The sequence below is a fragment of the Denticeps clupeoides genome, chromosome 17 (assembly GCF_900700375.1).
Source record: "Denticeps clupeoides chromosome 17, fDenClu1.1, whole genome shotgun sequence".
Lineage (NCBI taxonomy): Eukaryota > Metazoa > Chordata > Actinopteri > Clupeiformes > Denticipitidae > Denticeps > Denticeps clupeoides.
Window position 1 is genome coordinate 19,888,489 of NC_041723.1, and position 144,179 is coordinate 20,032,667.

The 144,179-nt window shown below is 43.0% G+C and overlaps 1 protein-coding gene and 1 long non-coding RNA gene across 4 annotated transcripts; one reads left to right on the forward strand and one right to left on the reverse strand.

Annotated features, from left to right (window-relative positions):
* Positions 1-17,414: 17,414 nt before the first annotated feature.
* LOC114767267 (uncharacterized) lies at positions 17,415-62,675 on the reverse strand. 2 transcript variants are annotated; one of them, XR_003742910.1, is made up of 3 exons: positions 62,595-62,675; positions 62,336-62,498; positions 17,415-17,538 (listed from the first exon to the last, which is right to left on the reverse strand). It is a non-coding gene; the product is annotated as an uncharacterized LOC114767267 (long non-coding RNA). The 2 variants fall into 2 exon arrangements; XR_003742911.1 differs by lacking the exon at positions 17,415-17,538 and adding an exon at positions 44,005-44,062.
* Positions 62,676-84,404: 21,729 nt separating this feature from the next.
* On the forward strand, positions 84,405-104,310 carry dnajc24 (DnaJ (Hsp40) homolog, subfamily C, member 24). 2 transcript variants are annotated; one of them, XM_028959379.1, is made up of 5 exons: positions 84,405-84,583; positions 84,669-84,780; positions 92,346-92,484; positions 103,344-103,412; positions 103,985-104,310. In XM_028959379.1, the coding sequence occupies exons 2-5, from the start codon at positions 84,673-84,675 to the stop codon at positions 104,125-104,127; spliced, it is 459 nt and encodes a 152-aa protein (XP_028815212.1). In that variant the 5' UTR covers positions 84,405-84,583; positions 84,669-84,672; the 3' UTR covers positions 104,128-104,310. The 2 variants fall into 2 exon arrangements, with proteins under 2 accessions (XP_028815212.1, XP_028815213.1); XM_028959380.1 differs by having other exon boundaries at positions 103,347-103,412.
* Positions 104,311-144,179: the final 39,869 nt, after the last annotated feature.

Genomic DNA, 144,179 nt, shown 5'->3' on the forward strand with positions numbered 1-144,179 from the left:
TTCTAATAGTTCAGAATGTTAAGTGGGCACAGAGGTGTTCACCTTATACAAATTTAAAAGGATGCTGCGCATTGTTCTCTGTGGACGGAGGAGGGGATGCGGGCCCTTTCCAGCGAGAAGAAAAAAGAAAGCTCCGCCTCTACCGGTATACAGGCAGCCATGTGCGCTGCACTGTGTTTATAAAGCCACATTATGCAAAATAGATAGTCGTAAATAAATGTCATTAATGAAACCAGTGTGGAGAAATTATTTTACTGATTCAAGTAATTAATATATTTATATTCATATAATAATGTATAATAATAATCAGCTATAAAAATATTACATGAAGAATCATACAAATTACTGTCATATACAGTCATGGCCAAAAGCTTTGAGAATGACACAAATACTTGTTTTTATAAACTTTGTAGCTTTTGTGTTTTTAGATGCTTTTGTTCATGTTTCTGGGGTGTATTGAAGTATAATTACAAGAATTTTCAAAGTTTTTCAAGTTTCAAAGGCTTTTATTCACAATAACATCAAGTTTATGCAAAGAGTTGATATTCTCAGTGTTGGTCCTTTTTTTGAAGACCTCTGCAATTTGCCCTGACATGCTGTCAATCAATCAACTTCTGGGCCAAATTCTGAGTGAGGCGCCCCATTCCTTCATAATCAGTGCTTGGAGTTTATCAGGATTTGTGGGTTTTTATTTGTCCACCCGCATCTTGAGGTTTGACCACAAATTCTAAATTGGATTAAGTTCTGGGGAGTTTCCTGCCATCGACCCAAAATTTCAATTCTTTTGTTCCTTGAGACACTTAATTCTCACTTTGGCCTTTGGGAGAAGTTGCTGTCCGAGGATGTTTTGGTACCATTCTGAGCTCTAATGCAAAATTGTGAGTGACCCCACTCCCTTGGATGAGAAGCAGCCCCACACATGAATGGTCTCAGGATGCTTTACTGTTTGAGAACAGCTGTCTTATTGAAGACTATATTATAGTAATAAACACTGCTGCAAACATGGATCTGTGTGACACAGTAAAACACATTTACTGAATGCTGCACAGATACTGTAATATTTTAATATTTATTACAGATTTGTAATATTTTAAAACACGTTATTTATAATAATAAATACAGATCTTATAATGCATTTACTTCTGACTTTTTGCATGCCTGTTATTAGGGCACGCAATGTCTAATGGGAAATGAAGTCTCCCCATCGCAGTGCACCTCGCGAAAACGAGAAATAAAACTGTTTAAACAGCTGGTTCACTCAAATACGACAAACACTCTGCACAATGAATTTCAATGAGCAAAATTATTTACACGTCTGTCATAGATATGCTCTACCGAAATGTTTTCCATTAATGCACGACTTACAAAAATACAGAATCCACGAGAAGGTTGTGCTTTGCACCGTCTTCAGTCCGTGACGTTGTTGGGTGGGATGGAAGAAATCTGGCTCTCTGACTGGCTGACACGAAATCAGATCATATTCAGCGCAGAGATTGGACAGACAGTAATCCCGCCTCAGGAGAACTCGGAATAAACACACACACTCAGAACAGAATTGGAACATTTGGAACTTTGTGAGCCCATATCAAAACCACCACTGCTCACACAAACGTGTTGATGCTGGGTCTGTCAGGTTAAATGTTCTAGGGCATTTGCGCCAATCATATTCTTTCACAATACAACACTGTAAATTGCTTTGTGTGCATAACAACATTTAGAAACCGAAAACTCGTTTTCGAGAAAAGTGTTCTTGTTGGGCCTCAGTGTAACTGGTATTCTGTGGTATAAAATATATTTATACTCGTCACCTGTCCCACGTTCTCCAAGACAGTCTTACTGTCCCACATTGGGCCTGTTTGCATCTGCTCACCATGTTTACTGGTCAGATGTTGGATCAAAGGGACAAGGAAAAGCCCTTAGTTTGCATTCTATACCAGCTGCTGTGCTAAATGAGTTGCTGGGTAGATTTTCTATCCTTTGTTCTCTGTTAAACTGAACAATTTACCATGGTTCTTGTGCGCAGCAATGCTATTCTCCTCTGGTCACTGTTTTGCAACCATGGCAATGGTTCTACTTTTATATGTTTGTCAAAGCTTGGGATTTTGGGCTAAATAAGAAGTAAATGTTGTTGTCACCTCCTTTTAGAGGTCTAAAGAGAATGCTATCAAAGAAACATTAAAAACAAGATTCTCTACAGAAAGTACACTTCCCACACCAGATGGAGCGCCAGATCAAGAACCTGTCTCCTCTCCCCCACAGTTCTCACAGCTGCTCATGATCTAGCCACTTGACGCTCAAAATAGCCCTGCTTCTATATGTTCTGTCATTAAAGGAGAGATCATACCACCAAAAGATGCCAAAGTGGCAGCCTTTAAAAGTTGTGCCCTGCCAGATGGTACGAGAGCCATGTGTAGATCCTTGCAAGGACAGCACCTTCCTTTTTTCCCCAAAAGTGCTAGTAAGAGGCCTTTGCAGAGCACATCTGCTGAGATTCTCTACTGACCAATGAATAATCACATGGAAGGCAATGCTGACACGGCGGGTATTTCACAGAGAAACCCCGTTCTTACTGTAATATTAGAAAAAAAAACATAAAACCGCAAAGGCCGAAAGTGAAAGTGAAGTGATTATCAGCACAGCACACGGTGTACACAGTGAAATGTGTCATCTGCATTTAACCCATCACCCTTGGTGAGCAGTGGGCAGTGTAAGACGGGCATTCTGCAGGACCACGGCACTTCTGCAACTTTGCCTTGTGGAGAGGCAAACACCTCTTTGTTCTCGTGACAATTTGGTTGTGATGGTCCGTGGGGGTCGGTCTCCTGTTCTTTGTTCTTGCAACAATTTGGTAAATAATAGGTGTGAAGCTCCAGCCATGTTTTGTCTGCCCCAGACGGGAGACTCTGAGGGCGTGACGACAGAAACAAGAAATTCTGATTGGTCTGTGACAACTTCCAGTGGGTCAAATGTATAAAGGATGTTCACGTGTGGTAGCGGGGACTTTTTTTCACAATAACATCAAGTTTATGCCCCACTGATGAAGCTTATAGTACATATTATCACAATCCAAGACTGTGCCCAACAATTAGCCAAAATCTTACTGTATTCAACAAGATGAACTGAGCACATATTCCATCTACTTTTGATCCCAATTTCGAAAATATGAAGAATGAATTATAGTAGAATGCTATAGGTTGCACTTTTGAAAGTGAAGTGATTGCTATTGTGATACACAGCACAGCACACGGTGACACAACGAAATGTTTCCTCTGCTTTTAACACATCACCCTTGGTGAGCAGTGGACAGCCATGACAGTTTTCGGTGTATTTGAGGTTTTCAGTGTATTTGAGGTTCATGGGTGATTAGCCACGGGTAGCCCAGCATGATGGGGTCATGGGGAGTTGTGGAAAGAAAGAACACCACTAGTGATGGGGTTCGAGATGGAGCATGTGGAGTTTCGTTTTAAACAGGATGTGCCCAGATCCTGGTGGATTCGTGATCGGGTGGCCAGTTAATCAGATTCATGGATGTCCCTGGTTTCTGTGAACAGGTTTCTTCCATCGTATGGTCACAGGAAGTGAGCAGCCGGTGTGGTCGCTGCAGTAAAAGCACAAGCCTAACTGTAAGAAGCAGATCGTCTGTTACACGCAGCAGTGCAGACTCTGTACTGTCAAGGCTTTTAAAACCTGACTGAAACATTTCAGCAATGTTATTACTATTTAAAAGATTTGAAAATTGAACTAGAACGACTTTCTATAAAATCTTTGACAGAAATGGAAGTTTAGAAAAACAACTGGTGGTAGTAGCCTAGTGTGTAACACACTCGCCTATGAACCAGAAGACCCAGGTTCAAATCCCACTTACTACCATAGTGTCCCTGAGCAGGACACTTAACCCTGAGTATCTCCAGGGGGACTGTCCCTGTAACTACTGATTGTAAGTCACTCTGGATAAGGGCGTCTGGTAAATGCTGTAAAATGTGAACTGTGCATTCTCCCTCCAGAATCCAGTTTTGTCTAGAGCTCCTTTTTCTCTTTTCCCCATCTTTACAGGGAAATCATAATGTGTGTGTTTGTATGCGTGTTTGGATTATTATTTCTTAACTCCTGAGATTATATTAGTCAAATCCTGATTTTGATACGTTGATTTAATTTTAATATACGTATGTTCTTATATGATCAGAATTAAAATGCTACCTGCAATCTGCATTAACTAAACAGTCCATTGTTCTTTTTTGTTTCTTTGTTGCAAGTGGATCCTGTAAAAGAGAAACGTGACAATATATTGCTCCCATTGAACAGATTATTATGATCATACTTAAACACAAACCTCATTTAAAGGAACCGGAGTGACATGCACAATAATGGCTTCTAAAATCTTCTGTGCACTGCTGCCAACCATTCCACTCCAGTAGTTAAATGAGTTGATGGAGGCTGCAGATATGTCGAGGGTGCTTGGGGGTACATCCCTACCACTTTCATTATATCCTAAAATTGTTGTGATAAAGATTGCAATTTAAAATCCTGTGTTAGCTAGGGTAGGACTCCAACTTCTGACCATCATTCTGAACGTCTGGATATTCTGCTCAGTGTGAAACATCTCATCATTGATGATTGGACTGTTTAGGTTTCCCCTGGACTAAGGGGGTGTCAAGATCTATCACTGACTAAAGAAAAAATAACTTTCAGCTAAGAACATGAGTACATAGAGTGAATTAAGAAAGTTTTCACAGCGCATCGCTTTCCTGTTACAGCCTTATTCCATTAATTAAATTCCAATGATTCAATTATTTTTTTGCTAAACACAACACCTCATAAAGTGTACACAAGTATTCACAGCCTTTGCCATGAATGTCCTCCTGTTTTTTTCTGATCATCCTTGAGATGTTTCTGCAGCTTAATTGGAGACCATCTGTGGAAAAACAGTTGACTGGACCTGATTTGGTAAGGAACACACCTTCTATATAAGGTTCCACAGATGATAGTTCACGTCAGAAAAAAACAAAAACCCCGATGTGTGTACGTTCACAGACATACATGACTTTGTGAAAGTGGAGGTTTTGAAGTTTCTGTCTATTGAGTGAGAGAAAGATCTGCAAAGATCTGTAAAATACGAAACCCACTGCCAACTTTACTGAGGTGAGGATGGACTGTACGCAGAATTAGAGTGATCAAGATCATTAGTGATCCAGATTTTCAGAAGGTATGTTCGCTCCTTTAGAATGTATTATTATAAAGAACATATTTTTAGTGTTTTTAAAGAATATGTGATGTACTTGTAAATCTATCTTGATGTTCTTTTTGAATTTCTGAGTACACTATACAGTATTGTTTACTTTTTTCTTCAGCCAATCAGAAGTGGACCTGCTGGGGCGTGACAAACCGACGGCCGGACATTCTCCTTCAGAACTTTCACAATTCTGTGGGGCAGTGGTGGCCTAGCGGTCATGGAAGCGGTCCCGTAAACATTGCTCAGCAGTGTTTTGTGTCTTGTGTGTTTTTATCTTCTGGTGAGAGAACTTTGTAAAAAATATTATTTTCCCAAATAACATATTTTAAAGTAACATAGTCAGGTCACCAGTCACAAATTTTCTTCCATTGCTTCCAACTGTAATGAATTAAAAATGATCACCAATTAGTTGTTGTAACATCCTGGTGCCATGGTACCACCAGGTGGCGCTATTTCCATGTCTTGTAATTGTGTTTACTTGTGTTGTCTTTGACTAATATTTAATATTATTTGATCTGAAGCATTAAAATGTGACTCATGAAAAAAAAATTAAGAGAGGGGGCAAACACTTTTTGAGACCACTGTAAAAAGGTCTATGTAGATTTATTAGTCATTATGTTAATTAAGTGATTTGTGTGTGTGTTGTCTGGGACATGGTTGCTGCGGTGATCAGTTGGGCCTCCTGTCGACTGTCTCCATGAATCAGGCTCTTGGTGGCCAGCTGTGTTTTGGCTCCGCCGATCTCTGGGGACCGTGTCCGCATCTCCCCATTCAGTTCCAGACGCTCCTCCAGACAACTCGGGGTCCATCTGAACACAGAGAACAGCTGGAGTTTTCCTCCCATGCTTACATGTGCACCAACACATGCATCTATTCACAGGCAATTTACATAAACCCACAGAGATTTAATGTATTTTTATTTACAGGCAAGACACCCTTATCCAGAGCAAATTACAATCATTATTGACAGGGTCAGTCTCCCTGGAGACACTCCTCCAGGACACAATGGTAGTAAGTGGGGGTTAACTTTGCAGTTATCTTGTTCTTAGGGGAGTGTGTTACCCACTAGGCTTTTACCACTATCTCTGAAGCAGACGTCCCCATGGTGAGAGGTGTGTGTATTTATGTTTGTTACAATGTGCTTTTGTGGGGACACTGGTAGTCCTGAATAGTCCTTTATGGTTTACTTTGGGGAGCTCTCCCCTGCCTCATGACTGCTGAACATATAGCTGTGAGGGACAGAGGCCACAGAGACCATCATTGCGTTAGCGGCACACTTATCGCAAGGGAACAGCAACATTTAAGATCCTTGTCTTCACCCCAGACCTCACAGATAAGTGATTTAGGCTATATACAGTGTATTAGAATGTAAAAGTTAGAAATGTAAGTGATAGTGTGGTTGCATCTCCACAGTTCTGTGCTGCTCTACTGAATGTGTATAGAAAGTCCTCAAAAGCTGCAGTAGGCTCAGCCAGAAATGACACCAGTTAATTGATGGACTCTCATCCTGTCTGACTCACTCTCATTGGCTAGAACTGTTTACAGCACTTACAACTGTTATAGCAGCAGCTACCTTCTTGTTGGTAGAAAACAAACCAACAAGGAGCTGTGAAATTCAGAATTATGTACATATGATGAACTCTAGAAACGTTTGTGTTGGTGGTACAGTAGTGAGCTTAGCTGTCTTCCAAGCATTTGTCCCAGGTGTGATTCCCGGCCAACAAAGTCCATCTTTGTGGGTGGTAGTAGCCTAGTGGGTAACACACTGGCCTATGAACCCAGGTTCAAATCCCACTTACTACCATTGTGTCCCTGAGCAGGACACTTACCCTAAGTTGCTCCAGGGGGGACTGTCCCTGTAAACTACTGATTGTAAGTTGCTCTGGATAAGGGCGTCTGATAAATGCTGTAAATGTAAATGTAGAAACACCTTTTAATGTGTCATGTCTATAGTTGTACTACCTCAGAACCAAAACTTTGTGAAGTACAGTGTCCTGTCTCTGGCTGATACACTCTAGAAGGACACTTTCTTTACATTTTTGTATATCCGGCTTTTTCAGCCATTAGTTGCCCCATATGCCAACTTTTTTGGGAGCTAACTTTAGCAACATTTTGTACTTTTTGTAAAAGGTGTTGTCAGGGCAAGGCTCGACTCGCCCACCAGGGGACACTATTCCCCTGTAATGTCGTTACCAGTACTGTGTCAGTTTATGCCATCAAGAAAATTCTTGTATATTCTACAATAGCGCGTTTTCTCTTTCTCCCAATTTTGAACATTTGTTAGGTTATCTAACAGAATAAGACAGTGGCGCATGTCATTACCATTTAATTCAAATTTAAAGAAATTTGGGAATTCAGGTTGTACAGATTATTACAAATATATTATACTTGTAACCTCCATGAACATAGATGTCAATGGGGACGGTACTTTGCTCAGTGGCACCTTCCAATTACGAGTCCAGTTCCTTAAGGCCATCACTGCCTTGTTTTTTGCTGCATTTCTCAAATCTGGGACAAAAAATCTGGGTGTTTTCTAGCAGACAAATATAATTATAAGCAGTTCTTATTGCATATTTAAGTGACAAAAAATTACAGTGATAGGAAATTACAATAGGAAATTATTATTATTTTTTTATCCATCCTGCTTAATAGTTATTTATATGTAAAATATAACAAAGTAAAATGGCAAAAAAGGTTCATTATAATTATATCATAAAAGTTATATAATATAATATACTTCTGGAGAATGTTATTTTGACTTTGAGAACCAGGTTTTTGAGCTGCATAAACATTCATTATGTCATTGGTATCCCACGCATCCACTCGCACCTCTGACCAAAAATAATAATAATTTGCTCAAAATTCCAATGATCTCTTTGATCATCTTTCAGTGAAAATGCCTTTATATGTAAAATAATAACTTTTATGACGGTGGAGAAAAATGATTTCAAGGCCCTGCCTGTAAGATGGCAGTCCAACCTTTTTCCTTCTGACATGAATATAGGTTAATTTCTAAAAGTGAGCAATATAAAAAGAAATGCAGAGAATGAACTCAACTGATGGAGACTGAAGACACTCATCACTAAAAGAATAATTAAGCAGACAGAAGCTCAAAGGTCAGGGATTTTTTGATGAGCTTGAATAAAAAACTGCAGCTCAGGCATTTTCAACGATATCTAGCAAATTGTGTTCATTAGCAGGTGCAAATGAAAGATCTGCATTGAAAATTCCAATTTCAGGCTTGACTCTCTCCGGAACGGTGGCTTCATGGGAAAGGTAACAGGAGAGTTGGGGTGCTTGACTGTTTAAAATGCCAGCGAGCACCGAGAAGGAAAGCAATGAAACATATCTGCGCATGAATCCGTCTCGTTTTCAGTGTTGTGATAGACTGGGCTTTGATTATCATGCATTTGCTGTTTTTTGTGTGAGGTATTGGTAGGTTTGGGCCATACCTGGTTGGCTCTCCTTTGCCCATGAACTCACCCCTGTTCACCGGTATTTAAGCGGACCTCGTGTCTGAATTGTCTTTTGTTTACCCCTGTGTCCGCATGGTAAGTCACAGTATTTCCTGTTTGCGTGTATACAGTTTATTCATGTTTGTGTTTTTGTTTAAGTTATGCATTCCATGTGATGAGTCTTTTTTCTGCATATCCAGAAGACAAATCTCAACCATTAGCAGAACATCACCCATTAATCTTATCATAGATTTTACACAATTGGTGTAATAATTTACTGACCAGAGAAAAGGGATACCTGTGCAGGGTTCTTTTTTAATACGGATCAGAAGGAGAGCAGTCATATATAATGTAATGGTTTTTTTGCACTGACCAGGATTTCATTTTTAACTTTAGAAGCATTGGGTGAACATGCAGGTCCTCACATCCAACTGCATCCCTTTGGTCTCCCTTCTTATTGGATTACCCACCTGAGCATGAGAATAGTAACTAACCTTATGTTAAAAATGGCTTCCAAACACACATTTTTGAATATGTGACAAATATACAGTGGTTGTAGCTTACTGTGACATATTAAGAACATATGTGTGACTTACTAAGAAAATGAAAAAACAAGTCTGCACTACCGTGAACAAGGATGATCAGTCTGCAAAGGGTGTGGGTGAGGGGCAGCAAAGCCTGGTTGAAAGTGAGTGACAGTAGAGCTGGGAGGGGCAAACAGACCGAACTTGCATGGTTGGACCCCAGGGATGGATTCCAGTCCTCCCAGTCCATCACTGGTTGCTCATTTGACAGACAGTGACAGCGACTTCACTCTGCATCTGACATGTAAAACAATGTGTAAAAAAATCTAAGTATTGCTAGGCACTGTGTGTAAGATGGGCCTTCTGACACTTTCCCATGACCCTACATGATCAATAAAGTATGATCTTAAACCAGTTCGCCAAATTACAGCCATCAATTAAATACTCTATTTAATTGTGTTTTTCATTTAGAGTAAAGTAGTTTTCAGAGTCATTTTCTGCACACTCAAAAGATCATGAGACCATGTCTTCTCAGGATTTTAGCTTAATATTTAGTAATTATTTAGTAACTACACTTAAGAAGCCAAGATAATACACTCTTGGTAAATACTATTTATTTGGGGACATGATATGAAATATGCATACACCCTGGTCATTTCTAGTGTGGACATCTTATTTTGACCAACACAAGGTGTTTGATGTTGCACAAGGAGACCACTAGATGTAGACAGCACTCCACATCACATCCCCATCAGACCCTTCAGAGCTCTGCAGTCAATGTGCACATTCATAAGCCCTTTATTCCTTTTGTTTATTTCTGATTTTGAACATTCTATATATTGTTCTACTTTGAACTATTTTTCAAACCACTTAAACCCTAAATGAACAAAAAAAATGAAAATGAAATAAACATATAACTAAACTCGTAATGTATGTAACAAAAGACAAACCGCGGTGGCTGTGAGGAAGTGAGTGTGCGGGGAGTGTCAGTAGACTGGCGGACAGCACTGTCAGCAAAATGTCAGCATTGGCCAGAGGGCGCAGTACATCTACATGCGTATTTATTCGTGTGTTCTGGTATTCTCCCCATGCCTCCAGGCACATCCATGAATTTTCTCCCAGGGCTGCCTCTTCATCCCAGGGAAAGCAGAGGAGCTCTTCTCTCGGCTCAGAACGGACACTGAGCAGGAGGAGGATCCGCCTTCACATTCTGCAACCACTGGGGCATAGACAGAACAGATCCTTGCTTCTAGAAGCTTCTAGAACTAGAATATATAAATTGGAAAACTGTAGAAGATTTGCGGCCTTTCTATTCCCTTCAGAGGTAACCTACTCTGGCTACTGTTTAAAATGAGTCCTGGCCTCAAACGCGCTGCTCCTGAAGAGCGCTTATACTACACCTTTTGGGATTTTCCCTCATCTGGCGCATCTAATTCAACCTCTTTACTCCGTACCTCCCAGTTCTCCACTTGAAGCAGGTGTGACGTAACGTGAAAGGTTAGGTGACCCCTACCCTGTGAGAACTCAGGTGGTCTCCATTCCCAGGATGGAAATGAAGCGCTCTATTAGCTAGCTTAAAGTTTTTGGTGAACTCTCAGAACACTTTCTACATAAAAGTTTCACTGTGGTCTGCTGCCGATCGTGTGAAGTCCCATACAGCTTTATTAATACTGTCAACAGTTTCACACCTAATTTTCCTCCTGGCAGATGCCTTTTAAAGATGCACTTAAACTGACATATTGTAACCCCCCCCATTCTAATAATGAAAAACATTGACATAATGCCCCCCACCAATATCAACCCCCACCCACTCAAATCTACTCACTCTCTTTCCTGAAAATAGCTTTTTCCCCAAAATTACACGCTTCCCCCATTTGTTGTGTGACCAAAACAATTATGAAAGTCTAAAGAATTGGGCAATTAAAAAGTAATTTCTGCTCATTAGATCCCAGTTTATTATTTGTGCCCACCTCGGGCTCTCTCCCCGTCTGTCTGCAGGAGAGGCGTACCCATCAGGCCTGACGTTTAAATGTGCCGCTGTGGAAGCGGGTGTAATGAGTGCGGTGTGTCGGCCGAGGCAGAGACCCCCTGCCGGGATGATTAGCGCCGAGAGATGGGGGCTCTGCTCCCATTTAGCGCCGCGCCTGTCATTAGCGCTTATGCAAAGGAGCTGGGCCTGGCTCACCTGCAGCATCAAAGTGGGGAGATGACCCCCGAGCAGACACACACACACACACACACACATCCATCCATACAAACCTTTACTTCAAGATGTTGTAGCTGTCAGGAGTGACAGCTGCCAGTGTAGGTATGATTCTTAATATCCTCAGATATTGACAGCAAAAATCAAAAAGAAATACTATTCATATTAGGAAAAAACTGTAGTTGTTTTATGATGATGGGGACACTCGTCATAAAAACGATTGCATTGAAGAGCAGAATAACACGAGCACTAACTTGTCTGTGTATTTGACAGGGTCTGTCTTACTGTGTGTAAAATGTGTCAAACCAGTGAACCTGCCTGAACTCTACATCTGCATGTTCTGCTCCCTCTGTAGCCCTCAGGGTTCTCTGTCACCTCAGCGGTGAACAGATGACTTTGCCACACGCAAAGTCTTCCTCGGAACACACACACACACATATAGATGCACACATAGGGGATACGGTGGTGGGAACCCGGGGGACACACAGGCCCATCCTGATGGGGACTCAGCTGGTGCCGTTGCCCAACTGTGACCTGCTCACTCACAAGGTCACGCCACACCGGGCACTGCTGACTTTCCTGCTGGCATTGCACGATGTCACACACCCCGACACCGCATGACCTCAGTCCGTGTGCCACTTGCTGATCACAGTCTGCTGCCATCCCCTCCCCCACTTACACACAGACCACCATCAGAAGATTAAAATGGAAAATACAGAACTTTCCCACAGTTATCACTGTCATGATGGCCAAGTCTCATTCATTTAATATCACTGCATTTATATTTACAGCGGTTATCAGACGCCCTTATCCAGAGCGCCTATCAATCAGTTACAGGGACAGTCACTCGGGGCCAGGTGACTTGCTCAGGGACACAAGGGTAGAATGTGGTGATTTGAACCCGCGACTTCTGGTTTATAGGCGAGGCTACTACCAGCCATCATTATATGTCATGGCCTGGACTCCACCACTGGGTCCCCTGTGGACACCCACAGGGACGGCCACCTGGAAGCAGACGAGGTCGGCGTGGGGTCCGGTGTCCTGTGTCCCGCTTGTCGTTTTCATTGACTGAGCCTGATCCTGCTTCGTATCGATGGCATTGCCTGACTCCCCTTGTTTTGGATACTGTTGCCGACCCCACAATCTTCAGCCTCGCCCTCGAATCCATCATCTGTTTGTGTGTGTTCATTGTGGGTTTTTCTGTTCGCACCCAACAACAGCCTCTGACGAGCTGTGAGAGGTTCTTCATTAGAACCCTGACCAGTGTGGCAGTGTGGAGAGTATGTACATTTCTGTCCGAATCGCGGCTTGGTCTACGGTAAATGCTTGCAGTGCGTTCAACATTTAGCTGATCATGTGACATTCAGTAAGTACAGTGTGGCATTTGGCAATTATTATTGCTTAGTATTTACATATCTAATTACACTGTCATAAAGCGACAGTGTTAAAAATACCAAAAAGAATAACCTGCAATCAGGCGCCTGTCAGTCATACACACACTAATGAGCAGGACTTGCCAAACTAGACAGAGAGGAATTTAACATCTCAAGTCAAGACAAGTTATTGTCAATTTTCCCACCATCTGTGTATATAGTGCACAATGAGACAACATTCCTCCAGAACCTGGGACAACACAAAGCTGTATAAAGGCTGAAAGGACCACCCAGTGCCAAAGGCAGACTACCAGCACAGTAAAATACAGTTACACGCTGTGCAAAAAACAGTATCAGGACTTCTCATGCCACGTGGGGTTGAGGTGAGAGAGGCGCAAATAAAACGGAAAAGCATGTAGCACTCAGACCAAGGCATGCTGCACAATCCAACATAGAAAGGGTTCTAATCTCCCACACCGAACAAGTGACTAGAACCCATGCATGTGGGTGATTTGGGGCTTGGAGCACCTAGGCATCACAGTACCATGTTAAAGCAAATGTGTGTTCAATAATACATGTATAATGAAGGAGGAAAATAGCAGCTGTATAAAAATATAGAGTTTAGAGGATGAACTATATAGTGTCATAATAATGAATAATGTGCCCTGGGTGTAATGAACTCGCAGTGGGAACATGAGAGAAGGAAGGAGAGAAAATTCAATCACAACCGTACATTGAGGTTGGGTCACTGATGAGTGGAGCTCATCTTCCGTATATTTTAGTGATATTTCAGTGATACAACATTAACGATGAAAGGGTGTGTATGTAACCATGTGTGCCGTAAATGAATAAAGCACGTCCACATCCAAAATGTCAACTGTCAGATGGAAATGAACGTGGCCCACGTGAACGGAGCACATCAGCCAGGACAGGACCTAAAAATTAGTCACATCATTAAAAATGTAATTATGCATGTGGTCACTGAGCACCCTGTCACCCATTCAGCATGTGGACTGGTAGGGTCAGGATACGGACATGTGACACCTAACAGGCTGCACCGCTGTGGTCTGGGCTCCCCGACCTCTTACTCAAGTGTAAAAACTGCTGTCAACACATATTACGGCGTCACCTTCTCACTCTCTCTTTGTGTAATTACCGCCACTTGACCCCACGGGGCTCGTTCACACACACACACACACACACACACACACACACACACACGCTGGCTGTGCAGGTAGCCGGTCAGGTCCAAATGACATGTGACAGGGAGGCTGCTAGGCTGGTCAGAGCCAGGGTCAGAGGCCGATGTGGCAGAGGGACTATGGAGGCGGAGGGTCCAGCAGATTGTTCCTGACACCAGTCATACTGCGTCCTGGCTGCAGGAATGAAGAGGCGCGCCACACAGCCACTGCACATCGAGGGTGACAACTGGGGAGCGAGTGGGTGCAGCGCCCACATGGCGAGCAAACAACAGACGTTGGAGGGGTGGAAACTGATGGATGGATGGACATATGGGAGATGTCATGGCAGTGTCACAAACATGTGATAACCTGGTCAACCCAGTAGCTTTAAGCGTAATTCTGGCAGAGGTGTGTGTGTGTTGTGGGTTGTTGATGCTTAAATGCTCATAATAGGAAGAGACGGCCAAGTCTGACTGGAATGAGTGTGTGCAGTGTGTAGATATCGGAAAAGTTCAGTAATATTTCACTTGTAAGATGAAACTAAACTAAGTACTCAGGTAATGGTGATGGTCATCAATCTAAAAAAAATATATATATATAACATCCCAACAGCCTTGACTAAATGAGTTATTCTTATTTTTGATTAAAAACCCTTCAGGATCAGGATAGTCCTAAAAAAACATGGATATTTGGTGAATGAGGGAAGCCTGGAAGGATATCTGCCTTCAAAACATTCTTCAAGACACTTTCAACATATTTCATAGACATTCACTCTTTTGAAACTCTTTTGTAACTATTATATTGATACTCTTTATTCTTTTTTAATCTTCATTCTTAAACCTAACCTGAAACACACCCCCTTATTGAAAATCTATATAGAGGAAGGACCCAGTGTCTTTACATTGGTAGTGTCAAATATGTAAAATAATTGGGGGGAAAAACATTCAGAGCACAGGAATCTAATATATTAATGCTGTATATTATTTAGATTCAGAAACAGAAGGTTGCCGGTTCGAAATCTCGAACTGCCAAAGTGCCACTGAGGTGCACTGAGCAAGACACCGTCCCCACACATGTTCATGGCTGCCCATTGCTCACTAAAGGTGATGGTTAAATACAAAGGACACATTTCACCTTGTCACCGTCTGCTGTGCTACAGTGTTTCACAATGACAATCACTTCACTTTCACTAATGTGTAGGATTTCTCTGCGATAAGGTCTGAATATGACCTAAAATTCAGAAACATCATTGGCCTTGCAGCATTGAGTTAAATCAGTGTAAATTATTTTCAGGTGGTAAGTAACATATTACATTTACTCACGTTACTGTAATTGAGTAGTTTTTTTATTTGTTTTTAAAACAGGTCATTTTACTTTTACTCAAGTACATTTTTACCCAGGTTTTTACCTTTGCATTGGAAAACCCCGTTACCAAGTAAAGAATGAAATGCAGAAAAAAAAGAAAATCCACCTCAACTGATAAAAAAACTGCCCTGGTATATTTCTCAGACCGCGGACAGCAGCGCCTCACTAAGGGCTGGGTCCTTCATTACCTGCCAATCAAAAAAGGAAAAATCCTACACAACGGCCAATTAGAAAATCAGCCAATCTTTTATCGGACGATACAACTCAGAATTTGTTACTTTTGTGGCCAACTGTGCTAAAAATGTTTTATGGGGTGGTCGGAACATAGCTTGCACATTATTAAAAGAAGAGACTGCCTCACCCTGATAGTATTTTGTCTTACAAGAATTCACATCTTATCTAAGGAAATACATAGAGGTACAATTGAATTCTGAGCTAAATTCCTGTTAGCTAGACAGGTTAGGAATACTCCACTACCCATAATGGCACTAGCAGGCTAGAGCTATTTTATCCTTTTCTTTTCCATGGCCACGGGTGAACGCAGCATCCATCACAATATGGATCGGTACTCAGTATCTCACACTCGTACTAACATTCAGTCCTACAATTTTCACAGGTTCAGCTTCCTAAGAATATAAAGGTGATGTGTGCAGGACACAATTATTAGTGGCAGAGTAATTCATGGCATTCCAGTAATAATTGATGTCTGAAGTGACAAATTCCTTTCACAGCAAATGAATTGATTTAACCAGCAAATTAATATTAGACATTAGATCCACAACAAATAACTGTACTTTCACTTTTGATACTTAAGTACTTTTACTCAAGTGGACGTTTAAATGGAGGACTTTTACTGGAATAAAACTGGTAACTCTACTTTAACTTTAAGTACATGGTTTGTCCAGCACTGGTGAACTCCTATCTGATGGAAGCGGTTCACAAAGTGACAGAAGTCAAAAGTGAACCCAGGCTCCTGTTGTTTACTCCACACTGCTGAGGCAACACTTCAACGCTTAATGCTGCATTAATGTGTTTCTGCTGCCAAGATAATTACAGTGCATTAAAACAAATTGGCTCTGGAAAGTTTTTTCTTTTTGACACGGTCATCGCACCGCCCATAAGGAAGCGATGTCCTTAAGAGCTGAGATGATTAAAAACACAGCATAATGTCCAGAGATGAGGAATGTGGCATCAATTTAGGACCATATTAAGGCCAGCAGAATGCATAATTGAAAGTACACTCTGCTGCCAAGAAGACTAGAAAAATGAATTCATGGAAAGGATCAATGTGGAATGTTCAATCAAATTCAACGGTTGCACTAAAACCTGAAGTAAACTTAAAATGTGCCCTAAAATGGCTGAGCTTTCATGTGACTCATGTAATTTTTTAAAATTGTATTAATCGATTTAGAATCATCCTCTCTGATACAAGAAGAATAAAGGAGATGAAATGTCTTTGGTACAGGTGGTTAAATGGTAAAAAGGCAGCAACATCAAAGAAGATACACATAATGCAAAATAAATACGTAATAATTACAAATCTGTACAGGAGTGTGTAAAACAGGTCAAATGCGAGAGAAAGAATACCATGAATTGAAGTAAATGTAATGTGGTAGCAGCAGAGCCGCTGCAGTGTGCATGTTTGCAGTCTAGGTGTTTGAGTAAATGAGAGCTTTTTCCTGGTTGATAAAACTGTCCTTCATTCTATTAGTTCTTGACCTCAGCGCCCTGAATCTCCTGCCAGAGGGCAGCATCTGAATCACCCCATGTCCCAGGTGTGTGCAGTCTCTAGTGGTTCTTGAGACAGCGGGTGTTGTTGAGGTCCTTTAGGGAAGGAAGCAAGTGACCAATAATTTTCTCTGCGGTGTTGATGAGCTTCTGTAGTGACTTCTTACCTGCTTGAGTACCACACAGAGATGCAATATGTCAGCACACTCTCAATGGAGCAGCGGTAGAAGACAGTCAGCAGCTCCTTCCTCAAGTTAACCTTCCTGAGTATCCCCAGAAAATGGAGTCGCTCTTGGGCTTTCTTTACTACCACGAGGTGTTGGAGCATTTAAACTGGTCACTTGCTCCACACCCTCCCGGTTGATGTAGATGTGTTGCAGGTCAGCATTTTTCCTCCTGAAGTCGAGGAGGCGTTCCTTGGTTTTTAGTATTGATGACCAAGTTGTTTTCCACACACCATCCCACCATCTCTGGACCTCCTGCATGTACACAAACCTAATGATAGTGTTACTTGTGTTGACACAGTCATACATGTACAGATGCATAAATTAACAGAGAGGTCCCCTTTATGTATACAGTACAGAGTACACCCCTCACGTTTTAGTAAATATTTGATTATATTTATTCTTGGCACAACAGTAAACATGTGACCCTTTGGTATGCAGTGTACAGCTTGTACAACAGTGTACATTTGCTATTTCCCCCAAATAACTAAACACACAGACATTAATGTCTAAAACACTGGCAACACCCCAAAACGTCCAAATAGTGGCCAAAGTGTCAAAATTTTCTGTGGTCACCAGAAAATGTTGCTGCTTTAATTCTCCAAGGTGGTGTTGAGGAAGACAGTTTCATGACACAGGAAATACACCATGGCATGACTGCAAGGTCCTTTCAGACAAAGATTTGGAAGCAGACTTGGGTTTTAATGTGTGCTGAAGAAGCACAAAATACGCCCCAAACATGGAAATGGACAGATCTTCAATGTGAAGAACAAGATTTGAAAGTGATGATATCGCCAATTAAGTCTCCAAGATGTTTTAAACTACCTACCAACAGAGTTTCTTCAAAAACTGTGTACCTCTTTTGTAGCTAAATAGTGGTCATTGATTTCATTTAGTTTCCTTTTCTGTTCATTGGCTGTTTTTTGTTAATTGATGAAATTACTACCACTTATTTTTGAAAGCATAGTTTATATCAGTAAAATGCTGCAGTGGACTTATCTGCATTTATTGCTTTGGGGTGGACACTTAAGATACGTGTGTCTGCATGACTGAACACCAGGAGATCATTTTGGATGCCAATTATACCTCGACTCCCTCATCCCTCCATCCCCAAGCCACCATGAGCCAGAGTCATCTGACAGGAATAGCAGGAATAGGCGTAGAAGAGATGGTGACATTACTTTTAAAAGAAAGGCCATCACACAGTTGGGTGACGGGCATCAGTCCGCCCTCGCCAGTGAATGCTGCAAATGGAGCTAGACCACTGTGACAAAAATGTGCATCCGTTCCATCGATGCCATCGCGCTACTTGCTACGCCTAATGGCCGAGTGTAGGCTGTGTGTGTGTGTGTGTGTGTGAGAAAGATGCCCCCCTCACTGTGAGAGAGAGGGTATGCCACTCAGGCATCGGGTGTCGGCCTCCAGCTGGGGCACATTTGGGAAATGCCAGTGAGCATGGGCAGCTTGCTTCAGTGGTCTCAAAACCCAGCGCGTACAAACTTCCCCCCAACCACCCTAACACTCCATTCTGCTCCCATACCCTCTACAAACAGAGGAAATGGACTCTACCAAACACTGTCAGTCACATACATATGGGCTACCTGTGACCTGTACAGCAAACAAACGTTCTGGCCTCTCACCTCTAACCCCAGGGATCATCTGACCAGAACAGAGTATATGAGTGTGTGTGCATATGAGTTTATTATAATTAAACATACATCCTTTTACTTTTTTTTGTCTGTAGGCAGATTTGGGTGCAGGCTGGCATTTCTGCTGCCATAAGAGCAGGGTGAATGCCCCATGGCTTGCAGGCAGCCTCTCGGCTCTGTTTCTGCCATTGCTGATTACTGGAATGTCCGTCTGTGCTCATGTAACCATGACCCATATAACCAAAAACCTGTCCAGTTCTATTATCAGCAAGGTACGTAAAACCGATTCAATGCAAAATGAGAAATATTGATCCACTTAAGGTCTTGGTTTTTGTTAAATGTGTATCAGATGCAAAAATAAGTGCAATACTATACAAAAAAATAAATACATCAATAAAAACACGCAAGGAGCATTTACATATTAATACATTCGTCATATATTAAAACAGCCCCCTAACTACATTGGATGAAAATGGAAAACATACAAATAATTATTGAAAAATCGACTTTAGTTTTTTAAAGATTATTGTTTATATTGTCAAAAGAGATGCAGCAATAAGAACACAGATACGTTCATTAATTACTTTTGTCAATCATTAAATATCTTGCTCAATGAGGTTGGTTTATAGGTTATTTCTTATCTGTTACATTTAATGTTTCTGAGGTCATATAAGTAATGAATGAAAACCCATTTTCTTCTAAATAAAATTGCAGGATTTGCTGTATCAGTCTAAGGCGTTACATTTGCACAATTCAAAAAGCACACACTCATTCCATTAAACATTCTCTCACGTTCCCTGCCACAAATTTGCAATCATCATGTGATTTCTTAATAGAATTTGTCTATGTCTGCTGAGTCAGCCAGCACTATACTGAGCCGGGCCTGTATTTTGGAGCCTTGTTTAACTGCCTGTCACTAAAGACTGAATGTGCAGTGCCAGGCCCGACCATGCCTGCCACAGCCCTGTCACGAGGCCTGCCTGATGCAAGCGTCTCAAGACAATCTAACACCATTTTCCTTTCTTTCCAATCCCCAGTCCCCTGTCTTCCCATCATCCATCCCCTTGGCTTTTTGTAGACAACAGAAGCATGAACACGGGGGACAGGGGAGTGCAAAATCCGAGCACAACCAGACGAGCTGTTCCTCCATTCGGGTGAAAATGCAAAGCTATTTGGAGCCGGAGAGAGACCCATCAATTACACGGGCGGCCATGGCTGCGTGTTGGCAGGAGATGCAGGTTAAATGGACTGACAGTAACAGCCATACTTGGCAGCACCATCATTGCTGTGCTCTACATGGCAGATCCACCGTATGGACAGGGCCATTGCAGTTAAATCTTCAGGTAATTAACTTTCTAGGGTAAAAAATATCTGTCAGCTAAGAGTGATTTTGTTGGACATGCTTACACACATGCAGACATACGGAGAAATGGCCAGAGAGCGTCAAACTGGCTGAATGCACCAGTGACCTCAGTCGTACAGGGAATGCTTAAAATATACAGTAAACAGAAATATACAATACTGTGCAAAAGTTTTAGGCAGTGTGAACAAATGCTGTAAACAAATAATCCTTTCCAAAAGGTTTTTTTTTTTATCTAAAACAAACCATTTTAACTTCAACTTTTCAGAAGCATGATCAATTAATTATACTAACTTAGAAAATAATGCATTCAAGCTTATATCTCTTTGGAATTAGAACATGTTCAGCTGTATCATTATCTCAGTTTTTAGTTTTTGAGTGAAACCCTCTAGTGACTCAACTGTTTGATCATATAGTGGAAGTTCTTGGAGTCTTTAGTAGTTCCCAACCTATTTTCCCTGAAGCCCCACTGCCTGTGTCCAAGACAAGCTTGGACACCCAACCCTAATTTCTTCCCACATAAACACATTAAAATAATAAAATGATTAATTACAAACTTTTGTAATGCATTTCTTAACAGCAGTTGTAGGTTTCATTTGTATTCTCCTTGTTTTCCACTCCAGGCTATATAGAGTCTATATTAGAGCTGTAATTGGCTCTAAAAGCGTGACCTTAGCCAACTATTATGCTGTGTGGTGTATTGAAATAAATGACAATATCACAGTGTCCGTGTTTTATTGTGCCATTTCCATACAGCCATGACCCTGTGAGCCTTTGTAATGTTCAGCTTTTTAAAAGCCCGACTTTCTTTGCACCAGCTATGATTGCTAGACTAAGATGGAAAGGAAATGTGCAGGTTTTAAATATAATTGCTAGAGTCTAGCCTCTGTTTCACCTCCTCAGCATCCATTTTCGCATCTCTCTCGTGATGATTAAAAAATCTTACGACGATGGCCAAGAATTGCAAATCAAACAAACATGTCATTAAAAACTAATGTTCAATAAAACAATCTTACAACATGCAAAACACTTTTACCAATCACTGAAACAAATTCACAAGCAGCGAATCATATGGAAAGGAGAGGTACTATAGTTTAGAAGTTTGTGTTTGCTGATCGCTCATTTACTGCCGAAGACAGACCTGACCTGACCAAAGCAAGTCTATATAGCATACAAGATTATAGAGAATTTTGATTATCCTCTTGGGTTTATACATTTAATGTTTTCAAATATCATTTTGGGATCCTCAGCACAGATACAATTGCAGTTAAAATTGTTATTTGTTCCTAATTATAATTTTTTTTTGGCCTGTTTAATGCATACGAATTTAGACCATGTCTATAAGCTCAAAAGAGGTTGGAAGTATAATGTGATTTGTGGTAAAATGGGGGACGAACCAGAATACAATTGTTTAAATAAAAAGTTTATTTGCTACAGAATCCATATAAAACAAGCAGATGGACAGGATCAGAAAAACACTGAGGTCAACTGAGGCAGACAGAGACATCCAAAGGTGTTCCACACACAGTTCTGAGTCTTTGATGTGATGCTGGGCAGACACATGTCAGATAGGCTCAAGAATCGATGAGGATGTGATCTCAGGTGGGTCTCATTGTTGTCACGGTGGCTGGTGAGGAAGTAGGACGCATTACATGAATCACAAGACAGGGTAAACGTCACCAACAATGATCCAACGGAAAACAGACACAAACAGGGCAATTTTAAGCATGCATACACAGGTGAGAACGATCGAGAATCAAGGAAACTCAGAACGAACATGAAACCCCCGACGCGGAGTATCCCGTTCCGGACCGGATCCTGACAATTGTATATAGCGGTGGTAGTGATCAGGGTGGACAGGTGGAAGTGATGATTGAATTATTGGACAGGTCATGGTGAATGGAGTAGATGGGCTGAGGGCGTAACACCCTGACAGGGGTCAGGAGCAACGATTAGCCAAACCCTTTGAGACTCGTGTCATTTGAGAGGTCAATGCAGCAACAGCAGCCGCCCATGTTCTTACCGTGACACATTTGCAAGAAGGGGATGAAAAAGCAGGGTGTAAAGAGGTATGATAAATGTCAGAATAGTCAGAAGCAAACAGCAGAAGGGTCTGAGACAGGTCTCCCCACCCCCACCCCTGTCTCAGAGGCACCACGGAGGTGTTGGTGGGTGGATGTGAACAGGGGGTAAATGGTGGAGATGTTCAAGCCTACACTGCTGCTTACTGCAGCAGCATCACCAGTGGGAGAACAACAGTCAGACCTGCACAGATGTGCCTGCAGTTGACCTGTCACTAGCGCTTAGGCTGATGGGACAGTTGTCACTCGTTAGGGGCTCTGTCACAGGTCAGTGGGTGACAGGCCAGGCCTGGCACGAATCGCTGGACACATGTGCACACACACACATGCTTACAGATATACATACACACATAAATACATCGTCATTAAGCTAATGTCATAAATAATTGTCCCCTATGAGAAAAGAGCCATTTTCTTATTTGTCTAGTAAGTTCAAAAAAATGTATTCACTCTAAAAGTTAGAATATTTGTAGGAAAACCAAAATCAAGCAAGAAAATTTCTCATGATACTTGTGAGAAACTACATTAAGTGGGTGCTATCAGTAATAAGTCAGAAAAGTTACACAGCCAGCTATTGTTAGAGGGCAATTGTTGAACCTGAATGTCCTGATTTCAGGCAACCAGTAACATTGTGAGAATGTGAGAATTGTATCAGACTAAGTTCAACTTTCACATTTCCCCAACATTTGAACAAAATTTTGTACAAAAAACAGGCCACTTGTCCAAAAGTTTAAAACATGTAACATAAGCAAATATTACTGTATATGTGACACATATAAACACAAAGGCATTTAATGCTTAAAAAATGCCCTCAGCAATAGCGAGAGGACTCTGCCACATTAACAATCACTCTGGGTCTCTTGGGGAGATGTCAGTGCTGTTGTTAGTACAGGTCCTTTCACAGGGTGATGATGATGAGCGTAAATGGAGCACAAGCGCATGGCCTCACTGCTGCTAACCTGGCCCTTCAAGTGCACTGCTGGCTTGGCTTTAGCTGGGGATTCGCACACATTAAACACGGCGGAAGAGCATCTGGGGGCCACAAGGTTTTAATTGACTGCTACCGTTGTCTTACATGTTGAGCATGGCAAGAGAGTCATGGAGCCGTGAATCTGCCATTGTTAAATTACATTAAAGAGGTTACGCTATGTGTGTTTGGGTGTGTGCACGCAACAGAGCGCATTTCGCTGTCAACAAGGTCGAGGCGTGCTCTATAGTGAATTAGCATGATTCCCCTCTCAGCTGTCATTTTTGCATTAACGCTAAGAAGTGCTCACACATCACACACATTTGAGGCTCCTAATCTGTAATGAAGTAGTGAGTGGTGATGAAGGCTATGCCACAAAGACTTGTTCAGTGGCAGTAAGACAGGCAGCAAGACTCTTCTAATGGAATTACTGAACACTCGCATCGTATACATACATATTGGTTTTTGTTTCGTCTTTCCTTCTTTCTTTCTTGCCTCTCTCTTCAAATTAATGTCTAGATTTAAGCTTGTGTGATATGTGCTATGTAAAAGTTTAGGCACCCCCTGAGATAATTATTTGCCTTTATACGAGTAGATCACAGCAATAATCTTTCTCAAGAAAGAATAAAAATTTCATTGTAGCCTTTTTGAGCTTCATGAAATACATTGAATTATTGAAATCATTTAATTCTGACCGGCTGCAGCACAACCAATCATCAAAAGAGGTATTCAACATTGCAACAGGACAACCCATAAAGATTTAAAGATACTGTGGACAGATGAGACTAAGGTAGAGATATCTGGTCATAAGCACAGCTGCTATGCATTGCAAATAAAATAAATTATATTTCTGGTGAGAACAACTTGCAGCCTACTCCACAATTTGGGTCCAGTAAAATGTTCTAGAATGACTATCCCAGGTCCCAGAGCTGAACATCAGTGAAAACATATGGATTGATTTGACACTCGGAAGCCATCAGAACATCAAATAAACCCAGCCAGAATTCAGGGACATTTCAGTTGCGATAGGAGGCATCTTTAGGCTGTCACTTCTGCAAAAAGAGGCTCTAAAAATTCATTTGGAATGCCCAAATGTATGCCTGTTCCTGATGAAATGTACATTAACTTTGTTCTGCTGGCATCAGAATTTTAGCAGGTTATAAACTGTCAATTTTTTCAGGGCTAAAACGTTTACATAGCACTGTATGTATCATAAAATAAGGAAATAGTAATAAAGCATTTGCATGAAAACACTATCACTGGTTCTAACTCACTATCCATTACCGCTTATTCGAGTGCAGGGTCACAGCTGCCAGAGCACAATCCGGGACAGTGGAAGCATTAGCTCATGTGAATCACCAGTAATAAAATTAATAATAAGCAACCATTAATCAAACTCTTATTTGGCCAGTGGTCAAATGTTCTAGACAAACAGATTCTAAAATTACAGCAATTTTCACCCATTTCCTGTAGGCAGGATTCGTTGGTTGTGGCGCCGCTGAATATGAGTGATGAAGATATAGCTCCACTTCCAGCCTAGTAATGATGCACATACTGATGTTGAAGTACAGCAAGAACGCTGAACCAAAGTTGATCTGACTCAGGGTTGGTATTACTTTCATGCCTTCAAGTTCCTCCACTCTCCTCATTACACAAATCTAGAGTCAAGGGCTCTGTGAGCAACTCCCTCGTTGCCATGCTCCTCTGAACTGATTAAGTGACTCCACATCCGTCATGCCACGGAAGGCAATATCCTGCATGCCGATTAACCGTCCTGAACTGGATCGCGCTGATGGATCACGAGCAGCCCCGAGGGCGTGCAACCAGGGTGAACAATTTCACTACGGAGAAGTAAAGTCAGTCTAATCTGCCGAGACTGGGAGCTGACCTGGGCTATCTGTCTCATATTAGTGGTATACATGCCCACTCCTCATCAATTTCACACTTCCCTTCCCCAAACGGCTCTCAGCGTGTTTTACCCTCTGGCCATCTTTTCGGCATTATGTTACTGGAAACTCCTAACAAGCAATTACAAAGTCTGCATTAAAAGTCAGGTGGAAGAAGCCAACGAGGACGGTTTAAAAAAAAGAGTCAGAAGCCAGTGAGCCCTTTGTGATATGGGGCAGCTTTGAGGCTCACTAAGCTGTGAAAAGCTGGGGAACTGGGGCGAGAAAGTGTCAAATCCAGATGAGCATGTGCTTGAAAATGATGTGCTTCTTGTCACACATGAATTCGAGAGGAAGCCTGGACATCCGGGAGAGAGAGGAGCCACAGCGTATGAGTGCACATTCCCACAACTACTGAAGTGGAATCCACCTGACACCAGACATGAAAGACAGTCACACTGACAGAGAACGCTGGCGGAGAATAACAGATTATGCTCACGAAATGATGGGAACCCTAAACATTCACAGAATTGCATTACTTTTTTGTTACCTTCACTATCTAAAGTGAAGTTTAAAACTTTTTACTTTTATTAAAAATGTGGTGGTAAGAGAGCTGGTTTTAAAAGGAGGATCATCTGAAGGATGGCAAAACGGATCTGGTAAACATGCCATTGTAGTCATCAGCAATCCACCACAGATCATGTTAGCAATGTTCTGTACTTTTAAAGGTAAAATGACAAATCATTCTGATTGGTTTACTCCTAAATAGAACAAAATGAGTTTATTGTACTGTGTTGCTTGAGAGACAGCAAATTCCAACATACAACCAATAAACACAATTCTGATTCTGATTAACACTTAATCATTTCAAACCATTCACATTCATCGGCCTTATTGTACAATAATTGGGTGTGTTATGCTTACATTATAGTTAACTTCAGTCAAACTGACAACTAACCATGTAACCATGCTCCATTCAACTCAGCTGTCTCCCAGCCAAGGCTACAGCGAGGCTTTAAATATACACAGGTCTGTCGCGTCCTCATCTTCGAGATGGAATACATTTAATTATATGTCTTACGGAGGCTGCGTTTAAACTTGCCATCTCAGTGATGTGAACATGGAGGACTTTGCCTCTCTTGTTCACTTTCATAAGACTGGCCCAACAGTCCCCCACCCCCACGCCTAATCAAAGCACTACCTACTGTATCTAATTAATGTAAAACGTGGGGGCAGATATATCATCATCATGTACATTTAACATTTTACACTCAGCCAACATGCTGCAATTACGATCAGAGCTCTGCAACTTAATGCACAGGCACATCATCACACTTCAGACAAGGGGTGTAAGAGGGTGACCAACGTCAGAAGACTATGCTTCCTAAAAAGAGCACTATATGCATTACACAATCACGAAAAACACTAAAACAGGTCTGCTTTTTGTTAAAAATGTACAGTGATCAAAAATATTAAGGAAATACAAAAATAACATATCCTAGATTTGAATGAATGAAATATTCTTATTAAATACTTTGTTATTAACATGATTGAATGTGCTGACAACAAAATCACACAAAATGTATTGATGGAAATCAAATTTATCAACCCATGGAGGTCTGGATTTGGAGTCACACTCCAAAAGTGGAAAAGTGGAAAAACACACTACAGGCTGATCCAACGCTGATCTTAAAACAAGTCAAAATCCATGGATGGAGTGAGACATGATGTCCCAGATGCGCTTATTTGGATTCAGGTCTGGGGAATGGGCCGGCCAGTCCATAGCATCAATGCCTTCATCACGTATGTGGCATATCTCAGTGTGAATCTAAAGAGCACAGGACACCAGTGGAGAATTTGCCAATCTTGGTGTTCTCTGGCAAATGGTAAACGAACTGCACGGGGTTGGACTGTAAGTACAGCCATTACCTGTGGATGCCGTGCCCTCATACCACCCTCATGGAGTCTGAATCTGACCATTTGAGCAGACACATGCACATTTGTAGCCTGCTGGAGGACATTTTGCAGAGCTCCTCCTGTCCTCCTTGCACAACGGTGGAGGTAGTGGTCCTGCTGCTGGGTTGTTGCCCTCCTACATCCTCCTCTGCACCTGATGTACTTGCCAGATGTCAGAATTGACGGCACCTGTGCCCAATCAGGATGGCGTTTGATAAGGTGCTGTGTTTCCACCCTTTGGCGGCACCAATATTTTTGTGAAGCCCTTTTGTGAACTCCCTCGTGAACCCTTAGTGGACCCTGCACCTGTTTGAGTGAAGAAGTTTTAAGTTCTGGCGCAGAGAGAGAAGGCAGACCAGGAAGAAACCAGGCAGTCAGGGTGAGCATGGGCGCCAGCGAGGAGCACTGGAAATACGGCTGTGGGGTCGGGAAGATCCACAACGAGACTTGCCGGGACTCGACCCACCTGTTCTGGTAGAGTGCTTTTTTCCCAGCGCTTTGTGATGACGTCGACCCCTGGAGACTCGACGAAACCCGGAGTGGCCGGAGTTCTGGGCATGGGAGCTGATTGCCCCCTGGCTCAATGGTGTAAGCATTTACTATTTTTTTATTTACAGCATTTACCATACGCCCTTATCCAGAGCGACTTACAACATTTACATTTACATTTACATTTACGGCATTTGGCAGACACCCTTATCCAGAGCGACTTACAACGTGCTTTCAAGTTACCATCGATGAAGAGATCAATTCCGGTTCACTAGGACCCCAACTATGAATACATCTATTTAGTTCACTCTGTTGTAGATTCTGTACACAAAGTTCGACAACAAGAAAATTACAATTTAATCTAAGTATTCTTTAAAGAGGAAGGTCTTGAGCTGTCGTTTGAAGGTGCTCAGTGACTGAGCTGTTCTGACCTCGAGGGGAAGTTCATTCCACCACCGAGGGGCCAAGATGGAGAAAAGTCTGGATGAATGTTTTCCTTTTACCTTCAGAGATGGAGGGACCAGGCGAGCAGTACTGGAGGCTCGGAGTAAACGAGGTGCAGTGCGGGGTGTAATAAGAGCTGTGAGGTAGGATGGTGCTGCTCCATGTTTGGCTTTGTAGGCCAGCATCAGTATTTTGAACCTGATGCGTGCAGCTACTGGGAGCCAGTGAAGGGAACGTAGCAGAGGGGTGGTATGGGAGAATTTGGGGAGGTTGAAGATCACAATCAGTAGTTACAGGGACAGTCCCCCTGAAGACACTCAGAGTGTGTTACCCACTAGGCTACTACCACCCTAAAAGACACAAGAAAGAATATATATACTTATAAATCTAGTGTAACCATTTAACAGCACAATAGCTTGCGTAGTATAGACCCAACTCCCAACCAAACTTTGTAAAAAGATTAACGGCGATATTTTTTTTATCGCCTGATAAGAGTCTCACGTTAACGCAGCATGTTAACAAGCAGAACTTTAAACTGAATCTTTTATATAACAGGAATCCAGTGAAGAGAGACTAATACCAGAGTTATGTGTCCCCAGCACTTTGTACCATGCATTTTAAATGAGTTGTAGACAACGTATAGACGTCTGGTCCAGGCCAGATATATAAAGAGTTGCAGTAGTCCGGTCAACAGGTAATGAAAAGATGAATAACTTGTTCTCAATGCTAACATGAAGGTATGGCTTTACCTTAGCTAACAGTCTAAATTGGAAAAAGCATGACTTCACAGCTGCACTCTCTTGTTTATGAAATGAAACTTATGAAAGAATTGTGAAAAAACACTCTTAGATTTTGACATGGATAATGGGCCCAGATCACTATCCACTCCGGATCACCAAAAGTGATGACTTTTCCATTTATCTGAAGAAAATTAATGGACATTCACTGATTAATGTCATTAATGCAGTTTTTAAGGTATTAGATGATCTTGTGCCTGATCTAAGGTAAATAAATTTGTTGGTCAACAGCAAATCAATGAAATGTCATATTGTACTTGGAGAAAGTTTATCCTAAGGACAATAAATAAAGCATAAAGAGAGCTGGGCCTAAGATAGAACCTTGTGGCACACCACACTTAAGATGGCCCTCACTTGAATTTTTGACCAAAAATGACCTTTGGGATATGTACGAGCAAAACTTCTGGAGAGTGATGCCCCTAAGGCCAACATACAATTCTAGACATGACATAAGAATGTTTGGATCAACTGTATCAAAGGCTTAAAGGCTTTATTTTTAAAACTAATAACAGCATACAAATACCGTCAGTATTTACAGGGACAGTCCACAAGTGTCTTGTGGTCTTGTGGTCTTCTGGCTGATAGGTGAGTGTGTTACTCACTAGGCTACAACCACACCATATCCTGCATAACCTTGTAAGATTATTTTCTCCACGCTTTGGTCTTTCCCTCATAAAACAAAATATCTCCAGATGGCCAAAGGGCAAACTAATTGCCTTAAGTGCCACGACAAGAAAGTCTTGTGGGGGGCTGGATGACCACTATGTTCCTGTTTCAGGAGTTCTGCTTGTACAAGGCAGAAAGGGAGGAAGGGAGTTCTCTTTACGGCTATGCTTGCTCCTTCCCCCTACGCTGCTGGGGGTTCTGGGGGGAGCAGCTTCAGTCCCTGCTCTCTCCGTCTATATCTTTCTCCTTTATTTTAATGTTTTTTTCTGTAACATTGGTATAATTTTTACACGCAATACTTACATATAACTGCAATAATAATATATCTGTGCTAATAAATTCGAATCTGTTACTTCTGTTGTGCCATGCCTCTGTAGATCTCTGTAGACACAATGTCAACCTTTTGCTGCTTAGTTGGATTTTCATGCCAGCCTTTTTCAGCTCGTACAACATACGTAAAGTACGCAAGATTCAGAAGTCATTTATATTTAGCCACTATATCGGTGCATCCAAACAAAAAGAGCAGGAGATTTCCCCTCACTTTCACTCTCCTGCCATCTCAGTCATGCCCTGCAAAACAGACCACTGACAGAATGGACATTCACAGCAGCAAGTATATGGAAAGTGCCCCATACTCTTGGAAGCATTTTGGCCATACAATCCAGTGGTGTTCAATAAACTGTAAATCTCCTCCATTGCCTCCACCATCTCCAGTAAAAGGGCCATTTTAACGTAGCTGGAGGTCCTATAAAATATAGAAAATTAGCCTTTTTTTTCAGATTAACTGAAAAGGTCACATTTCTACACTGTTCATGCTTATTGACGTATCCACAATGCCACATAAAGCTTATAGCATTTCTCAAACATAAAAATATGTAAACATGAAAATCTGTGTCCATATTATAAACGATTACACTAATTAAATCTACAAGGACTGGCCTTTCTAGTGTTGTTTCCAATTTCTCATTTATGTGTTTGGGCTGTGGAAATAAATGCTGTGCTGAGACCGTTTTGTAATTGGATTAAAAGCCCAGCACACAGAAAATCTAATTAGAAAATATTAGGACATTAACACTTATTATAATGGGCTAATTTAATTAATGCCACATTTTCCTATCAAACACACACAAAATATTGTATTAATTAACTGCTGGAAGACACAATGAACTTCTGTCCTAAATTAGCTTTGATTTTGGTGCATTCAAGCTTGAATATTTCCACATTTCTTCTTTCATAAGCTTTCAAAGCACATCAGGAGAAAAGTGCAGGGCACTCACAGATTTTTGGGGACTAACCGTGTTAATTATAATTCACTTGCACAAAACTGAGTTTGGTGACTTCCTCATCTCACTCACAGACTGAATGTGACAGCTGCATTCAGGTCCTGGGGAAATCATATTTCATAAAATAATGATATTTTTAAAAAGAAATGAATTAGTAAGCGATGGTTTGCATTCTCCCAAGCCTTCTGGGGAATTTGACTCATAATTTCTCACACTAATAGTGTTAATTCCACCCCATATTCCCTTAACTTTTCAATTTCTTTCATGGAGTGTTTGCAGTAACATGATACACTGCACATTAAGAAGTGCCTGTCAAGGCTCATTGCACGTCTTCCTCTTTAGATCCTATCCTTCTAATGTCTAAGTGTTGGTCTCACCCTGTAACCAGAGCAGAAGGCACTTTGTCCACAGAGAAATGAGTTTAACCTTGTGCACTTGCTGCTGCCATGGTGCACAGTTATAATAGTTTTGGATTTTTCATTAGTTTTAGTTTTTATTTTCTTCAAATTAGTTTTAATTAGTTTTTAGAGGCAGATTTACTAGTTTTTATTAGTTTTGATATTTTGAAATTGCTTAGTTTTAGTTTAGTTTTTATTAGTTACAGTGTTAGTTTTAGTTTTTTTTTTGTAAATTAGGATATTTGTCATGTGCATGAATCAAAATCACCAGAATAGCCTTATCCATCTTAGCTCCGATAAGGTTATTGACTCTTGCAGCTCCGGGTGTTTTGAATATTTGGTTCGAGTGACGTGGTGAACTTTTTGAAGGTAATCGAGTCACACAGTCGTGTAGACATTCCATTCTTAATAAACATATTTACCAATGCTTCTTCTCGTTTGTGGTGTTCCTGCGTATTTACTAGCCAGCAGCTACTTGGTCGGCGGTGGAAGCAGTCCATTATGGATGTTGTAGTATCACGTTCCTTTCCCATGTTACCTGGCCTGGCTACCGCTTCTCCTTCGGGGGAGGGCGGGCGAGAGGCTAGCTTGTTCAGGTACTCTTGGTTCGCCTTTTTGTGTGAGCTTTTCAAATGGTTTTTCCCCTTGAGAAGTATTCCACATATTGTATCACCTGCTTCTACAACAAGGCACTTACTTTTATTTTTGCCACTGTCATAATCAAAGAAATCCCAAATAGGACTTTCTTCCGCTTTCTTCCGACTTTCGCTGCAGCCATCACGCTAGCCGGCGGCGTCACGGACAGACTATGGACGCGTGACGTCACAGACCACGTGTTACCATAATGGTCAAAAACCTGGCTTAAAACTGGCAGCGTGAAGGAAATAGATTTTAATTCAACCCAAAAGGTTTATTACAAAGACGAAAACGAAGGACGTTTTTGCTATAATATTAGTTCGTTTAAGTTTGTTTTGTATACACACAAAACAGTTTGTTAGTTTTCGTTTTTTTTTTTTTAACTCTTTATTTCAGTTAACGAAAATGCTTTTTCAATTCTAGTTTTAGTTTTATCGTTCGTTTTCGTTAACTATAATAACCTTGCCATGGTGGAAGGTTTGAGGAGCAGTTGAATGACACACGGCATCGGCAGAGGATTAGGCCTGGGTGTGCAGCGGTGCTCAGGACAGAGACGTCTGATTCAGGACATGGCCAGTAGTGACTTGTTTACATGAGACATATGCTGGGGATTTTCCTCAGCAGCCTAACAATAAGGATGTAAGAAATAGATTTTAGCGTAGGATTAAGAGCTGTGGATAAGTCATTTTACATAATGAACTGTAAACAAGAAAGCCAGCATGTTATAAGAGTTGAGCAGCCTGTCGTAGAGGCAAAAACCACTCAGGGACAAATGCCCGCTAATGCGTTCTGGATGGCTGACCAGCTGGGCTTGGGGTTATGGGAAGGCTTCATTGCAGCTGCTCACTTGGGGGCCACCAATGCCTCGCCCCCCTCCTACTGTCTTATCCTCAGAGAGGGTGGTGGCCCCCAGGGGCCCGTCCAGCAGCACATTTCGGATAGACACCGAGCTGTCACTCACATTGTAACTGAAGCATCTGTGGCATCTGTGTCTTCCATCATATCCATGACTTTTCTTGCTTTTTTTTTAAATCCTTTGATTTTTTTCTACATTCAATGTGTGTGAGTCTTCTAATTGAATCCAAAATAAATTTAGAGTATGTTATCCCCAAGATATAATCTTACAAGCATGTATTATTATAGAAAGCTAAAATTATCATGAAGAACAAACACTATAGAGACATCCATAGTTTTGAGAAGTTAAATGTAAAAATGTAAGCTTACTAAAACCATGGATGAAACACATTTTCACTACATTGATACTACATTGGTTCTGTATCTTTATGTACATAAATAAATCCTGGAAATTTCAGATCAGATTTACATGAACAAGTGTTGTATGAAGGTCAAACTTCAAACAGTTCTGTATATATTTTCTGTATTTTTTTAAGGAATTTGCGGAGCACTTCATGAGTAAACATAAGAATAGTACGAATAACTCATCTGCAGTAAGTGGTACATTTACTTTGTTACTGTCCACAAAATGACAAGGATTATAATTAATGGATTATCCCACTTTTCATGATCATTTGCTGACTAACAACAAATTGGATTTCATTGTTTTTCATTCATTATTGTTTTAAGATTAATATTATATTACATGTTTAGTTAAGTTTAATAATTAATTAATTAATTAGTGAGTTGAAAGGGTATATATATCCCATGGGATATATAAATCCCATTTATGGTATTTAACATTATTCATGCATTAACCTGCTTTAATACACTCCTATAAAAAAATTATATATAACAATACAATGCATTACATAAAAAAACTAAAATGCAAAAAAAAAGCTCTTTCTAATTTTAATCCATACAACTATGTATTAAGTTTGTCAGTTTGAAAGATTTACACATTAACTGATGTTTGAGTCAGCTTAGGCAGAAATGTTCCTCTGGTCTCTTCCCTACAGACGTGCTGGAAATGTCCGTGATTAATTCCAGTCAGTAAGCATATCATCATTAATCCTAGTTGAATACCACACCTCCCTGGGGAAGTCTATGACTGCAGCTAAGTGATCCCCCACCCCCACAGACCAAATTACATACAATCACACCCACTGCACAAACAGCCCAACCAAAATGCTCGGCAACTTGTTCTTCTTTTTATTATTATTTTTTGAATGCATGTGCGGCATTTTTCAGACCATTATTGCAGTGCAAGACTTTTCATTAATTCTGCAGTTTAGCAGTGCCCAAATTCACTTTTCAATTACTGAGCCAGGTCAGAGGCATGATGATGATGAGATGGATGTGGCTATAGCAGGTCAGGGTAGACCCGACCCAACCCAAACCCCCCACCCCCACCACCCCAAACAGTGCTCAGGGCCTGGGGACCCCCACAGCGTTCCCATCTGCAGTCATTACAGTGACTACTGAGACATGAAGAGAAAGAACCCCCACCCACCTTCCCAAACACGCCTATCAGACAGGATGCAGCAGATATTAAAGGGAATTACAGGGAGAGAGGGAATGTCACATGTCACACAAACAAGTATGAACTAGCTCTGGCCCCCACCCACAAAGAATCTGAAGAACGGTCTGTGCCATATTAGAGAAACATGAAAAGAGTGACATGAAAAACAGAAGTGTGTGGAAGACATAAATCAAGTTGTACTTGTTGATGATGATCTAAGGTTTTTGTCCTTGCATAAGCCACTTTAGTATTAAAATGAATTGAACAGACAGAATTAATGGTGTAAACTATGTTTAGAAATGTGAAATAATCTAAAACAGGAACAGCTGAAAAACAAGAAACAAAGTTTTACGTATTCAGGAGACAAGGAGAACAGAGAAATGGAATGACAGTGTAAAGGGTTTAAGGAGGGTACAAAGAATAGGGCCTTGCTTGTGGCTTTCCCTGTAGGACAGGCAGACCTTCTGGCCGCTCCGGAGGTCAAGGGTACTTTGAATGCACTCTCCCGCTCATCAGACATACAGGCAGGGGAGAGATGCAGGCCTGAGGTGCAAGGCCTCAGACCCAAGCCTTTGATGGATAATCCGCAGAAGCTGGGAGAGATGACATGACTGACCTCAAGAATTAGACCACTGGACGGTCCGGGGGGGGGGCAAGATCCTGCAATGCATCTTTAGAATGACATCACAGCAACCCTCCAAACTCATTGCACTAAGAATATAGGGCCTGAAGGTGTGAAAGTGATTGGGGTCACATTGTGGAGCTGCATGCTGTCCAGCAGGGGGTGTTAGAGGATTAGTGTTGAAGGCTTTGACCCTCAGCTTCGCAGTGAAGAGCAGACATAGAACCCAGCAGCATCTAGAATCCTTTTCCAAAATCACAACACACAGGACTGCTGGAGCATGCTGCTACACAGCCGTCTACACTAAATTATGTATTTAATACCCTGACATCCACAGTGTATGTGTTGTGGAGTTCATGAAGAAGTCTGTAGAACTTGCCCCTTCAGGGCTTGGTTTAAGCGTTGCTTACTGAAAATCAGTGTTGAAAGTTTTTATAATATTACCACGAAATGCTATTATTACTACTACAGGGCCACTTCCAGGAAAACGATTATTACAGTGTGCTGCAAGGTGTATTGATTATTTTTACATTTACATTTACAGCATTTATCAGATGCCCTTATCCAGAGCGACTTACAATCAGTAGTTACAGGGACAGTCCCCCCCTGGAGCAACTTAGGGTTAAGTGTCTTGCTCAGGGACACAATGGTAGTAAGGGGATTTGAACCTGGGTCTTCTGGTTCATAGGCGAGTGTGTTACCCACTAGGCTACTACTGGATTTTGTCGTACAAAGAAATGTCCAGAAAGATGTCCAGCAGTGCCATCAGCTCAGAACTGTCAGGACAGAAGGGGTCTTCATCGTAGAGTTGCAGCCAAAAAAAACATACTTCCAACTTGGAAACAAGTCAAAGCAACTTAACTATGCACAGAAACATAGGAACTGGGGTGCCGATAAAAGGCAGCAGAATTAAAATTCGTGAAATTCAAAAGATTTGGCTATAACAGAAGGCGGTTTCAAAGATGCAGTGCTGTGCCAGTTTTAGACATTTTTTCATCGTTAATGTTAACAGTAGAAGCAATAAGTGCAGCTCAGAGCCATGTCAGCAGTAATTTGGCGGGCAAACAGTTTGGAAAAACAGAGTTAAGAACCAATCCAACACCACAGCCAAGAGAAAAAAGGCCTTTTGAATGGAGCCCATTAAATGAGTGGTTTTGTTATGTCCCCACGATGGTATTTTGTGGTGTGCATGGTACCAGGACAGGGCATCAGCCTTTGTATTGTGGGCTCCTAATTGGTTGGACAAGGTGAAGTTGAAGCTCGTTTTATGGTCTCTGGATCAGGGAAGGAGATCAGATCAAAATCAAACCTGTTGAGATGGGGGGCAGAGGGGACAAATTCCAGATCCGACTGTCTGAGCTGCTGCTCTCTGAATGGCCAAAGCACCTATCACCATTCTCACACTTTCCATCATGCGTTCAAGGTTACAGTGTTTGTCTACAAGTTCAGTTGTATCTACAAGAGACCTTTAGTGTCACTGGTCTGCAATTAAACACTGAACTTATGTCTTCATAAGTTCAGAATAACCAAGATAACGTTAATGTCACATTCATATATGAAAAGATGCTTAAATATGATTCTATGCTGGTCAGTTGAATATAGTAGAACATGGTGAATAAAGGATAACAGTAAATGAATAACCAGTAAATAGATATAAATGAATAATAGGAACATACATGGAAGCCACAATTCACACTCCAGAAGACACAACCCTCAACACCTCTTCACCTTTACACTTTGTGACATGATTAAACAGCCTCTCTGGGTGTAAATTTACAAAAGTGTCTGTGGATTTCCTCCTTTTGCCTCCCACGGTAAATACTGTATGATGAGGTGCTGCAGCTGTTTCAAGCTTTTAACTAGGAAAGGCATCAGCTATAGATTCTCTAGTCTCCCATTTTTTTACTGTCAGTAATGTGAGTGGGCAGGGCAGTGTGGCTTTCAGAGCAGGAGCTCTTGATAAAATCTCCTGGTCTTGCTCTCGTTAACACTGTGTTGTTGTCAGGGATGCTATTGCTGCCTCACATCCTGCTCTTAAGGGAACTGGAAGCTGAAAGTGTTTATGGATGTGTGGCCCATTGTGGAGGTGAGTGTGTATGTTTGTGTCTGTATGTGTGTAAATGGGGGTGCAGCACTGTTGGCTGAGGCTAATCTTCTCTGGCTCACCAACTGATGATGCCATGACCCCCACTATACGCACACAAACACCACTCCCCATAATCCATGCCTCCTATTACTTTGATGAGGGAGTGAGTGACAGTGACAGTTTGATTTGTGACAACAACCTGATCTCACATCGTTGTATTGCGGTATGTCTTAATTGTTCTGACTATTACTTTTGATTCAAAACAGATTATGTTATAAAAAATTTAAAATTTTTGATAAAAGATATATGCAAAAAAACTGTCAAATGTGTAATATTGAATTAATTAAAGATGTTTTAATTTCTCATTTTATACAACATTTATTAACTTTTTATTATTTCATTTTCAATCTATTTAATTTTGGCAATCATAGCACTCCATAAAAAGGGCACTTTTTTACTTTATTGAGGTAAAGTGGCATAAGGAGCGCATGCACGTGCCTGATTATATGCATCTACTTCCATTGCGCCTTTTAAATGAACAGAATGTGAATTGCATGTACGCAGTCATGTTCATTAAAGAAAAATTTTACAAAATAATACCAATTATGCCAATTTTATTATGACATTCTTTAAATAGCCATCTTTTAAAAGTGTATAAAGCATATATTTATTATTTGAAATTGTTAACATTAGTACTGTTTCTTTGTGGTTAAGTGCATTGATCATAGTACTCCATAGTACAAATTTTTGATAGCATAAACCATAGCATTCTTCTCTCTTTCCTCTCTTTCCTGTAAACCACCCTCAACCCCAGCTCTTCATCTCCACCAAATTCATCTCTACTGCTACTAATGTCACTCTGATCAGAGGCATCACAGAAATCTAGGATATGAGCAAACTGTGATAAATGATCTTATCTAACTAAAACATCCATATTTTCTTCCTTACTATCCTTACTATTCTCTCCATGCTCTCTGCCTCCCTTAATAAACTAGGGGTAAATAATTATTTGATCCCGTTCGAATTTTGTAATGGACATTACTTATAAATTAGATATAATCTTATTAGATTGTTAGTTAAAGTCTGTCAACCCAGTAACAGATGTAAGTGGTAACAAATTACATCTACTCCTTTACATTTACTTGAGTATCTTTTTGAAAAAAAAAAAACTACTAAGAGTAGTTTTACAACGTGATACATTTCACTTTTACCTGAGTACGTTTGTGAATAATAAAGTATATTCTTACTTTGCTACATTGGGCAAAACTTGACTCGTTACTTTTTTTCTAAACTTTTTGTATGCTTTATTTTTGCCAGACAGCCCAGCCAGTAGATCTAACACGTTTCACCAATCAGACATAGCCATGCAGTCACAAATGGGGCAGGCAGAGTGGCTCAAACAATAAACAGTACAATTTTACCCCCTGTAAGATGTACAATCAGTAATTCCAAAAATCTCACAATGTACAATAATTTTATCCCTTCATTTAAAGTTATTTAGCATGACAAGGTACAGATCTCTGTTTTCATCTGGCTGCGCAGACATACAACAATATCAACAACATTTATATTTATATAGCCCATAATCACATACAGTACATCTCAATCGGCTTTGACAGGCCCTACAGTTCACACCTCCACATTTGACCCTTCTGCACACAAGGAAAAACTCCACACAAAAAAAACTATAGGAGAGAGAAAAAAAGAAACGTTGCGAAGGAGTGATACAGAGGGGGACCCCCTTCCAGGGTAGAGTGAGCGTGCAGTTGGTGTCAGTTCAGGGTTTGTGATTGTCCAATAAGAGAAAAGGGCCTATAGTTTTGAGGTAGAGAAGTCCAAAGTTTAGTTCAGTGTCATGGTCTACATGGCTGTGGTGAACCTCTGGTTAATTTCATGCTATGTCCTCGTTTATTAGATGCCAGGAACCAGGATTTATCTGCTGGTCTCTTCACTGGAGTCTGCAGGTAGTCTGTGCGCTTGGTTCCGTGTCTCAGAGAAAACAAACCGAAGCAGAGGCAGATGGTGGCATCGTACGACCAATAATGAAATATGTGGTTATGGTGGTGTGTGTGTGTGTGTGTGTGTGTGTATATATATATATATACCACCATAACCACATATTTCGTTATTGGTCGTACGATGCCACCATCTGCCTCTGCTTCTGTTTTTTATATATATATATATATGTCTTAGCATCAGAATTTATTTAGGAGTGACAGCCTGCTAGTCAAGCTCTTTTTAATGGACACATTCAGGACACTCCACACCCACTAACCAAGCCAATATTTTCTTACGATTTATGTAATTATATATGATATTAAATGCATTTCTCAATTGCAAGACACTGTCGATCATTTCTTTATTATTAAATTCTGGTATGAAATAAGTTGGTTGACTGACCAATGACCTTCATTCTAGTGACCTTCTGTTTCAGTTGCTGGACATAGTGAGGTAGTAGGACATAACTCACAAGACAGGGGTTTTATTCCATGAAACACAAGACAGCGTACACATCACCAGCAACGACCTGACAGAGAAAAGACATGGACAGGGCAGCATACGCATACACAATCAAAGAAATTCCCGGACCCGGAGTGTCCCGTTCCGGACCGGAGCCTGACACCTTCATTATATTGAAGTGAACAGGGAGAGTGAGTGAATGAGAGAGTGAGAATGAGTAGATAAGACTTGAACATAATCTCTCTCACACCAATTACTGTCCAGATAGCCCAACCACAACAATCCAAGAGAGGCTCAACAAGAGAGATGCGACACCGGTGTGTGTAAACGGGTGTGAGAAGTGTATGTGTCTGTCTTTGCCCCCAGTGATATGGGGAATGTCTCCAGCAGCAGAAATGATGGTAGTGGACAGCAGGGACAGGAACTTCTAATGAAACAGCATTAACAGGCTTTTCTTTCACCTATACACTCACTTTAGCCTGAGGGTCTCTGCTGTCTCTCTGCTTTTCAGCTGGGATTGGAGTCCAAATAATATTAACAATATTAATAAAATGCTCTGTTATTACTGAATGACAGAGCAGCCAAATAATAATATGACGACAAGATATTATCACGTATCACAAGACTGTAATGTATTAAGGGCACAGGCCAGAGGCACATGGAAACCTTATCATTTAGGCAGAAAGAAAAAAAGAAAATATAAGATGGCAGCCAAACCAAATACAATTTTCAGCTATTTTAGAGGATCATTTCCACAATAGTTACATTATCAAACAGAGCTGAATTTTTAAAACTAGATTAATTATTTTACATATACAGAGCAGCACTGCATCACAGTTGATACAGGTTATTAATCAATAATAGTAAACTCCAATTACAAGGCACTGCATAGTTTTTCTCTACTTAAACACATTTGAGCTCATTGCTTTGATCCATCTATTTATTTCAAGCTGCTGTCTATCCCAAAAATGTATGGCTGACCAAAAAGTACGGCGAGAAGCCATGACGGCACCGGTTAACCGGTTCTAGGTCATTAAGTATTAGAAACACTTTTTTTTTTTTTTTCAAAACCTAACAATCTTGTATTTTCCTGATGTTGGTGCAGCTTTAAACTCGCAGAACTCGCAGTTCTTTTGACATCATTGAACACTTTATGTCAGCAGTCCAGCTTTTTGAAGAGGGAGCAGAGCATGTCTTCTCTGACTGCTCCATTTGGAAGGGCCGCTGTATTGGGGCCATTTGAATGAGTGTATGGAGTTGATGAAGCAGAGAATGGACTGATCAAGAGAAAAGGGGGAGAAAGCAAGGCCACAAGCAAGGCGAATGCGTCCTTCTTCCTTGTCTAGTTCGTCATCATCTCCGTTCACCTGCCTCGTCATGCCACCATGGTTGTGACACTGGGGGAATTTTTTAAAATTCATTGGGCTTGTTTGCTAGCATAAGTTTAGGAATACTTTATTTATTTTCATAGATAAACAAAATAATATTAATATATAGATGCATAATTTGTATATACTTTAGAAAAAGATGAACAAAAAACAACATCATTCAGTCATTAGACAAGAGTTAATTAAACAGAGAACTTTTGAGTTGAGATTGGAAGGTGAAGAAACATTTACATTTACAGCATTTACCGGACACCCTTATCCAGAGCGCCTTACAATCAGTGGTTACAGGGACAGTCCCCCCCTGGAGACACTCAGGGTTAAGTGTCTTGCTCAGGGACACAATGGTAGTAAGTGGGATTTGAACCTGGGACTTCTGGTTCATAGACGAGTGTCTTACCCACTACTACCACCCTGAATGAAGTCCATTTCACTGAAGGACCTGCCTCCAAGGATGGACAGTGAAGAGATTTCTTCAAATTCTAATTTTATTTGTCACATACATAGTCATACACTATGCAGTAAAATGCTTTTTGCGACTGTACAGACCACAAATACTGCAAGTATACAATGAAGACCAATATGCAAATATTGCAAACATAACCAAATATTACACTTTTACGTCTTTAACATAAAATATGTGTAACAGGTAGGGTGAAGGTGTGCAAATGAGTGAAAGCCAACGTATAAGATTAAAAAAGCAAAAAAAAAAAAAAAAGAGTTAAAAGAGCAGAGATTGTGCAAAGAGAAAAAAGCGCAAAGAGTCCAGAATGATGGACAATGAAAGTGAAACTGCTTGAGTGTATTGAAGTTCTGTGTACTGTTGTTGTTGAGAGCTCGGATAGCCTGCAAGAAGAAGCTCCTCCTCATTCTCTCTGTGTAGGACTTCAGGGAGTGGAAGTGCTTCCCTGATCCCTGGAGAGAGAACAGTCCATAGTTGGGGTGGCTGAGGTCCTTCACCCACGGTGGTCCAGCACCGTTTACTGTAGATAGATTGAAGGTCAGGGAGCTTGGTACGGATGATGCGTTCGGCTGATCAAACCACCCTCTGTAGGGCTCGTCTGTCCTTCATGGTGCCGTTCCTGAACCAGGTTGAGATATTTCCCATCAGGATGCTGTCTATGGTGCAGGAGTAGAAGTTCCTGAGCACTTTGGAGGGCAGTTTAAAGTCTCTCAGGCGTCTGAGGTGGTAGAGATGCTGCTGGGCCTTTTTCACCACGGTGTTGATGTGACAGGACCATGACAGGTCCTGCGTGATGTTAACACCGAGGTAACGGAAGCTGTCCACTCTCTCTACTGGGCTCCTGCTGATGACAGGGGTCTGGTAGGTCCTCTCCTGCTTTGTACTGAAGTCCACTACTAACTCCTTTGTCTTGCTGACGTTCAGGTGGAGATTGTTCCTCTGGCACCAGTTCACCAGATTTCCAACCTCCTCCAGGTAGGCCGTCTCGTCGTTGTCAGAGATCAGGCCCACCACGACAGTGTCGTCAGCAAAAATGGTGGTGGAGTTAGTAGTGGCTGTACAGTCGTATGTGTACAGGGAGTACAGCAGGGGGCTAAAAACACAGCCCTGGGGGGCTCCAGTGCTGAGGGTGATGGAGGTTGAGACATGTCCACCCATCCTTACTGCCTGTGGTCTCCCGGTTAGGAAGTTGGAGATCCACTGACAGAGAGATGAGCTGAGTCCCAGGTGCTCCAGCTTGGTGGTGAGTGTGGAAGGGATTATTGTGTTAAATGCTGAACTGTAGTTGATGAAAAGCATTTTAACATAATTTCCCTTCCGAGTGTCCAGGTGGGTGAGTGCAGTATGGAGGAGATGAGAGATGGCATCATCTGTGGACCGGTTGGGACGGTACGCAAACTGTAGTGGGTCAAGTTTTCTTTTGGAAAACAAGGAGTGTATTGAGCTATAGTTAATGTAGGCAGCGCAAAATTCATGTAGGGCTTTAAAAGTAAGAGCCAGAATCTTTAATCCTAGATGGGTCCGGTAACGAATGAAGTTGGGAAAGAATCAGAGTGCTGTGAGTAGAATGCTTTGTATTGAAAAGGAGGTCTGAATGTACTGAAATTGCTGTATCTATGTTGCAGGGAGGTCAATGAAGAGAAAATTACAGAATTATTGTGAGCAATACTGAGGAGATGTCTTTCGCTTTATATGGGATATAGAAAGTACCTCAACTGCTGAGCCACCAAACGTACACATGATAATGCATGCTGTGGTGGCCTAGCGGTTTAGGAAGCAGCCCCGTAATCAGAAGTTGCCGGTTCGAATCCCGATCCGCCAAGGTGCCACTGAGGTGCCACTGAGCAAAGCACCGTCCCCACACACTGCTCCCCAGGCGCCTGTCATGGCCGCCCACTGCTCACTCAGGGTGATGGGTTAAATGCAGAGGACAAATTTCACTGTGTGCACCGTGTGCTGTGCATCATATGTGACAAACACTTCACTTTAATTTAACAAAGCAAACAAAAATCTGATCCCCTAAACAGTCCATTCCTGTTCATCTACACATGCAGGGCACGTACAGGGTGCAGCATTTTGAATCCACGATGATGTGAAGAGATGTACTTCATCCAAATTTCCGCCAACACCCCAGGATGGAGCCTCTAATGTGATCAACCTCTGAACAGCAGATCCGCACCCGAGTTCAGCAAGCCCGGTCCGTGGGTTGGAAGCCTGCGAGCCAGGCGCTTCCTCCAGAGGGTGTAACCCCCCCCAGCGAATCACTAACACCAGTGCCGTGGTGTTGGCCCTGGAGATGGTGTCATCTTTTTCTCATCAGTATGACAGAGATCGTGGGGTCATTTTTGTCTCAGGGTTTAAGTTGGATGAACAGATCAGTGCAGTTGTAAGGTCCAGTTTTTTTCAAGTCATGCTTTCATCACATCATGACTTGACTATTGTAACTCGCTATACAGGTCTCAGCAGTCACAAATACGGCTACAAACTGTTCAAGATGGAGCAGCTCACCTTCTGACAGGGAAGAGAAAATGTGACCATGTAAGACCCATACTGGCATTCCTCCACTGGCTTCCTGTACACGATTCAGTTTAAAAAAACCTGCTTACATGTTGGAGCTTCTTGTTTCTTGCTCTCTTTCCAGAGCCTTGTGATCCTCTGAACATCAAATACTGCATATCCCCAGAACAAAGCTCAGAACCAGCAGTGGCAGAACCTTTCCGGTAGTAGCCCCGAGCCTGTGGAACAGCCAGATCTTATTAGTTTTAAATCCCTGCTTAAATCACATCTGTCATTCTTGATTTCTGAAGCTGGCTTTATCTTATCAATCTTATCTATTATTTTTATTATTATTCTTTTAAATTTATTTTATTGATATATGTCCTGTGGTATATTGTAATAATGTGGGATGTGTCACATTCACTCTGCGATTTAAATGGTGAGACAATCTTCTTGAAAATGAAACAGTGAAGCGATGTGCTGTATGGAGCAGTTTTAGGGGAGTAGCATGATTACCCACACCACTCTTAGGGTCATGATGCTACACCAGCGATGCCTTCACAAGGGACATATGGGCTCATCCATTGTCCTCCATTCTCTCAAAGCCATTCCTTCTCAGAGACAGGGTGTGCACTATATATAGATGGTAAGATCTTCCATGAAGTCATGGAAAACAGCGGGAGACTGCTGGTCAGCCCAGTGTTGTGTTTGCTATTTGCGAATAACCACGCGGACTCTCGACACGCGGTCTGCTTCTTTTCTCTTTTATTTCCGTATACCCAGAATCCCTTACAGCAACACCCACAACCTGGAACACACACAAAACGCACACTGCCCATGTGCATATGTAACATTCCCCCCCCCCAGGAGGAATGGCAACAACACAATATAACTAGGCGACCGGGGTCGACTACACGGAATGCCAGCATAGCCATGTGGGTTATTCTGCCACGTGACAGGGTATGCCCTAACTACGTGGTGTGCTATTCAGTCACATAGTCCTTGAGGTAAGCTGGTCTACAGCGGACATGGACAGGGCGTGGTGAAGCTGTGCTCGCCCGGCCTCCAGCCTCCACTGGACTGTTCTGTGTATCATCGGGTAGGTCCTCCACTAGGTCCAAGTCACTAGCCATGGAGTAAGGGTCTACGGGGGTTAGCGGTGACACCTTCTTGAGCCGGCTTGCATGCCACTTCGTACCATCAGCCAGGCGGAAAGTGGCCAAGCCCAGCCGCCCCGTAATCTGCACTGGTTCAGACCAAAAGGAAAGGAGCTTGTTGTCCCGGTGAGGCCGACGAACCCTGACCCAATCATGGACTGCCAGACAGGAAGGTGTCACCTTCCGTCGGCGATCAAAGGACTGCTTCATCCGGCGCTGAGAAGCCGAAACCCTGTGGTGCAGGGCCGCTGCAGTAAGCGGAGGAGGCTGTGGCCGCAGCCGGTCTAATGGAAGCTGCAGCTCCCTACCCAGCATGAGGAGAGCTGGGGAGACGCCAGTGGTGGAATGGAGAGATGATCTGTAATGAAGCAGTGTGCGCTGCAGGGCTGAGGCAAAGACCAAGCCATCGGGCAGGTGAGCCCGAACACCGTTCTTCAAGGTCTGGTTAAACCTTTCCACGCCACCGTTAGCCTCTGGGTGGTAGAAAGCAGTGTGTGTTGAATCCCCCTGTCCCCGAGGAATGTCTGAAAATCCATGGAGGTGAACTGAGGCCCATTGTCTGTTGTAATAGTGTTGGGAAGGCCCCACCTTGAGAACAGACAGTCGAGGAACTCCATGGCCGCCTGGGACATGACCGAGCCTGTGGAGGAGATCTCGGGCCATTTTGAGTACAGGTCATAGGCAACCACTAGAAAACGCTGATGATATGGGACCCCCTGAAATGGCCCACAGATATCCAGCTGAACGTGCTACCATGGCCTGGCCGGCCACTGCACAGGTTGCAGTGGTGGAGGTGTGGGAGGGCCCGTCTTTCCACTGACGAGACAGGCCGAGCAGTCCTTCACCGCAAATTCAATATCCCTGTCGATCCCAGGCCACCACACCCTGTCACGGCAGCGCTGCTTGACTTTTACGATGCCTAGGTGTCCCTCATGAGCCATGGCCAGGATGCGAGGTTGTAGGCTGCCAGGGATGACGGCCCTGAGTCCCCGCGCCACACAGACCTCATTCCAACAGGACAGCTCATCTTTAACCCGATGAAATGGCACCAGATCCTTGGGCACAGTGCGTGGCCACCCCTCTCGAATGCAAGTGCAAAGCTGCGATAGCACTGAAGCCAGTTGGAGGTCCTGTAGAGACACAACCTCCTGGAGTGGCCCATGAAGCATGTGGATAAGCTCTGGCTCCAGTGTATCCGTGGCTGGGCCTGGGGGAGTGTTCGGAGTGGCCCTGGAAAGGAGGTCTGACACAACATTGTCCCGGCCGGGGGTAAACAGCGGAGTGAAATTATATTGGAGGAGCCTCTCCGACCAGCGGTGGAGCCGGAGCGGTCTGTGCCCCGTGCCTGAAGATGAGAGTAGGGTCGTTAGGGCCTGATGGTCCGTGCGGAGGGTGAAATGTCGGCCATACAAGTATATATGCCACCGCTCACACGCCCAGACACAGGCCAGTGCCTCCCGCTCCCCAACTGAATACTTCTGCTCGGCCAGAGTCAGAGACCGGGAGGCAAATGCAATGGGGCGCTCAGAACCATGTTGGCACTGAGAAAGGACGGCACCTAGCGCTACACCAGACACATCACAGGTCAGAAAAGTGGGGCATGACAGGTCAAAGTGAGCAAGCACCGGTGGTGAGGTAAGCTGGGCCTTTAGCTGACGGATGGCTGAGGAGCAGGCTGAGGACCAGGCCCATGGGGCTCCGGTTTTCAGAAGCGCATGCAAAGGGGCTGTAGTGGCAGAGTATTGAGGGAGAAAACGCAAGTAGTATGCAGTCATTCTTTTCTTTTCTCTTTTATTTCCGTACACCCAGAATCCCTTACAGCAACACCCACAACCTGGAACACACAAAACGCACACTGCCCATGTGCATATGTAACACAGTCCTAGTCAGACCCTACACAGTGAGACTGCTGCAGTATCAGGGCTTCAGTCTTCGCAGACTCCCTGCACGTGTTTAAGAACCTGCATAGCTTGTGCATATCCGAGACAGACTGGGGAAGCCACAGCCGCGGGGCAGGGACTGGAAAGGTCCTTAACTTTCTTGGGGGGCCTTCTATGGTGGCATCAATGGTGAGCATGATTCTGCACAGATCTAAAGGCTAGTAAGCCGTTAATTAGTTTACTCTAAGTTTGAAATAATACTGCACACCCGGCGTGTTCTGTGGACTGTTAAGTCAAGTGGGCACTCATGTGGGCATTGAGCTTGAGGGACCAGGTATGAGGGACCAGATGTGTGCAGGGGGATTTGTTAAGAGGAGGCGGGACCCTTCGCTGCACCATCATGATTGAATTAGGTTTCAGCGAATAGCCATGCAGGGGGGGGGGGGGTGTCCCATGGGCGAGAGAGTTAGAGTGTAAATGATCTTTAATGATGTTTTTATAAACATAGTTTAAAATGGGAGGAGCCCGATGATTGACAGCTCTCACCATGCTACTTCCTGATGGTGAATAACTTAGAACTGCTCCGTCAATATGTTCAAACATCAGTAAAGTTCATGATTGATTTATCTTCTCTTTGGCGTCATTCAGATGTTTCACAACAAAGCTGTGCAGTATTATTTCAGATCAAATGTCATTACTCATTTCTGGTCCAACATCATCTTTATATAAAACATAACTGTCAAAACACAAAAGCTACAGTATGTCAGTTCAAGCAACAGCTTTGATTTTCCCTTTATTGGCCAACCACTCATGGCTTTTGTCCACAGACCAAAATCAATTATCCATTCTGACGCGGGGAGCCGGTGTTGCCTCATGAAAAGAGGGCGATATAAACACAAGTCAATAACTCATTCCTGGCCTGTTGTTCTGTGAGGAGAGCGCAAAGGGTCTGAAAAGCAATAATCAACCTGTCACCAGATCCAAATACGACCCCCTTCATCCAGCCCTCCCACCCATCATCTAGCCACGATGCCAGGATCAAAATAACTCATCAGTTGAGCAACACGTTGCTGTCCTCTAATTCTCCCGAGGAGCCCACAGAACATACAGGCAAAGCAGAACAATTCATGCCGAATCAGACTGATAAATAAATGCAGGTTGGCCCTAACATGCTTTTTGGTCTAAACATGCAGTTGTTCTAAAACGTTGCATAATAAGAACCACCTTTTGGCCATACCACAATTTAGGAACCTAAGGTATAGACCATTACAAGGTATAGGTGGTATGGCCATGTGTAGAGCAAAGCCAAGAAAAGTGAAAAAGCAAACACAAAAATTTATTTTTTTGGTATGCTTGACGGCAAAGTTTGGGTTTATTTGTCCCATTATGGTTGATTTTGGATGTCAGCCCCAAATCTAAATTGCATATTGTACTTGCACATCGGCACAGAACCCACAGAACTTTAAAGCAGCTCCACATCACATGGTATAGTTTCCCTTTGCCAATGCACACCATAGGCTTAGTATAACACTGCTGCAGTTGGCCTTACCTCCCAGCAGATAAGTGCTTCTCAAACCTTTCATAATGAGTTCTTTCTGGCTCCCGAGGTACTGACTATCACTGGATTAAAACACTGCTACACATTGAGAACCAAGGGTGACCACTGTTTAATAAAGAAGACTACTGTTACACCCCTATTGACAGTGACTTAGAGCAACTTTATCTGACAGTTAGAGCTTGTTAGATGATCTTTATCAACCCTACGACTGGGTCCGTCCACTCGTAATCCTCCTGTTGGCAGTTTTGCGGCTAAGCAGTGCCGCAGCTGACCTTGCTGGAGAGTCTCAGCCAGACAGCTGTGATACTGGTAGAGATTTCACACAGTGTAATTACCACACTGACACCAAGGACTGAGTGCTTGCGGGGGGAGACTGCACGCGTGTGTAGGTGGTACTGATGGGGAGAAGAGAGAGAGATGGTGACTCTACAGGTTATTAGCACTAAACACGGAGGAACAACGGGGTCATGTCAATGCATAATTTGAAGGCCCATCAGGGATTATCAGAAGCAGCGGGGAGAAGAGCGCCTCACTTCATCAGCTCACTTGCTGACTTGGGTGGAAAATTACAGTAATTAAAAGAGAGCCTGGGCTAAGTACCCGCTCTCCAGCTAGCCAAAGGGGGGATCCTTTCTTCCCCTGTCACCTTCGGCTCAGAGAGCTTTTTTCTTTTGGCTTGACCTTTTCTCTCCGTCTTTAATTCACCCCTCCCAATACAACTGCACTCTGTGCGTGGATCTAGGCTGCCGGGAGACGAGGCTTCGGTAATTATAGCTCCCTCTCTGGATGATGTGTTATTGATCAGGGGTGAAGGGGTGGAGGGAGAGACAGAGACAGAGAGAAAGAGAGAGAGGTGCCAAGGTAAAATGAAAGTCCCAACAGTTGCAGACCCCAGAGCAAATCGAAAGGTAATTCCAGCCTTCGCTCTCCAACTCCAGCCCTCCTTCTCTTTCGCTCCCTTTCCCAGTTTCTCTCACCCACTTGCTCTCCTTCCTTCTACCCTTTCATTAGAGAGCGGCTGTGATATTGGGCCAATCAATACACAACGCTGGATTGATTGTGCTTGTCAGCGAGAGTGAGGCTTTCTTTCGAGGAGACAAGCTCAATCAGTGCCCTCTGACTCGTGGCCTCTTGGTCCCCGCCCGCTGGATGGGATTGGCCAGCCGATTGGGCCGGTGATGGAGGTGTCGTGCAGTGAATAGCCACGCAGATGGCCGGTTGCGCTGACGTTGTGGCATTTTGGCACCCTGTCAATATTCCTGCTATTTACCGAACAGACAACATGGAGCGATCTAAGCTAATCATATCTATTCATTGCTCTGGAGCAGCACACACTTTTAGTAAATAAATGAAATAAAAACAAGAGATGCATCAGAATATGTCACCAGTGCACAAATCCATAAAAACCAGTGCCAGTGCCAAGCCTGATAAAAGATCAGAAATCAAGACAACAAAGAAGCCAAGGATTTGGAAATGTTGGGTTTAATTAGACTAACAAACAGGGTAATTATGGTAACCTGTCATAGGCATATATCACCCATCCATATCTGGGGCCTCCTCCATCTCACCATGCTGATTTAACAGTGGGGATGAAGTTTACTGAGTGATGGGAGTGATTTCACTTCAGACCCATCTCTGGCCATTATCATATCATCAAATCCTTAGTAAGTAAGGTCCAGGCTCTCATTTAAGCAAGTAAGTCTTTATTGTCATCCCAGCCATGTACATATAGAACACAGTGAGATGAAACATCGTTCTCCTGGACAATAGGCATGAAATAGAACACAACAGAACAGAAACACTGAGGGTAAAAGGAGGGGATTACAGTTAACCAATATATTTATAAAACTATAAAATACATCTGGGACGACCCAAATAGTACATTGTATCTAAATAAATCAGTGACTGATTTATTGTGACTCAAAATTGTCCCATGGCATCTTTTGGCCCATCTCTGGTCACAAGATATTGACCGCTTGTATCTTCGAACATGGTGCAACATGGAGCCACCAATTTGGAGGCATGGCCAAATATCTCCATGTTTCTTCCACACTGGCCATCATTCCTCCAATAGAGTTTAAAGTTATATTGTGTAAGATCAATGTGGATCTGGTACCAAACGAAAAGGAGGCAAGGGAAAGGGTCAGGGGTGCATGTAAAATGTTGACGTCTGAGAAGTTGTGAGTGAAGATCTTGGCTGGCTGCTGTGAAACGGCTGCACTGCTGCCACAATCTGTGCTCAGGCTGAGATTATGTCCAACCTGAAGAAAGAATCCTCAAGTTTTTACAGCCTATTCCTTGATCTTCTTCAATCCTGATCAGTGAGTACCCCAATACAAAGAATTTTTTTATTTTATCCATCTTAATCTCCAAACATGGGATGGATTTTATATTTTTTACAGAGAAGAACTCAGCCACTAGAAATGCACATGAAAAGTGTCTTCATTTGTTCTGGAGCCTGGTTGATCCACTGTGGCGAAGTAAGAAGTTCAACGGAGTACCAAACTGATAAAGTCATGTCCAGAGAATCATTCATTCATCAGTTCATTGTGGGTCGTGGCAGTTATCAGGAAGTCCTTCTTTATGCCATTCGGTGAACATGACCTCTCACTCATCTTTCGAATTACAGATTATTAAAGGTGTATTGTATTTTAATCTATTGACCCCCTGGTGCAACATTTACTGTTTTTTGTATCCTTCATTAAAAACTCTGGTAAGACAGACGTCCTAATTGTTAATTTAATTGTATTTCTCTACTTCAGTCTCACACAAACATAATAAATAAATGAAGTAAATGTCAAAAAATGACAAACAGAAAGTTTGATAATTATGCTGTAATTCGTCTTTATGTGGTTTGGCCCTGACAAACCCCCACCATTAAACCTCTCAATTTCAGCACTGTGTTATCAACAGGCCTCTCCACTAGAACAAAGGGCCCTTGAGCTTGTCATTATCGTCCCCTCTTCCTTCAGCTCCCTGCTCTGTCTTTGCACGTCCCTCCTTTTGATAGCCTCCCCCACTTTCTGATTGAAATAAGGGCTCTAATGATGGGGCCTCCATTCAGCACCAGCAGAGGTTGAAAAGGCTGCATGTATTAGCCTGGACGACAAGGGCCAAAAGACAATCTGGCACTTGTCATGAAAGAAGGGAGGCAATTGAAGTCACTCAGGTGAAAAACGGGAAGCAAGGAAGAGGTTTGAAGGGTGAGCCTCCAAGCAAGGTCAAGAATGTCTTCCAAAAACGTTAGGAAGAGTCATTATATTTCGAGCTGAGAAACAATGGTGCAAAAAGGCCCTGTGGGTTTAAAAAAAAACTATATTGATGTATTGAAAGTGAGGTGATCTGATCCGCTTCATTCACAACAGGTCACCAGGTCAAGAAAAGAAGCCGTAATAGGCACAGATTACCCTGACGTTAGCTAAAAGTGACAGAATTGTAGTAATTACAGACAGATACCCAAACATCTTTTGAAACTGATAAAAGAGCAGGAAAGAATGGCTGCTTTTGCTCCTCATTTCAGCCTTCATTGTAAAATCAGAATATTTGAATGCAAAAAAAAATGACATCCACGTGCTCAATTGGTTCTTGGTCAACAGCTATTTTGCTGGACTGCTCTAATGACAGGTCATTTTCACAGGACTTCCATACAGTTCAATAACTCATTTGACAAAGTTGATGTTTGAGGTAATTCACACACACACACACACACACACACACACACACACACACGCACACACACATTTTCATGCATTTGTGGTGGCCTAGAGTAGTAATTATGTGAATTATAATAACACCTAAATCCAACACTATGGATTATTTGCATGAAGTACTTGGACAATACATATATGAGTGTGTGTGTGTGTGTGTGTGTGTGTATGTTTGCTTGTGTATTTTAGGGGGTGAGGCGGGGGTCTCTTACTCCCTCCCCCACCTCAGCGATGATTACGGTGCTTTGCCGCCACTCTATTGACACCATGGCAGGTGTTCACTGCACGGTCCCCTCTGCTCTCCCTGGGAGACGTGCTAATCCCCTCTCTCCAGCCACGGGGGCTTTGATATCCACCCAACCCAACCAGGGCAGGTGCACACAGGGTGCGGTCAGGAATTCGGCTGCCGCTGACACCCCACTCAGTTGCACATTGGAGAGGAGCCCTTCTGTTTCATCCATTTACTGATCACTGTGAGAAAAAGGAGACTTTCTCTTCTCTTTCTCAACACCTCAGTCTGTTATTACTTCCCTGGCAGGACCAGCATCAACTTCATTTCACCCAGATACCGTCTCAGCGACCCTCAGCACTCCACAGGTGCCCCACTGAGGGAGTTACAGACAGAACACCTCAAGCATTTTAAGGTGGTGATATTTAGGGGTCTTAGCTTGAGATCATTCATTTCTTCCCACACTTTGACACAATGATCCAGATACGTAAATCCCAAGAGTAGACATTATGTGAATCCACTGGTAAACTACATATCTCTTTTAGCAAGAGTAGAGTGATACAATAATCATTAATACATGTACATGGGAACACAGGGATGTAAAATAGTTTTATTGAAATAGTAATCAAATAATGATCAATTAAAAGCTTGACAAAAACGTCCCCATAGCTCTGTTATCCTATTAACAGCAATACAACAATTGCTTGATCTTTCATCTTTCATAGAGTTGGGAAACCCATACAGATCTGAGAATGAACTGAGAGGTGGACACTGAAGTATTGTATTACAGGAAACACATCTGTTGTCATGTGTTTGCCTGGCTGGTCGTAGCCTAGAAGGTGTCACAGTAAGCAAGACACTTAACCCAGTGTCTCCAGGGGGACTGTCCCTGTCACTATTGATTGCAAGTCTCTCTGGATAAGGGCGGCTGATAAATGGCATACATGTAAATGTCTGCCTGAAAGTCTGAGCTGTGCGAAGCGTAGTCTTCACTGTATCATACGACTTCAGCAAAGTCAGCTGCTTTATCTCTGGATATTATCTAACCAGTCATTTTTATTCATCATCTAGAGATTTATACAAATTCAAACAATATTGTCTGAGAATGATCATTTTAAATAGTCTCAAAAAGTGAGAGTTCCAAATCTACTCCAAATCATAACCAAATATCTCATTTGAAACCTTATACGCATCCAGGATAATATGAAAGATTACAGCTGATGAATTGAAATGCTGTACATGGTGACAGATCCTATATATGATAAGACTAAATGGCCAGAATGGCAGGACGATACCAAATTGTGTTCAAATGATACAAAAAGACACGATAAGTAAAGCTTGACATTTCCATAAAATTTCCATACATGCATGTTCAGGTTAAAGGATTAAATAAATAGACTAAATAATGTTCTCGGTGATAGAAATCATTATACAAAAAGCATAAATTGTTACTCTTCTTTAAGATGCAGTAAACAGCCAAATGGTTCTTTCTTATTTGATCTGTTTCCATAATTTCTGAGTACAATTATGATATCTCACTAGCAGTACTACGCTTAGCACCAGACCAAAAATATGCATCTTTTGTTCTTTTTTTTTAATATAACCTGCAATCTATCTAACAATCTTTAATAAAAAAATATTTCGTTTTTTCCTTTATTTATTGAAAAAAAATGCAATAACTGAATTATTATAGCATAAAAATGAAGTTCTTGAAATGGTATTTGTGGTACATTTAACAGCAACCTGCTTAACTCAGTCAGTTTGTTATGAGTTCTATGCTCAATATTCCGAGTCTCTATGCTCAGCACAGCACAGAGCCAATTAGATATTTCACGTTCATCACAGAGCCATTATCATGGCCCGTCAATCACTCATGTCTCATGCCTCATTTCAGATGACAGTAATAGTAGAGTGCCGTCAGCCGGTATGACAGCGCGCCCGCGTCTACTTACGAAGAATAAGAATGGGAGAGAAAAAAAAGTTGCTAATGAGATTCGGAACACTGCTCATTTTAATCCTCTTTTCTGTGGGACCGAAACACACGCAGCAAAGAGCCTATTAAAATACGTGTGTGTGATTGTGCGTTATGATATGAAAATAAAGGCAAGGACTAAATTGCAAAGGAGGGTTGAAAGCAGCATAGGTAAATAGGCTCTCTTCTCACAGAACGTTCCTACCCTGCTGCGAAATATTAATGTTTCTTTTCTTTGCGTCTGAAGGGGCTGTAGCTGTGTACACAATGAAGCTGTGTCAGGCCAACATGGAGGAGGTCAAGTAGGAAACAGGGATGTGTTTGTGTGTGTGTGATTAGATGCAGGGCTGAGAGTGAAAAAATCCTGAGCCTGAACTTTTTTCCATGAGCCTGTATATAAAAACCCTGATCATCCTTATTGTCAAGCAGGGTCCGTGGGAATGGTCCCCATGTGAGAGTTTTTCCCTGTGATGTAGTTTCTTATGTGATCAATTCTGATGAGTTTTGTGGAAATAAATGGACAACATTTGAAAGAAGTGAAAAGTGAAAGTGAAGTGATTGTCATTGTGAAACACTGCAACAGAGCACATGGTGACACAGTCAGATGTGTCCTCTGATTTTAACCCATCACCCTTAGTGAGCAGTGGGCAGCTATTCACAAAAGTCACTGCAGACAAGATCTGTGCGCCTTTAAATTTGAATCAAACCTGTGTCAATCTGTGCTCAAACGTGGCAAAAAGCCAACATTAATCTCTTTTGACTTGCATGGTAAGCAGTATGTGAATTTGTGTTTGTATGATTTTAAGAAAATATCTCATTTTGAATTATTTGACAGATAGTGACTGGATGTAAAAATGAGCAAAAATTTATTTTTTTTAGTTCCGTCACGTGAGACTCTGAAGAACCGGTGGTTTAATTTTATTTTTTTGGGAACTTCCTGTCTTGCGCCTAACATTGTGGTTGGTGAATGATGTTGATGATGTCATTTCCGTGAATGCCCCCTCAACTTCTATAGGACGCTCTCCTCCTCGCCCCGCCTCTCTCGTCCACATTAGCATTTAAAGTGGCTGTAATTCTGCACCATGGCTGAATTTTGGAAAGAGACTTGAGATACAGTATTAGGGGGCCAACAAGACCGATATAAAATCCATTTGTAGATTTCGTTTCTGAGATGTTGGGGACACTGTCTCATGGGTGGAAAATTTTTATAGTCTCTAATAAACTCTAAATCCAAATTTCACTAAGAAAAATGATTAGTACAGAACTGGTTACTGCAAACACTGTAAATATGTTTTTTAATCTTTTCAAAATGTTACCTCATATTAAATTTAATAAAAATTTGCTTATTACTCGACACAAACATGATGAATCCAGCATGAACAAGTATTAATTATTACTCAAAGTCAACAGCTAAACGGCCTTTATCATCCCTGTGTTTGCAGGACAGATTAGCAACAGCAATATCTGTTCCTCTGCTATAACCCGCCTGAAAAACGGCCCTGGTTGGGCTCCAGACTGAGGGTACAGCCCCGTTCTGGGCTGGGTGACAGCTGAGGAACTGCCCCGATCAGCGTGACAGCAGGGCTCTGATCATGGACTGCTGCTGCTGATTCGGAGTCCGTGATTGGAGCCCCTGTAAAAGGGTAGAGACTACAGCATGACAACGCTGCTGCAGTAATGTGGACTGGACGTAACGTGTGTATTTTGTTTATGTTCTGGCAATTGCCACACCACTATGGGTTTCATTGTGCTCTCCCCTTCTCTGTTCTTTTGGCCCTTGTGCTGATTTTTGTGCTATTAATAATGACTTCCCTCTTCTCTGCCTCATTCCCTAACCAGCCCCAAGATGTAACATCTTCGCTTTAGTTTGGATGGTAAAATGGGGTTAGAAAGGTAAAAACAGATAGAGAAGGGATCGTCAGCCACTGCTGGACCATGTGGCAGTGGGCAGCCATGAAAGAACCTGGGGAGCAGTGTGCGGGGACAGTGCTTTGCTCAGTGGCACCTTGGCGGCTCGGGATTTGAACTGGCAACCTTCTGATTGCGGGTCCATTTCCTTATCCACTAGGCCACCACTGCCTGGCGAAGCCGGGATTCGAACCCTGGTCAACTGAGTCAAAGACTGACGACTAAAACAGTAGGCTGTGGTTTGTATACTGATGCTGCACTCAAACTGCATACGGCATACTCAACATTGATGGTAGAAAGCACAACAACAAAAAGAACCGAGCTAGACTTTCATCATCCTCCTCAGAGAGGAGCAGCATGCAGGGCACACAAGAGTGTGCAAAGACACTCATAAACTTGATAAAACATAACAAGAAAATTCCATTTACTTTCTATTAATAACTGTTAATAACTCATCCAACCTCTCAATGGCAATGATGAAATATGAAGCTCTGAAGGGGAGGGCGTACAACCTGAATTCAGAGAAACTGGACATATCTCTGTGTTTTCTACATGAATGGGACTAAATTCCAACAAGAAAACCCCAGAAACTCATAACCTTGATACCCAGACATCTACCGACTGTTTTGAAGAGAGGAAGAAATGCTGCACCACGGTAAACATGCCCCTCTGCCAACACTAGCAGGCATCAAAAATGAAGCTCATTTTGTGCATCAAATCATACATTTCTCATGTAAGTTGCTGTCTGTGTTTCAAGGTGAATAAAATATTGGCTAAAGTAATTTGAAACATTATTTTAAAATAAAATAAAAACAAAAAGCCCCAACATTTCTATAGAGGAAAATAAGAGGAGCAATTTGTGTGAGAATTGTATCTTCTTCTAAAGTACCCTATCACGTCATCTTACTCGTCTCCTGTTTAACTAGCAAAGAAAAGTCATTCAAGTAACACAGAAAATGTAGGATTTCAGTCCTAAGTTGAAGTAATGCTGAGTTTTATTAGGGACTTGTCACGATTGACATCACCAGTGCCCAATCAGGACGGCTTTTATAAAGCACTGTGGTTCCGCCCATCAGTAGCAGCGCCATTTTCGTGAACTCTTTTGGTGAACTTGACCTTCGTTGTGTACCTGGCAAATTCATGTTTTTATTTGAGTTCTGGCAATCGCCACACGCCTGTGGGCTAGTTTAAGTTCTCCCCTTAATTTCCCCTGTTTTCGGCCATCGCGCCGTTTTGATTTCTGTTATAAATAAATTCTTGTATTCAGAATGTCCCGTCTCTGTGCTTACTTAGCTCATCAGCTCGCGACCTGACAGGACTTTACAAAACAAACTTTAACCTGGGGATCGGACCCCAATATACACATTATTCAATGCATCAAAAACCAAGCATGTTTCCATTTTCACTATGAGATTTATAAAATTAATGTTAACAAAATATTGAAAAGACTGAAAATATTTATGTATTTTTAAAGTGATCAATTTTTTGCATATATGATTTACAGTCAACAGCTTTTTAAAATAGAGATTTCTACAGATTTAATCAATTTTATTTTATATGACTCTTGTGTCTCTTTGGACGGAGTATCATTGCATTATAATGCTGATGAAAAGGAAATAAACAACAAAAGGATCATCTTCAAGTGAGATAGTGGTGCATCAGTGGTCTACCACCTACCATGAAGGCTACAGCATGATAAAAGTCTCCTCCTCACACACACACACTCACACACACACACACACACACACACATACACTACAAAACACAATGGCCCCAGCGCTCGCCACATTTAAGAGAATATTATTTTGTTTTCGGCCTGCAGCTGGGGATGAAATGACCAGTGAAATCCAGAAAGTGGCTGCTGTGTTATTTCACACCATGGGATCCGACTGCACGTATTTATTTTCTTCACAATGTCGACAGAATCCAGGAGTTCTGGCCTTTGTTTCCTCCTCCTTCCCCAGCCTTCCATGAGGTGCAGGATCTTCGCGGAGGGCAATTAGAACCCATCACTTCCACCACTGCCAGCCATTCTTTTTTTGACCAGGGGAGAGCTGCTCTCCTCAGGAAGACCATGGCACTTATGACCAAACCCCCCACCTTGCACCACCACAACCAACAGCAAGCCACTCACACAGGCCTTCAATTATAAACCACAGAGTGAGTTAAAGGGAAGAAACTTATTTTAACCTCTGACATTGTGGTGCTTGCTGCATTAAGCAGTGAATATGATCCATTTTAGCTCTTTCAGCCTGTGCTTTTGGTTGTCTCCTGTAGTTGAAGGCCAGATGTGTCTAGAGGAGATGAAGTGTATTAGAAGGTCCGATCAATGAAAAACACAGACTGGAGTACTGTTCTTATCTACTTTTCTTAAATTAGTTTAATATACATTTAACAATAAAATAAGCAACCTCAGCTTTAAATAGAAATAAAAATTAACCCAAAATAAATACATAAACAACATTGAAGAAAAGCAGTAGCGCTTTTAAGAATCGAAGTCTTCAAGTTTTCTGATGGCAGCAGCTGTAATTGTGATAGCGAGTGGTGGACAACAATGATCCATGTACACAGGACATTATAATTAATGTCCAGTTAGAATGAACCGGTTTACCAACCAATATCCAAAAGACTACTGAAGGCTTAAGATGTCTGTGTGTGTGTGTGTGTGTGTACAGAGTACAGGTTTTTTCTTTACAGTAACTGTAGTGGATGTGACATGTGATGGTGGGGTTCAGTGCCCTCTCTGCCCCCTCCTGTGTGGCGCCAAGGAGCCGCTGGCCTGAGTGGAAGTGTGTGGAAATAGAAAACTGAGAGTTTACACCAACACTCCACTACAGAGGACCAGGCTGACAAATGGCGTGCGACACACTCGGAACAGATCAAAACAACGGTCACCGCAACAAAACAAGACATGTCACCAAACGCACATACAAAGGTGCACATGTCCATATCCAAGTCCATACATTTATATCGAAAGGATATGTGTATAATGGGAAAGTATGGAACACGATTACTGAAATGTATTTAATACTGATGGCAGCTTCAAGATTGATTGAAAGATGCATTCTGAATGGAGAAATCAGATGTATGCATTGCTAATGTATGCAAAGCACCGTCCCCGAGCAAAGAACCGTCCCCACACACTGCTCCCCGGGCGCCTGTCATGGCTGCCCACTGCTCACTCAGGGTGATGGGTTAAATGCAGAGGACAAATTTCACTGTGTGCACTGTGTGACAATCACTTCACTTTCACTAAGTTGTGATTTTGGCTCACAACTTCACTAACAGCGTGAAGGTTCTGTGAACCTCTTCTAGGAACCAGATTTGGCTGGGACATTCTGGCAGTTTCATTTTCATTCTTTTTTCCTTCCTTTCCTTTCCACCCTCATCCCATCCTAGTAGATGGCAGCAGATTTTTTTCAAGAATATCTCTGTACATTTTCCCTCCAATTATATGAAGAATCCCAGTTTGGTATGACAAAAAACAGCCCCACACTATGATGTTCCTACCTCCAAACTTCACTGTTGTTATTGGTGTTATGGGGGTGATATGCAGAGCCTTTTGAGCTTCAAACATGGTGTGTATTATGGCATCCAATGGGTTCAAATTTGGTGTCATCTGACCTGTCATCTGACCTGGCGGAACCTGAGAACAGAATTCATCCCATTTCATCTTCATAAAATGGCCCAACTGATCCTGCGCTTTGATCCTGATCACAGAGGACCAGCTCACCCTCCAAATCACTCCACATAGGATTGGGATGAAGGAGCACATGGGTGGAGGAGCCTGCTGTCTCATACCCTCCTCCTGGTTGCTTCACCTGAGGTCTGAGTGGGTATTCCAGGTGGGGACAAAGGGGCCTGCAGTCCCAGCTCCAGCCCAACTGCCCCTGGGTCGATAAACACCCGACCCGTCCCTCCATTTTCCACTGTCTAAAACGCCCTGCTGGTGCCACTTTATGCATGTTCATGGTGGGATTTTTTATGGATCACCAGCGCATATTGAGGTTTATGAAAAGTATGACACGATGAAAAAATCAAGTCAATGAATTAAATCATGGAAGACAGCCACCTGGGACACACGTGACAGCGTATTTCTCGGTGATGGTGGTAACAGGTCTGGGAAAACAGGAAGGGACTTAAACTTTTGCCACATCAATTCCTGTCATTTTCTTGACTATTAGAGCCTGCAATAGTCCCTGTCTAAGCCTTCTTCCCACTCTTGTCTCTGTCTTTTGTCTCTGTCTCTGTCACTCTTGTCTCTTTTGAATGCCTGATCAGACGTAAGTGAAAAACAAATGTCCCTGATGAGCTTCCAGAGGTCTGTTACAACAGAACACATCCTCAGCTTATCTGTCTCCTGCAGAGACACACAGTCATGTACAAATGTTTGTGTGGAAAAAATAGGCAGAATACATATCGCTATCTAAAGCAGGAAATTAAGGACATTAAGCAATGATTAGCACTTTGACTTACAAGTCTGTTAAAAAAAACTATAGAAATACTGATATATACTGATTAAAATGGAACTCTGCAAAAATAAAAATGAATCAGTGAGTGTTGGTGTCCATAGCGAAGTGAAAAATAAGAGAGAATGAGAGCAGCTGGAAGCCTGGGCTGTAGGTGGCAGTGTTGCCATATGTGCACGCTCAGGATCTTTAAATAAAATATCTCCAGGATCTTTTCAGAAACACAATGAAGTACAAGGCAATGAGGTCTTCCATTGATCTCAGGCATCACACTTTTTTTTCTTTTCTCTTTCTCTCTCTCACTCTTGCTATGACGCTCATAAACTTATTCCCCTGTCACAGCTAATATTCACCTTACTCACTGAAGCAAACTGCAGACACCTTTTTAAGACGTGACAACTGTGTATATTTCATGATCGCAAATTCCATTTTCAAATCAGCCCTGACGAGAATGCAATTTTCACTTCATTTAGTGGATTACAGCACTTACAGCCGTCTGAAGTTTAAAGAGCCCTAATGCTGTCAATCTGCTGCTTCAATTCTTAATGAGAGAAAACTTTTCCTTTTTTACTTTTGAGGATGCATGGAGATACGGATGAAGAGATATATTTGCACACCAGCTTATTGGACTCAAGCAACAACAGAGGGGAAGTGATGAAGTGGTGAAGCTGAAGGACTAAAGGAATTCAAAGTTCACTAAATAGCAAAAAGCACCCCAAAAACTGCTCTAAAATGTGTGTATCTGTCTCTCTGTCTTTCGCTGGGATAGGTCTGGAATTGGTCTGTCCCCCTCCTCTTACATTCAGAGCCAGCGTTCGGGTGCTTTCACACCACCCCCACCCACGGCCTGTTTGTCTCCAAACACTGATGACCAACCAACCCCCACAATGACATTCTGTGTGTCTCCCCAGCACCCCGACACTGCACCAGCGTAATGGGAATATTAATGGGAGAGGACAGCCCTGTCACCAAAAGTGTTAACTGATGTAATTCCCCCGTGCTGGACCCACAGACTCAGGATATAGGGCTGGACAGAATACTAGACAGAGAAAGCATCTTCTTTAGCGAGAGGGACGCCACAGAGAGGGAGTATTTCAGAAGAAACATTGAACCTGGTTTTCTATGAGCTTCAGAGGCAACAACAAGCCAGCAAAAACGATATAATGAATTCACAAAGCAAGCCAAGTGAAATGTTCAGAGCTTTTTCATTCCCAGCGACACCAGCGTACTTCATGACCAGCCCTCAAAATAATAACAGCGCTGGCGATCGCTGATGAGGCTAATTTAAAATGCATTTCATTTGCATCTGGAAATGAATTATGTTAGCTCGACCTTTGCATGAACCTAATTCCTGCCAACATCATCTAAAAGCCAACAACAGTCGACAGCATCGGCACTGGAAAGGAAAAGAATCTTCCAGAAACACCAGCAGCATGTTTGGAGTGTGGCAATATGGATGCTCTAGTCCCTTTGAAAAAGGAAGAGGAGGGAGGGAAATAGTCCATTCAATGCACTGAGGAGCCCACTCATTGTAAGAGAAGGAAGGTTTCCCAAGATTCTCTTCAGCTAGTGAGGCTCTTCCTCCACCCTGCATCCCTCCCAGTTTGCTAACTCCTCCGTGGGAAGACTCACCTGCCTCTGCTGCTGGCTGTCTCATCGATCCGGGCCTTGGTTTGGCCTTTAGAGAAGACGAGGAGGTCCACTGTGGTGAGAGGGAGAAAACATTGCAAACAAGTTCCCTTTACTCCATTCGTGGTTGAATCAGCTCTGGCACGGGGGTCCACGTCTGGGCCTGCTGGAGAGGAAGCAAGAACAAACTCCTGGATGACAAGTGGCCACCATCAGGGCTGAGGTGTGTGTGTGTGTGTGTGTGTGTGTGTATGGAGCACACCTGAATGGGTTCGAAGTATGCCTAACTAGCTGCACACAGTGTCATGGTGTGCACTGATTGCCTTATCTTCTCATTTATCACAGATGAATTGGAACCAGCCTTGCTGAAAGCTCTTTTCATTGTTGGTGGTTCAAAACTGTGTGAAGTTCGGTTGGTGGAAAAAAGGAATAGGGTCCTCGTGGCACCAGAGTGAGAGAGACAGGAAAGATGGGTGAGGAGGATTTCCTGAACGTTAGATAGGACACATCTAATATACACACACATGCGTATTCACAGCGCATCATTTTCCACTCAGTAAAACGTAACGCATAGTTACAGTGTACATTTCTTCAACAGGGAAATCCAGACAGTCGGCTGTTAGCTGGCATGACACCAGGGGTCTCCGAGTACCCAGCTGTGCCCCCTGGAGAACTTGACTTAAGTGCTTGGCTTCTTAAACATCAATGCCTCTTCAAATCATTGCATTTGTCTACAAGCCATCTACACGCATGCAGGAAATGTTTCACAGCTGTTCGGTGATGCCGCTGAACTGACAAAATCGGCCCAAAGCTGGAGAGCAGTGTAACCTAATGGTGCAGCTACACCCACCACGGAGGCTCTCCGCATCCATACCCCTCATAGATGGATATTCTAGGCACAGTTATAGGTGGAACTGCGTCAATTGTAAGAATTCCTTATGGGACTGAGAAACTGGCCAATAACACCATCCTCTGTGTCTCTCTCATATACCAAACGATAAATGAGACATGTCTTCTTTTAAAACAGGAAATAACTGAGAATTAAACATGCCTGGTGGCTCTTCCACTGAGGCGAATGCACCGAAAATGGCAGCGATTGTTAATGCCTTACTGCCTCGGCTGCTGATTGATCACTCACAACTACCTGCCCTTTCTTCCATGAAATCCTGCGTTAGTGTTAGTGTATGCATGTGCCTGGAAGTGTGTCCGATTCAGTGTGTGACTGTGTGTGGAGTGGGGGGGTGTCATCAGTGTTCAGGTTAAATTGAGAGTGAATGGTTTCTTTTCGACATTGGGGGCCTGATGTTGCAGCAGCATGGACACTAAATGAGACGTTCAGAGTCAATCCACAGATCACATGGTCCCTGAACCCGAATTGGGACCCAAATTGCCCAGGATGTGCGGGTCTGTCCCCCAACGTATTTATAACTTGTAATTCTTACAAATCCACTCAGCCCCTGCAGCAAGGCTGGAGGGGGGAAGGGTTAAGGTGCATTTCGCAGACAGCATGTATTATAAGACAGAAAGGCAGAGTAAAAGAGGTGTAGCACCATGTAGTTAGACCCAGGGGGGCGGTTCTGGGCAGACTGACTCAAGATTGACTTGAGTCAATCTTGATAAAATCATAATGTATGGATGCTAAGACAAGAACTTTGATCATCAATCCCCAACTTCTCAGTCAATTTTAGTAATATTGTGTCAATATAAAGTATTGTTGATTATAATGGATGTAATTAATCCAATCCACATTGATTCAATACCTGCCCGTCTGATTTGGTAATTTATTTGGAATTCCCCTAGAATCCCCAATAGCATCTAAATATATGTGTTTTTAGAGAACTGCTACTAGACAGAGTGTCCCTTTCAATTCTCTTTTTAGTCAGGTGATGTCACAGAAACGTTCCCGTTGTCTTTTTTCTGTTGTATTACACCAGTGTAGGGAACCCTGTGTTGGGGTTGTACCTTTTTACTACTTTATTCACATTTTCTGGTACACCCCAATCAGCACTCTTCCTACCCAGGTGGTGTATGATGGGAAATCCCAGGTCCATGACATTTTGTGCTTTTGTCTTTTGTGAAGGTCCCCCGCCAGTGTCTTTGTCAAGCTGCGACATCCCCCAATTAAGAGGTGTCAAAAGCCAGCAAATGGCTTGAAGTGTCACAACGAGAAAGACACGGCAGATATATCAAAGAACAAATCCTGATTGGTCTGTGGGAACTTTTTGGGAGTTAAATGTACAAAATAGTTTTCTTTTGTGGGCTGAGGCTCTTCACTTCACTTCATCAGGATTTGGGGGGGTTCTCCCCCCAGTTTCTGAGTCCTGCTATCCTTCTCTGTTCTCGATGACCAGCTGCCTCTCTGGTTCATGGCTTTTATCTCTCTCTTCCTCTATCCCTTTCTCCTTTCTTTTATTTTGGGGTTTTCGGTAACATTGGTACATATTTTACATAAAAATAATGACATGTAACTGCAATAGTAATTTACTGGTGTTAATAAATTTGAAACGGTTCATTCTTGTAAACTCCACTGTGTCATGCCTCTTTAATACAGTGCTTGTGAGCCTTTTTTACAGTGGGGATGTAGGAAATGAGATCCCTCGACACACCCTAGTCTTTATTAGTTTGGTTCAGTCCAATAAGTATAGAAAGGTCTTAGAGTGTCCTAGTCCTCAATTCCAGATTCATAATTCCATAGAAAATCTTTTGAGTTGCCAAACATCACCCACAAAACATTAATGACCTGAGGGGATCTGCAAAGAGGATTTGCAAAAATCACCCCTGAGAACTTACATGAAACGTCTGACCTCTGTGATGCCAACACGTACTAAAGCATGTTTTGCAAAGGGATCAGATACTTCTGCCTTTTTCTGGATTTTTTTTATTGTTCTGTCACTGTTTTAATAAGCCTAACATTGAAATTATAGACTCATCATTTATGGGCAAACTTACAATATCAACTGTGGTCCAAATAAATTTTGCCCTGACTGGATGAGAACAATTCTGTGTGTGGGTATAGACATCCACTTTCTTTCTCTCACCAGATTTTGTACTTCATTTGAAATTTTAATGTGTTCTTTGCTTAAAATGGGTGTGAACAAACGTGAGGACCACAGCAGGTGACAACCCCACGAACAGAGGCAGGCATGTGAGTGTGCTGGCAGCCCGAGGGCGGAGGCTGCAGTCCATAATCACGTTCACACCCCGCTCAGGAGTGGCTCTCTGTGGGCTGGCTGTGAGAGACGGACCCTCACCTCCCAACACTGGTGGCTGGGGGGAAGGTGTTAGAAGCGCCCCTGCTGGGCCTCACACACGGCCAAACAAGTGAATTGCGTTACATCGCCCACAAGTCCGGAAACAATTATTACCTTTCAGAGAACTGAAGAAATTATGCATTATACTTCTATATTTAACAGAGTTGGCCAAATTATCATACTAATTGCTGTGATTAATTTATAAACATTTATAATGTAAAAAATAAATTAACAATTAATGCAGCTGAGTTTTGTGCACTTCCTGTGTTGAAGTTGAAGTTATTTCAGCTATATACATGTTAGACTGTACATAGTGAACCGAAATAAGGTTTCTCCGGAACCTGGTGCTACATGTAACATTTTAACAATTAGACAAAGTTACACAGTGACATAAAGTGCATGTGTGCAACTCAGACAAACTTGGCTTTGTGCAAACAGGGGACACGGGCAGAGCAAGAATAACATTTAACAAAAAAAGACAACAATGAGACAGACAGCGCTAAACAGGTCAAATGAAGTGTGCAAAGTAAAATAGTGCAATAAAGATTGCTGTGCAAAATGGAACAATGTATTAATAGATGATACTACAAATAGATAATATTACAATATAACAGAGGTAGTGTGTGTGTCAGTCCAGAGTGGAAAGTCCCTGAGTGTTCAGGTGTCTGATGGTCTGTGGGATGAAGCTGTCTGGCAGTGAGGGCCCGGATGCTTCAGCACCTTTTTCCGGATGTAGGAGGGTGAATAGTGCATGAGAGGGGTGTGTAGAGTCCTTCACAATGCTGGTGGCTTTCCTGATGCAGCGAGTGTGGTAAATGTCTGTGGGATCCCGTGTGGGATCTGACCACAACAATTCATCCTATCTAGAGGCCGTCCCTACATAAAGATGGAGAGGAACAGTCAGTTCAGATGGTGCATCGTTTGTGTGAGTGTAACAGAGTGTAAGACAATTTCTCTAAATGGGAAAATTTCTATCCAATCTGACCAAATGTGTGACTGGGGACGCAAGTGACAGTGTGTTTCTTGGTGTCAGTCCCAAGCTCGGGTAAATGGGGTGAGTTGCGTCAGGAGGGCTTGCGGAATCAATGTAGACAGCAATCACTGATATGAATAAAAAGTTGAAAAACTATTTGAAGTTTATTAGCATTTTAACTTCTCGTCACTCCCTATCTGAGGCTCTTTGCAACACTTGTCTCTGTCATAATTTGAATATGCATTAGAGCCAGCTTTAGTCTTAGGAATTGATCATATTTACTATGTTTATCATGATTATCTCATGATTATCATGTTTAGCATTTTTTAAATGAATGACAACCCTAATGTTTCATTATTAGAATGGTGTTATGATAGAATATGATAGAATATGATTGATTCCACAACTGATGGATATGTCTGCATGTGAGTTGGTGTTTTTGGGACGGTGACAGCTTGTCCGTCAGGCAGGGTTACAGCCCGCCATGTCACATTACCCCAGCACACTGAAAGGTTTGGTGAGGGAGGCACCGTAGGCCAGTGCACGTCACACCATCTTTCGCCGGACGTTCTGCCTCCTCTCCACTTCCCCATCTCACACCGACAGTGCCAGCAGGGCCCTGAGAGGAAGCAGGGACACAGCATGTGGAAACTGTCCACTCCAGGTCCCCATTTCCTTTAGTGACTGTCAGTTCAGTATCACACAACCCCATCCTCACTGACATTGTCCAGCCATACATAGGAACCATGAGAATTTAGAACAGAACAGAAAAGAGTACATCAATGTGGATGTGTGTCTTTGTGCATTTATTTTTCATTGTAACTGGCAAAGTAAATAACCTTTAAACTATTTAAACATATTAACTTGTATTGTCATTATTTTGTAATACCACTGTGTACCTGAGGAATCATATTGAAAGGAACACGCCTTGTTTTAACAGAGCAAATAAAAAAAAATTCACATATGCTACTTAATTTTATCAGTTAATATCAATGAATTTGAAGATGGCAGCTATGGCTAATGTGATAATGAATTCTATGCCCTCGCCTATACTGCAGTGGTTTAACAACCTACAAACCCAAAGTACATCATTCATCAAAGCCAGTTAGTTAAACAGAGTCTGGAGAATTGTGTGCAAACTGTCTCCAGTGCTACTCACACAGCAAGACAGAAGATGGAAGTAAAATGGAAGTAAAGTGCTTTGCATTTTGAGCTGGTTGAAAAAAACACGCATGTGTGTGGAAAAGAATATGAACAACATGTACAAGAGCAGCATAAGAGATGCTGAGGGGATTTTTTCAGCTCACTCGTGATGCATGTGTAGTAAGGTGCAGTGTTTCGGAGTCCCTCTGAGGACTTCGCAGGGAGTGGACTTGAAAATGAACTAGTTAAGGTTGGAGAGGGGTGGCATGACTTGCCAGACTCTGAGAGGTGCTTTGTTGGGCCTTTCTGTTCATGCGTCTTCATTGGATATATTTAAAACAGTATAAATTTCGATCAACGTCACATCCTGTGCTCAAGTATGATGGATTTTTTTAAAAGTCAACCTGTCTTTTTATTGTGTCTGCAGGGTCACTGGAGGCTCCACACAAAAATAAAACTTTGTTGCAAAAATCGCTGCAACTGTGGAACGTACCTCCAGAGAGGTCACAGCTCATAGTTTAAAGCCTTCAGCTGCACATGAGCAACTGCTTATTTTTATTGTTTTACTGTCTTATTAATCTGGGTGGTTCGACTGGCCAACATATGATATGATGATATTATCATATAGAGGAAGAGAAATGTGATAGACATTTGAGACATCTGATTCACGTTTATAAGGAAAACAATTACATTTAGCAGACACCCTTATCCAGAGCGACTTACAATCAGTAGTTACAGGGACAGTCCCCCCCCTGGAGACACTCAGGGTTAAGTGTCCTGCTCAGGGACACAATGGTAGTAAGTGGGATTTGAACCTGAGTCTTCTGGTTCATAGACGAGCGTGTTAACTAGGCTACTACCAGCCCTAACAATATTCTACTCAGATTTTCATGGATTTTAAAAATAAACTTAACGAGTTACCAGTACTAGTTGCACATATTTAATGTCATACTGTGAACATTAATATCATTTAATTATATTACAGACCCACTAGAATTACAATGATAATTTCTCTCTCCTGACTCACAAGACTGAAACCTGAAATGTCTGAAGGCATAACCAGGGTAAAAGGTGGGAAGGTGGAACACAGTTCCTGTCATGACACCAAGAAAGGGGGGACCCAGGGGGGACCCAGGTGCAGGTGCAAGACGGGAAAGGGAAGGATGTCCGTCACATGGGGACACTTCACATTCGTACACCACCTGAAACACCGAGTTCCCCACACCCCCACGGCAGCCCACTGACCCACACCCACATGACGAATGCTGAGGACGATCATCGTTACAGTACAGTACTTTAGAAATGACAACTGTTTATGTTTTCCATTGAACTATTTTCAGACCTGTGCTAAGCAGGGTTAGACTTGCTCTCTGGTGTAAGGTCAATGTAAATCCTTAGGATTTACATAGATGAGGACAAAATATGCGTATATGTGACGAAAATATCCTTAATGGTGTGTGCAGGTTTGGTGCGGATTCAAATGACTCAGAATGAGAAAGTAGTGTGGGAATCAGTAAGTTACTACCACTTTAAACCAGTGTGCTTAGTTTAAAGTAGTGGCCTTCAATTGACAGTATACTGTGTGGAATTCTCAGCGTACCTGCTCCAGGTGGAGATCTCACGGCTATCCTCCCTTTCTGAAGACTGGGACCCCGAAAGAGGCAGGCACAGCCTGGCAGATGTGCGTGAGAGTCCGGGGCTCTGGTGACCAATCCTGGGAGCCTTCATGCAGATGGATAGGCAGTGGAAGGACATGTCAGAGAACAAGGGGACAGACATTTAAAACATCTCAATTCTAAATTCAGTCCTTGTCAGCTTGATGAATTCTGGCCTCTGCAGTTATACATTCAAACGCATATGTGCTCTGTTGGGTAAATTGAGCCCAAAGATGTGATTATGACACAATTCATAAGAACGTGGTTTTTAGTAAATTATTAATAGTCCCATTTGTTTGACAACAACAAGTCTGGTGGTAATTTTAATCATAATAAATAATAATTATTATTATTTATTAAGAATAATGAAAGGGCATCCCCAGAGGTTGTCCACAATTATTATAAGTTAAATTAAATTAGAGCAGGTCTGTGCTGCTGGTCTCTCTCTTGTGGGGACTCGCGAGGACAGGGTGTCGTTCTTTTCTTTAGATCAGCAGACAGAGCTCTGTAGTCATCTTGGTCATCTTGCCCTGGTCTGTGGGGGTTATCTATGGAGCGATGTTATTGGACTGTGGAATGCAGTTCCATCTCTGTTCCCCTACAGCTGCCACACCTGAAGTAAAAAGAAAGTTACTAATAAAAAGTATTCAGATTCACACACATCCACCCTCCAGTCCAGCTATGCTCCAAATTGTGTGTTTTGGGAAGGCCTGGCTGTCAGAACAGAAGCTGAGGCAGGCTGGCCGCTCTGATAGGCCCCATAAATCATGGCTCCTGAAGGCAGCAGGTGCCAGGCAGGGGGGGTGAGCATAATACCCCAATTTAGTCATAATTAGAATTCATCTTAGCAAGCCTCCGCCACGGAACACGTGATGATTTCACTCTGATTCAATATTGTGTTTTCAGGGGGTTCCTCTTCACCCAGCCTGTCTACAGCCCAGTTTGTAAAGACCTCTTACATCATTAGTTAAACAGACCAACTCTGCCGGGGGGCTTTTTGTAGCATCACAGGTGTTTTAGGAACATGAAATGTGTTCAGAAATGTTCATCAAAGTACGTAATATGATTCTACAGTTAACAGCACAATCATATAAGTATTAATAATGATAAGTAAATAATTAATTAATACATTTACATGAATAGTCTTCAAGATATTTAGTTTGATTAGATAATTAACAGATCTTTGATTATGGGGTGGGTTTAAATGTGGGGTGGGTCATACAAATGTGGGGTGGGTCATACAAAAAGCATTTCACTGCATGCTGTGTCCTTTTATGACTGTATGCGACAAATAAAATCTGAATATGAAAGTTTCTTTAACATTCTTAGACACAGTGAATAGATGACAGGAGACAGGAGAGCCTAGGATTAGAGAACATTGGATTTAATAACCTGCGTTCAGGCTATAGGATATAAACGGCCCATTTGCTCTGTCAGTCAGGGTGTCAGTGTGGAGATTGATGAATTCTTTTGGAGAATTCACAGTCAGTCCAGCTACACACACACACACACACACACACACATTGCAGGCATACACTGTCCCATGCAGACCCTGATGCCTAATACTAATGAATGCACACAAGCATTCAGTAAATGCGCAGACACACGTTTGCGGATTAATTATTGTGTAAATCCACTAATTATACATTTCATTGTTCATCCAGGCTGAACATTCCACACTTTACAAATCTTCTGGCACATCACCTGTGTCAGGATTGCCTGCAGCTGGGCTCCACACCGGAATCCAATTCTGACGCCCCATAAATGCCGGAAGTTTCCGCCCGTTCGGGGTCGCTGGCATTTTTGTGAACTCTCTGCACGAACTTGACCTGATTTAGTTTTATGTGTTTTGAGTTCTGGCAATCGCCACACGCCTACGGGTTTGTTTCAGTTCATTATTTACGTTAAACTGTTTTCGGCCACCGCGCCGCTGTTTATTTGTATTTCGTTATTGTTTGTTATAATAAAACCCTTCCCAACATGTCAGACCTCTGCGCTTCCTTCCCTCGTAAGTCCGTAGTCGTGACAGAATGCCAGCGACCCCCCCAAAAGCGCAGAGGTAAAAAACAGAGGAGAAGAAACGCCGCGAAGGACGCAGCCCGGCGCGGCGAACGCGGACGCCAGGGGAGAGACGCGCCGCCCGTTCTGGTGGAGCGTTTTCTCCCCGAGAAGCCGTGGTACGCGGCGCCGCGTGATGACGTCACCCCCGGGAAACTCCGCGAAACCCGGAAGCGACAACGTCGGCGGGTGAGTGGGCGGAGCGAGGACGTTGGCGTCGGCAGCAGCGAGGAAGTGACGTGGGCAGCGAGCGCAGAAGATGCGACCCCCACGATCTTCGGCATGTCGAGCCAAGAACTCTGCGCTCTGCTGGCAAGGCTCCCCACGGACGACGACGATAGCACGGGAGACGAGAGTTGGGCTCCGCCCATCGCGCCAGTCTGCGATCGTCGCAAGGTCCGTGGGGACCCACGTCACTTCCAGGGGGGTGAGAAGCGGCAACAACGGCGGCGTTCCTCCAGCGAGGAGGTGGGCAGCCTCCAGCCCGAATGGCCAGAGTACTGCCCATGGGAGCTGATCGCGCCATGGGTCCAGGATGTCCGCAGGGTGGACGACCCTCGGAGTCACCGGTGGGAGGACACGGATGACGAAAGCGATGATGACGTGGATTTTCGGTGGGCGGTCGGTGCCGGGATGGCTCCGCCCAGCGTGCGTGTCCGAGATCATCGCGGCGTCCGTGATGACCCATGTGACTTCCGGGGGTACGAGGTTGACGCGGACGACGACCAGGATGACGCCGTTTGGGCAGTCGGTGCCGGGATGGCTCCGCCCATCGCGCCCATCCAGTATAGTCACGAGGTCCGTGGAAACCCACGTCCCTCCCAGCAGTGTGAGGAAAGCTGGTGGAAGAGGGCGACGGGAGGTCGCCAGCCAGCAACTGCGCTGCCGGGACTGCCTCGCAGGGAATCCTCCATTCCTGCTCCAGTCGCCGACCCGCCTTCCCTCTGCCCGGACGTTCCCCAGCGAAATGGCAGCGCAGCACCAGCGTCCACACCTGCTGGAGAAGACCTCCACCCCCCTCCACACCACACACCTACCACCATCTCCAGCGACATGCCCAGCCCCGTGTGGGACAGCCCAATTGTCCCGGGACCCTTCAGTGGGGCAGCAGACACAGACGAGATCACTACCATCCTCACGTGTCTGACTGGATCAGCATGGGGCTGGAGCACAACCCTCTGGCAGCAGGGAGAGACAGACAGGAGTTTTCGGGACTTCCAACAGAGACTGAGGGCGGAGTTTGATCGGCCTGAGCCAGGGATCGAACTCTGCCCCTCCACCACATCCAGTGCCAGTCAGGATCCGGGGCAAGAAGACCCAGCACTGGTGGGCGACAAGAAGGTCGCTCCTCCCGAGATCCTGGCTGTGCCCCCTGAGGAGGTCCCGGAGAGCCCAGAGAGGGAGCCAGACGACCCTCTCTTCTGTCTGTCTCTGTCTGTGTGTCTGTGTGGCATATGTGTCCGTATGTCGCCCCCACTTCCCCTCTTTGTGTCCACCAGATGGCGACCCAGCCGCGGAGCCGAACCCCAGGGAGGAGGTTCCTGACCCGAATGTGCTGGTCCAAGGCGAGGTGGACAAGCCCCAAGGTACCCCTAAGTCCAGCCGGGGGGGGTGCTCCCCCAAAGAATTTTTTGGGGGGGTGCAGTTCGGGTTGGGGACTCCTCCTGAGGGGAGGGGAGGTGGGGAAGCGATGGAGCTGGGTCCTCCGGTAGCCAGTGAGGAGGGCGGGCCAGGCATGGGCCTGCGTCTGCCTCCAGAGGGGTGGAGCGCCATAGAGCCCCCGGGTAGGCATGAGGACCCAGCTGGGACAGGCAGGAAGAGGGCCTGCTTGTCCCAACGGACGCAGAAGGGGCTAGCCGGATGGTCTGGCAATGCCCCCCCCTTGGCACCAGGGCCGTGCAGCGAGAGGGGCTGCATAGTCCCAGAAGGCACCAACCTGGGGTGCCTGGAACAGTCGCCGGAGACTCTGGGACAATCTCCCTGCGCGGTGCAGGGGGTGACACAAGACGTGTCAGAGGGGACATGTGGAGACAGGGCCCACACGTACCCAGATGGATCGGCCCTGATTATTGTGTGCAGGTACGGGAGTCCGGGGCCGCCATGCGGGACCACGCCGGGGAGCCAGGCCGAGGGTCCGGGGCCGCCATGCGGGACCACGCCGGGGAGCCAGGCCGAGGGTCCGGGGCCACCAAACGGGGACCACGCCGGGGAGCCAGGGCCGAGGGTCCGGGGCCGCCCAAGCGGGACCACGCCGGGGGAGCCAGGCGAGGGTCCGGGGCCGCCAAGCGGGACCACGCCGGGGAGCCCAGGCCGAGGGTCCGGGGCCGCCAAGCGGGGACCACGCCGGGGAGCCAGGCCGAGGGTCCGGGGCCGCCACGCCTGACCACGCCGGGGAGCCAGGCCGAGGGTCCGGGGCCGCCAAGCGGGACCACGCCGGGGAGCCAGGCCGAGGGTCCGGGGCCGCCAAGCGGGACCACGCCGGGGAGCCAGGCCGAGGGTCCGGGGCCGCCAGCGGGACCACCCGGGAGCCAGGCCGAGGGTCCGGGCCGCCAAGCGGGACCACGCCGGGAAGCCAGGCCGAGGGTCCGGGGCCGCCAAGCCCTGACCCACCCGCCAGGCCGAGGTCCGGGGCCGCCAAGCGGGACCACGCCGGGGAGCCAGGCCGAGGGTCCGGGCCGCCAAGCGGGACCACGCCGGGAGCCAGCCGAGGGTCCGGGGCCGCCAAGCGGGACCACGCCGGGGAGCCAGGCCGAGGGTCCGGGGCCGCCAAGCGGGACCACGCCGGGGAGCCAGGCCGAGGTCCGGGGCCGCCAAGCGGACCACGCCGGGGAGCCAGGCCGAGTGTCCGGGGCCGCCACGCCTGACCACGCCGGGGAGACAGGAAGAGGGTAAGGGAGGCAGACAAAGGACGGGAAAAAGAAGGGGAGCCAGCAAGAGGGACCGGGCAGCCAAGCCAGACAAAAACAAGCCGGGGAGAAAGGCCGAGGGACCGGGGCCGCCACGCCTGACCACGCCGGGGAGCCAGGCCGAGGGTCCAGGGCCGCCAAGCGGGACCACGCCGGGGAGCCAGGCCGAGGGTCCGGGGCCGCCAAGCGGGACCACGCCGGGGAGCCAGGCCGAGGGTCCGGGGCCGCCAAGCGGGACCACGCCGGGGAGCCAGGCCGAGGGTCCGGGGCCGCCAAGCGGGACCACGCCGGGGAGCCAGGCCGAGGGTCCGGGGCCGCCACGCCTGACCACGCCGGGGAGCCAGCCCGAGGGACCGGGGCCGCCACGCCTGACCACGCCGGGGAGCCAGCCCGAGGGACCGGGGCCGCCACGCCTGACCACGCCGGGGAGCCAGCCCGAGGGACCGGGGCCGCCACGCCTGACCACGCCGGGGAGCCAGCCCGAGGGACCGGGGCCACCACGCCTGACCACGCCGGGGAGCCAGCCCGAGGGACCGGGTCCTCCAAGGGGAGGATACAGCAGGGCAGGAGCCCTGTGGTTGCCGCCGTCCGCCCCGCCGCCTCCACTGATGGTACTGTTGGGGCTCCGAGGACGTAGCCCTTGGAGGGGGGGCTCTGTCAGGATTGCCTGCAGCTGGGCTCCACACCGGAATTCAATCCTGACGCCCCATAAATGCCGGACGTTTCCGCCCGTTCGGGGTCGCTGGCATTTTCGTGAACTCTCTGCACGAACTTGACCTGATTTAGTTTTATGTGTTTTGAGTTCTGGCAATCGCCACACGCCTACGGGGTGTTTCAGTTCATTATTTACGTTAAACTGTTTTCGGCCACCGCGCCGCTGTTTATTTGTATTTCGTTATTGTTTGTTATAATAAAACCCCTTCCCAGCATGTCAGACCTTTGCGCTTCCTTCCCCCGTAAGTCCGTAGTCGTGACAACCTGTACCATTCAACTGGACCTTTTTTAAATCACAGAACAGAGAGGATTTTATTATTATTATTATTAATAATAAATACTATTGTCAGTAGTATTCATCTGTTTTTACTATGCTGCTTTTATATGTCAGTATGTTTAAGTCAGTAAGGATGCAATTAGAATAAGCATAATAGCACCAGTAAGTCACAGGTCATGACCCGACCATATTGCATCACGGCTGCATGTGAGTGCTTGATTCGTCTTCGTTTAAAAGCGGGGAACGTTCTGGCCAAACATCAGCCTCCGCACGCTTCATTTAGCAGCAGCGAAGCACAAGAAGCGACAGCGCAATTAAGACGTGGCTGCGTGTGACTCGGAAAGGTGTTACTGCGATACCTGCCTCCCCACTGGCCTCCGAATCAGAGGAAACACGCCCACGAAACAGCTGACTGGCTGCACGACTCTCGCACCTCTCCCGTGTCAATCACGAGCCGTCACAAGGCATCAGGCCACGGAGGAACGTTCACATTTCAGAATTCTGCATCACAGAATCCGCCACCAGCGCTCGCAGCGATTACGGTCACTCACCAGGACAAAAAGCTCCCTGCACTGAAGATCAGGACGGCAGGCCCAAAGGGTCCCTCTGTGGGTAACACACTCGCCTATCAACCAGAAAAGTCACTTACTACTGTGCAGTAGTTGCTAGACTGATCGTCTGATAAATGCCAATTGTGTGAAGAAAAAAGCCTAAAACGTCCACTGGTACTGGAATATGAATCACAATACTGACAGAACACATGACCAGTTTAATCTTGTTTTTCCAGCTTGTGGCCATTTGTGTTTCTGCTCATGTTGGTCATACCAGTGAGCCCAGCTAAAACTTACTAAGACCAGAACCCGCGTTATTCACGTAGGTGTTTATATTTAGGGCAACATTTGACACCAGACATCTGTCCGTTCTGCCAGGTAATCCAGACCCCGTCCCAGGAGTGACATTGAAGTCCCAGATCACTGCAGTAGTGTTTTTTAAAGTCATATACGTTTTAATGTCAGGCCAGTGGTAGAAATAGAATGAAATGATATACCACAAAAAGTCTTGGTTTTAATCTAATGAAAGCCTGTTGATGGGCACAGCACCATGTTTATTGATAGAGAATTCACTCAGTGGGTTTAAATTGTATAAATTGTTAAATGTGTCTCAGCCAATAGGACTGTGTGTGAGACTTTGTGTGTGTGTGAGTGTTTATGGTTCTTCAGTACTTCCCATAGAGGAGTGTGCTAATTTTACTCCATGCCATTCACCTCCATTTTGCTCTGCACGCCCTTGATTGCACCTAACAGCTCAGGCTTCAGCAAGAACAGTTCCATCTGCCACCTGCTCCGCTCCCCCATTCCAGTGACAACTGTCGGGCCCATGCCAAAAAGATTGATTATCAGTCAAAGCCCATCGTGCCACACCAGATTTTTGCTGGGTTAAGCTTGCTGATCCAGCAAAGAGGCGGCACCGAGTTTTGGCAGGGCCTGTGCCAAAAGAACGGCGCATGGGCCTCGCCATGCTCTGAGGAACAGCCGTGCGTGTCACCATGAAACCCAGCCAAAGAAACACAGCTGCAGCACAGAAGTTCCAGGGTTGCTTCTTGGCGCTTAGCGAAGGTCTCATAAATAAACTTAGCTTTTGGGTGGCACATTTCACCCCCACCAAACCCTCTCCAGGGCCAGGAGAAACAGCACGGGAAGTTGTGTGATGAAGGAGAAGTCTTTTGTCATTGTACAGAAGATACCATGTCCATTTTTATTGATATTTGTCATGCCTTTTGGTCTTATTGATGCCAGAATGGGCAGTTTTGTATTAACTGAAGAATAGATGCTGATATCGTTTAAATATAAAGCAGTTCCATCATTTTAGGAATTGGCAGTCTTGTGTGTATTTTGGTAAAAGTACAAGTTTGCACAAGTGTGGGTATAAATAATTCTGAATAAGGAAGGTGTGAGAATGAGCGCTTTGAAACATTTCAAAGACATTTTTAAAGATTGTGTTCTGCAAACCAACAGAAATGTTAGTTCGCTTCTTTTCATCAGGCGACGTGTCCATACTCCCAGCCTCCTCCATGAGACCTGATGTCCCGTTCCCAGGTCAGTGCAGCAAATCAGATCAAAAGTGGATTCATGATTACCCGTGGGAGCTCTGCCACCATAAATGTAAATGCAATGATTTTTGGGTGGTGCTGTCTTGTCTAGGGGTCCCAGCCCCAGGGCATGACTCCTGTCTGTCTTTCTGAGTTAATTATGTGCTCCTGTTCCCAGTTATCTTGTCCTCAAGTGTATATAAACTCTTTTCATGTCTCCAGTCCTGGTCTGTTCTGTTTTCTTTTTTCTTTTTTTTATGTCCATAAATAATTAGAATTTGCATCATGCCTCATTCATAATGTGACAACATGTATTTATTAATGAATTTATATAATTATATAATTAATTTATATAATGAATTTATATAAGTGCCTCTGGCACTTACATTCTGCTATTGCTATTTCTGTAAGTTCTATTAGACTATTGGTATAAAAAGGAAACTTATGTTGCATATGGTAACGCTCATCTCTGCCAGTGGGTCCATGATGGCCTCTCCCATAGAGACACACATTGCAGAGTCTGGAGGGATGTCTTCAGGTGCACTGGCCTCCTCGCCATCTGCCAGAAAGTGCCCACTGGCCACAGAGTTGAGCTTCATCCTGGTTGTGCATTCCTCTAGCAGCTGCATCCACGACTGCGAGGAGCAGTCGTGGATGGACATAAATGTGCATTCTGCTCAGGAAATGATCTGACATACAGTAGTCCGTGTCTGATATTTACAGGGCAGTGGTGACCTAGCGGTTAAGGAACCTAATAAAGGTTTATCCTAATGCTGTAAATGTCTTGTTAAGTTCAAGGTGATCTGCAATTTCCCTACATCTTCACAGCATGATTCAGCATCGGTGGGACAAGGTTGAAAAACCAAGTTCTCACACAGCAACTTTAAAGCAGAAATAAAGAATTGTCCACCCACTAAACCATGAATGTATTTTACATTGTGTGTGATCACTAAACAACTGCCCATACACTGTTTGTGTAGAAGCTGGGGGAGTGTTAAAGGGTACTGATGCTATTAGTACATCAAACCCCATTAACAACTGCTGCATGTCACATTACTGCACACATTTCAGAAAACAGCACAAGGCATGTTTGGCACTTGGTTAATAAGTGTTTTGGAAAGATATTATTTTAATACATCTAGAACTACTGATGTTAATTTCTCACCAAAACACCAGAAGACTGATCATTAGTTGAGTACAGAGCATTTTTCCATGTTGATGTTGGAAGCTGCAATTTTGGTGATCAGCTGTTGCTGTTGCTGAAAGACTGGATGATCTTCCAGGGGCTTGGCTGGTCACCATGGTAGAGATAATTCCAAAATGAATTAAATAATTTTTCAGAATTCTACACACACCCCCCTAAAAAAGTAATAAGTTTTTGCAAATGTATTCAAAATAAAAAAACCTGATAAAGCACATATAGTATATAAGTATATAAGTATTCACAGCCTTTGCACAGAAACTCCCATTCCTCCTGTTTCCCCTGATCATCCTTGAGATGTTTCTGCAGCTTAATTGGAGTCCAACTGTTGATTGGATCTGATTTGGAAAGACACACACCTTCTATATAAGGTCCCACAGTTGACAGTTCATGTCAGAGCACAAACCAAGCATGAAGTCAAATGAACTGTCTGTAGACCTCAATGACTTTATGGTACCTCTGAAAATCAATAAAACGCCACTTATTACAGTGCTACACTGACAAAAGTGAACACTGTCTAAACTTAGAAAAACGGAAGTAATCTGTCACACCTAATATTTCAGCATTGACGTAACATAAATAAACAGGTTACAGCAGGTTACAATGATAAAATATTAGGTGTGACAGCTTAGTCAGTGCTTTTTATAGTGTATGGATGCACAGAAAAAAGTTTGTTTAATGTGTTTTTTTTTCATTACAGTAGTAGTAAGTAAGTAGTAGTAGCTCTAACTTATGATAAAATATTTTTTAAGTTGAATTTTATATCACCTGAATATATACATGGATAGATGACTAAAAATGAAGTGAGCTTGGTGTGCTTGTATAAGGCTTTCAGAGCAGGCTCTGGGTGAGAGTGCGCCAGCCTCTGCCATCCTCCTCCTCTTCAGCAGTCAAACTTCCATTCTGGATATTCACACTAGCGTAAAGGGAGGGAACACACCATGAGGCATTTCTCTTGCATTGTAGTGTCTATTTTTCCCATGCTCCTTTTTTTAAGACGAGATCAAAAAGAAGATTGACACAAGTGTCATTGCACAACGTGTTACTTTCTTCTTTTGCCTGACGCTTATTGCTTAGTGCTGCGTTAAGTGCCAGCTTTTTCATCTGTGGTAACTGACTAATACTAATACAATATCCCTTTATGCTTGTTGAAGGTACCGTCTGTTTCCTTTCCTCTCAGCCACCCCACTGACAAACAAACACAACTCACGTGCGTCTCTGTCCCCACAGTTCCTCTCGCAGCATGAGAGCTGCTGGAGGAACCTGGGGCCTGAGAAAGAGCCCACTGGTGGTGAATTCAGACCGCAAATAATGACAGCTAGCAGGGTGCTGCCATCGCCCCTGGCTAGTGGCCAAACTTCTGTCAGTCAAGGCCTCGTCTCCTGTCCTCCCCTGCCTGTAAGTGGAGGGGGGCATTGTGGGAGATTTGCAGAGCCTGTTAAAGCGGTGTGTGGCCCTGCTGGGCTCAGGTGCTCATGTCTGCCATCACTCACGTGCGTCCCATTATCAGGTGCTTCTCGGCAGCCCGGAGAATGTACGGCCCTATTCACCTTCTCCAGGACTGACTCTAAATCCACTCCTCCTATAGCCAGACAGGGACGACCACACCCCCACCCCACATTCCTCCTGCCCGACCAACCTCTACTGGATCCTCGCACTATATCTTCCTTTATATCTCTTTCTTTGAGTCAGGGGGGGCTCTCTGTGCTGTCTAGGGTTGCGGGGCAAGCATTTCAGCCAGAAAACAGTGGGGCACAATGCCGTGTGACCCGGCCTGCAATAAACACCTCCAGCATGTCAGCAGACAAAGTCGAGTGACCGTTTCATACTAATTAGGCAGTAAAACGCTTCCTCGCAGTGGACCCTGACCCTGGTCTGTTTTGCCCATTCACCGCATTCACCGCATTTACCTCGTTCCGATGCACTCGGGATGAAAGGCATTCAAACATATGGGGGTTCTTTCAGCAGCCTAAAACAGAAGTCCTACAACGGCATTTACATATCTGAGGAGCGACTACAGCTGAAGCCAGCAAGCTTGGTGCAAACGAAGGGTGGAGGTTCTTTGCTAAACTTGTCTATTGGAGCCCTCCATTCGGATCAATGATTTAAACAAGCATGTATTTATTTCTATTGAACATATTTTTAACACATGACTCCATAGCGCTGCAACTGAGTAACTGAGTAGTTTTCACAATCACATTTCACCAATCTATAGCTGCCATAAATGACCAGACATTGGATAGGGAGAGGAAATTATTAATATTACAAATTCCACCTTTAAATATGAAGACCACAGTAACATATGTAAATAATGAGAATATTGTATATTCCTGATTATCTGCTGTTTCACATGACATGTAATGAACATCGCATCGTCATCTTTTTGAATAAAATGATTTTTGTGAGGCTGGTAGAGATGGTTGTGGGTGTTTTACCTGGGCAGGCACATGGAAGAAAAGGTTTTAGTGGGCGCTGGTGTTTGAGCATCCTGAAACCCTCTCAGATGCCACAGAGGGCGGTCAAACTCGCTGTCTTTGGGCCGGCCGCTCTACTTGCCACGCCTCTGGCACGCCTGCTCCTCCATCATTGCCAATGGGGCAACAGAGCATCATCAGCTGACTAACACTCGTGCTTTATTTAATAGACAGCATATTGAAATTAGCACTTGGAATCTTGGATATAGCCTCGCTTGGCAGCCTCCAACCGGCTCGTAGGAATCCGGTGCCAGCAACACCAAGCATTCACAGCCCCGGCCCAGCTTTAGAGGTGACTGAAACAGGTGCTTCACATTTTCACCTTATATTAAATCAAGCTGCTACTCCGGGGGTGAAGCCAAGTTTGCTCACAAGGACTTGGGCCTCCGTCACTTCCTACGGCTCCCGGTGAACAGAGAGTACAGAAAGCCGTCAGCTGTCATGCAGCTTCATCCCACCCAGAGGGTTCATTCAAAGGTTGTAAGAAGAATGTTGATGTAGAATATTGTAGCTCCTTTCAATCCATATTTTTCCATATCTTTCAGACAAAAGGCTGGCTAGCATCTTACTTAATTATAGCCTTGGCATCCACAGGTGCCAACCTCCCACGCATCTGCTCCCAAAGATGAATAAGTTTGGGTCGGTGGGGAGAGGGTCACATTGAGCAGCGCCTGACAGTGCCTGCGCTTGCCCTGCGCTGCACCCCTTCTCAAACACCTTGCCTGTGGCCACCGCGCCCTCTCACCGCCTCAACAATTTCTGCTAATTAAGATGGGCTGGATGTGTGATGTACTGTAAAAATGACACCCTTTTCACACTTGCTTTCATTACAGACTTAAAAAAAAAAAAAAAAACATCTGCAACCTAAATTTCCTAATCTGCCCTGTTTCACAGAACTTCATTAATGGTTACCTATTACACCTTCAATTTCAGGTTAAAAAATATCATTAAATATTATTTTGCATTACATGTTTCATCAATTATTCAATTGGTTACATGTTTTCTTTAATAAAAGATGTTTGTATTTATAAACTATTTAATGATTAAAAATAAAGAAAGAAAATAATTGCGAGACAAACATCAATAGATCAATTTCAGTGACGTGAAATTGATGTCAGGCATGGACAGACCTATAGGTGGTAGATGACCTGGATCCAGTGGTTTAAAAAATGAACCAGTGAGCTGTCATGGCTGCTACCAGTAATGAAAATCATCCCGTGTTCCAGCGGCCAGAATCCAGCAGTGAACTTCATCAGTGAAGATGTGCTGGATGCAGGGCCTGGTTCTTCATTTAACTGCAGGATGAGCTTCCCTCAATTAAACTATGTGTTTTAATTTACTCAAATTTCCACCTTCCAAACAACATCAAAATTAAAAAAATCTCCCTGACATGAATAACTATTCTAATTCCATCATAACTGGAAATAAGTTTTAAACAGCATATGTCTGCCCTCACTCTGTAACCTGAAAATGACAGAAAAAGCAGACGTCTCGTGTACATTTGAACACTTCACAGATCAGTAGAGGCATGATTTAATGAGATAAAACATCTAAACCACGAGGAGGGAGACTTCGCCGCCATGCTAACTAGAAAAGCTCACTATTGTGAGATTTGCTTTTTTAACACATGACTAATTACCTGCTACCTTTGGCTCAGTCATGCACAGTGTCTGCATTTGGTTATAATTAGCCAAGGCCTCAGTGTTTTTCAGAACTGTTGCTGTCCAAGCGTCTCTGAGTTTGAAATATGGGACATGACAGGTGGCATAAGATGCCAGGTTGTTTTTCAAGCAATTCTACCAACTCAAACCTGAAAAATTCGCTCAAATCAATCAACACCACGAGTACAGGGCATTGATATAGGAATTGTATGTAATGTGTGCAAGTGTCTGCAAGATAAAAGACCTCAGCCTTGTGTAATTTCTAGGAACAAGTGGACAACAATGAAACACCACGAGCACCACAAATCTTAGCTGAGAGCGGCCTTTTTAAATGTGCATCTTAGTAATGATGTCACAAACTAACATTTTGTACAGCTCATTTGCTCTTGTGTTTGGTAAGGTATCATTAACAATCATTACCAAACTACTTTTTTTATTAAACAAATGCTTTTATATGTCTAAAAATGAACAAGCTGTCACCAGTCTTGAAAATGTTAAAGTGGATGCAGTAATATTATGACACCCGTGTGCCATGCACATACTTTTTACTTCCTTTATGCCCGAGGAACACATTTTTTATTAACATTCATTTGTCACATGTATTTATTAAAATCCTAATGAAATGTTTTGATAATTAGCTATCAGAATTTGTCATTGAAGCGTCATGACAATGCATTTTTTTTTTTTTAAATTGCTGTTATTCCACACAATTAACAAATATCACACAAACTGTCCATTTTACTGCCAAACAGCTCTTTGCTTTAATTGTTTTGTTTTTTGACTGTTGGCATGTTTGTAGTAATCATTTTTAAATACGTCATATTATATTATGATATTGTCATACTATATTTTGATATACATTTCCATGCCAAATATTTACATTCTCACTTACATGAACAGATGAAATCATTAGTTCAGTATCACTGTATTATTAGAGTTCATAGACATGAAATCACTGTTTTGTTAATGTATGAATTCAGTTTTATCATGTTCACACTAATCAACTGCCACAAGATCTATAAACCATGGCTAGGCTCAGCTGCCTCTAATAACACATATAAATATGGTGAACGTGCTTTATTTCTGATCGTTTGGTTAATTTCTTATACCTTAGTGTAGTGCTGTATCACCTTTAATGGGTAAAACTGTAATTAAATGACTGACATTATATGGTGGGATTTCTTCTATGCAAACTGAGTTGATTAATAATCATATTTCCTGGATAATATGAGGTTATTGCCAGAATTGTTGTCACACTGTTTTTTATCCTGACTAATAAAACATGAGCACATCTGAAAACAGTATTCAGTTCGACAGCTTGTATTGTATTTTGTAAGAACAAAAGCAGATCTTTAATATTCCGGAACATTTTCTCACTCGCACAAACGCTCGCCGGTTTCCGTGGATACGGCGTTGTTTCACCATTTCCGGTTTCTGTGCGCAGATTATATTCTGCCGGCCGGAAACATGACCATCATATCTTATTTTCCCTAGCGTCCTTACCACAGTTATAAAGATTTGAAAAATAAATTAAATACATCTTATGATTATTATTATAATAACGTGTATTTTGCTAAATGGTATGTGAAACAATATTGTTTGATATTTTAATAAAGTGACTTTCGGTTTGTAACATGATTCCACAGGGAATTTTAAAAACGAGACCAACTCGAGATCAGGGGGAAGCGTGGAACGACACAGAGGCATGACATTTCAGCACAATGACCATTAAAGCTGCGACAAACATCGATTACCAACAAGCTGGCTTCTTATTTTTTTTATTTTATTGTTTTCTATATGGATTCTCGGGTTGATGCGCTTTAACCTTCGTCCGAGAAAACTGGCTCAGGTTACAGTAATATTTGATCATATTGAGAGAAGGACGACGTACTTTTTGTCTGACTGTCTATTTATCTATTCATCTGTGTCCACAGGGAAATGGCGATGCGGGGGAACTCTCAGGTGGACTGGTATTCAGTGCTTGGTGCCAGTCCCTCCGATGATTTGCTGGAGCTGAAGCAGAAATACCAAAGACTTGTTCTCATGGTAGGCTTCACAATCTCTTCTTTTGTCTTTTAAGTGAGTCTATTTAATGTCTGCAATTGAGAGTTGTCCCTGTATCGATACAATATCACCACATAAAATATCATGATAAATTGCTGTCTAACATCCCATGTCATATGGAATGAGAAGTAGATCCTGGACAGTGAGAATATAATGTTGTGCAGTGTTTTCAGTACCATTTATATGAAATAATGCACAATTGAATTGTGGAAGGAATTCCGGGTGTTGTGTGGTTAGTCTATGTACAGAACGTTCAGGCCTTTTGGGAGAAAACTATTCTTCAGTCTATTTGGCTCATTCCTGAGGGCAATGGGTCCAACAAACCCGGGTGCGAGCAGGTTCTTTCTGATCGTTCTTGCTCTGCTGTGGCACTATTACCAAAATGACACTGCCAGTCAAACCTACTGTATGGATGCTATGACAGAGACTGTTGTGAAGAATGTGCATTGCACACATTACTGTCATTGTCATAAGCAGTTTTAACATGAATGATGGAAAAGCAGCATCATAGGAACTCTTTCAGGAAAACCTTCCACTGAAAGGCTATCATCTCATCTCATTGCTTTGAATATCTTAAAATATGAAACAGATTTTCTGTATGCTATTTCATACTTTACTGTACAATTATACAATTTTAGAGCTTTTCTACAACATAAATCAGTCAGAAAAACCTACAAAATACTATGAAACAGCCTGCAACAATAGATAAAAAATACACAGCAGCACTTATACTTTTTCCACATTTTGTTATGTTACAGCCTTATTCCATAAATTCACTTTTATATTATAATCAGAATTATACACACAACACCCCATAATGAAACTTGAAAAACTTTACTTAAATTTATTTTCACCTGTATATAAGTATTCCCATATTTTGGCAGGTTTTACAGACTCAAGTCTTTTTGAATATGATGCCACAAGCTTGGCACACCTGTCCTTGGCCAGTTTGGCCCATTCCTCTTTGCAGCACCTCTCAAGCTTCAGCATGGGAAGGATGGGAAGCGTCATTTTAAGATCTCTCCAGAGATGTTCATTCAGATTAGGACCTTCAGAGCAGGAGAAATGTTTCTGAAACCTTCCCCAGATACAAAATGTACCTGAGCTCAATGTTGAGCATCATGGCATTTTATTTCTCAGTTTTTTATTTTAATTGTTTTATTTTTCACATTGTTATTATTGTTGTGTGTAGAATTATGAGTCTGTAACATAACAAAATATGGAAAAAAATATATTTTTGTTCTCTAAAGATTGACTTCTCTTGCAGTGCTTTTTTTCCCTCAATCATCAGTTTTATGCTGGTTTAGGGTTAGATTCCATTTCTACTCCATTTAATTGTATAAATGTGAAATGATTTGCACCTTCCCTAAATGACAGCTTGTCACTCAGCGTATCCCAAAAATGTTAATCCTTGAAGGGTTTTATTAATCTCAATCTGATTTGCTTAATCCCAAACCCATTTTAATTACTGACATCAACAATCAATCAAGGAGAATCAATTAATAGGGATGTTTTTTTAATTTACAAAGGGCTTTTTCATCTTAATCACTCTCTCAACATTTGTTCAGAGAAGATTTTTACAATGCCACATTCCCCATATCCCCATGCCAATTGCATGGCTGAATTTCATATATTAAAACTGTATTAATTTAATTATATTTGTCATGTAATGGCTTATCTCTTTTTTTAACAACTTTCTCTTTCAGTGATTAAATCGGCCATTTTAGTGGGAGTTTTAATGTGATTAAAAGCAGACGGTTGCTCCGGCTATAATATAAATCAGTTCTCATTGCAGACCCGCTCTATATAATCATTTTTCTACTTGGCTGGCCAACCTCAGTGGCGCTCTCCCCTCCCCCACGCGTTCGTATGTCAGCGGGCAGACGTTAGGTGGCGGTAGTGCAATGTTGGTGGCCTTTGCTCGGCCTCTTGGCTCCTGTGTGTATGGCTGCGCATGACCGCGCTGCGCTCCGAGTGATGATGCGGTGGCTGAGAAAAGGAGAGAGATGATGTATGGTCACAACGACCAAGTGCTCCAAATTGCCAGCCCTTTATATTGTGTTCTTGCTCTCCAAGCTCCATTAGGCCTGGTAAATGAATATTTTACAATGCATGCAGAGAGACAGCAATTAAAGTGCGTAATTCCGCAGGGCATTGGGGTGGACTGTTTAAAAAAGCAAAAGCCTGCATTTCATTCTCCTATTTATTTTTGGACAAATACTTGTACAGTGAGGACAGAGAAAGAAGCCAGACTGCCACCTCTGAAGCACTGTGCTGTGCTCTAGACCTTTTTTTTTAAAACCATGTTAATACCTGTTTTTACCGTACTGCATGATTACTTGAACTATTATTTCATGTGGAATTTGAATAATTCCAGACCTGTGCTGTGCTGTGTATGTAGACTTAAATATATGTGTGTGTTATATATAAATATATAATATACACATATTCTGTGTGTGATGGTACTCTCATTACCACACTTTACATTGGCCATTAGTCTAATTACCAGCTGAATGAAGATCACATCAGAAATTCACTACAGCATGACATCCTTTAAATCCGCTGTCCATCTAATTAAGACTTCAACAGTGTGTTTGCATAACTGACAACTTGCTTAATGAGCAATTAGCAAATACTTACTAAATCATGACATGCTAAATGGAGTTATAAGTTTCAGACTTCGGTGCCTTATTTATATTGAAACCTTTCACAGGTTATTTAGTGAATGAGGAATATCAATGTTTTACATTAATAAAATATATTTTGTCATGCAGTACATCAGCAGGTGGAATATTTACTTGTGTAAAATCCGATATGTGTTCAGGTTTTTTGGAATGAAAACACACCTGGGAAGCTACTTATAGAATCATATTTCTTTGTCTGTGCTGAATTAAATGCGGTCACTTACGTCAATGTAGTGTGTTACTTGTTCATTTTAAGAAGTTCACTGGAGGCAATGTAATAGTGTAAACTCTGAAGTACTTTATAAATGATGTAGGGGTTGTCGGATGCTTGTGCCTTTGTGGTCCCTTTTTGAAAGACAGCAGTATTGTTAAATGGGACTGCCTAGCCTTTTTTTTTTTTACACCATCTGGCTGTAAAATTTGCATCATGATGCCCCTTAAAATTTCAATAAAGCATAAAATAAAAAAAAAACTTTCACTGAATTGTAACCTGGAGGAACATGCTGATGTACAGCAATGTTCTGAAAGAATCTGTGAAATTATGACTCAGTCTTGGTTTGTGGATACTGATTTAGTACAGCCTTATGTAACGTCTGGTCTTCAGATGCATCCTCTGAAGGGTCTGGCTGCTAAATTATTATTTTTTATTAATTTAAGTTATCTGTAGTTTTAGCTGGGAAAGAAGGAACTAGCTAATACATTATTAATTACCTGCTTTGATTTACAGTAATGTGTATGATTATTCTAATTATTAATAAATAATACAAATATTTTTAACAGCATAATCTGTTTAAATGCAAATCTTACAATGAAAAGTAGAACAATGGATATTTAAATCTGAAATCCATACAAATACAAATAAAATTTGCTGACTGCATTGTTTACTATGTATAGTTCACCTCATATAATGATGATAAATTAGACACATAACTTGATGGAAAAACTGCATATTGACTTAATGAAGATCCACAATTACAATGCAATATTTTATCAAACAATAAAAGTGATTCAACTGGATGGAATCATGCTATTTTTGGTTTAGTTATGTTTTGAGACTAGCCTCTAAACAGATGTAATGCTAGAATGAGGTAAGAAGAGCATGACCTTTTGAGGTCATTTTTAAAAATATATTTGGTCTTGTAATAATGACAAAAATGGGATTTAATTTTTTTTTTTTTATTATTATATGATTATTGAAAGAAAATAAAAAATATTCTCAAGTACTCTTGGCAGGCTTGTCAGACTCTAATCTTTTAAGGCTTCATAAAATCCTGTAGGATAACCAAATGTTATGATAGATACACAATGCATTTTTTTATATTATTTAAATAATGCATTATATTTTCATCTGTATAATTTCTATTTTTATATATGTATTTTTATGAAAATGTACATTAGAAATCATGAGAAAATCTTTAAAAAAAAACATGAACAGATTATAAAATCCCTATATCCTTGTACCTGCGGTGGGATGGGTAGAACATGATACCTCAGCTCTGTCTATATTAGTGTTGTGTGAAGTGTGATGGGATGATACTTGTCATTTGTAAAACTAAGTCATGCACCGTTTCAGCTGTGCTCAGAGTAATAATTAGCTGTAACAGCCTGGGCAAAGCTGCTTTCCAGGATAATCCTTTTTTCCATTCCAGAAAATCAATAAGCATGTCCACATGTAATGAAGCATGATGACTGACAAGTGTATGTAAACAGACTGGGTGAGGCTGACTGAAACAAATCTTGCTGCTTTCCCTAATGCCCAGGACAAATTAACCTCAACCATGAGACCAACAACAGTCTGGCACAATGACGGCTGTGATGGTATGTGAGCAGGCAGCTGAATGGACTGAGATTTCACATTCTTTTTGTAGACCTGCAGATGCGTGCCACATAGTCACTTGTAATGCAAACCACAGGCTCATCAATATTCAGTATACCCCCCCCCCCCGAAAACTGCTTTATAATGAATAATCATGGACATACAAATAAAAATCTAAGTTTCTGAGCAATAAACAACATGTCCAGTTTAAAAGGTGTCGCTGTCACATTTTCCTTTTTTCTGCTTGTAACCAGCATTGTCTCAGACCATCAGTGGACATCACAAATGTGATCTCTGTTATGTGACATCATTTTCACACGTGGTAATTGTAAGTCCTTTGTTATTCTCTACTCATTCTGTACTTTAAGGTGGCCACAATTCAACTCCTTATCCACCACTCCCCCAGACATTCTCTGTTACATAAGTCCACTGCACGGACCAGCCTGGCCACCATGTGAAATGTCTACCTATGCAGATGCAGGAGAGGCGAATGGGGTCAGATGCAGTGGAATGCCCTGACCCAACCCTCATCCATCAGAAGACCTCCTTCACCAGAAGAGCTGGGCCGGCCTCCATAGAAGGCTCAAATTTAGTAAATGAATTCAACCTCTTTTCTCCCAGCCTTTTGTAACTTTTTTCGCCATTGCTGAGAAACCACCTTCAATAGATGAGAAAACGCTAGTCACTGGTGGGGAGGGCAGAGTTGACAACCCCCACCATCCTTCAAACAAAGCAAAATGCTGCTTCAGATCTAGGAGCAACAAGACTGTTAATGATCAGGAAGTTAATTTTTGGCTTGTTCTCTCCATCATCAGGGCACACCATTCAGTTTGGCCAAAGTGAAAACAACAACAAAAACACAAGGGCATGAAGAAAAAGGGATGAAAAGATATAGAGCACGGGGGGGCAGAATTGTCTGATCACAACCGGCTTTAAGTTTTAATTAGTTTTAAAAGTAATTGCTTGAAATGATTAGTTGGAATCAGTCGGCCTTCCTGTGGCTTAAAATGAAAAATATAATTGCAGCGGACAGTAATTGCCTTGCCCGGGACTGTTGGTTATTGTAGTTCGATATCACCTCATGCATCATTAGCCAACTTTGGGCATCGGTTCAGCTCCTGAACTAAAGCGAATGCACAAAAACGTAAACACACACACGCAACTCCCTGCCTGCCGGTGCCAGATTGCAATCAGCGTCCTTTTTGTCAATGTTGGCTTGGACAGACCCAAGTTGTTTCCACCGATTGCCCCATGGCAACCTCCCACGTCCCCCTTGGTAAATGGGAGGGTCCCATTGTCTGCCTGCAGCCTCCAGGCCTACAGGAACAAATTAGAGAACTTTTTGCTGTAATAGAGAGAGAGAGAGAGAGTGTTTATGGACATTTGAACACTAAATCTAGAGCTCAAATATATAATTCTATGGTACTGGTTTTTCTTTGGTCTGAAAATGTTTAGCCGATTATGACCAGCATAAAAAAATCTGCAGTATAGTCCTATTTAACTCGTGTACGCTAAAGGAATTTAAATTTTGCACTGATCCGGGTACCGGCCCATATTTGTATTGATAAATTAATTGCTATTTTGTTGTCAAAGAACTGAAGAAAACAGAGATAAAACTGGGGCCGCCCCACACACTGCTCCCCGGGCGCCTGTCATGGTGCCCACTGCTCACCAAGGGTGATGGTTAAATACAGAGGACACATTTCACCGTGTCACCATGTGCTGTGCTGTATATCACCATGACAATCACTTCACTTTCACTTTCCATATAAAACCATGACTATCGCTGCTTTCCTGGGCTTCGTTTTCAGCCATTTCATCATTTTGCTAGCTTTACACCATGAACCATGTTTTCCAGCGCCCGCAAAACCTGTAGTCTGAGGTGAAATTTCTTTTCTTTCTATTACATATCTATTACAACATACTGGATAAATACTTACAATTTATTAATTCTGTCACTCAGAATTACTTGCTGGCCAATGACATTTTATTTTTGCTAAATATTAGAAATGTTCTGTTAAATAATTCTGGCAGAAATCTGATTCCATATTTGTCTAGCACAGGCTACATGATTAGTGAATAAATAGCTTCATACAAAGACAAGTTGAAATGTCTCAAGTTCGTGATGCACATGCTATTTCCCAACTCCCATAACCTCCAGGAGACTTAAAAAGAATGTAAATACACACATAAAATATGCTAATTTCTGCTTGTGAAAATGCTCAAAGCTGATCATTGATATCGAGCTGAATTTTATCACAATTGTAGATCAAGATCATACAATCATTTCATTTTCATGGGTGTTTTCCTGCAACACTTTACAATTAAGGCAACCCAGGAAAAAATAAAATTCCAACTGTCTGTATGGAATTTGGCATCAACTAGAACACAAATAAAACACTCATTCTCGTATCGATTTGTAAAAAAGTTCCATCATGTATTATGATAAAAATTAATATTAAATTATTAAATTAAAATTAATTATTAACTGCATTCCACTCTCGATACTACAAACACACAGCACTACATGGAGGATAAGAATAATAACTACACAGCAGCTGTGGCTATTAGCAGTAATATCGGAGACTCCTGGTGTGCCACTACAGGTAAGTGGTACATGTCCCACAGTTTCTGTACTGATATAAATGGAGGGATGTCCCCAGTATAACTGTAGTACTGTTTTAGGATTGGGAGACAGTATGTTTTACTAGGGCTACCTCCCTGAATGATAGAGTCTGATGGATTTGTCCTTTGTGAGTTTTGCGCCTCAAACTATTATAGTTTGCTGTACTCAACCTCTCTTGGTAAATTGTTCAGAAGAAGAGAATCGGTACATCAGCAAATTATCCAGAAAATGCTGACAGTGCATGTTGTAAGTTTGTTCGGGTTTACCCTCCCTCTCTCATTCTCTTTCCGTCTCTCTTGCCTTCTTTACTCTCATCACTGGCACAATGTCTCTGACTACTATAGTGTATGTATAGTGTATACTAATGTGTAATTAGCCTAACCTTCTGTCTGTCCGCCTCTCTCTCCCTCTCGATTGGTAGTACCACCCGGACAAACAGGACCTGGACACCGTAGAAGAGGAGGCTGGTCGACACCTGCAGCAGTTCATTATAGTTGACCAGGCCTGGAAGATCTTAAGCAATGAAGAGACAAGGAGAGAATATGACCTCCAGCTGCGTGGTATGTTTTTGCTTCTTGGTGCAGGCCACGATGTATGTTTCATTACACACACTGCTCACTCAGGGTGATGGGTTAAATGCAGAGGACAAATTTCACTGAGTGCACCGTGTGCTGTGCTGCTGTGTATCACATGTGACAATCACTTCACTTCACATTGTATGATGAAATGGACTTGATTCAAGACAAATTCATTTTAAGTCTCTTTAAAAATGTCAAATAATAATGTAATTGGTGACTATTTCGACTGTGCAAACGCTAATGCCAGTGCATCATCTAAGGCAGGAAAATATAAGTGCTAAGTGCTATCACCTTTTTTGGAGGTGTTTGTGTATATCACGCAAAAATGCAGGGCTGAGTGTTGCATTATGCAGGCATGGCTCACTTATGTTTTACTTTTCCATAATTGGAATACAAATAAACCAAAATTCATAGACTGTCATTTATTTATTAGCTCAATGATTTCATATTTGTGTGTGTGATATGGTTACTGTAGTGAGTAATACTCTTTATTGGTGTCGCAGCATCCTCTGGGAAACTTTTGTGATGGACTGTGTTATGTTGCGCAATTGGACCAAAATGACCTAATTGTGCCTTGCAATTAATTCATTTACATGTCCACTCCCCATTGTAAGCTCATTTACATATACTCTCTTCCCACATCCCACTTTTTGCATGCTTTGCAAAGACAATAATAAATATCTGCCAAGTATGTTGTGCATAGTGAAATATGTTTGTGCCTCGCACATGGATCAATATAAAGAAACTAGAACAGGGACGTTTGTGACCTTAACGAGACCTTAACTCTTCTATTTGAAAACATGTGAAGTAATGTAGAAAAATGTATGGGAAGCATAAATAATTGAGGTATTGATAATCATAATCGAAACGAATCGTGAGACCAGGTTCACACCTCTACACTGAAGGCGATGATTTTTGATGACACTCCGTCATGTTGGTGCCTGAGAAGCAACACATTTTTGGCACTGTTTAAGTTCTGCTAGATATTAAACTAAAGGTCTCGTTTTCTATGGCCAGGCTTGTGGATCAGTGTTTTCTTGTGAAAAGGTCAAGAGCAAATCATTCGCACCAGCCTGGCTGACAGCCCGAGTAAATAAAGCAAGCAGGACTTGAGTTGCACACACGTTATCCTGTGACAACATTCATCAAAAGTATGGTCTAGATACCACTGCCAGGGGATCCTCGGTTGGTGTTCTAGAGAAGAGCACTTTTACATTTACAGAACATGGGGAAATTGAGCCCAAATGGAGTGAAAGGTAAAAAACATTGACTGTCAGGGACAAAAACCTTTCCAGACAGCAAGACTGTTTTCTACTGTCTGTGGAACTCACAAAATGCCTCCTTATAGCAAAGACAGCGCAGGGGTTCTGGGAGAGAATGAGAGAGAGAGAAATGTAGGTCAGCCTTGTCACACATGGCCTACCGTTACATGAAGTGATAGGCCGTTCCTCCTCCCCCACCACGCTCCTCTTGCCTGAGGAAAGAGGTCCCCACAGCCCTCCATTAAGACCTTCAATAAAATGTACATCCAGGCCCTGTGCCCCATTAGCAGTGTGTGGAAGGGTGGGAGGGGGCGGCACAGCCATCGCCTTTAGGTGAGAAACACTCTAGAGTTTGTTAGGTTGGGGAGTCACGGCCATAGTCCAGTCCCAGAATCCAGTCGGGCCAGACCTTTCTCTTCGACATTATTCTCATTTGTATGTGTGGAGGTGGGGGTGATTGCATGTGTGTGTACTTTTGGATAAATCCCTTTTTAATTTTTTATGTCAACTTTATTGCCTAAGTGTTTGGATAGTTCAGGATCCAGACTATCCAAAAAGGAAAAATAATTAATGACAACGTTACATAGTTATCCACCAATAATTTGTATAAGACTCTGGCATTTTTAAAATCTAAAACTAGCCAAAGCAAAACAACATACAGCACAATACTATTTTCTACACACTATGTGTTGTGTATGAGTACTGACAAAATTTTAACAGAGCCTCACTTGCCAGTACAGTAACACTGACAAACTTGATCTTATCCTCAAATGCAAAAGCCTAACTTAATTAAATTGGTTTGCTCATGGGAATTAAAAGAACTCATGCTTACCAGAATAAAAAAAATCTAGCATCAATGTTTTCCACATACACTGCTGAACCTGCATAAACCTACTGCAAAAGAAAAATAGCATGTTTAAATGGCAGTGAGGTTGGAGGTGAGGTGGTGCAGGTTAGACATCCGTTATAAGTAGTGAGTAGTTGTGAGTACTGTATTTTTCATGAAAACAACTACATTGTAATGTACAAACTACATTAATAAGTGTACTAGTCTCAAAATTATAGTTGTACAGACCATTTATAGGTTTTTCAAATTTTAGATTTTGATTTTGTACATGGTTGAATGCCTGATATTGCTAATAAGATATGGTGATGAGATGGAGTGCCTGGAAAATTAAATTAATTTGTGGAATTCTTCCCAGACACTGCATGTATCTGCTTGATAGCATTCTTCCCCCTTCAAACACGAGTTCTATGTTAGTCTCATCTGACCACATGACATTCTCCATATACTGCTCTGGATCATCCAGGTCTCTTTAGATGGGCCTGGACATGTGCTGTCTTAAGCAGGGTGACATTTCAAGCGCCGCAGGATTTTAATCCACGACGATGTAGTTTGTTACTAATAGTAACCTTTGTTACTGTGATTCCAGTGCTCTTGAGATCATTGACCAGTTCCCCCCATGAAGTTCAACATTCTCAAGGTCATTTGTACCCCACGAGGTGAGATCTTCCATGGAGCTCCACGTTGAGGGAGAATTTCTATGATTCCATTTTCTAATAATTGCTCCATGGTGAAGGATGCCGTCTTGCTGTTTGAAGGTGTGGACAGGTGTCTTTTATACAAATAACAAGTTCAAACAGGTGCCATTAATACAGGTAACAAGTGAAGGATACACAAGCTTCTCAAAGAAATAACAGGTCAATGAGGTCCAGGACTCTGGTTTGTCTGTAGGGGCTAAATTCTGCTCCATATACAAATAAATTATTTAATCATACATGATGAAACATTCTGTCTCTCACAGTTGAAGTGTAACGGCGATGAAAATTACAGACCTCTCTCATCCTTTTAAGTGGGACAATTTTCACATTCGGTGGCTGTCAAATATTTTTTGGCCCACTGTATTAAAATAATAATAACTGAGCAGCATCAAGACAGGATCTACAACATTATACAATACTGTAAATCTCTGTAAAATTTCAGAAAAAAATTGAATATTTACTCACGTCTCCAGTCAGTTAGTAATCTGTAATCAGCAGCCCTCTATGAGTTATAGCATTAAACTACATAAAAAATGTAGACATTAACCGCTAACATGCTGAAATTCATGCATGTCTTCAATATGAAGATGAAAAAGTCAACTTCAGGTGAGCTGGCAGTAGGTCACTCTGGGTATTGTCTAAGTGAAAAAGACTAACAGTAATCAGCAGAATCCATTAATGGATTAACCATAGTCCTTGCCTAAAAGTCTTTTTGAATGATGAATTCATTGAAGTTCATTTTAAATATTCTAAAACATTCCTGGATTAAGCCTAGTCCTAACAAAATGTAATTCTGTTTTTTTATCTAGGAATCAACAGAATTGCAAGACAGTGAGGTTTCTATTTGCATTGCATAGAGAAATGTGCATTTAGGAGAGGCATTTAATTACTCTGTGAGGTAACAGAGTTGTGTGGAGCTGTGTGAGTGTAGAATGGGTACCTGACCTTTCTGAGGGTTTCTGCTACATCGCTTGCCCATTCAGGCCTGAATAATTGCAAATCATTTTAGCCTTAATGCGCAGTGCCTAATCAACAAAACATTATGTGGTTGACTCATTTACATTCATAGCATTTAGCAGACACTCTTGTCCACAGTGATGTACTTCAGTGCTTTGTAGTCCATATTTTATCCTCTCACCTATGTAGCTAGTCTTAAATCAACAAATGCTGTTCAGCAAAGATTATCAACTAAGTTACATATCATCACAAGCTCTATTAAAATGCAAAATTTCTTGTAAATGTTAAAAAAAAAAAAAAAAACGGTCAGGAGAATACACATTATTAAGTAAAGTGTTGTTTTTTTTTTATGTAATGGAGAAGTTATGAGCTTGATCTGCTAGAAAATGAAAGTGAAAAGGTGAAAATAAAGTGATTATCATTGTGAAACACAGCACAGCACACAGTGACACAATGAAATGTGTCCTCTGCCTTTAACCCATCACCCTTAGTGACAGGTGCCCAGGGAGCAGTGTGTGGGGACTGTTTCGATTATGGGTCTGTTTCCTTACCTGCTAGGCCACCACTGCCCAAATGTAAAAATCTTGTAGCCAATTGGGCCGATTCATTTGAATGTGTCAGGATTGACTGCAGCTGGGCTCAACACCGGTGGCCAATCCTGACAGCGCTTAAATGCCAGAGACTTCCGCCCCTTCGAAGTCTCCGGCATTTTCGTGAACTTGACATTGTAACCGTGTAGGTGTTAGAATTTTCAGTTCTGTCAATCGCCACACGCCTGCGGGTTTGTTTGTGTTGTTCCCCTTTATTCCCCGTTTTTGGCCACCGCGCCATTCTTTCTTTGTGTTTCTTGTTTATTATAAAATAAAAACCCCTTCCCAGCATGTCAGACCTCTGTGCTTCCTTCCCCCGTAAGTCCGTAGTCGTGACAGAATGTACCCGCCTACTGGGGATATTCGGGGACAGGTTATGCATTCTGTGACACTGTTGGTGATGCTGTGGGGACAGTAGCATTCGTTTATTCATTGATAGCATTTGATAAGGGGACGGGTGGATCAGAACGGTGAGTTATCGAGGGCATGCACTGTTTGGGTGAGAGCTAGCTTACAGGCTTACTGTAACATTACAGGCTTACTGAATTCTCATAAATGCTTGCCATGTGATGGTTTGAAATGGTCTGACCTTCATCTCATTGGATTGTAAGTCTAACCTCACACGGAATCATTCATCAATGCAAAGTGTTTTTGACTGTACAATGGTACCAGTGCCTAATGTGAAAGAATCCAAGACTCAAAAGGGGATCCATCCTCCTATGATCAGAACTGGTTATTGGGCTCTTAAGTTCAAGTCAAGGTTAAGCTTATATGAAACCAGATTCATGTGGAGTAAAATGCAGAAGCGAGCTAGTGTTCGCAGAGATCTACAACACGACATTATCATCTTACTGGGAGTTTAAAAAACCTAGACATTTTTTTGTGCCGAGGTGTTCAGGCCCTGCAGGCTCAGCTTCTTGACCAGGTGCTGGGGAATGATGCGTTGAATGCTGAACTGAAGTCTATGAACAGAATTCATGTGTACGCATCCTTATTGTCCAGGTGGGTGAGGGTCAGAGGCAGGATCTTCATATGTTTCATGACCAGCCTCTCAAAGCACTTCATCATGATGGGTGCAACGGGATGTTAGTCATTGAGATAAGACACTGAAGACTTCTTCAGCATGGGCACAATGGTGGTGTCCTTGAGAAAAATTGGTAGTGTCCTTCAGACTCTGTCCTGGAAGTGGCTGTGGGTTTTCTGCACGTGTGCACACTTTGCTGCTCTAATGGCTCTAGACTGTTTGGCCCTTGCTGTTCTTGTCACCCTTCCTGAATGCGGGGCAGTTCACGTACCTCTGCAGTCATCCACAGCTTCTGGTTTGGTTTAGTGGTGATGGACTTGAAGACTGTAATGTCATTTACATTTACAGCATTTATCAGATGCCCTTATCTAGAGCGACTTACAATCAGTAGTTACAGGGACAGTCCCCCCCTGGAGACACTCAGGGTTAAGTGTCCTGCTCAGGGACACAATGGTAGTATGTGGGGTTTGAACCTGGGTCTTCTGGTTCATAGGTGAGTGTGTTACCCATCATCAATTCATCAATTCATTTGCTAATGTAGCTGTTCACTGATGTTGTGTACTCCTCCAAGTTGATGGGGTTGTCGTGGTTGTTGTTCCAGTCAGTGCACTCAAAACAGTGATGAAGAGCTTGTGTAATCCAGATCCTGGGCTTTTCAGTATCGTACCGAGGCCTGAGGACCTGCTCTCCGCAGCAGTCTGAGGACATGTAGTTGATTTTGCTGCCGGTTAGTAGGATGGCAAAGCTGGAGGAGTTTTTTCAATGCCCATTTGTCTTTTTTGGTGCCCTTAAGGCTAAAAATGTACAGAGTAGTACCATTTTGGCTTCAGAGAGAACGTTGCAAGCTCGCCGCCATTTTGGCCAGTCCAAGGATGACCTTTTCCAGGAGGGACATGGTGGCTTGATGGAACATGAGCAGGTCAAATTGAACTGTTTTACCAGGGGCCTGGAGATGAAGTTGCCCATATCACTTGAATGAATTAGGACTGAAAAATGATTTCATTTTGCTTAAATGTTTCACTGGATTGTTTCACTGCAAAATCAACTTCAAGAGGTTCAATGTGGTAGGGTGCTAGGGTGGTAGTAACCAAGTGGGTAACACACTCGCCTATGAACCAGAAGACCCAGGATCAAATCCAACTTACTACCATCGTGTCCCTGAGCAAGACACTTAACCCTAAGTGTCTCCAGGGGGAGACTGTCCCTGTAACTACTGATTGAAAGTCTGATAAATGCTCCAAATGTAAATGTAAGGTGAAACTTGTGTTCATCTTTAAATTTGTAATAATCTTGCTCACTTAAATCAGAATTTGGAGTTTACCATGCATTTTCTGTAGCATTGAAGCATTACAATGACGTGATGAGACTTGGATTAAACACATGAACAGGTAGAAAAGTTTCCAGAAATTAATTCCTTTACTCATTAAATCATCCATCAAGCAAACTAATCACAAACCACAGCACAGCACCTAGTGCACACAGTGAAATGTGTCCTCTGCCTTAAACCCATCCCCTGAGGGAGCAGTGGGCAGCCATGAACGATGCCCGGGGACCTATTTGTCGGGACGGTACCTTGCTCATGGGGACCTCACTAACACCTTGGCAATTAAAGGTCTGCCTTTCGATTACAAGGCCGCCTCCTTAGCCACTAGGCCACTGCTGCTCCGTGGAATAAAAACAGGCATATTCCCACATGACAAGATTTTCTCCCATTTGCACAGTTTAGTTAAATATCAGTTTCAGTGTGTGTGAATTACACATTGGCAATACAAAAGTGCACTAGAAAACACTACACAATATGTTCAATTAGCAGCCTGAACATTGTATGCCTTGTGTGCACAGTATACCTGTATAAACATAAAATTATACTTACACATTAAACTACTATATGTGTATATTAAACAGTTTACCAGTGATGCCTGAATATACAACTATTACAGTGGATCTTTATTATAAAAGCAACACTGTTAATTTCTAATATAACCCCAAGTTATACATTTTCAGAAGCATTTTATCCAGATTAAAACATAGATTTGTTTAGTGGGGTAATTTTTTTGTGAGCATGTAGGATTAAGAAAACTATTCATTTACAATTACATATCAGTTCCGTAGTAGGTAGTATTTTTCAGAAATTTTAAATCCATTAAGCCACTGTATTGTCTTGGCACCTCTGGCAGACAAGGTGGTGCCATATTCTTGTGTGTCAACCCAAGTTAACATCCCCAAGCATTCTTAATTCCCAATGATTTATATGTTTTCCCATTCCTTTGTCCCTCATCTGTGCTGCATGTCGTCACATGTGATATCTGAGTCACCTTCCTTAGTTCTGTTTTTGGCCACCCTGCCTGTTTTCAGTAAGCTTTTTTGATGATTTGGTTCCATAATAAATCACAATGTTTTGCAATTGTGCGTTGTTTCGTAAGTCAGAAAATATAGTTTCAATTACAATTGAGATGAGTTTTACATGAACCTGTTGTTTGATTAATAAATTATATGTACATTTTACGGCATTTATCAGACGCCCTTATCCAGAGTGACTTACAATCAGAAGTTACAGGGACAGTCTCCCTGGAGCAATTTAGGGTTAAGTGTCTTGCTCAGGGACACGATGGTAGTAAGTTGGATTTGAACCCGGGTCTTCTGGTTCATAGGCGAGTGTGTTACCCACTAGGCTACCACCACCCCCAGTATATATATAAAGATATCAAATTTTATATAGTATTACAATTGAAAAACCAAATTTGGTTAACTTGGCAACACATGCATACACACGTCCTTTTATTAGCCCTGTGTGTTATAGATAATTGTTTATTTCATTGACTAAATGATGTATGGAGATGGGTTATCACGCCAACATGAGGTGTGTTCTAGCAGCTTTTGTTCTCTGTCTGCCCTTGTCTTGTGTTCTTCTTCAGAACCGGGCTGTTCGTCATCATGCCAGTCTGTCCACCGATGCATGTGCACTCACACCCTCGACAGAAGCAGTTAACGTGCAGTGTTCAGTATATATTATTGACACATTTTTCCTTTATTCCGACCTTTGCCAATTTGACTCGTGAGACTCGCCAGACTTATCCATGATATAGCCACTTAGGGCAAGTCTCTTAGCTAATTAAAGGCAAATATGTTAAAAAGTGGGATGAGAAGGTGTTAATTACCATTTCCTCGCAAAGACAAGTACAGGAGCATTTTGTGCATAACGCGACAATCCTTTTTTACTTTGTGCTTTTTTTTGTGATTTATTTTCTGAAAATACAGCAACTGCATGATTACTGTTTTTCAAAGAATTTGTCAAATTTCAAATTTTTGTCAGGTATTGTTCCCTATTACCAGTCAAGTGAATATTTTATGATTGGTGTGTTCTGTAAATTCAGGAGATATCAGTGACATTTTCTAATGACCACAATATGTAAATTGTATGTAAATTGCATAAAATTTTGTTTTAATTGTTGATTTGGTGATTTATTATTTAACAAATCATTAGTTTTGTAGCTGCTATTCATGTAATTAATTGCATGAATTACACATTACACAACTTAACTTTCATTTTACCTTCTCATTAATTACAAAGACAAAACTAAAACATAATAGCTCATGAATGCAAAAACATTTTTGATAGCTTTGTCTGACCCCATTTGGATATGAATTGCTTAAATATTTTGTCTACTAAACTAAATCCACTTTATTCTAATCATTTTTGCTTGGGCATGTTAAGACCTTGGGCTTGCAAGGGCACTTAGGGTGTTACCTGAATTAGCTTTACAGCTTTCTCCTCACTATCTTAATCTCTTTCTAAGTGCTGCTGCAGTTTGTGGCCCTTCAGTGATTATCACTTCAATTTTTAAATAAGTGTGTGGTGCCTGGGAACTTTCCAGAGTGTTTTGGAAAGGCTCTACAGTTAAGAAGCTGCAAAGGACTAGACATTCAGCTAGAGAAAATCTATGTTTCTGGGGAAGAGTACTGAATTAAATCTGGAATTCCATAGAGGTTTAACACAAAATAAAAACAAAATATATTTTAAGGGGTCAGTGTATACGGTGTCTTCTCTCTCAATTCTAGTTTGAATAAAACTTGATTAGTGGTGCCACAGCATTTTTTGATGGTATACCATACCTGGCAGGGGCCATGTAGGCGGGATCTCAATGTGGTCATTGTCTGCAATCATTTTACTGAGGTTCTGTGATTTACAAAACTTCAGAATGACCCTCTTAATCGTAATATGATCCCTCGTGGTGTTTCCTTATGAGATTCCAGCATGTATCCATTACTTTTTATAATGTTGCTACTAAAGACAACTCATGCAAAAACATTATTCATACCCTAAGCAGAATAATGGAAACCTGTTCTATGAAACATTTGATTCAGGATCTTGGTGTGTATTTAAGAATCTTTCTGGTTTAAGTGAATGTATTCAGTTTTAAGACTTTTCCTTCCACTGCTCCTGTTGGTGATCACCACGGTGGATCAGCCGGTCTGGAAATATGGTCATCAGCAGACGCATGTCCAATGCTGAAGCAGATCCTCTACGCTTTCCTTCTTCATAAGATTCTTTGTTGGAGAAAAGCTCACTTTGCATGGCACAGGTTAATTTCCACCCCATTATCTTTCAATAACTGACCTTTAGAGCGCGAGTACAAAATTCAGTAACAAATCAGTCAGAGTGAATTTTTCAGTGTTGTGGCTGCTCATAATTCTCTTTATTGGATTTCATAAATCTATGACAACAGATGGGATTTTTGTGTGAACCGATCAGCTCTGCAAAAGTTTTACCTTCACTCCTCACTCATATTTCAAGTACTATTCGGTTTGTTTTTGGTTGTTTGAGTTCATTGAGGTTTGGAAGAATGACCATGATCAGGAGATGGCGAAGCACATGCCCACTGGATGTTCATTCAGCCAAAGTTTCAAGGCACTATTTTGATGCTAATCATAATGTAAGGCGGTAGTGTAAGGTAAATTGTCCTCAGAATAACAGATAAAGAATAGTACAGTATATGTACAGTATGGTGTATAATTAATTCTCTCAATGGAAAGAGCTTGACTCTCGCACTCTCCACTTCCTCATTTTGGATCCTAGTGAGGATCCCCCCTCTCTGCTCTCCAGCACAGCTATATTTCAATATATTCATGTTATTCGGAAATTCGGGTTGGGTTTGCTCCTATGAAGTAAATCTATGGTTTTTGTTTTTTCACTGTCATGTTTGTCATGTTATATTTGCCTATAAGCACCCAATGCTTGTTTTTTTCTCCCTAAACTTTCTGTGAGTTTTTGGCCAAACCCACTTTCATTTGGTGGCTTTTGTTGGGCCACATTTTAGAGTCAATATGTCACATAACTTTATTAAAGATTATTTCTGGTGAGGTATTTGTCATTGCACTTCTGAACACTCCCAAATCTTAATCCTACCTGTTCTGTCTTCTGAAATGTATGTATGTGTGTCTTCTTTTATTTCTGTGTTTCTCTAGCAGAAGAGCTGAAACAGAGCTGGCCGGTGGATGCTCAGGTCTCCCTGGAGGATATGAACTGGAACAGTGGTAAGGACTCATGCCCAAACTGTCATCATTTAGGACCACCTTTAGGGTTCTGGGTTCATTTCTCTGCAGAACTCCCCAAACCAGAGATCAGAAATAAACAAAATGCTTTAGTGAAATCTAAATATTATATCTATACAAATACATGGCACAGTTGTATTTTATTTATTTCCTGTCTGGCATCTGAGTTATGACACAGTGCCAAATTTGTCCTAGCCAGAGACAACCCCTACATAAAGACGGTGGTGGACAGTGAAGGAGTTTTATGATGTGCCTTTTGTCTACTTTCAAATTGAGACCCATATAGTTTTTAAAAAGCAATAGCATCCATCATTTTATGAAATGTTATTTACATTTTATTTACTGTTTTTTTTTTTTTTTTTTAATGATCTTCATCTCCCTGTCAACTCCTGTCTGAACCCACACTTGTCTCTGTCACAGTTTTAAAAATGCATTTTACCATTTAAAAAGATCTGTTGACAGGCTCAGTCCTCTCTTCACAATTCATGGCCCAGCGTGTAATAGTTCTGGAATGGATGTCATGGTTTTTATTGCTGTTGCCAAATCTCTTGCAGATAGTCGGCTGTATACCTACAACTGTCGCTGCGGTGGGGACTTCATTATAGGAGAAGAAGAGGCTGAGGATGAGGATGCTGTCGTGTGCTGTGATACCTGTTCACTCAGTATTGAAGTTAAAAGGACTGTCCGAGGAACTTAAAATATTGAAGACTGTTACAGTTGATATTTTCTTCCACTTTGAAGACATTATTCCACTGTGGTCTGCAGGACTAACGGTTGAATTGATGTATTATTCATGCTGTTTCAATCGATCATTTAAAGTGGGGCTATTTATGCACACATGTGTTTAGTGCTGACTTCAAATAAAGTGGGACTAAATGGAGTCATTTTATTAGTTTATTTTTGAGGAGGCATTGATGGTCCTCCTGCACATGAATTCATAACTCAGAATTAAAAACAAATATGTCAATTTATACACTCTTTCACTCACAGATTATAACTGCTTATTCCACTAGGGCTTCAGGGGTCTCACACACACACACACACACACACCTACAGACAGTCGCCTACAGGGTTGTAGTAGCCTAGTGGGCAACACACTCGCCTATAAACCAGCAAGCAATACACTTAACCCTGAGTGTCTCCAGGGGGACTGTCCCAACACCAGTCACAGTCAATGTGACAATCTGACACTTCCTCAGAAGAACACTCTTTAATGACACCTTATTTGGGAGGGTAGTTGTTTCATTGTTCCCCACTCCTCCTCCCCCATATTTGGAGATATCCGGGGTCACGGCATTGGGTCATGGGTTTCTTAGACTTCCTACAGTCATTTGTCTGTTTGCTAAAACTCTGTCCATGTGTTAATAACCGAGCAGAGCTCACTACTTCATAGTATTCTGGAAATGTCTTGCAATTTCACTTAAAATCCAATCTCACTTAGCTAGGGCCATTGTTTTCACTTTTTTGGAAGTGTGGGACACCCATAGAGGCTTGGTGTACTTGTGAAGGGTGGCTGCAACCTGAGACTTCCCGTCAGACAAAAAAATCAAGTGAGGGTGAGTTTCACTGATCTCCTTCACAGGTATCTTTGAAAAGGCAGCCCTGAAATCCGGGCTCATGTTCAAAAAAACTCTTTTTTTTTTTTTTTCCTAATGAATTTCAAGGCTCTTTACCCCGTTGAACTCTGACTTAATCTCAAAATAACAAAAGAGGCACTTCCCTCCCTCACAGCCCAGCTATGTCGATTCACATGCCAACTCCAACCTTTAACATGGCTTCCCAGTCTAGGCTCCCATTTGCTCATTTCACAATAATCCTGCATCTTGTCTTTATTGGGAAACTCTTCAGATAAACGGCATCATTTTATTGGTGGTAGTCTATGAACATACATGATCACAAAGTACCAGGCTGAAACCCCACTTACTACCATCGTGTCCCTGAGTAAGACACTTAACCCTGAGTGTCTATAGGGGACTGTCCCCATCACTACTGATTGTAAGTCACTCTGGATAAAGGCATCTGGTAAATACTGTAACTGTAAATTATGCAGAATAAGGTAATATGCCCTAAAATGGTGTATTGTAATGAGATTAAATTAGATTTTTATAATGTTATTCATTGCTGTGTTCATAAGGTTAATGTGTTAATAACCGTTAACACTATGCATTTTAACAATTTTTGCTAATATCATTATTAGTGTTAACTCTGTCAGCCGTACTTAATTTCTCACTATGTGTGATATACAGAGTGAGAAAAGATGAATAATGATCAAGTGCTTATAAATCTTGATAACACCAGACAAATGACTTCTTTCTTTAAACCTTTTTGTTCTTCAGCCATTGCCATTTACCTTTACATTAGGACAGTAAATCAAAAAATATATAAAATAAAAATAAAAAAATTGTTGGATGCACGCACAATGCCTTTAAAAAATGTGCTAAGAATGGGGCTTTTTCGCCAAATACAGGTGCCCCCAAGATGTTTTTTTTCTTGATAAGTAAAATGGAACACAAAAATAAATCATGTGTAAATTTAAGCAAATTGTAAAGCAGTGGTTCAGTAGAATGGCAGTTATTAGTGAACTGAATTATTATTGGACTTTAGTTCTGGCCATTGGTATAAAGAGAAATAGGTTACAGGCAGCAATATATATATATATATATATATATATACTTGCACTCCGTGCTGTGCAACATTGTTAGGTGGGTGTGAATCAATAAATCAATTAATAATGCAAAGATATTTTACGTGAAAAGTGTTCACAAGTCTTCCCCTTCGGTTGAGTCCATCCAAGTATTTTCTGGCTGGGTTTGGGTTTGAATATTTGTCAGTATTGGTGCGCCTGGAGACGCACTTTTTAGTTTAGTTTATGTTCTCCCCTTTTGTTTCCCCTGTTTTCGGCCCTCGTGCCAGTTTGATTTGTGTGGTTAAAAAATCATTATTCCCAGAATGTCCCGCCTCTGTGCTTCAGTCCCCTGCTCGCGGACGTGACAATATTACTGTGATCTCTAAAACCTGTACAGGACCATCAATGCTGTTTTAATGGGAAATGAACATTATATCTAGCTGTCTTGCATGTGGCTTAAAGTACCAGTACGCAGTACTAGAAAACATCGTGTCACCTGGAATAATGCTCTGAATGGGCCCTTTCCTCACTGCTGTCCACCAGCGTGTTGCAGAGGTTTGTTAGTGTCCTGCACAAATCTCATTGTTGGTGGCATGGAGGCTGCGCAGTGCAGCGTGAACACTGAGCGCCGTGCTCCAAGAGGAACGGCCTGGTGTGTCACACTCCTCACTGTTTACCAGCGAGATCAGGGTGGGGCAGAGGCCTCATTAGGCACACTTCCATTTAAACCCAAAAGCAAATAAGAGACCCCCTCCTCCAACCTCCCAGGGAGCCGTGTGCTAGCACGGTGGTTAACAGCCACCACATGCCGCCGATAGTTCATCTAATAACGTGCCACCACCTTCTGCACCGTTTACATCCATGCTTTACTTTATAAATACTCTGCTGTGATTCAGTTGTCAAAGATGAATATCAATGGGCAGTGTGCGGTGAGGCTGAAATAAGCGTGTGTGTTGGTGTACTGCTGTCTCACTGTCTCTTTGTTTATGGCTGAAACTGTTTCAGAGGTGCACTGCCCATCCCATCAGCCCATCCACTCAGCTGGCACTAATACTAACAGCCGTCAATGCTATTGTGGACCTGAACTGTGTGTGTGTGTGTGTGTAAAGAAGAGAGAAGGAGGCTGCAGTGAGGGTATTGAAGCTAAACATAACCTAACACCTTTAAAAATACACTCACATAATAGCTGTCAGAAGAAAGTATGGCAGTTAGATGTTGATGTGCTTTAAAGTGCTCTGTGATGCAATACAATATTTTAAATCTCATATGACGTTTAACAATAAATACATGGCAGTGAAATATAAGTAATATACAAATGTATTTTTATGCAGTGGCCTCTTTTGATTTGTTAGCTCATTAATAGCGAGCTGTCATCAGTATTCAGTCAAAAGTGTATTTGTACAGTTATTGTGAACCCGGTGAGGGTGGGAAGCCTTGTTGCCGCGGGCTTCCGGGCCCTCTGGAGCCCTGCGGCCCCCTGGCACAGGCAGGGAAGTCCCTGGGGTCGCTTCCTGCTGCATGCTGCAACATGTCAGAATCGGCACTTAAAAATAACTCACTGGCCTGCTCTCTCTTTCAATTGCGCTGCACCCTGCCCGCCATTATTCATCATTAAGTGGGACTCCATACTGTCGCTTGGAGTCATTAGAGTGCAAAGAGTGATATTACAGCTAATAAAGACAATATGTACCGCTTCAGCTGACATTTCTGACACATCCTGGGAATGTTTTGGTGGAGCTATATAAAACTTCATGGGGAGTGTCTATAAATGTCTGATTTTTTTAATTAAAGCCTTGATGATTTATCTGATGATATGAGATATGAGATAACAGAAACCGTCTTTGTGATGTACACTAATTGTGCTTTGAGCAAGTAGTACTGCAAACAAATAGACAGGTTGTGGGTTTTTCCGTATGTCTATCTAGACAGGAGGGGCTTTAAACCATCCAGAATTAGCTGCCTGTTAATCATCGATATGCTCCCATTTTAAACTATGTTCATAAAAACATTATCTCTTGGTGTCAGAAATAATAGACACCAAAAAATATGTGTGGCTATGGGTATTATATGATCTGGTGTTTGTTCTTGACATGTAGGGCTTGGTTTGTTAAATGCATAGCTGCAAAATCAGTGCTGACATTTTTTTTAAATAAAAGCAATAAAACTGTTAATGCCACTGCAGGGTATTTATTTCTGCCACATCCAGGTACAGCTATATAGCCAACTATCCTATTCTTAAAATGCAAAAACCATACTCAACATGACTTTACACAGCTCCCCAGCATTCAACACACCTCATTTCATTTTGTACTACGAATATAACAATGCAACAACAAAAAAAAAAAACTCAAGTCCATGGTGCAATGTTATGCATAGTATTATGTTCTTTGATAAAACTAAAGTCCTGAATGTGGATGGATTTTGTGTGAAGTTGTGCATCTGGATTGTTTAAGTTGATGGTTGTAAGTGTGCATTTGTGTGGATTTGTTACTGAAATTTGGATAAGCATTCCGGAAAGTATTCACAGCGGGTCACTGTTTCCACATTTGTTTTACTTTACAGCCTTATTCCAAAATGGATTCATTTTTTTCTGAATTCTACACACAGCACCCCATAATGACAACGTAAAAAAGTTTACTTTATGTTTTGGCAAATTTATAAAAAAAAAAAATGATGCCATAAGCTGGGCACACCTATCCTTGGCCAGTTTGGGATGGTATTGGCCTGGTGATGAGCGGTGCCTTATTGGGACCTTCAAAGCAGCAATCTTCCCAGGTTTACAGAAAATTCCTTTGACTTCATGCTTGGTTTGTTCTATTTCATGTTTAATCATTAACAATGTATTCTTTACTATAGAAAAATTGAGTTTGGGCTACTAATTCTTTGGCTTCAGCAAAGCCCTATAAAAGCCCAACCAGATACATTAAGATGAAGAAAAACCCGGGAAGCTTCTAACCCTATTGCCATGGCGTAGTAAGCCCTTCATGAAACATCTGATGTCATGCTTACTCCTGCTGGTGGTAGGACACAGCTTTTGTCTCCAGGCCAGGGTAATGAGTTCTGCCCTTTTCCGTTTTTTTCTGCTCTCGTTCCCCTTTCTGTCTCTCCGAGTCGCTCCTTGTTGATGGAATTAACCACAGCAAGCAGAGCGGAAATCACTGAGAGCTTCATGAATGACATCCCAGAGATGGGAACGGATTAAGATTGCAGTTCTCTGCCGGTTACAGCTCCAGGTGGCTTTTTTTGTCCCCCCGTTGCGAAGGTGTTACACCTAATCCCATTACACCCTGCTAAAACCTCCAACATCAAACTTATCACCCTCACCCTCCAGCCTCCTGGTCCCCCTCTCCCTCTGTCCCTCGCTCTTTCCAAGTGGCTGGATGGCACTGCAGTGGGGAGTAAAAAAATCTGCAAGCAGCTGCTGTTTCAGCAACTGCACCAGGCTCACAGCAAACGCCAATCCTGATCCAATTTCACCTCGCCGGTGGTCCCTTATTCCCATGTCCAATAATGTGCCTGCTGGAACAAAATCCCACAGTGACAAATCAGCCCTAATCCTGGCTGGGGACCTAATGTCAATCATGTGTTTTCCCATCTTCAAAAAAGACAGAGCAAGAAAAATCACCCTTGAAGGTTATTTTATCACTTCCCTCTTGCTTCCCTGGTCTCCTGGGATACGCCTGGATTCCCAGAGCTCCTGCCAGAGAATAGACATGGGATCACAAAACATGACCTCTCGTGACCTTGATATCACAATATTGAGACCCTCTGGGCATTAGATGTAGGTGAGGATTATGCTTGTGCATAATAAGATTACACGCTGTCTGAGTGATATCAAGGGACGATGCAAATGTGACTTATTGGTCTGCTGTCAGCTGCTTCCGTGCTGCATTGACGCATGCGCAGTGACAGGGATCTCCCGTCCCACAACAGCTGCGGGGACGTCAAATGGGTATTGGTTTGTGAATCAGCTGGACAGTTGCAGACACCTCTCTCTCTTTGAATCTCCATTTCCCCACAGATCACATTTGTGTTGCCTCTTTGCATGCCAGTGTCCACCCGGCTCAGCCACGCCTCTCGTTTCAGACATTTAAACCCCCTGAGGTGGTCATTGGGTCATGCAGACATGATCAGTAAGCCACATGGGTGAGTCCGTTATTCATTTTCAATGAAACATGATGAACAGAAGTGCTGGGACTTAATGAAGTTCATACTAAAGAGCCTGAAAGCCTGATTAAAAACTAGTACTGGAGTCAATAGTTCAATAGATCTACCCATCAAATCCTTCATGGGTCTTTCTGTCTTTTCACCTTTTTACATTGTACAACTAAAATTATGAAACAACATATTTGAGGTTATGTGATAAACCAAACCAAAAAAGCAAACAGAATAAAATGTGTCATGTCTCCTGTACTTCTCCTGTGATAACAGTATTTGACGCTTTCCTCAACCCCCACGTAGGACAATGAGAATGGACACATTTCCTTGTGTGCACTTGTGCTATGCTGCAGTGTTTCACAATGACAATCACTTCATGATTTAAACATCTCACAGAATGCTTACTGTTTGTCCACAAATACAATCCTCTCCAGGACTGGGAGGTGCAGAGATCTTTACCAGCTTCGCTGTGGAGCACGAGGGGGAACTGACATGTCGGACCACTCTCTCTGAACAGATCAATAAGCACTGGGGGCACTGCATCGACCAAATTTTAGAGTGAGCCAGGCACCACCATCAGATGCTCTGCCCACCATTTCATACGGCAGAAGCACCTCATGGAAAACACATCTCAATTTTTTAAAAACACTGGCACACAAGTAAAGTTTTTTACTTTTTAGTAAATGTTCTGTATAATTAGAATAATACATGTGTAATAAACTAAAGTATTGTGGAAACAGTGCCAGGATTATCTTTTCTTTTAAATGACATCTTGGCCACCATGGCATGACAAGTGGCACCATATATCTGCTTCTGTTCCCTTTTAGTTGAACCTCACTGGAGTGTTATTTCTGCTCGGAATCTGATCAGCTCACTCAGATCTAACTTCCCAACCTTTTTTTGGGGGGTGGTACATGGGCTAGGGGTCTCAGCCCCAAGGCCTGGTGGATGAGGGGTGAAGGGGTGGACCATACAGGAGATTTACTACCCAAGACCAGAGGAGATATGGTCAAAGGGGCTGGGCTACCTGTCCACTCCCAGGCACCAGAGGAGGACCCCAATATGACTACTACTATATGATCACTACTAACATCACTAATGCAACATTAGTATTCATTTCAAAGGCAGGTGTTATTCCTCAATCAAAGGCCTTCGATCTTATCAGGAGTCCCATGGCCTGCGATTGGAGGATGCATGTCATCTGGCTATCATGAATCGGACTCCCCAGGCATCGTATGCAAATCAAAGACAACAGACCGGATTAGTCCTGCTCCTCTTTTCCATCCACATCTTTCTGGCGGCTCCCCTGACATTTCAGCCAGTCTTTGTTTCACAAGCCTATTACATTCCCAAATTAGTAAAACATGGCAAGAGAGGTCCGGAGAGCTGGGAGGTAAAAAAGATTAGATGAAAAGCCTGGCCCTAGTCACATGACAAAATAATCAAACCGCACTCTCACAGATGGAAGGACTGGACCATGCTCTGACTGAAAGAACACACAAAAAAGGGATGTAAGGAAGAAGATACAAAGTCCCTAAATTGAAGGAGCCTTGACTCCCACAACGCTTTGTGTTGATTACATTTTTTGTGGCAAATGAAAAGCATAAAAATCTGTTGTGGCCACAAGAACGACTGTGAGTGTGAAAGTGAAGTGATTGTCATTGTGATACACTGCAAAACAGCACAGGATGCACACAAAAAATGTGTCCTGGGCCACCACTGCCCCATAACATGTCAGTCGGATGTGTTTTGTATTTTATAACAGTGGTTCCCAACCTTTCTTCCCCAAAGATAAGTAAGGACCCCCGCCCCAACACTGATTACTTCCTGCATACACACATTAAAAGAATGAAATGATTAATTACAATTTTTCTGTATTTGCAAAAAAATTAACAGCAGTTGTATTCCTTTTACACTGCAGGCTATATAGAGTCCATATTAGAGCTGTAATCAGCCCCGAAAAGTTAGACCTGTCTTTTGACTTTTTGTTTCAAGTCTCTTATGCATGCTCTTTGCTGACAAGTTAAGCCTTATCATGGCTCTTAGTTTTGTAAACTCAAAATTCTATAGAAATCGAACAAGAATTGCTGGTGTCTTACTTTGGATAAAAGCATCTGCAAAATAAAGTAAAGTATGCTGTGTGGTGCAATTAAATAAATGACACAGTCAGCGTGGTTTTCTCGACTCCAACTTTACTGTGGCATTTCCATACAGCCATGACCCTTGCAATGTTAGACTAAGAGGGAAAGGATATGTGTGGGGAAATAAATTGGTTTAAAACATAATCTCCAGAGTCTAGTCTCCGTTTCTCGTCTTCAGCATCCATTTTTGCATCTATCTTGCAATAATTAAAACGCATCACACAAATCAAATGAACATTTAATGAAAAAAATAATGTTTAATAAAACAATTTTCCAACATGCAAAACACTTTTAACAATCACCAAAAGACTTTTACAAGCAGAAAAGCAGAATCATACGGAAAAGACCTGAAGTTTGCGTTTGGACAGAGCCAATCCGACTCGACTTAACCCAACTAAAATGAAAGAAATTGAGTACAAACCCGACCCGCCCTGACTTGACCCGAGCCAACCCGACCCAGGCCAATTTTTCTAGCTCTTGTCTAAATAGCATCCAGGATTATACAGAGTTATGGTTATCTTGTGTTATTGGGATTTTATACATTAAATTGTTTACTACCAATTTTACTCCCCCCCTGCGATCTCTGGCGCCCCCCCTGGGGAGAGGGTCTGTCTTAGAGGGTCATTCAATGTCAAATCATCATGGCAGATTTTTAATGAAACTTAGCATGCTGACTGGGTCACATGAGTAACTCATGAAACTGAAATGAATCATATCTTGGATCAGTACTGAGGGAGATTTAAGTGAACAAACATCTTTGCGGTGGGGACTAAGACTTTTACTAGTTAAAAAAAGAGTTAAATATTTAAAAAATTGTGGAGGGCATGGCTTCACCTCCTCTTTCGTTAGTGGAGCTCACATTAACTGAACCTGGGTTTGTGCTGCTATCAACTGAAGCGTGAGAAAATGAGAGAAGCTACATCAATTTTGACATTACATTTACATGTATTTCACTTTTTTACGAATGAACCTCAGTGGTTTTAGGAGCACCTTTCATACAGGAAAGGCTGTCCAGTGGGCTTTACATAAAAAGGAAACAAAAAGTCAAAAGACAGCTAAAAATATAAAAAAGTCTTGGTAAAAAAAGAAAAGAAAAAGCCAAACGTCAGGTGTTTCCTCCTGTTTCACATTTGAGCTCTTCGTTCTCCTGAAGGACCAGCTGGCACTGAACCAGAATTCCCTACCCAATTTCTTTTGTGCCAACTTTTTCTAGTACTCCCACCTGTCAACAGTTGAGAGGCAGGGTTGGAATTAAATGCTCCCTTTAGCCCTGCTAGTACTAAAGAAGCTAATTTAATAAGGTGATGTCAGTGCCGTGCGGCGCTCGCTCTCATTGCCGGCTGGCTGATGGGGGTTGGAAATCTGACACCTTTCTTTCCGCTCCCTTAAGGAAACAGCAAACAGGTCACCTGTGGGTTTTCCCATTAGTCACGTAGCAAAACATGCACTTGATAGAGAGCTGAGGCCTTGTTATGGAACATCTTAGGGGCAGTGTGTGGCGTAGCAGGAAAGGTTTCCGGTTCAAGTCCCGAACCGCCACGGTGCCAGTGAGCGAAGCACCGTCCCCACACACTGCTCCCCGGACGGCCGTCATGGCTGCCCACTGCTCCACTGCTTACTAAGGTGATGGTTAAATGCAGAGCCCACATTTTGTTGTGCAGCACCGTGTCCTTCACATTCACTTTTCAAATGGGATGATATAAAGAGAGGATGGTACTTTTAGGCGTCTTTCAACTGAAATACCTGAAAGACTTGGACTCTGATCCCGCCCCACTGATTGTTAAGGTGATTGATCTGCAGTGGACAGCCCTCTAAAACCATCCAGCCCTGGCTCATACCTCCTGCTCATTTTATTTAGCAAGATGCCATAGAAAGTTAAGCACAATGGGCAACATCTGGTGACTTTTAGATCCCATCAATAAAGAACAGGGCTTCAGAGGACTAATCTCTGGATGAGAATTAATCTCTGGTGTGGGTCACATCGGCTTGATTATGTAGATGTCACACAGAAGATAGATGATACATTTCTTCAAAATCATGATCTTTATGAAGCATTGTTGGATTCTCCGAATTGAACAACTTTCAAAAAGATTATTATTAATTAAAAAAGAAATTCATGTTAAAAACAAACAAATAAATAAATGCAAATGTCTCATTTTGCTGTAGTTAGATCTTTAAATTCATTAGACAGAATAAATAAATGAATCAACAGAAATGTTTGTAATGACAAAGTGGCATTGAGCCTCCAGAACACCCACTGACCAATAAATAACAGGTTTGAAAGACAGTCCTAATCTTCAAAATGAATTCAATGAAATCCAGCATTAACTGCATATTTAGAAAAATTGAATGCCATTCACTCAATATGTAATAATATGTTGTAATCTGTAGTTTTAACAGAGGTTTAATTATTCCTTTTTTGGTCAATAATGAGAAAAGGTCAGTGGTTGAGGGGTGTCATGCTTTTGACAATGCGGATCTGGCAGCCAATGTTAATTTGGACCATTACTGTCCTATGGCTTCAGCATATGAGACCATGAGGAACACCACGGTGTCTTCCAAGTGTCTGCCAGAGCGTAATTACCTCACCATGATGAGCCTGAGAGAGACAAGCTTCATCACCTACCTTCGATATAATGTTTTACTACCCAGCAATTTATCCATCATCGTTAAAAGCATTTCAGCACCCTATTGTTGTCAGGGCAGGAGATGAAGGCACCTTCAGGCTGCCAATCTCTGAAATTGCACAGTTCAGACAGATTTCTGTTGGGAGACAGGGCAGATATGCCACTAGTTTGGAGACAGTGATGTCAGGAAAATTGCTGCAATCCATATATAATAATTACCACAATAACTCACCCAAATCACAATCAGCCAAATAATCATATAATGTTTTACGTTTTATCTGTTCTGTATATTCCGTCTTGAAGATTCCCTTTAGCATGGGCTTTGTGGGACACCATGCAGAGAGGAAGCAGATCTTCTGCTCATTACAGAGCCTGTGTGAAGTTTCTGTTTATATCGACACCCCTGATCACTGGTCAGAGCAAGGGGGGGTCACATTGTCCCCCCCACATACTTTCCTTTTCATGCAGGGCAGAACAGCGAGCAATACTCAGGGGGCAGATGGAGGGCCATTGTAAATATTGTGATTGATGGAGCGAGGTCAGGGCTCAACGCTGGCTTTCCATATGAAAAGTAGGATGGGGCCAGGCCTGCCACTAGGTGCAAGTTGGTTTGGGGTGAGATGCCATTCCTTTACTTTTTATTTGCCTAAAATAAAAAAAAAGTATATTCAATATTGTTTTTTTGGAATCAGATTTTCAAGACTCTCATGGGTTTGTGTGGCTAACTACCAAAATTAACAATATTAAAGAGAAATAGGGGGACCCAGATGCTGTATATATGTCGAGCTGTGATTTAATAAGCACTATAACTGCACAGGAAAATCTATTGGTATGCCTACACAGCAAAAAATAAAAAGTAGGGAAAATGTAAAATTACAGTCAGGTGGCTGCAAAGCCACTTTAAACAAATGAAATCTTCACAACTACATGGAGGTGTCATGAACCGGTCCAGAAGGGGTTACTCCAGGATCCGGACCGGAGTTTCATGTTCGCCCTGTCTAATGTTTCCTGATCGTGTTCACCTGTGTCTGACCGTATAAAGCTGCCCTGTTTGTGTCCGTTCACCGTCGGGTCATTGTTTCATGTTCACCTGTTACCGGATGTCGCCCCTGTCCTCTTCATCACGGATTAAACACGTTTAATCGAATGCGATCTTCCTCGTCATCTTTTGTCAGATCACCTGCCTCACCATGCCAAACAGCCGTGACAGGAGGTGAAGTTGAGAGAACTTTGCTTTGCAGCCCTTTGACTTAAATATTTAAGTTAATCTTTTTATTTTTTACAGCGTAAAGTAATGTCTACAATATTATAATACTGTGGTCTGTAGCAGTCGCAAAAAGCATTTCACTGCATATCATACCCTTTTATGGCTATGTATGTGACAAAATAAATGTAGAATTTTAGAATTTGAATTAATATTGCTTGAGGAGCAGATGCAGTTGTACTTCTCGTTTCCCTGTTTTTCCCTAGCACACTCCCTTTAAGTTGACATTAAAGAGGTCTTGAAAGGCTGCAAGTTAGACAGTTCTTATTCTGTGCCTGCTGTGCTGTCTCCACTCAAGAGAAACTTAGGATCCAACGACTCTGACTTTGGGTTTCATCGGAAAAAACAGGCCCCAAAACATACACCCCAAAGCACACCAGAAGCGAAGCACAATTGCTTGACATTGGTAGTTAACCAAATCACAAGAACTAAAAAACCAAAAAACTGGCAACCTCATTGTGTGAAGATCACGATACGCCAAGGTGATTCATGAAGCAGGCATTCCAGTGCCAACCTGTGTGTAGCACTCTTCCGTCTTCCGTCTTCCACACTCTGAAGTGTACATTGACATCAATACAACCAAGGTAGAGAACATTTTTTCTACTATTAAAATTGCACTGAAAGCTCAAAAATGTTCATTTATTTAGGTGGAAGGGAATAAAATGGTGCTGCTTAAAAAGTGGGGGAAAAGTGTGTGATAAATTGTATGTATTGAGGCAGATCAACGCGGCTGTGAATGTAACACGCGGAACTCTGGCTGAGTTATGAATGCACAGTTTCAAAATGATATATAGTTAGGTAAAAAAATGGGTGAGACTACCCATGGAAATTCTACTTATATAAATTAAATATATTTGATTGAAATATAGATGATTCAGCACCAAGTTGCACAATTTGCCTCCAGGCAAAGTTTGGATCCACACGGCCCAGTGTCACGGCTGATCGGCCTGACAGCAGGTCTCTGGTCACGGACTGCTGCCGCTGATTAGGCGTCCATGATTAGAGCCCCGTTAAAGGAAAGAGACTGCAGTAGGACAATGCTGCTGCAGTAATGTGGACACTGAGCCTTACCTTTCTGTTTGCTGTTGATGTACTTGTCATTGACCATATAATATGCAACCTATAATATCACTAGTTAAGTCATAAGTCTTAAAGAAAGTTCATTAATCATATACAACCCATAACAAACTTCACATGAAATCCTGCCTAAACTTGCTATAATGTAATTTATTCGATCTTGATTTCTTCTGCTGCAGCACAGGTCGGCATGCGAAGTGTGCACGCGATCTGAGAGCTGCCGTGGACTTCTGCGTATTGTGTGCAGAAATGATATATAGCCATTTTTCTGCCATACGCACATTTCATAAATAAGACCCTATTTATTGAATAATAATAATAGTAATAGTAATAATAATAATAGCAGCTGCTAATAATAGTGGTAATAATAATAATAACGACATTTGGGGCAGAAATCATAACTTAATGTTCAATAATTTATTTAAATGTTATTATTTTTTGAGAAAAAATATAAAACTACATCATTAATGTAGTATGCCAATACTCTTGCCATGCAGACATGGCCCTGACATGCGGTATACTAGACTTTTTCTAGAGTTTTTTTCCAATTAGTGCAGCCATGTTTGGTGAATATGTCCTCCCGGTCTAAATTAGAAACACCAAATTTACAGCAGACAAAGCAAAAGCTGTCATATCGGACAACGGAATCTTCAAGCCATGGCCAAGACTGACACCAGTAGTAAAACATCGGAGTGTATGATGGAATGGGAGGTTGAAGATAGGCAGCCGATGCATAGCTTTTGGTGTTACCAACCATAAATTAAAAGAAGAACGGAACGTATACGCTGTTTAAATTAAAGAATGCGATGAACAGGTTGATCATGCTGCTAAATACGTGCCAAAGCGAACTGTGAGCAGCACGGTGCTGTCTAGTGGAGGAGGCAATGACAGTTCAAAAAGGCCAATTGGAAAGTAATCCATTTTTTACTCCAGATTTTTCATTTGTCTCCGGGTAGGCAGTGCCCATGCCCCCATCGCCCCTGGCATGATGCAGGAAATAGAGCAATCTTATGTAAACTGAACAATTTAATGTTAGCAATTTTACAAACGTAGAAAAGTTGGACAGACCCACTGTCACTAGAAAAAATTGTCAAAAGATGTGCTTCAGGGAAAGCTATAAAGGATTAAATGTATTTGAAAGTGATTGGTAATGTACATCCATTCTTAATGCCGTATCTTAACAGGAGTGCCTGTCACAAGACCAACACGACACAAGTCTAAAATTTGAATTATTGGACAGTGGTTTATTGTTTACATCCTAACAAGGAAAGTGTTTGGTGATGTAAATGGTGTGTAGAGACACTTTGAAATGGTATTGGTATAGGAATTGAAATGGTGAATTTTAATTCATTGTTTTTTTTCTTAATTTTCTTAAGTTTACACCCAGCCTAGAGGGAAGGTAAGTGTGAACCCTGCACATCGTGACCTCCGTGATGTGAGCACAGGTGTGATTGTGTCTGTTGGCAGAGTGGGAGCAAGTGGTAAAGGTCATTGCTATCTGTGTGTTGGCTGGTGCTGGGCTGTAACCTGCAGGCAGCTCTACAGGCTTCTCTCTCACCTGAGGGAAGCCCATTCTTTCTCTCTCGCTCGTGCCGTTCGTGTTTTGTCACATTTAACCTGACCAGTGTGAAGAGTGTGATATCCCCCAGGAGGCGCTAGTTCAAAGCTGCTGGCCAGAGTGGTGGGTGGCAACAGGTGAAGCAGTTCCATGGCGCTCTCTCTCTTTCTCCTTCAGCACGCTGCAACAGTGACCCGCCCAGGGAGAGTTGCATGAGCATTTACGCGGGAATTACCTTAATGATGCGGGACAGGGACGCCAGAGGCCCAGGCTGCTCACAGTTCTAATGAGGGGAGGCTGGTGTGGGGAAATGGAGCTGTATTCATTTAAGGTGTTACTTGTGAGGCAATAGCTTGTTTTCTTATTTCATTAGAAAGGTGACAATACATGGGGGAGGGTGGATGACACACCCCACTCACCCCCTCATTCTCTATACACACCATGTGAAAACATCAGGAAAGAATCCAATGGATTTTGTAACTTTTTTCCCCAAATGTAATTCATAAATCGTAAAAAAATAATGTTTTTTTTTATTCTTTCCCCTTCATCTAATGTCATGGGATTTTTTCATCTAAATTTCATGGCCTTCAGTGTAATTGCTGCAAACAGAACCTAAACATTATCCCGCTCATTCTATGTAAGGAACTTGGCTTGCCTGTGGTATCCTAAGCCTTATTGATGAAGTTCTGCTCATTGCTGGGAACAGCTGAGCTCCTGCCCTCAAACATCAGCATGGCTGGAGCCCGATGATTAATATGAAATGATGCCGCTGACTAAGGACTAAATGGAGTGTCAACGGAGAAGCCACTTCCAGTCAAACACCAAGGCCTTCATAAAGATGATTGAAAGCAGCTTACACACGTCCCCGGCACATGGCGGCTCTGAGCATGGTGGCTCTGAAGGGACTTCCCCTTTCTCACTGTTGTTCCAACTCCTCCGAAATATCTACTTTGTCTGTAAAATGAATAATGACTGGAAGTGACTTGGAAGTGCTGTTCTGTCTTTGCAGTCGTCTATAAGGCCACCCAAAGCTTGAAGCCAAGCTTACTGTCACGCCACTGTGGCAATGGCTTGCCAGGTGGCGCCATTTCCCTGTCATTTGTTGTCCGCGTTAATTAAGTTAATCAAGCAATATATGTGCACATACTCATGTTCTATATCTGCTCATCTGTTCTTCACTGTTGTGGCCATCAAGCCGTGTTATTTTGTTTTTATCCGACCTAACTGAGATGTGCAGTGAGCATCGTTTAAGTCAGGATAGACAGACCAAGGTGCTCTCCAAGGCCTGTTCGGAATCCCATCGTGTACTTTTTCATGGCCGGCGGACAATGAGGGTGAAGGTACATGACTAGACGCTTCCCTCGCCATACCAGAGGATCCTGGCCAGAGTCTCACGTTGACGAGGGCTGGATATATGATTCCCTGTGGGAGGACCGGTGGGAGAAAGATGAGTGTGACCAGCAGGAAGAGATCCTTGGAGTACTGGTCCCACCCTTCCTCTGTGTGTCTCTGTGTTCTCTCTGCAGATGAAGAGGGTTCCAGAAATCCAGTGCACTGTATGTGCACTTCAGCGTCTGAAAATACATGCAAAGATGGGAGAAAGGGCAAATGGGTGGATCACAGATGACAGTGTGGGAGATCCAATGTACTGGGTGCTGGGGACAATAGCAGGTCCATGTCACAAGATCACAAGCGAGAGACGAGGATGTCCTACTGGATGAGTTGAGAAAACCCTGCTGATTCTCCTGCCCTGCCTCCCTGCTGGATGCGTGGGGAGAGGACCTCTGGCTTTCTTGGCTGGCTTCCATGCTCGACGTGTGGGCAGAGGGCTTCTGAGTTTCCTGGTGTCTTTGCAACTGCTGGAGGAGGACCCTAACAACCTACCTGAGAGACACAGAAAGCATTGGTTATGTCCAGCTGGGGAGTGACCTTTCCACTGTTGTAGCCAGACAAGAAGGAGATCACTGAAAATGAAAGTGTATGACTAGGTTCTCTCCAGGCCACATCGGAAAATCCTTCTACCGTTTTCCAGGCCAGCGCAGTGAATTGGAGTTTCTGGGCTGGATCTATGACTATCCATGGGATGACAGTGAGAGATGGAGGAGGACAACGATTGGGACTTCTGAGAGTCCCGCTGCAATGTCCCACACCTGAGAATCCACAATTGGCACCCGTGAAGGCCTATATGAAGTGGCCTATAGCAGATTTATTAGAAACATCAATGTCAACTGTCACGAGTCCATGCAACCCTCCCCACTGCCAAAAGGCACCCGGTCGAGCATTGAGACAAATACGGATGTGGACGGGGTCAACAAGGGTTTGTGGGGGGGGCTTTTCCAAGTTTGCTTAACACCAAAGAGAAAAAAGACATTTCTCCAAAAGTGCGTACTACGTACTACTCTGCTGCTGCCGCCACCGCCGCCCTCTCCTCTCGGCACTCACACAGCCTCTCCACTCGCGCTTCAGCCCACCGACTCTAATTCCCACCTTCTCCAGCCAGACTAACAGTCATGTCCAGTTCCAGGTCTGACATGTACAAAAAAATATGTTTCATTTCTTATGTATGTGTATAGAATTTATATGCCTCTTGTGTTCATTTGTGTGTATTGCATGATCGGCATAAGCTAATATATTCAGGGTGTCCTATAGCTTCAGTGGAAAACATCCAGTACCATGAGCTGTTAAAGTGCCATTACTTTCACTCTCATGGCCACAGTCTTCATCTGAACGGTTGTATGAGTAAACACTACAATGTAATGCTGAGTGGTGTGTCTGTCACTTCCTGTCTACGCTCATTTAGGGCTTTGACGCCACTCTCGGGAGCAGGACAGAGGCTGAAAAGAGCTAATAAAATTGTTTATCTGTGTGCTGAAGGGTGTGTGCAGACCACTTGTGATTTGTACCAAACCACTGAACCTTTTGTGGGCCTTTAGTGGCCTTGTGCAATGCTTGGTGAACAAAGCTTGTTTGACTTCTTGAGTTCTATATAAACTGTCAGATGCATGCTGCCTGAACAAGTGTTCACATCAAAAAACAAGTAGCCTGTTCACTTTAGCTTCCTCAATATTGCTTCAATATAGCTTGCTAAAATAATAGAACTACATTATTATTACATAAATCATTTGACTGCCAATTTAATGTGACAATTAAGAATTTCTGCAAACAAAATTAGAAGGTGCAGTTACCCCCTTTTGAATGAGCCATTTGTCTTCTCGACGTAACATATAAACTGCCACAGCATGAAATCAATTTTCTGCCTAGGTTCATTTCAAATCTGAGATTTGAAGCACATTAGTACTGCAATTAGAGGCCTCTGCAGTGTGATGGTAGCGAGAGAGAGGGGCCGCAGCGGAGCAAGCAGCACGACTTTCTTTCCCTTCTTTATTCTCCTGTGGCCCTGTCACTTCTAAGAAGGTGACAGGGCCGGCCGCCTAATCAGCACTGATAATAAATTTATCAACTCTTAAACTTCTGAAGCGCCTCAATAGGCTTCACCCCGGCCATTGACGCAGAGCAGATTACTCACGCTTAGTTGGCTCTAGGTAGGGTTTTGCAAGCTTCCCCACCAGGCCTGGGAATGGGACTGCATTGAAGCCCATTCAGAGGCCCCTGACACAGAGCATGCTTTTATTGCCCACTGTTGTATTGGGAGCCGGGGGTCTCGGCAGCCAGCCCCATCTTGTCCACGCTATACTCTTTCTTCTGTGTTAAAGAAAGAGGTTATCCCCTACTTTAATCCATATTGCAATGTGAGCTGAGGGAGATAGGGGTGAGGGGTGGGGGTGGTAGTGAGGTTGGAGGCAAGTGATCCCACCACCCCACCACTGCTTAGGATTCCCTTAGAGCCCCTCTGGGACTTTTTCCTTGCCCCGCCCCCTTGCCCCTTCTCTCCCTCGCTCCCTTTTTTACCCACTCTTTTACAAAGTGTCAATAGGTCTCACTGGGGATTTGCATTCTAAATGGGCAACCTGGAGCTCCACTCAATGAAGACATCAGATGAAAGTTCAGCCAGTCAAGGCTCTGCTAAAACGTTAAGGAGGCCGGCACATGCACAAAGGAAGAAGACGATCGGCGACCGCTACCAACATAGAAAAAAGGCACACTGGGATCCCTTATCCAGATTAAGACTGGATTATAGTGTTCACAATGGTGCAGATTTCTTTAAAATGTGAAATGGAACATTTTCCACACAAAATTCTAACCAATTAACAAAAACAAATGGGTATTTCTAAAATATTCTTAGCATTAATATTTTAATATTTTTAATAGTTTTCCATATTTAGCCAGTCATCTTGAAATATTCCCTTATTCTTCATTATATATCATAATTTTAAAACAAAAACCATGTCAACAACATATTTACATCAGACACCACACGCGCTACTCGGGAAAATAGCCATTTGCCTTCAGTTAGAATAAAAAGGCTAACTTGTTTATGTGATCACACCCTTCCAAGTAACACCCATTAACCAGGGGTTGTCTAGTTTGCTTTTAAAATTGCAAATAAAAAGAAAAAATACATACTTTACAAAATAAAAAAGCCTGCTTCATGGGGACCTCGGTTTAGGTTTTCCAATCATCTCATTGGGGGAGTCAAAATGTGCTGCTTTGTTTTCTCCATGCAAACTATAAAAAAAGTGAGCATGTCTGTTCTCAACCACATGATATTTAACCTTTTTGCATGTTTGTCACACCTAAAAGCGATTGGTTTATTAATTAAGGAAATATCCACACCTGCCCTGCCTTATGTGAAAAACTAATTGCCCCTTTATTAAATCATGTATAATCACATTTTTTGGAAAGCTGAGCTAAATTTCAATTTCAGACCTGTTGAATCAAGAGACCACTTAAATAAACCTGTCAAAGCGAAGAAACCAGGCCACAATCCAAAGAATTTCAGGAACAGCTGAGAAAGAAAGTGTTTGATATCTTTCAGCCTGGAAATGGTTACAAAGACATTTCTAATGCTTCGGGATCCAGTGAACCACAGTGAGTGCCATTATCCACAAATAATGAAAACATTACAAGATTGCAAAGAACCCAGAACATGATCTAAATAACTGCAGGCCTCACTCAGCAAAGGTCAATGTTCATGACTCAAACATAAAGAAGATACCAGGAAAAAAATGGATTTCCCAGGTGAAAAACAACTGCTGACCCTCCACATTAGGTTTAAAGTGAAACTGAAAGTGAAGTGACTGTCATTGTGAAAGGGCCATATAGGTTTCTTTTTTTTTTATAAATGAAAGCATCATACTGCATGTTGAGCTTACTTTAAAAAGTCGCTGTCTATTTTATTTATTTTTTTGATTATTTAAAATGTTAATGTTTAGCAAACATGCAAAAAATAAGCAAACAGGAAGAGGGCATTTTTTACAGCACCATATTTACACTACCAGTCAAAGTGTTGTGGAGGTTATGAAGACTATGATTGATTCTATTTTAAATAGAATCTAATACAAGAAACAGAAGAAAATGAATGAATGAGAGTCCCGAATCAGATGTGTAAATGGTTTCTCTTTAGCTTCATGCTTGCTCTGTGTATTATAGTCATCAATAGAATAACCAGTCATAAGCACAAGATGAATAAAAAGGATGTTCTCAACAGTTCTCATCTCTTTGAGATCTGTTTAAATGAAATGTAAGGTTTGTTAATGCTTGAAAGAAGCCAAGAGCATGAAATGCTGTCATTTTCATAAATGTTTATACTTGATGGCAGTTCCAAGTCCATCAAGACTTTTTTTCAAGAAGCTTTAAAGATCAATTGTGCATATGTATTAGCTTTCAACTTTCAGGGTTGTTCTGCAGCTGCCAGGACAGAATTTGCCCATTCATCTGGGTAAAATGACAGTCGGATCCCACAGCACAAGAGGGGTCTCATCAGCCAGACAAAATGACATCTTATGAACAAAAAACTCAACTTTTGTCATGCATACATAGCCCCATGTTGATCTCTTGACTGTTAAATTGGGTTATTTTATGATATGGTATAATTGGTATAAATTGCTCTTCAGGTGACTTGGACCCTGTAGTTTAAATGAATCCCTTTTTTCCCATTTGCCCTCTTTTTTTAACAATGGAGGCAGCGTCTTGCTGGGGGGTACAGTACCCTGATGGCTCTCTGGGTACAATCTTAATTAGCTCACACGTTCCCTCGCATAGATTTCCACCTTGCCCTCGTCATTACCAAAGAGAAATACGCACAGTGGGTAGGCCCATGATACAATATTCTGGCCCGTGAAAAGCAATGGTTTGAGCTGTGTACTTTAAGCTGAAGAAAGGTTCCTCCTCACCGCATGCCTTGTTTAATTCAGGCCTGCTGAGTGGTGTTTAGCACAGCGGGCTCACAGGGCACTATTGTTTTGTTTGTCAAAAGTTAAAAATGCTCCTCCATCAATGGGGTCTTTTGATTGCATGTTATAAAGTGGTGGGTTCAAATTAAATTCTAAAGGTGAATTGAGTCGCAAGGTGGAGAGTTACATTTTTCCATAATTGAGGGCTATTGCAGGCAAAAAATAGAGATGTGACCCTAAAAATATAGCTTTTGTGTGCAGGAGCTGGTTAAGATGATGAGAGGCTATTTTAAGGTGGTAAAGAAAGAACCATTAAATCCAAAATGTTAACTTTGCGCTGGGCAACATAAGGGGAGCAAATGAGCAATTTTAAAAACAGTAGGAAAATGGGTCAATTTTTGGAGGGAAACAAATCTAAATAGATAGATTGATAAATAGATAGATAGATAGTTTAATGTGTGTTAATAGAACCTTGCCAACATTTACAAATGTGAACAGAGGGGCTAAGTGAGGCTAAGTAGTAGAACGACAGTTGTAAGCAGAGAGAAGTCATGAATGAGAAAGAGAGTAAAAGGGAAGCATGTGTGTGCTTGGCTGTGTGTGTCATGTTGTGTGTAATCTGTTTGCCTTCACCTGACAGACTGTCTTCTCTACTCTAGGTGTGTGTGAGAAAGAGAGAGAAAACATAAACGAGAGCTCTGTGTGTGTGTGTGTGTGTGTGTGTGTGTGTGTGTGTGTGTGTGTGTGTGTGTGTGTGTGTGTGTGCGTGTGTGTAAGGAGAGGCCGACAGATCAGGTGTTGTTCAGGATGAGCTCCTCATTACAGGAGGCTTCATTATCTGTGTGTCATGGCAACACACTACTGTGTGGCTGCACCATTCTCTAACTTATTTCATTAAATTAGCCATCTTTTCCGGAAGGGAAGCTGATGCTGGCATAATGAAGTCATCTCTGTCTCTGCTGACTTCAAGCTGCCTGCTAAATGACTGACAGATTTGTCTGATGAGACCTGATAACTACACTTACTGACAAATTATTATTATTATAAGTTACATTGGAAATCGATATTTTGTAATATCTTATGCTACTGTTGCAGGTAGTGCAAGGGATTAAACTATTTATATAATGGTGGTGGGGCATGGGTGATAAAACTATACAAAACTTTATAAAATATGAATTCAAGAGATTCTAAAACTATTTGAAACATTAGGTAACATATGTCATGGCAACACACTACTGTGCGGCTGCACCGTTCTCTCTAACTTATTTCATTAAATTAGCCAGGAAAATGCAACATTATATTCATCACTAAAGCAATGGTATTTGGAGTAGTGCTAATTGTGCAAATGAGAAAAATCTAACATAATTATATACAGTATGTGATTGTAACATTCTATGTGTAGATAGGGACACAACTGGCAACCTCTTTCCTGCTATATCACAACAAACGTTCCTGCTCCAACCGACCCCCCAGCCCAGGGGAGCATCTGGGGCCACCCGAGATCTGCCATCACCAGAGGTGATCAAGCTGTTTCCAAGCAGCGGCCAGGTAAACAACGGAAGCTGAGACATAGTAATGCAGTATGTCCACATCCACAGTAAGCTCTCACTCGTCTCTGTGGACAGGATGTGTCTTATCGACTTCATCATACAACCTGAACACTTTTTTTATAGTTGTAATGCAGTTAAGGTTAATGGCATTGAAAAGATTAGTTATGTGAATATAGTAGAATAGTGGTATTGAAAGCCCTGTTTTTTTTATCATTTTCTGTAATTTCATGTCACTTTCTGTTTATTATTTATATAAAAAGATATTATTGTTATTGTGACATTGTGGAAATGATGAAACAACAATAACACATTCCTGAGTGCGTGGGAAAGAGCGGCTGTTCACGGCCAGTGAAGCTGACAGGCATCCATGTTTTCCTGCGCAGCTCCTGAGGGCCCCAGGGTGCATTTGATGTCACTTATCATTGTGTGAAGCAGTCGGATTAGCAGGTTCACTGGCGCTTTCATTGTTCTGCTGTTATTTAATGTGCCAGTCTTCCTGTTCGGGAGTGTAAATGAAAATGTCAGCAATGTCCACAAACTGCGCTGACCTGCCCTGGGTCGGCCACACCTGGAACTGCAGCAAGGATCGGTGTCAGGTCCTGTTTACTGTGATGCGGTAATTCACAATGGGACAAACTTGCTGGTCTTCATCATCGTGCTCCTTATCAGTTTGGAAATTTCTGGAAATTTCCATTACAACTTCTCTTTAGCTGGCGCTAAAGTTTGCCTTAAAAACACATTGGAGCTTTTCCTGAGATTAAAGACACAAAACGCCTTAAGTGCCACTAAGCAAACTGAAATTTTAATTCATCCTTGGGTTTTCCCTTAAGTAATGCCTTATGGGTTATCTTGAGGTATGAGGACCAACTGGTACAAATGTACAAATAAATAAAGAAATTCAAATGTAAGGACATCATAACAATTTAGATGTCATTACAGCATCTCTTTTTGAGTCTGAACGTACTCTTTTGTGGCCTGCATGTCACAGAGCACTCCAGAGTTTGGAAAGGGTTCATGGAAGAGCTGTGCCCTCCACAGGGAGCGAACCCCACCAGAGGAGTAAATTGGCCCTTGACAGACTTGCACTCCACCCCTGTCCCTCCACCCCCTGCCAAAACTCTTCTTCGGTCTATTTTTTTCCTCCCCAAGGGGTTGCTATGGCAACTGGCATGTCACAACAGTTCCGAGAATTTTACAAGGCCCAGAAAAGCCCTTGCTTGAAACATTGTTGGCTTGGAAACTCACACACACACACACACACACACACACACACAAGAATAAACAAGAAGACAAGAGCACCCACACACAAACAAAATAGAGCAGCAGTGCCATTGTAACTGTTCTGCAACTAAAACGGCATTTTTTAATGACAACTTCATGTCACTCTTGACTTACCATTCTCTTTATTACACATGTGAGGTCATGTAATAAACCAAAAAAGCAAACAAGATTTGAGTCTCTCCAAATCAGGGAGCTTTTTCTGTGATGGCAGCATTTCACACTCTTGTCTTCTCTCCACCACCTTCAGTTGGACAGTGGGGACAGTTTCCAACAGTCCTGAAGGTTAATACTGATCCGTTTCTTATCATTCACTCATGTTAATGAGCATCTCATCAAGCAGCGTTTGATAATGACAATAGTGAACGAAGAAAAAACAGATTCATCAAACTTTCTCCTGATACAACAAATACTAAATACGTTTCTTGAATAGGATTCTGCGGAATGGTTCTGTCTTAGTCTCCACAACCACAACAGATTAGGGGCACCAAAAGGTTTGACTGGTAGTGTTTGTTGCCCCCGGAATTGTGATGATGACTTGAGAGGTCATTTGCACAGGTAACGAGAACCCTTCTTCTAGGCAATACCAGAATGGATGAACAGCGGACATTATACAAAATGGATCATTTTCTTTCTACTTTATTCAATTCTAAAGAAAAAAAACACAAAATACTTCTGTATCATTCGTGAAATCAGAGCATACAATGCATGCAAATTATTGGTAGCAGGTTGATAACAGCCACATTTGGAAACACCAACACATGGAACTCATCATGGAAGTTAGGTCCTTAGTCTCCCACTAATAACGCAGCCACTCTGCAGTTCTGATATACACCTGCAGCTGTGCTGTCACGTCTGAAGTTCTAAATTCACAGTCTTCATTTTATTTGGCATGAACCTTGCAATAATTAGTTCTGATATCAGTGAGAGAAGTCATTGCTTAACTGGCTACTGTAGCTATAGCCTCATGCTGTTGTTTGCCTTTGCATTGCTATTGATACAGAACTTGATATCTAGATGATGTCAGACATCTACATTTAAGAGGTGGTATGACCTCTGCAGTACCCTATAAGGCCAGTTCCATTCTTTTTGTCTGTCACATTCATGGCAACTCATCTGAGGTAAGTGTGGTACATGTATGTACTTTGATATGTGTTTGTTGGGAAGATTGATCTCCTCTAGGCTATGATTGACTGAAAAAGCCAACTGGGATGTCTGGACCTGGCAGCATCAGCCCCCTGTGCTTTGGAGGTCCTCCGTCATTTGGCACACCTGCTCTGTGCTGAGTTGGCCACCATCCCCCCATGGTGCTCTTCTGAAGACCCCTCGGCCACTGGATCTGATGATGTGCCAAAAATGCACAGCCTGCCTTTGTGGTCCGCCCTGACATCTTGAAAGGAAGTCTAGACGGCGTATTGCTGGCTGATGCTGGCATTGTCTGATGGCTCCTGAGTCAAACAATTGTCTGATTTTGTGGCTTGCTGACTTTGCATGAGCCAAAAATTGTCAAACATGATGTTGAGGTAGACCTTTTATACAATTGGGTAGATGATCCGAATTTGGCATTAATGTCCCTCCAAAGTGTCCATTACTGTCCAGGCGTCTTTCTGAATATTATCTTCAGACATCAGTCTTCAGCAGTGCAGAGAGAGCTGGCAGTGCTCCCCCTTTCTGCCGACTCCAACTGTGCTCTTGTCTGTGAGGCTGGGTTGGGGACGATGGCAGGACGGCAGCCGAAAGCAGTTGGCACCTCCAACCATATTACTGATCAGATTACAGCATGAACTGAAACTGGTTAAAGTTTACTTGTAACTGGTTACTGACCAATCCATCATATGTTTGGAGAGTTCTGAGTTAAGGCTTGCTTTGTGGCACCAAGGGGGCTAATGAGCTTCCATTCAGCTCACCATTTTCCATATTTCATTTGACGTGTTTAAATCTTAATCTTCTGCAATATTAATAATCTGGAAACTTCAGATGAAACCACTATAAATGGATAATTCTTGATAAGAATTAATAAGGCAATGCAAATTTTCCTATGAAGGTACTACAGAAAAGACAATACCATTATTGTAGAATTTATGGCAATGAGACTGTAATGCTGAATGATAAAGTATTTGTTTTTAACATTGGGATTGACTGCATGTCAACTATTTGTGACACATCGACAGAAATGAGTGTCATGTTACAGAAATGACTGTATGTACACTGCAAGGTGTGTGTGTGTCAGCATATGCCCACATTTTTTTTTTATGATGATCGTCTGAGGTGTTTAATGAAAATAGTCACGTAAACCTATTTTGCTAAAAACTTTTAGTCACATTTATTACATGAAGTCCACATTTTGTAATGTAATTTTAATAGATATAATCGGGTTCATGATTGGCTGTTGTGTGCATCTCTGCATGTGTTCTTTGTGTGCGTGTGTGTGTGTGTGTTGGAGATGATGGGGCCTAGACTCCTGTACTCAGGGGTCACTGTGTGGATGGAGACTGAGTCATCTGGTAAGGCATATGGGGGTCTTGGCTGCTATAGTGGGCAGACTGCGGACAATCCCAGGTCCAAAAACTTGGACACAACTGTTCTTTGGGCAGAAGGTAGGGATGCCCTGCCTATACCCACCTCACATAAAGGAGTGGCCTCCGCATTGAACAGATGCCCGCTCTGTCTGGGCATGGCAGCAACACTCCAGAGGGCTGCACCCCAGTTATTACAGAAAGGTGACATTTTTACTGAGTGGAAGAGGTGTTCAGAAACAAGCCTGCTGTTTCCAAAACCTCACTGTAATTGTATTACAGAAAGAATATAAGGACACAATTTTCAAGCGTGTGGTAAGGCACAGCATTAAGTGCAAAGTTTGCTAGAGTAAGGTTACAGGCATCCTCAGGATTTCTGTGAATAAATAGATGTAATGTATTGTTTAATGATCCAGAATGATGAAGTGATGTGAGAGATGTCAGTCACAGGACTCGTACCACTTCACGTTAATTAAAGATTGTGTTCTGGGTGACAATCAAAGAAAGCCTATATCTCTTTAATATATTGATAAATAAATGACAAAATGGTTGAGTATTTATCCATGTACATCCTGGGGACACCTTTGAACTTGCACTAGCAAACAAGCAAACATGTTTAGTTCTTATTTTAGCCCCACTTCTGAAACATGTACATTTTCTCCATTAACAGGAAAAACATGCACTGTCATAGAGAAAGTGGAAGTATGTGCTAAATTAGTTGCCCCTAACAACGCTTAAAAAACTCGGAAGCACTGCTCACCCAGCTTCCCCCCATCCCCTCTATCCCTCTGTCAGCCATTAATGTTTCATCGGGCCATGCTGAAAGCCTCTTGCCGAACCACCGGTGCCACAATTGACCTTAAAGTTTAATAATATCTCATGAAACTAGAGTCACAGAGCTTAGAACAGACAGACATCCTCACTCTCTCACTCCATCCTGGGAGGTGGCCAGATCTGACAGCAGAGCAGTCCCCTTTCCTGGGAGTGTCGCTGGTCAGCAGCCAACACCCAGCACCCAGCACCCAGCACCCAGGCTCTGCTGTCCCATGACCAAACAAACAAATAAAACTTTTTCAGTTTTGTGAAAAGGGACCAGACGCACATGCAGCCATATTTTGTCAAGTAATTATGTGATCCTAATGGGTTTATTCTCTGTTCTGAATCTTTCACAAGCTGTTTTGCTGCTATTCAGTCTGAAACAAACACGATCACACTGAAAATCATAGTTTGTTAAAGTAGGACGAAAAGAATTGGCATGAAAATTGCAGTAGGCTCGAGCAACAAACATGCAATGGGGAAAATGTGAAATATTGAAGAGCCGCCTGAATAATTCAGGCCGTTCGGTCATGTGTTAAAAACAGGATTTTGGGGGCCGGTGGAGTGGGAGTTGAGAAGTGGGGGGTATTTAGGAGTCTGTGCCAGCAGGGGGAGCGTTTCCCACCTGCGTGCCCTCCCTTCAGTACCCAGAAAGCCTCCACCTCTCCCCTCACTCAGCTGGGAACCCCCCATCTGGAGCCGGACAGTCTGCCGGTCCGCCTGCTGCTGGACGCGGCCGGTGTGGCGTGGCTCTCTCTCCTCGTCTTAAAGTGATAGGTTACACATAACTGCCATTGAAAAGTTTTAATTAATTCAAATTCAAATTTGATTTGTCACATACACAGTCATACACGGTATGATGTGCAGTGAAATGCTTTATCCAATTTATTATCCAATTAATTATCCAATTAATTAAAAAAAAAAAAATTCGATCTCAAACCACCTCAAACCAAAATGGAATTTTATTGTATTAAAATGTTGCATTTTTCCAGGAGTCCTGCTTTTCCATCTAAATAATATAATCAATTTAATTCCATCAAACAATGAAGTCACATGTCTGCTTATACACGGTACGATGTGTGCAGTGTGTAACTCATTGTGTCATACATACATATGTGTTTAAGGTTAGAATTGCAGGTTTGGGGTACATGCTACATGGTAGCTGGATGGTAAGATAGGTTGTTATAACATTAACACAATATATGTAATATATAATCAATAGCCTTTGTGACCTTTGTCAACATTTTCGGATTTCTTTGCTCAGTGCAGAAGAAGAGAAATGCATTACTTTTTAAATACAGACATTAATAATGCAGAATATGAACTTCTGTTTTTTTTTTCCTGCCGCATGCTACTCCCTGATTTGCACAAATGCACACAGACAAGGCAGAGGAGTTAATTACTCATGACAAAGTATTGATCTCTGTTTTCAGATTTGCCTTTTTTTTCTCCATCCCTCCATTCTCCTCCTGCTTTCTCTTCTTCAGCCATAGGAAGGGGGGTGCTCTCTGGCTCACACACCACACAGACAAGTGCATTAGGGCTAACAGAGAAACATGGCAACCGCTCGCGTGCTGTCAGGACAGATTAGTTTGACACGACTCAATCAGGCGCTGGCCTCCGCAGACAGGCTCGGGGGAATTTAGACGCCGCGCTACACCCCCCTCCCTCACCTCGCCCCTTCCCCTGTGTTGTCTTTTAATGTCAGAGAACGAATCAATATTCTAATGATGGAGGTTTTACAGCAAACTGGCCACATCAGGTGGTGGATTTTGGGAAAGAGATGGGGGAGAGAGAGAGAGAGAGAGAGAGAGATGGGCGAGCGGGGCGTGTTGAGGTTTGAGGTGAGTGTCAGAGCACAGCTCATTTCTCTGCTGCAGCACCACGTAAAGGTCAGTTTATGCGACAGGATATTTTTAGCTAAAGGTTGGTGCTCTCCTCCTCCTCTCCTACCTCAACCTCCCCCCGTATGTTAAAATGGACTGAAATAACTGGCCTCTCTCACATGCATTATTACAGCATTTTTTAATTAGCAAAATAGTAGATTTCCAAAAAAAGCAATGCAGTCAATGCATCTCTCTAAAAACACCAGTGGGTCACTGTCATTGTTCACTGCAATTAGGCTGTCACATGACATGAAGGTCGGACATTACAGCTGGACACAAACTCTGATGAATTTTCAGTGATGCTCTTAGCCATGTCTTCTGATTTACAGTCATGTCCTCGGTCCATCTGCCCCTCACCTGTCTTCTGACTGCTCTGTCCACACCAGTCTGTCGTGATTGGCCCATGCATTGTAGAACTTTAAAATGTAAAATTTAAAAACAGAATGATTAATGCATATTGTGCATTAAGGCACACTTTATTTACTTTATGCAGCGTTTTATGTTTCAGCCCTGAGGAATCTAGAGGAGATCTGACTACATTTTGTGATGTTTGGCCTGATTTCTCTCACTCGCTCTCTTCCTGCCATTCCCCCTCTGTTTTGGTAGCTGCCTACTGGTGCAGTTAATAAAATAAAGACGACTGATGCGTGCCAGTGGTGGGGTGCGGGGTGATAGCCAGATCTGCTTACAGTAAATAACGGACAGCGAGCAGCACAGAGAAGCCAGTCACACTGTGCCACTGACAAGAGTGAAGAACCCAGGGCACAATCCGCCGTGTCCTCTCCTACAAGAGCCACCGTTTGTCCTGTTCTGCTTCATTACTTGAGCATAATCACAACATTTTGCTCAGTTGCTTCATATGCTAAACTGGCCGAGCACAAACCGGACCGAGCAGGGCAGGGAAGAGCAGGGTACATTGGGCTGGTACATTCAATATATATGAATTAAATTAAAACTAAAAGATTTTCAAATAGCATTAGCCAATATTTTATTCACAGCTGTCACGACTACGGACTTACGAGGGAAGGAAGCGCAGAGGTCTGACATGTTGGGAAGGGTTTTATTTATAAACAAACAATAAACTCAAATAAACAATGGCGCGGTGGCCGAAAACAGTTTAACGTAAATAATGAACTGAAACACCCCGTAGGCGTGTGGCGATTGCCAGAACTCTAAACACATAAAACTAAATCAGGTCAAGTTCGTGCAGAGAGTTCACAAAAATGCCAGCGACCCCGAACGGGCGGAAACTTCCGGCATTTATGGGGCGTCAGAATTGGATTCCGGTGTGGAGCCCAGCTGCAGGCAATCCTGACAGAGCCCCCCCTCCAAGGGCTACGTCCTCGGAGCCCCAACAGTACCATCAGTGGAGGCGGCGGGGCGGACGGCGGCAACCACAGGGCTCCTGCCCTGCTGTATCCTCCCCTTGGAGGACCGGGTCCCTCGGGCTGGCTCCCCGGCGTGGTCAGGCGTGGCGTCCCCGGTCCCTCGGGCTGGCTCCCCGGCGTGGTCAGGCGTGGCGGCCCCGGTCCCTCGGGCTGGCTCCCCGGCGTGGTCAGGCGTGGCGGCCCCGGTCCCTCGGCCTGGCTCCCCGGCGTGGTCAGGCGTGGCGGCCCCGGTCCCTCGGCCTGGCTCCCCGGCGTGGTCAGGCGTGGCGGCCCCGGTCCCTCGGCCTGGCTCCCCGGCGTGGTCAGGCGTGGCGGCCCCGGTCCCTCGGGCTGGCTCCCCGGCGGGGTCCCGCTTGGCGGCCCCGGACCCTCGGGCTGGCTCCCCGGCGGGGTCAGGCGTGGCGGCCCCGGTCCCTCGGGCTGGCTCCCCGGCGGGGTCAGGCGTGGCGGCCCCGGTCCCTCGGGCTGGCTCCCCGGCGGGGTCAGGCGTGGCGGCCCCGGTCCCTCGGGCTGGCTCCCCGGCGGGGTCAGGCGTGGCGGCCCCGGTCCCTCGGGCTGGCTCCCCGGCGGGGTCAGGCGTGGCGGCCCCGGTCCCTCGGGCTGGCTCCCCGGCGGGGTCAGGCGTGGCGGCCCCGGTCCCTCGGGCTGGCTCCCCGGCGGGGTCAGGCGTGGCGGCCCCGGTCCCTCGGGCTGGCTCCCCGGCGGGGTCAGGCGTGGCGGCCCCGGTCCCTCGGGCTGGCTCCCCGGCGTGGTCAGGCGTGGCGGCCCCAGTGCCTCGGGCTGGCTCCCCGGCGTGGTCCCGCATGGCGGCCCCGGACCCTCGGCCTGGCTCCCCGGCGTGGTCCCGCATGGCGGCCCCCGACCCTCGGCCTGGCTCCCCGGCGTGGTCCCGCATGGCGGCCCCGGACCCTCGGCCTGGCTCCCCGGCGTGGTCCCGCATGGCGGCCCCGGACTCCCGTACCTGCACACAATAATCAGGGCCGATCCATCTGGGTACGTGTGGGCCCTGTCTCCACATGTCCCCTCTGACACGTCTTGTGTCACCCCCTGCACCGCGCAGGGAGATTGTCCCAGAGCCTCCGGCGACTGTTCCAGGCACCCCAGGCTGGTGCCTTCTGGGACTATGCAGCCCCTCTCGCTGCACGGCCCTGGTGCCAAGGGGGGGGCATTGCCAGACCATCCGGCTAGCCCCTTCTGCGTCCGTTGGGACAAGCAGGCCCTCTTCCTGCCTGTCCCAGCTGGGTCCTCATGCCTACCCGGGGGCTCTATGGCGCTCCACCCCTCTGGAGGCAGACGCAGGCCCATGCCTGGCCCGCCCTCCTCACTGGCTACCGGAGGACCCAGCTCCATCGCTTCCCCACCTCCCCTCCCCTCAGGAGGAGTCCCCAACCCGAACTGCACCCCCCCAAAAAATTCTTTGGGGGAGCACCCCCCCCGGCTGGACTTAGGGGTACCTTGGGGCTTGTCCACCTCGCCTTGGACCAGCACATTCGGGTCAGGAACCTCCTCCCTGGGGTTCGGCTCCGCGGCTGGGTCGCCATCTGGTGGACACAAAGAGGGGAAGTGGGGGCGACATACGGACACATATGCCACACAGACACACACAGACAGAGACAGACAGAAGAGAGGGTCGTCTGGCTCCCTCTCTGGGCTCTCCGGGACCTCCTCAGGGGGCACAGCCAGGATCTCGGGAGGAGCGAACTTCTCGTCGCCCACCAGTGCTGGGTCTTCTTGCCCCGGATCCTGACTGGCACTGGATGTGGTGGAGGGGCAGAGTTCGATCCCTGGCTCAGGCCGATCAAACTCCGCCCTCAGTCTCTGTTGGAAGTCCCGAAAACTCCTGTCTGTCTCTCCCTGCTGCCAGAGGGTTGTGCTCCAGCCCCATGCTGACCCAAGCAGACACGAGAGGATGGTGGTGGTCTTATCAGTATCTGCTGCCCCACTGAAGGGTCCCGGGACAATTGGGCTGTCCCACACGGGGCTGGGCACGTCGCTGGAGATGGTGGTAGGTGTGTGGTGTGGAGGGGGGTGGACGTCTTCTCCAGCAGGTGTGGGCGCTGGTGCTGCGCTGCCATTTCGCTGGGGAACGTCCGGGCAGAGGGAAGGCGGGTCGGCGACTGGAGCAGGAATGGAGGATTCCCTGCGAGGCAGTCCCGGCAGCGCAGTTGCTGGCTGGCGACCTCCCGTCGCCCTCTTCCACCAGCTTTCCTCACACTGCTGGGAGGGACGTGGGTCTCCACGGACCTCGTGACGATCCTGGATGGGCGCGATGGGCGGAGCCATCCCGGCACCGACTGCCCAAACGGCGTCATCCTGGTCGTCGTCCGTGTCAACCTCGTACCCCCGGAAGTCACATGGGTCATCATGGACGCCGCGATGATCTCGGACGCGCACGCTGGGCGGAGCCATCCCGGCACCGACCGCCCACCGAAAATCCACGTCATCATCGCTTTCGTCATCCGTGTCCTCCCACCGGTGACTCCAAGGGTCGTCCACCCTGCGGACATCCTGGACCCATGGCGCGATAAGCTCCCATGGGCAGTACTCTGGCCATTCGGGCTGGGGGCTGCCCACCTCCTCGCTGGAGGAACACCGCCGTTGTTGCCGCTTCTCACCCCCCTGGAAGTGACGTGGGTCCCCACGGACCTTGCGACGATTGCAGACTGGCGCGATGGGCGGAGCCCAACTCTCGTCTTCCGTGCCCTGGTCGTCGTCCGTGTCGTCCCAGTCCACGGGGAGCCTTGCCAGCAGAGCGCAGAGTTCTTGGCTCGACATGGCGAAGATCGTGGGGGTCGCATCTTCTGCGCTCGCTGCCCACGTCACTTCCTCGCTGCTGCCGACGCCAACGTCCTCGCTCCGCCCACTCACCCGCCGACGTTGTCGCTTCCGGGTTTCGCGGAGTTTCCCGGGGGTGACGTCATCACGCGGCGCCGCGTACCACGGCTTCTCGGGGAGAAAACGCTCCACCAGAACGGGCGGCGCGTCTCTCCCCTGCCGTCCGCGTTCGCCGCGCCGCGCTGCGTCCTTCGCGGCGTTTCTTCGCCTCTGCGCTTTTGGGTGGGTCGCTGGCATTCTGTCACGACTACGGACTTACGAGGGAAGGAAGCGCAGAGGTCTGACATGCTGGGAAGGGTTTTATTTATAAACAAACAATAAACTCAAATAAACAGCGGCGCGGTGGCCGAAAACAGTTTAACGTAAATAATGAACTGAAACAAACCCGTAGGCGTGTGGCGATTGCCAGAACTCAAAACACATAAAACTAAATCAGGTCAAGTTCGTGCAGAGAGTTCACAAAAATGCCAGCGACCCCGAACGGGCGGAAACTTCCGGCATTTATGGGGCGTCAGAATTGGATTCCGGTGTGGAGCCCAGCTGCAGGCAATCCTGACAACAGCAGAACACAGAAATACAAACTGGGAAATTGTTCACTTTTATACACAAATTGCCTTTTACAAGTTGGCACAGGGACAAATGTGGAAAACATTTCATTAGCAACTCATGAAGTTAGTTAATATCAGACTGAGGCTCTCCAATCTGTGAAAGCATTGTTCAAAAACAATATTCCTCAATGTCAGATTGCAAAGGCTTTGCAAATCTCATCATCTACAGTCCAGGGCAAAAGTTTGGACACACGTTCTCATTCAGTGTGTTTTCTTTATTTTCATGACCATTGACATTGGTAGATTCTCACTGAAGGCATCAAGTTCATAACTTCACATGTGTTCATTCATAATGTTGATGCCTTCAGTGAGAATCTACCAATGTAAATGGTCATGGAAATAAAGAAAACATATTGAATGAGCCTTTTGGCCTGTATATCATCAAAAAATTCAGATAAACTGGTAATATCGCACAGTTTCCATGGTCTTCAGGCCCTCAGATGACACTGCATCACCCATCAGAATGATAGTGACAATGATATTACTAAATAGGCCCGGCAAAACTTTCAGAAAAACTTCTGGTTGCCAGCAATACGTCGCACGATCTGCAGATGCCATCTAAAGCTCTTTTTCATGGGGTCTATGGGGGGTCTGTGTGAAACTTTATTTCAATACACGGTATACTGTGTATACTGTTATACTGACAATAAACCAATCTTGATTCTTTAATCCTGAATACGGCCTACTTAGTATGGAAGGGAACCCATAATTGGAACGTCAAGGTGCCACTGCTCCCCACACACTGCTCCCTGGGCGCCTGTCATGGCTGCCCACTGCTCACTAAGGGTTATGGTTAAATGCAGAGGACACATTTCGTTGTGTTATCGTGTGCTTTGCTGCAGTGTTTCAAAATGACAACCACTTCACTTTCACTTAAAACAGAAAATGTAAAGAAGTTTTAATGCAGAATATCAATCTACGGAATAATGCAATATTTTAAATGAACTGTGTTTATTGAAATATATCACAACGTATTTCAGATAGCTAGGGGATTGTTGATGTCTATCGACTTAAAAATGTGAACAGAGAAAAAAAAGCCTTGAGAGATCTGCAAAGGGAGCCGCTTCTGAAAATCCACAGTGCCATTGTATTTCCCCTATATAGGTAAGCCTCCTTTTATGACAGAATTAAAGTCTTCGAATGGTGGCTAAGCTTGTGTGGGTGGCCACGAGTGAGAAGGAAAGAGGGCTGTGGTGTTTCAGCATCCTATGGGAGGGCAGATCATCCTGGAGGCCACTGAGACTGCCTGAGCCTCTGAATGCCATTCTGCTGCGTGATTAAAGAACCAATAGCCATGCAGACGAGGCAGAGAGATTAAAAAATGAAGTTCTGAAAATGACAGCATGTGACACATGTGGCCTGTGCCATGACTGAGAAAAGCGTCTTTTAGACATTGGTTCTGTTGGACTGCAGAGCCGTTGCCTTGTTTGAGGTGTAAGGCATACAAACAGTGAAAGGATGCTTGTGTGCAACCTGCTGGTAAATGATCAGGTTGATCACCCTTCAGAGAGACAAGGGCAGGTTTAATAGTTTCCAGATATATGACAATATAAATAATATAACCTTTATAACCTTACTTCATTATTGATGATAGCTGGAGTTGGAAGGTGGAGAAATACCTTGTATCGTGGATGTTCTAAAGACATTAGAATGTAATGTGGAGAACCATATTTTAAATCTACACAGGTGATACAGTGGTACAACTCTCAATTGTCCACCACTGGCCATAGGTCTGAGTGGATAGTGTGTGTGCGTGTGTGTGTATAGTGGGCTGGTGCCTCATTCTGGGTGAGTCCCTGCCCTGCACCCAGTGTCCTGGGATGGACTGGCAGTGGCGACCATGAGCAATAATGGGAAGTGAGTGAGTGAGAAATCTAACAAACTAGTTACTACAAGCACTACTAGCACACAGCTAGCATGTCCACAGGGCTTGCAGTTTGTACTTGATGTAATGCTGATGAACATGTCCATATGTCCAATATACGTCAATATTTGTGTAACTGTTCTACAATAGACACACAGTATCTGTTTATTTGCTCATTTGTCTTTACAAAGAAATCAGTCTTTGGTGCTGATGTGCGTGATACCAAGCTGACCTGGCGGCTGATTAGTGTCTCCTTTTATTTCTCTTTCTCTCTGTCCCCTCAGCCCGGGGACTACAATCACTCTCCTTTTCATTTGCTCACTGGCCAATTGAGTTGGCACTGCTTTGGTGTTTGGGACTTCACCCTCAAGTGACCCGTTCTGGCCTCTCTCTGACCTACTGGCCTCTTTATCCAGGCTACTTAATTATGCAACTTAAGTGTCTTCGCTGTCCTGCCTATTCACCATAGGAGCACAGCACTGTCCATATGCGGGCCATCAAAAATGAAAGACAGCATGTTATCTTACTACAAGAGCGTAAATTAGTCAACTCTATTGATTCACATGGGTCATCACATGAAAGAAGGTCCCTGTCAAATGGTGAACTTCCACCATCTAATAACCAGGCTCCAGAAAAATCTAGGTGAATATTACTGCCATCTGGGATCGGCATGAGGTTATATGTATTTCAGGTGTAACCTACTGTCTGCTTGATTTTTACACTGAAAATGTATCTTTGCACTCACCAGGGCTCGAAGGGTTGCTGCCTGTCAGATGGTCTGCTGTGAGCAAAAACTGGCTAATAAACAGGAGTGACAGAAGAGAGTGACACTCTTTTCTGCCCAGCGGGGCAGTGGTGGCCTAGTGGTTAAGGAAGTGGCCCTGTAATCAGAAGGTTGCAGGTTCTAATCCCCATCCGCCAAGGTACCACTGAGGTGCCACTGAGCAAAGCACCGTCCCCGGGCGCCTGTCATGGCTGCCCACTGCTCACTCAGGGTGATGGGTTAAATGCAGAGGACAAATTTCACTGTGTGCACTGTGTGCTGCGCTGCAGTGTATCACAAGTGACAATCACTTCACTTTATTCACTTTATTATTTAATGTATCCCTCTTTGAACAGCAGCCCCTCTGATGTTAGTCAGATCTCAAAGAGAATTCCATCACAACACTATGTGCACATCACTCTCCACATCATGTCAATGTTTGTTTATTTAATTGCAAAGATTATATGTGTAAATGTATAATGTATACCATAAAGACAAAATGGTATAGCTAGGCAATTATGTTAAGATTTTTGTGAGTGTATATGTTATTATATCAGATACTAATAACACTTTTTTTTCTGTGAGTTCCAGCATTCACAGAAGAATTGCAGTCTACAGAACTCCTGTAGACTGCAATTCTTTAACCGTGTTCAAATCCATAGTCATTATCATGCACTCAAATATATTTCTGAATGACATTGGTACATCACATTGGTACATTCCTCACCCATAACAGAAAAAGAAAACAACCAAAAAAATAGTCTGGAAAGAAAAAACACAAAGGCATCTTAATGAGTAGGAGATAAAACCGCCTTCTTTGGATAAATGGCCGTCCTGAATTTGCAGCAAAGGAGTATAATCCTCAATTGGGCCAATTAGCTTGGGCCTGGGTTAGCCGCATGGAGACAGCCGGCCTGATTAGAGCCGACACCAGTCCAGTTCCCACTGCTGCAATGCCAGGTATGACGCGCCCACTTCAAAGACCTTCAGGCACTGGCAGGGCAAAGGATTGGAGGCCAACTTTAGCCGTCCACTAATCTCCCCACTAACTCCACAGAGCCCCTCAAACAAAACCAGCTTACCACCATACAATCATGAGGTATTAAGCTCTGGGTTGAGTCATGCCAATTGCCTTTGATTTTCTGATTGTTGACCAAAAAGATGGATACACGGCTGGACGTATGTTTTACGAAAAGAAAGAGGGGGAAAATCATCAGAATTCCTCCCTTGTGCTGTGAATATTCTAGAAGCATGTCTGCAAGTGCTGATGAACAGCAAACAGATGATTTATATAATCTGCAATTTCAGTGTCTTGGCTGAATTGTGATGTGGTTGTTCTTTGCTTCTGTAGAAAGTAATCATTGGGCTTAATTTATTTTTCCTCCTTCTGGCTCCTCAGGAATAAAGCAGATTTTAACATTTAAATTGTTTGCATAATGGGTTTTCATTCATAATTGAGCTTGTCAAGTGTAATGACATTCTTTAAAATTTAAACACATATACTTTTTAGTATAACTTGCACGGGCTCATGAATAAAAGGTCATACATATACAAATTAAAGTACACAAGAAGTACAAATACAGTTGTAATGACATAACCTTTTTTGTTTTTATTTGAAACTCTGTAATTGAAATTCTGTATTCTATTCTATTGATGGCATTAATAATCTGCATTTATAGCAGATCGGAAGATTCTGTTGGAAATGTATGAATAATGTTGTCATTGGTCATAAAGATTTAGATTTGTTACAAGATCAAGCAATTCGTAGCTTTTGGTTATATAGCTGTTGGTCAGTGTGAACCGAGAAAAGGTTCAGATACAGGGTGACTTCCCAGAGTACCCTGAGGGCAGAATTAACCTGTGGCTAAGTCAGGCCATGTGAGGCATGAAGTGTGAAACTGTGAGATTTTAATGTCCTCCCTTGTTCCTCACCTTGTCTCTCTCTGCACTGGCCTAACCTTTCTCAAGCAGGGATGGCAGGAATGCTAAACAGGCAAGCAATTTAACTGTATTTAGGAGAGGGCTTCCACGCATGCTAGGGCAAAATATGATGAAGGGACACAGGGCCAACTTTTAAACTGTCTGATCCTCCTTGGAGACACCAGTTTAGATTTTGGGACCTAGAATAGCTTCCCTCGCTGAGGTGTTTTGTCAACTGCTGTCATCCTACCCTAAATCCTATTGGCTTAAACCGAACCTGAATTTCGATGGCACTTGCCTGCCAGGCCCAGAAAAAGGAGGGTGAGAGAAAACAATATGAATAAGTATAACTGAATAACATGACAGTTTGTCTTGTGCTTTCCTCATGTTTCTCCCCCATTACGCTTCTGCTGCTGAGAGGTTTGCTGCTTTCCTGCATAGCGTGGCATGTTATACAAGGTGCACGACTTGTAGGGCTTGTATGACTTTATAAAATTTCCAGGTGAGCTCTAATGGATGTGCCGAGAGTTCTAGAGAAATGCCACGTTTTCTTATCATAACTGCACACCGCTCACTAGGTTCAGAGTAGACACATATGCCACCCATTCCTTCAAGCAATGGTCATGGAAAAGAACGGGTGTTCTGAAGATGGGTGTACCGTGCGATCGACGGTGAGCCTTTTCTCAGCTCTTACTCAAGCAAAGAAGCCACCAGAGCAAAAGCTGTGTTTAGAACTAAAGACCTCTTGATAAGCGGCAGCAACTGCACTTTTATGTGAACTGGAATATCTTTCTTTATGAAATTCATTTTACAACGGCTTCTTCAAAAACTGCAGTAAAGCCATATAGCATTTCATAAGTTTATTATTATTGCATTTTTGGGCATTTCTTAAGTTTATGAATTGTAATCACACTCATAAGGTGGTTAGATTTATTTAAAAATAATTTAACTGAAGTAGTTTTAAAAATGTGGATCTAAAAATGCAGTCTGTAGGGTACCTGGACAGGTATAAATCCTCAGGCCACTGGGTCAATAAGAGAAGACAGTACTCTTTCAATACCAGGGCAGAGATGGAATGTTCATCATGGACCCAAACAGCCATAGACATCAGCTATTCCTGCTTTGTCTCTATGGGCTTTTGACTTAAAAATAACTTTCCCACAGAGGCTGCCGGGTCCGGAGGATCATAGCTGGGCCAGGCCCTGACTGATGCTGGACGCCTGGCTGTTTGTTTGCATTGTGACCTTTCAGACCAGTTTTGACAAAGGACACTCGAGAGTGAGTGCCAGCTACATTTATTCATGGGTTTCAAATCTGCTTCATTTTAAAATCCATAGTTAACTATAGTTTACATTTTCATTTTGACAAATGAGACAAGTTGTGCATGCGTGTGTGAAAACATAAGTAACTCTAAAGAAGAATTTCAACAGCCACCGTCAAGCCTTAAACCTCACAGGTAGCCATTGAAGGGGCTGTATAGAGGAGTATTTGAGCACATATAATGAGAATTGATCACCGAAGAATGTACTTTATTGTTGTGAATAGATTATTCACGGATGGGCACGAAGAGTAACACCACTT

Bases quoted from the DNA above. Each gene is read 5' to 3' on its own strand.
- dnajc24 (XM_028959379.1), top strand. From the start codon at position 84,673: ATGGCGATGCGGGGGAACTCTCAGGTGGACTGGTATTCAGTGCTTGGT. The intron at 84,781-92,345 runs GTAGGCTTCACA...CTCGATTGGTAG, and splicing joins ACCAAAGACTTGTTCTCATG to TACCACCCGGACAAACAGGA. The intron at 92,485-103,343 runs GTATGTTTTTGC...GTGTTTCTCTAG, and splicing joins ATATGACCTCCAGCTGCGTG to CAGAAGAGCTGAAACAGAGC.